Here is a 144,179-nt window from a genome sequence, read left to right as displayed (position 1 = left end):
TTCGAAGAAGGAACGTCTACTGCACAACCTGGATGTAGTCCGTGCTCTAAAATTTTACTTACAGGCAACTAAGGAATTTCGACAAACGTCTTCTCTGTTTGTCGTTTACTCTGGGCAGAGGAGAGGTCAAAAAGCTTCTGCTACCTCTCTTTCTTTTTGGCTTCGTAGCATAATTCGTTTAGCTTATGAGACTGCTGGACAGCAGCCTCCTGAAAGGATTACAGCTCATTCCACTAGAGCTGTGGCTTCTACTTGGGCCTTTAAGAATGAGGCCTCTGTTGAACAGATTTGCAAGGCTGCAACTTGGTCTTCGCTTCATACTTTTTCCAAATTTTACAAATTTGACACTTTTGCTTCATCGGAGGCTATTTTTGGGAGAAAGGTTCTTCAGGCAGTGGTTCCTTCTGTATAAAGAGCCTGCCTATCCCTCCCGTCATCCGTGTACTTTTGCTTTGGTATTGGTATCCCAGAAGTAATGATGACCCGTGGACTGATCACACTTAACAGAAGAAAACATAATTTATGCTTACCTGATAAATTCCTTTCTTCTGTAGTGTGATCAGTCCACGGCCCGCCCTGTTTTAAGGCAGGTAAATATTTTTTAATTTATACTCCAGTCACCACTTCACCCTTGGCTTTTCCTTTCTCGTTGGTCCTTGGTCGAATGACTGGGAGTGACGTAGAGGGGAGGAGCTATATGCAGCTCTGCTGGGTGAATCCTCTTGCACTTCCTGTTGGGGAGGAGTTAATATCCCAGAAGTAATGATGACCCGTGGACTGATCACACTACAGAAGAAAGGAATTTATCAGGTAAGCATAAATTATGTTATTATTTACTATCACATAAACATAATGAATCTTGTTCAGGCTGATAAGCAATACTATATTATTATTATTTACTATCACATTGCTATTTTGTTCCATAACCATAATACATCTTGTGCAGACTGATAAGCAACACTATATTATTATTTACTATGACATTACTATTTTGTTCCATAACCATAATGCATCTTGTTCAGGCTGATAAGCAATACTATATTATTATTTACTATCACATTACTATTTTGTTCCATAACCATAATGCATTTTGTGCAGGCTGATAAGCAATACTATATTATTATTAAAATTGGATTTATTTCACTTAAATCAAGATTTTAGTAGTTTAAAAGCCAGAGTAGGTTTACTCTGACCTTTCCTCTCAAGTTTGGGTCTAGCCGTACTCCACATTATTCTCTTAAGCAGGGCAGTGGTGGCTTTAAAGGGACAGTCTACATCAGAATTTTTAATGTTTAAAAAGATAGATAATCCCTTTATAACCCATTCCCCAGTTTTGCATAACCAACACAGTTATATTGATATACTTTTTACCTATGTGATTACTTTGTATCTAAACCTCTACAGACTGCCCTCTTATCTCAGTGCTTTGACGGACATGGTGTTTAGCCAATCAGTGCAGACTCCTAAATAACTGCATGTGAGTGTGCACAATGTTTATCTATATGACACACATGAACTATTACTGTCTAACTGGGAAAAACTTTTAAAAATGCTCTGAGCTAAGAGGCGGTTTTCAACGGTTTAGAAATCAGTTTGAGCCTACCACCAAGGGAACAAAGCAAATTTAATGATAAAAGTCAATTGGAAAATTCTTTAAAATTGCATGTCGGCAGACGTAATCGTAAATGAATATATTAATGGTTAGGGTAAGTGTTAAAATCACAGATAATTAATACATAAAACTAAAAGATATATCTATAAGATACCTGGACGTCCAGTATAATTGGTATATAAGTAGGCTAATAATAAGGCAACAATTGATAAAAAACAATAAGTTGTTAAAAAAATATAAAACTAATAGTAAATAAGCTCCAATTTTGGTAAAATAAAAAATAGTTGTCAGTATATTTATGAAAATCTAAGTAGTGCTCTCCAAATAATATATCAGCTTATGGCAGGGTTATAACACAATATATTTAATAATTATCCTTAAAAATAGAAACCCTTAACCAACATGCATCTACTAGAAACCATATAATTAATATAAATACCTGAATTCTTTTATTTAGTTAATATCCATGAACATTTTGAAATATATTTGCAATACCAGAATATGACACAATATTATATACGTTAAAACCAACTATTAAGATATGCTATCCTTCTTACAAAACCCAGAAAAATTTACCTTAAAAAATCAGCCTTATTTACAAATAGCCTTTCATTCAGTTAACACAATGGGACTAAAACCTTTAACTTTTAATATCCAAGCAATACAATCCTAATACAATATTGATTTAAAACATCAGAACTTTCACAGATAAGTTACTTAGTCTACCAGATACAAATTTAAACAATAATACAATATACACTTCTGAATTATTATTGTATATTTACATAGATAAACAATTTAAGATTGGGATTAGTTTAACAATACAAAGGCTATGAAATGCTAACTTGAAATATAAACTATTTCCTTAACTCTGCTACATACAGCAATAGTAAATGTTTACTTTAAATGTTTGCATACAAATAGGCAAGCTAAGAGCCATTCAAGGTTATGCAATACAATTTAAAAACATAATTTGTTCTCTCCAATCTTCCAATTGTAATTTAACTGTAAACAAACAGAAAAGGGTATGAGAGAGTAGATAATATTGCTGAACCAAAAATAAGTAAATATTTGCTGGTGCCACCCTTGATAATGAATTATACAAAAGTCAAACAGAAAGAATGTAATCACAACATATAATGCTGTTGTGAAGAAAGCAAGGGATAAAACAAGGCACACAGAATTTGGTAAATAATCAAATTTATTAATTCCTATTTAAATCCCAAACCACATGTATGTGGATCACAAAAATGACAAGGTCAATCAAAATCTAAAAGTGAGCATTCTTAACTAAATAAAGGCAAATTTGCAAAGACTAAATGCTACTTGAAAGGCCAGGAACCTCTAAGCATACGTATGCTAATTAACTAGGGGTTAGGCCTAACCTACCATCTGTTACATAGACAGGTAACAAATTGTGAGCAAAAATCGTAAGCAAAAATCAAGCATAAACATAATGGTAACAAGTTGACTCATAGCAAAAACATTTTCAACAAACAGATCAGAGAAAATGAAAGGCAAATGTCTTATATAACGTCTGTAAAGCAGACTTAGATAACTGCTGCTGGAGGCACAAGTTCACTTTTTTTACTTAGCTGCTAAATTTGGATCCGTTATTCCGATTCAAAGTAGATGCAGCGTTCAGCGCGTGTGACGTCACTTGCAGCCTGAGGTGTGGTTGTCAGCCTGCTGGTAATAGGTTTGATTGTAAGAGGTGTGTCCCAACTTCCGAGAATCCGTCCACTGGATTGGCCAGTTGTACAAGGTGAAAGAAACCAGGCTTCCACCGATGTTATGTAGCCAAGCACATACCAGGATGCACCGTATACTCAGAAAAGTATAGTGAAACAGCCACACACAACTCCACACAATTTCTCAGCAAAGGGTCTCTTATTCTTATACACCTTCAGATAGATGTTACACGCTCAGTCCAGCGCAAGATAGGAATCCACATTCTCCAGTAACCAGCCGCTTTGACATACACACTCTTTCTCAGCATGCAGCATCAGATAGAAAAGAACAGTCAATATTGAGTCAGTTCCAAAGTAGAAATAAACTTGTACCAAAATGTCTTTTCTTTGTTTTCTTTGAAAAAATGCACACAAGAGAGACAGGAGTTGGTCGACCTCACTCCTGACTAGTACAGCACATAGGTGCTAAAGTTACACAAAGTGCCAACGCACGTTTCACCCCTGCAGCAAGATTTGTGTCTAAGGGGTTCATCAGGGCCTGGTTTCTTTCACCTTGTACAACTGGCCAATCCAGTGGACGGATTCTCGGAAGTTGGGACACACCTCTTACAATCAAACCTATTACCAGCAGGCTGACAACCACACCTCAGGCTGCAAGTGACGTCACACGCGCTGAACGCTGCATCTACTTTGAATTGGAATAACGGATCCAAATTTAGCAGCTAAGTAAACAAAGTTAACTTGTGCCTCCAGCAGCAGTTATCTAAGTCTGCTTTACAGACGTTATATAAGACATTTGCCTTTCATTTTCTCTGATCTGTTTGTTGAAAATGTTTTTGCTATGAGTCAACTTGTTACCATTATGTTTATGCTTGATTTTTGCTTACGATTTTTGCTCACAATTTGTTACCTGTCTATGTAACAGATGGTAGGTTAGGCCTAACCCCTAGTTAATTAGCATACGTATGCTTAGAGGTTCCTGGCCTTTCAAGTAGCATTTAGTCTTTGCAAATTTACCTTTATTTAGTTAAGAATGCTCACTTTTAGATTTTGATTGACCTTGTCATTTTTGTGATCCACATACATGTGGTTTGGGATTTAAATAGGAATTAATAAATTCGATTATTTACCAAATTCTGTGTGCCTTGTTTTATCCCTTGCTTTCTTCACAACAGCATTATATGTTGTGATTACATTCTCTCTGTTTGACTTTTGTGTAATTTAACTGTAGTGACTATGCATATAACTTATTCTAAAACATCACATGTAATTTCAATACTTTACCAAATAAACCAATCGATATCCAGTTTCCAGTGTTTCTCAACAGATTCAATTTCACCTCAGAATTTCAAAATTGGGGATATTGCATATGGAGTCCAAGAGTAGCTGTGTGCTTTAATAATAACCACAGTAGTTATTCCTCCAGGATTAGCCAGCAGCCTCCTCTCAGTCTCTATGCTTGGGGTTAAATCATCTGATTTTACCCCTCCCCTTCTTTGATCATTATCCGTCATTGGTGAGTATTGGAAACGCCCCACGGAAGTCTTGTTTCGGATTGGCCCTTTGCAACTGAACATGGATTGGTTCATTTGGGAATGTATGTTGCCAAGGATATGCATCCTTGCAACAACCAATCATTTCATGGCTGCAATTTCGCATCATAACACTAGGTGGCAGCAGACAGCACAACACAGCAATACATGCAATACCATTTCTAAACATTTTAACAACTTAATTCAGTATTTCTATGAAATGGTTATTCATTTTATCATAATTTACTGCAACAACTACTCACAATATTTGTTTTGGATAAGTAATATCTTATGAATTTTCTGATCATTTTGATATGAAACACAGTATATTATATTAAAATAATGTATCCTGTTTCTGAAATTAATGGCATTTATACATCTAATATGTTTTCATATAATATAGTATGCTCTATGTCTCATAATTCTTGCACGCAGGAACTTTGCCCATGGTTCACCTGAAATAAAATAATAAGTGTTATTAATTATTTCTTTTTAGGTCCACAAATATCTATTCATATTCTTAAAAACACAGAGGCTGAGGTATTCAGTGCACCTCTTTCTAAGTGCATAGATTGATGCCCATGACCAATGGTTGTCTGCAATAAAAATAGAAATAATTATTAGAAATGATCCAAGCATTCATATGTATTTGATGTAGTTATTACTCAACATAGCAATCATTCATTTAATATAAAATGTCTCAGTCCCATATATATACATACGTGGGTTATTTGAATTATTCCAAACACATATGAAACTAGTATTGTTCCCTTTGCAAAAATGTATTTATTTTTATCTGTGTTATACAGGGGTTGTAAATGTTAATTCTTTAACCCACACTGCTTTCAGTAATTTCAAGTTCACACCATAGCATTTGTCTTTGTTTCCTAAGGTCTTCACTGCCCCACCCACATAGCATGGTTTATTTGTATTTGAAATGCACAGAGTTACTTTCTCACAAGATATGTCGCCTGAGTCACTCTACGGCACGTTGTGAGGGGTAATAGATTTTATCTCACATTCCCAGGCAATCACACATATGGTTTCCTGAAATTGTTGTTAAATTTTAATTAAACCAAATGCTCTATTGTTCTCACTTGGATGCCCTATTCTTTTTTGCACACTGAATGTGGGAGGATGGGACAGGAGTCCCAATTTAAGAATGAATTGAATCATCCTCCACTGACCAGTCAAACACATGATCAAAATATGTATATACATTTATTAATATTAAAACATATGATTAAAATATATATTTATTAACCTTACATATACCTTGACATAAATCCCCCTTCCAATTTTAAATAGATGTAGGACACATGTATTTAAATTGGCTTAAAGTCAATGGTATTTGGTAAGGATGTTGACCGTACACATCATAGACAGTCTTCTAAGTAGAAAGTCCGTTATTTTTGAGCCAGTCATCTTCAAACTACAGTATGTCTTTAGTGCATTTGGGGATATGACACTTCATTCTCCCTCTATGACTTGTAGTTGGGACCTAGGATGACATGCCCGTAATTGATTGATATGGACCCATTTATCTATGAAACTTTCATTTTTGGGGATCCGTATTTTATAGGCCACTGGAGATATTTTGTCAGTAATGACAAAAGGACCTTTCCATGAGGGAAGAAATTTCTTCTCCCTAACCTGATCTCTTCCAAAGTTATAAAGATAAACTTTTTTTTTTTTTTTTTTTCAACAAGCTTTATTTAAGTGAAAAGAAAAATATTACAAGAACAAAGAGCCCAACAGTTACATGCATTCAATCTAGGGAAAGGAGAATTTGAATTCGTATTGTCCTTAGTGAGGGATGCAAAATGGTTTTTATAAGAAAAATAATAAATAAAAATAAAGTAAGAGTCCATGGAGGGCCCAGACTAGGCCGGATTGTAATCTCCCTCTGTCAGCAAACATTAACACCATTTGTCCTTGAGCATGTTCGCAGGCTCTCCGCCAATATTTAGCTTGAATTTTCAACAAAAAAATTATAAATATTTGAACATAAAAACCATATATTAACGTTTAAGTAAGGTTAGGTATTAATCAACAATATAGTATGTAAACCGGATAGAGAAAGAAAGCTAGTCTAGAGATGGAAGGTATAAAGATAAACTTTATCATTTATTTCATATTCTTTTTTGGACTTTTTGAGATCATAATAGGTATTAGTGGCGGTTGCGGCTCTTTCTAAATTCCTTTGAGCAAATGCAAAGGCATATTGCAGGTGCTTTCTTAGGTTCTCCACCTATTGATGTGTATTGGCAGCGTTTATCAAGTTTTGGTCTGATGTACGGTACAGTAGATGCTGAGGTAGAACCATTCTTCTACCAGTCATCAGTTCAAAAGGTGACATCTTGGTAGCACTACTTGGAGTTGCTCTTAATGCCATTAGGACTAGAGGTAGTTTTATATCCCAGTCTTTACCCGTTTCATTCACAAACTTTTTGAGGATTTTAACAATGGACTGGTTGTAACGCTCTACACCACCACTTGAGGCAGCTCTATAAGCAATATGGAGCTTTCTTTTAACCCCTAGTATTTTCTACATTTTGGTCATCACTTCGCTAGTGAAGTGGGTCCCCCGATCTGACTCGATTCTTTGGGGCAAACCAAATCTGGAAAATACGTGGTTGATGAGCAATGCTGCACATGTTTCAGCACTATTGTTAGGTGCACTGATGCACTCTACCCATTTAGTGAACAGGCATGTCACGGTTAACATGTATTTGTTACCTCTTGATGACCTTTTACCGGACCAATAAAATCAATTTGTATATCTGACCATGGCATTACCATTCCCCTTTTCTGCAATGGCGCTCTATGCGTTGGCGCAGTGGGTTGGAACTGTGGACAGATTAAACAACCTTGACAGTAGGTTTGAAAATTTTTCAACATGTGTGGCCAAAAAGCGTAGTCACGCAATATTTCGTACGTGAGTTTGGCACCACGATGACCAGATGTGGGAGCATCATGGGCATGTTGAAGCATTAGACCTCTGAACTTGGTGGGCACTACCCATTGTTGAATGTCAGTTTTGAAGGTCCTAATTAACAAACCATCCTGTAATTTGAATTGTGATATGGATTTCATTAAGATTCTAAGATCTTCTTTGTCAATACAATCATCCTTTGAGATGGGGAGTATTTAAAACTAAAAACAGGTGCTTCACTGACCTATTACCAATAGAGATAGATAATAAGCACTTAGCTGTGATGTTATAACTTTCAGACCTGCTATCCAGGCTGTAGACACAGTGGTCTTGGGGAGAAAGATATTTAATCACTTTAGGTTCAGCTATCTGCGCTACTAAACCTTCGTTTATATAGCTAGTTTCCTGTTTTAAGTTTATTTTAGCATACTTGGTTTTACCAAGGTCATGCACTTGTATAGGGATAAATATATCCTCTTTAACTCTCTCAATCCCTGTGAGGTATTGAGCGTGGCCTCCCCCCTTAGGGATTTTATGATCCCCCTTGTGGAGTGATATGGTTAATACATCGCCATCTAGGGAAATATTCGCTATCTTTCCAGACAAAATTTTAAAAGTATTACCATCAGAGCCACTTAAAGGGGTCTGATCATCTATTTGTAGAATAGTGATTTCAGGTACAGAGTTATTCCTGAAATGAATCTCCACAGCATCTGGTTTCTCTTCCACCACGTGACAGCTATGTCGGGTGCGAGATATACCAGATTTTTCATAATTGATTGGCCTTTTAACCTGTGACCAAATTATATTATTTATGCAATCAATTATGGTGCTTAATCGCTTCAGGAGATCACTACCAATAATTAAACGATCAGTTGGCAGATCCACTATAATGACAGGGTGTCTTATGACCCTGTTCCCCAGTTTAAATTTTAGCCAGGCAGTACCGTAAACTTTTAGGGAGTCACCCCCAACACCTATTAGAGAACTGTCAAATTCTCTTATTTTAGGTTTGTGGGGTGTTAGCTCATTTAGATGTGTGTAGTACCTGTGGGATAAGATAGTTGCATGAGATCCGGTGTCAATTAATCCCATGATAGGGTTGGAGACTGAATCTTGCAGCTCAACTAATACATAATATCTTCCTGCATTTTCTACCATTTCACACATAAAGTTGGCGTTATCATACATCTGTGGGCTTCGCCACGTGTTACCTGAGTTTGGCATGTTTTCCGATGCAGAGGAAGTTTCATACCTACCGGTCTCCTCTATGACAGGTTCGGCTGGATTCTTGTGTACTGCATCTGTGGAAATAAGGTTAAGGGAGTGCTGCAAAGGAAGAGGTTTGTTAATTTTTCCCGGATGAGGTTGCCTGTCATCACAGCTAAATCGTCCGTTTCCGGTCTGTGGGGAGAGAACATGATTAGTATCATTGATAGTTATTATTGTATTTTGTAGCTCTCTCCCCTCCCCTTCAGGTGATACTGCAGTATTTATGACTGTGCCTGTGGTCCACTGCTGACCACTGGCTGTACCCCTAAAAAAGTATTGTTCGGTTGCTGAGCCGTAGAAGGTTGACTCATATTAGCGAATTGTTCGCTCAACCGATTTAACTGGGTAAAAAGCATATCTACCTGATTGTACAAGTTACCTCTACTCCTGGGCCTATCTCTTGGTGCCCCATAATAATGATTCCTGGACCATTGGGTTCCCTCAGAATCAGGGCCGCTATTTCTATTTTGGCGTGGTTGCCCCTGGGGTTCAGCTTGTTCAGTATTAGTACTTTGGGGAGCATTATATACCTGGGGTGTCTGGTTACCCTGAGAATATCTTTGCCGTCTATTGTGTCTACGATTGCGCGGATACCAATTATTTGTTGAGTATTCTCTTTGTGAGTAATTATTTACCTGATTATGTCCCCCACTTATATGGTTATAGTCTCCCTGCGCCTCAACCCGTGTAGGGGAGGGGGCAGAGTTAAACCTCTGTGGAGATGGCCTGTTTTGACTGGCCACCTCCGCATAGGTTTTCTTTTTAGACTCCAAATTGAGGGGGCTAGGTGACACCCTAGTTTCTGCTACAATTTTGGGTTTTGACTCCTTTTTCACCCCCTGTTCACTGGATTGCTGAATAGAGTATAATTTCGTACTCTCTTTGATCAGCCATTCCAATGAGCAGTCCTCATCAAAATCTCTAGCTAAGTTAATTTTGATGGGCGTAGGCAGTGCTTCAAAAAATAAATTTACAAATTCTGAGCCATCAAATCTGGGATTATCTTCAGCCATACTGTACGCATTCTTCAATTCAGAAAGGAATTTCGATTGGACTCTGGTTCGAACTACATTTTAAACCATATACCGCTATTTTCGCTGCAGTTTTAGTGCGATATTGCCCAAATTCTTTTCTGCATTGTCGTTTTGTCCCACTCCAGGAATGAATATTCATATCCTTTAGTGAAGCAAAGAATTTGTGATGTTTACTGTCCAATACCGAAGGCAGAAATTCAATTTTCAATTTCTCACTTGTAACATTCATTATAGCTAATGCATTTTCAAAAGCCTCTAAATGATCAATTACTGATTTTGTTCCCTTATTGGAGAATATAGGTACTGTGCGCGGTATGAAGGTGATTATTTTATGGGAATCATATACTTTATTAGACTTATTTTGGGATTCTCTGTTAGAGTTTCCCTCCCCCGCACCAGCTGCGTTACAGCAGTCTCCTGGATCTACATCATGAGGTGATTGTCTATTTGGGAAATCTATTTCTGACCCATTAGGGGTCATTTGTCTATACTGTTCCATATATTTTTGTACCTCGTCCCTGACGCGTTCGCTAAAGGAGTTAGCATTATCTGCATTATTCTCACTGTTAATATAAGGGTTTTCATTATGGCGATATGATCTTTTTAAATCACTTAATTCCTTCTGGCTTTGCGCAAGCTGTTTATTTAATTCTTGTATCTGTGCGAGTAAGTCTATGTTATGCTTATCTAAGGCAGTTAGGTTTTGGGCAAATTCATCCATTTTATTTTTGGCTATTTTTAAATCCTCTTCTCATCTGCGTGAGGAACGAATACTACTTTCTAGCTCCTGTATTTGCAATCGTTTGTCTATGACACAAAACGACATTTCATCAATAATGCATATTAAAAGGGGCCAAGATTTTAGTATTAGTTCGTCTCGCTTTTTGGGAGTTTTGCATTGATTAATCATTAATAATTCTTGGAAGAATTCATTCTCTTCATTCCACATATTATTATTAACGGTAATATTTTTAGCCCTAGTTTAAAGTATATCCATAAAATCATTTAATTCACCCGCAATATTAAACTTCCCTACCTTTAGTAATGGTTATGATGATGGGACCATTTTCATCGCTATGTATAGAATTAAATGAGTCACTTCTGGCTACAGACATTATTATATTGGTTTAGTATTTAGTTAAATTAAAACGCTAATAAAATTTTCGCCAATAAAAAGAGAGAAAAAAAAATTATATTGTTTAAAAAAAATAGTATTCATTTTGAAATATGAAAAATGAATATTTCGAAATATGAAAAATTAATATTTCAAAATATGAAAAATTAATATTTTTGATTAACTTTGAAAATATCAAAAATTAATATTTTTGATTAATTTTTAAATATAAAAAATTAATATTAATTTTTCAAAAATTAATCTTTAATAATATTTCAAGATATTAATATCAATCTAGAAATATGAAAATCAAAATTTCAACTTTTCAAAAATTATATCTTCAAAATATTAATATCGAAATATGAAACTTTTTCTCTCTCTTATAATAATATCTATTTACTACAAATATATGATATCAATATGATGAATTTTAATAAATCTCAGCAAGTGCCTCCATATATTATTATTAACGGTAATATTTTTAGCCCTAGTTTCAAGCATATCCATAAAATCATTTAATTCACCCGCAATATTAAACTTCCCTTTAATGTAACTTAAGATATCTTTCTTAAGGACCTGACCTTTAGTAATGGGTATGGTGATGGGACCATTTTCATCGCTATGTATAGAATTAAATGAGTCACTTCTAGCTACAGACATTATAGTGCACTAGTGGGAAACTCTCAGAGAGTATAGGATCAATCTGTATACACATACGAGAGCGGTACCTTAAGTCTGTACGCTAATTAAGCGACTTCCTTATGGGTTTTCGAAAGGATGTCCACTTGTCCAGTCGGCGGAGATGGCGGCTTCAGAGATTCCTCTATTCTTATTCTGTAGTCTGGCGGCTGTGTTGGTTCTGTGAATGCTTGCTATCACGGTTACGTTCACCTGCGTTCGTCGCTTGCGTGATGTCTGACGTTCACAGCTGGTATCCGTACTTGGAGGCTTCAGTGGTTCCTATGTTTGTAGTCTGCAGTCTGGTGGCTGTTTTGATATTGTGAGTGTTATTGCAGTGACGTCCACCTGCGTTTGTAGCTCACGTGATACCTGACGTATACAGCTAGTATTTGTACTCAGAGTCTTTTCTTCTTTTTATCAGAGTTTTCTTCTTAGTTTACTTCTTTGCTTAGCTGGCGGGTGTAATTTTTAGCCAGTATTTCTTTGTTCAATACTTACAAACAGTTGGAAAATTAGGGATCTAGCTCTCCTTACTTCGTAAGACTGTGTTTAGCCAAACTTTGCAGCAGCAGTCTCAGTGACTGAAAATAATATGTAGAGCTGATATCCAATGTCAATTTTGATACAAACATAAGACACAATCAACACGTTTCTCCCCTCACTCTGGGCTTTTTTCAAGATGTTATTACATTTTTTTTGTTTCTTATATTAGTATGATTTTTCAACAATACATTTTTTTGTTTATTGTCTCCTGGTCCTCTGCAAACAAGTTTGAGAATTATTATATATTTGAATAGATGGTGCTACCTGCATATTTTTTCAGTGCTATCTGAATAGCATAGTTTCTTATAGAATTTGTCCTCTGAGCCTCATGTCCCCCAGGTTGATGCTGTTCAGGCAATGCCACAGCTTTCTCCGTTTAAACCTCTATGGCGTCACATGCAGTGTTCTGCGGTTCCTCTCTTTCTCGTGGAGGAGTGTATTTGCTTACAGAATTTGCAGCTCATGTACCTTTTGCAGTATCTGCGGCTTTGTCTGTTTTTCCTTACCTACATGGAAAATTGCAAGATAACATTTACATTTTCAGATGTTGAGGTTTCTGCTCATCCTGCTACTCATCTCGCTCTCTTTCCTAGGCTGGGGAGGAGGATTCGCTGGTAGCTTCTGACGGTAAAATCTCAGATTGACTATAATTCCTTCATCTGGAGCTGAAGTGAACTACTTCAGATGTATGCTTGCACACCTCGTGTACTGTTTTAGGAGGTTTTAGCTACTTGGACGACATTGATACCCTTGTCGTTGTCAACCTTTGGGAAGTTTTTGTAAACTTTATTATTCTATGATGTTCCTTCCTATGAGGCAGTATTTTCTAGATGTGCCTTGGTTTTTTTTTACAGGAATAGGAGAAGCTAGGGATACTTTTCTCCCAGTCTCCCATCCTTTATAGGATTTTCCTGTTGTTGACTCCATCAACCTGGTGCCTTAAGTAGAACGGAGCTTTTCTACTATGACTCAGAGAACTTCGTTCCCTTTGGGGGGTAGATGTTTTTTTCAGAGCCTACCACCACACTACTCTGTGTCACTCTGTGTGTTTTTATTGCGTCATTCTTGGCGCTGACTTTTTTGGCGCAAAAATTTCGTCATTTCTGGCGCCGTAGTTGACGCCGGAAGTTGTATTCTGTTAACGTCATTTTTGACGCATGTGTATTCAGACTTTTTTTGCGGCAAAAAATGTGGGCGTCGGTTCTGGCGTCAGAGGATGTGGCGTCATACTTGGCGCCAAAAATATGGGCGTTGTATTTAGCGCCAATAAGGTGGGTGTCATATTTGGCGCTAAAAAATGTGGGCGTATTTTTTGTTCCACTTTTTTTCCTCACATTATTTAAACCTCACTTTTTTATTGCTTCTGGTTTCTAGAAGCTTATTATTTTTCATTCTTTTTCCCATTCCTGAAACTGTCATTTAAGGAATTTGATAATTTTGCTTTAAATATTGTTTTTTCTATTACATATTGCAAGATTTCACTGTTCCTGTTTCAAAACGTTCTAAGGGATTCCTGTTGACTGAGTTCAGTCCTACCAAAGCTAAGTTCATTTATTTTAAATGTTATGAATGTTTATCTTTAGCTATGGTTTGTAATAAGTTATCATGATAAACTTTTACATGCAGAATCCATTAGTATTTATGCTTTATATATTGCTATTCTTTTTACATCTTATGTACAAGAAATACTTAGAAGATTTATAAGAATATTTTTCTGATTCTATTTTAAAGGATTTGCCTGACATCGTGCCTTCTAATAAAATATTTAGGTCTTTTTCAAACTTCTTTTTTAATTATTGATGTTTCAAATGACCAACAACATACTGATTTATCCTTCTCTGATGATGTTTTTTCTCATTCAGAATTTTCTTCATCAGATATTGACACTAACAAATCTACTTTTTTATTTTTTTATTAAAGTACATTTGTTCTTTGTTGAAAAGGTGTTGATTATTTTGGATATTAAGGTAACTAGTTCTTTTCTCCTGTTAAGTGTGGTCAGTCCACGGGTCATCATTACTTCTGGGATATTAACTCCTCCCCAACAGGAAGTGCAAGAGGATTCACCCAGCAGAGCTGCTATATAGCTCCTCCCCTCTACGTCACACCCAGTCATTCTCTTGCACCCAACTAATAGATAGGATGTGTGAGAGAACTGTGGTGAATATACTTAGTTTTATACCTTCAATCAAAAGTTTGTTATTTTATAACAGCACCGGAGTGTGTTGTTCCTTCTCTGATAGAATTTGAAGAAGAATCTACCTGAGTTTTTTGTATGATTTTAGCCGGCGTAGTTAAGATTATATTGCTGTTCTCGGCCATCTGAGGAGTGAGGTAAACTTCAGATCAGGGGACAGCGGGCAGGTTAATCTGCAAAGAGGTATGTAGCAGCATATTATTTTCTGACAATGGAATTGACTGAGAAAATTCTGCCATACCGATATAATGTAAGCTCAGCCTGAAATGCAGTAGTAGCAACTGGTATCAGGCTGTCATGTATGTATATTTTACACTTCAGTATTCTGGGGAATGGCACTTCACTGGGATAATACTGTATGCATGAGACTTTAGCCTAATTTGCAGTGACTAGCAACAGGCTTTATAATGACATTTCATTTATTTGATGTTAAACGTTTTTGCTGGCATGTTAAATCGTTTAATTTTCTGAGGTACTGGGTGAAAAAATGTTTTGGGCACTGTTTTTTTCCACTTGGCAGTCGTTTTATTTAATTTAAGACAGTTTACTGATCTCCCTCACTGTTGTGTGTGAGGGGGAGGGGCCTATTTTGGCGCTTTTGCTACGCATCAAAAAATTCAGTCAGAAGTCTCTTGTCTTCCCTGCATGATCCGGTTCGTCTCCACAGAGCTCAGGGGTCTTCAAAACTTATTTTGAGGGAGGTAATCACTCACAGCAGAGCTGTGAGATTGTAGCTGACTGTGATAAAAAACGTTTATTTCTGTACTTTTTTTCTGCTATCAGGGTTAGTTATCCATTGCTAATGGGGGCAATCCTTTGCTAAAATTGTGTTTTTACCGGAAAAGATTTGATGTTATAGTTTCTCAGTTTATTATTTCTCAACTGTCATAACTTTTTCTGTGCTTCTTAAAGGCACAGTACGTTTTCATATTATTTGTAAATTACTTTGAAAAGTTTTTCCAAGTTGCTAGTTTAATTGCTAGTGTGTTAAACATGTCTGATTCAGAGGAATATCTCTGTGCTATATGTGCTAAAGCCAAAGTGGAGCCCAATAGAAATTTATGTACTAATTGCATTGATGCTACTTTAAATAAAAGTCAATCTGTACAAATTGAACATATTTCACCAAACAACGAGGGGAGAGTTATGCCGACTAACTCGCCTCACGTGTCAGTACCTGCATCTCCCGCTCGGGAGGTGCGTGATATTGTAGCGCCGAGTATATCAGGGCGGCCATTACAAATCACATTACAGGATATGGCTAATGTTATGACTGAAGTTTTGGCTAAATTACCAGAACTAAGAGGTAAGCGTGATCACTCTGGGGTGAGAACAGAGTGCGCTGTTGATAATAGGGCCATGTCTGATACTGCGTCACAGTATGCTGAACATGAGGACTGAGAGCTTCAATCAGCAGGTGATGGTTCTGATCCCAATAGAATGGATTCAGACATTTCTAATTTTAAGTTTAAACTCGAAAACCTCCATGTACTGTTAGGGGAGGTATTAGCAGCTCTAAATGATTGTAACACCGTTGCAATCCCAGAGAAATTATGTAGGCTGGATAGATACTATGCGGTACCGGCGAGTACTGACGTATTTCCTATACCTAAGAGGCTTACAGAGATAATTACTAAGGAGTGGGATAGGCCCGGTGTACCCTTCCCCCCCCCCTCCTGTGTTTAGAAAAATGTTTCCAATAGACGCCACCACACGGGACTTATGGCAGACGGTCCCTAAGGTGGAGGGAGTGGTCTCTACTCTGGCTAAGCGTACCACTATCCCGGTGGAGGATAGCTGTGCCTTTTCAGATCCAATGGATAAAAAATTAGAGGGTTACCTTAAGAAAATGTTTGTTCAACAAGGTTTTATATTGCAACCCCTTGCATGTATTGCGTCTGTCACGGCCGCGGCCGCTTTTTGGTCCGAGTCCCTGGAAGAGACTCTTGACTCAATAACTATAGATGAGATTTCAAACAAGCTTAAGACACTTAAGCTAGCTAATTCATTTATTTCGGATGCCGTAGTACATTTAACTAAACTTACGGCTAAGAATTCCGGATTCGCCATTCAGGCACGCAGAGCACTGTGGCTAAAATCCTGGTCAGCTGACGTTACTTCTAAATCTAAATTACTTAACATACCTTTCAAAGGGCAGACCTTATTCGGGCCCGGGTTGAAAGAAATTATCGCTGACATTACAGGAGGTAAAGGCCATGCCCTGCCTCAAGACAGAGCCAAACCTAAGGCTAGACAGTCTAATTTTCGTTCCTTTTGTAATTTCAAAGCAGGAGCAGCATCAACTTCCTCTGCACCAAAACAGGAAGGAGCTGTTGCTCGCTACAGACAAGGCTGGAGACCTAACCAGTCCTGGAACAAGGGCAAGCAGGCCAGGAAACCTGCTGCTGCCCCTAAGACAGCATGAATTGAGGGCCCCCGATCCGGGAACGGATCTAGTGGGGGGCAGGCTTTCTCTCTTCGCCCAGGCTTGGGCAAGAGATGTCCAGGATCCCTGGGTGTTAGAGATCATATCTCAGGGATACCTTCTGGACTTCAAATCCTCTCCCCCAAAAGGGAGATTTCATCTGTCAAGGTTGTCAACAAACCAAATAAAGAAAGAGGCGTTTCTACGCTGTGTACAAGATCTTTTACTAATGGGAGTGATCCATCCGGTTCCGCGGTCGGAACAAGGACAAGGGTTTTACTCAAATCTGTTTGTGGTTCCCAAAAAAGAGGGAACTTTCAGGCCAATCTTGGATTTAAAGATCCTAAACAAATTCCTAAGAGTTCCATCGTTCAAAATGGAAACTATTCGGACAATCTTACCCATGATCCAAAAGGGTCAGTACATGACCACAGTGGATTTAAAGGATGCTTACCTTCACATACCGATTCACAAAGATCATTACCGGTATCTAAGGTTTGCCTTCCTAGACAGGCATTACCAGTTTGTAGCTCTTCCATTCGGATTGGCTACGGCTCCAAGAATCTTCACAAAGGTTCTGGGTGCTCTTCTGGCGGTACTAAGACCGCGAGGAATTTCGGTAGCTCCGTACCTAGACGACATTCTGATACAAGCTTCAAGCTTTCAAACTGCAAAGTCTCATACAGAGTTAGTACTGGCATTTCTAAGGTCGCATGGATGGAAGGTGAACGAAAAGAAGAGTTCTCTTTTTCCACTCACAAGAGTTCCCTTCTTGGGGACTCTTATAGATTCTGTAGAAATGAAGATTTACCTGACAGAAGACAGGTTAACAAAGCTTCAAAATGCATGCCGTGTCCTTCATTCCATTCAACACCCGTCAGTAGCTCAATGCATGGAGGTGATCGGCTTAATGGTAGCGGCAATGGACATAGTACCCTTTGCACGCCTACATCTCAGACCGCTGCAATTGTGCATGCTAAGTCAGTGGAATGGGGATTACTCAGACTTGTCCCCTACTCTGAATCTGGATCAAGAGACCAGAAATTCTCTTCTATGGTGGCTTTCTCGGCCACATCTGTCCAGGGGGATGCCATTCAGCAGGCCAGACTGGACAATTGTAACAACAGACGCCAGCCTACTAGGTTGGGGCGCTGTCTGGAATTCTCTGAAGGCTCAGGGACAATGGAATCAGGAGGAGAGTCTCCTACCAATAAACATTCTGGAATTGAGAGCAGTTCTCAATGCCCTTCTGGCTTGGCCCCAGTTAACAACTCGGGGGTTCATCAGGTTTCAGTCGGACAACATCACGACTGTAGCTTACATCAACCATCAGGGAGGGACAAGAAGCTCCCTAGCAATGATGGAAGTATCAAAGATAATTCGCTGGGCAGAGTCTCACTCTTGCCACCTGTCAGCAATCCACATCCCGGGAGTGGAGAACTGGGAGGCGGATTTCCTAAGTCGTCAGACTTTTCATCCGGGGGAGTGGGAACTTCATCCGGAGGTCTTTGCCCAAATACTTCGACGTTGGGGCAAACCAGAGATAGATCTCATGGCGTCTCGACAGAACGCCAAGCTTCCTCGTTACGGGTCCAGATCCAGGGATCCGGGAGCGGTTCTGATAGATGCTTTGACAGCACCTTGGACCTTCGGGATGGCTTATGTGTTTCCACCCTTCCCGATGCTTCCTCGATTGATTGCCAGAATCAAACAGGAGAGAGCATCAGTGATTCTAATAGCGCCTGCATGGCCACGCAGGACTTGGTATGCAGATCTAGTGGACATGTCATCCTGTCCACCTTGGCCTCTACCTCTGAAACAGGACCTTCTGATCCAGGGTCCTTTCAAACATCAAAATCTAATTTCTCTGAAGCTGACTGCTTGGAAATTGAACGCTTGATTTGATCAAAACGTGGTTTTTCTGAGTCAGTTATTGATACCTTAATACAGGCTAGGAAGCCTGTTACCAGAAAGATTTACCATAAAATATGGCGTAAATACTTATATTGGTGCGAATCCAAAAGTTACTCATGGAGTAAGGTTAGGATTCCTAGGATATTGTCTTTTCTACAAGAAGGTTTAGAAAAGGGTTTATCCGCTAGTTCCTTAAAGGGACAGATTTCAGCTCTGTCCATTCTTTTACACAAACGTCTGTCAGAAGTTCCGGACGTTCAAGCTTTTTGTCAGGCTTTAGCTAGGATCAAGCCTGTGTTTAAAACTGTTGCTCCACCATGGAGTTTGAACTTAGTTCTTAATGTTTTACAGGGTGTTCCGTTTGAACCCCTTCATTCCATTGATATCAAGCTGTTATCTTGGAAAGTTCTGTTTTTAATGGCTATTTCCTCGGCTCGAAGAGTCTCTGAGTTATCTGCCTTACATTGTGATTCTCCTTATCTGATTTTTCATTCAGACAAGGTAGTTCTGCGTACTAAACCTGGGTTTTTACCTAAGGTGGTCACTAACAGGAATATCAATCAAGAGATTGTTGTTCCATCTTTGTGTCCTAATCCTTCTTCCAAGAAGGAACGTCTGCTACACAATCTAGATGTAGTCCGTGCCCTGAAATTTTATCTACAGGCAACTAAGGATTTTCGACAAACGTCTTCCCTGTTTGTCGTTTATTCTGGTCAGAGGAGAGGTCAAAAAGCTTCGGCTACCTCTCTCTCCTTTTGGCTTCGTAGCATAATACGGTTAGCCTATGAGACTGCTGGACAGCAGCCTCCTGTAAGAATTACAGCTCATTCTACTAGAGCTGTGGCTTCCACTTGGGCCTTTAAGAATGAGGCTTCTGTTGAACAGATTTGCAAGGCTGCAACTTGGTCTTCTCTTCATACTTTTTCCAAATTTTACAAATTTGACACTTTTGCTTCTTCGGAGGCTGTTTTTGGGAGAAAGGTTCTTCAGGCAGTGGTTCCTTCTGTATAAAGAGCCTGCCTGTCCCTCCCGTCATCCGTGTACTTTAGCTTTGGTATTGGTATCCCAGAAGTAATGATGACCCGTGGACTGACCACACTTAACAGGAGAAAACAAAATTTATGCTTACCTGATAAATTCCTTTCTCCTGTAGTGTGGTCAGTCCACGGCCCGCCCTGTTTTTTATGGCAGGTCTAAATTTTTTAAATTATACTCCAGTCACCACTGCACCCTTTGGCTTCTCCTTTCTCGTTGGTTCTTGGTCGAATGACTGGGTGTGACGTAGAGGGGAGGAGCTATATAGCAGCTCTGCTGGGTGAATCCTCTTGCACTTCCTGTTGGGGAGGAGTTAATATCCCAGAAGTAATGATGACCCGTGGACTGACCACACTACAGGAGAAAGGAATTTATCAGGTAAGCATAAATTTTGTTTTTCAAGACTAGCTAACATTATTTCTGCTTATTTATTCTTCTGTGTTTTCAGAGTTTTTTTTTCCAGTTCCTCATACTAGGGAATGGAATAGGCTGAGAATTTTCTTTTATTCCTTCTTCAAAGGTTTTAAACTATATTCTTTGCCGGCAGTTAATTTCATTTTTGAGGGTTCTCCAATTTAATGGGGCTATCTCTACTCCTGCTAATTTTGCTATTGTTTCTATAGCAAAATAGTATTTATTTTCCTTTAGATGGTTGTATCTTATTTAAGGAAAATTATTTATTTTCAGGTTCTTTTCTTGGACCTGTGATTTATTTGAATGATGTTGCTATTGCTTCATTTTTCTGTTTACTTTAAGATCAAGTATCACATTATGATTTATTTTAGCATTGTTAAAGGGACAAAATCTACTAGACTAGGTGCTGTTGCATTTGTCTTGTTGTTTTGCATTTGTTATGCAAGTTCAGTGTGTTGACTGGTCCTTTAACTGGGTTATCATGCTAATAATTTCATTTGTGTCTTCATTTTATTGAATATTTTTGCAAATGAGGTTTAATCTATGTCTTTAGCTGTTTTAGCTAGAAGAATTTTGTGATTTCTAAAAATCCATATTTCTTTTTTTCTAAAATAATCAATTATTTTGTTTATAATTGGATTCAATTCTTAACTGTTACTCTGGGCTTCAAGATTGAGTTCTAAGACTAAAACTTTAAGCTTATATTAGTTTGGTTGTTCTTTTTAAGGAACAAATTCCCAAGTAACATGTTTTTAATTGGAAATATTTTAGTTCAAAATCAGCTCCCTAAATTGCAATGTATGTGCCGTATTCCAGTTTGACTGGTAGGGGGCAGGTTAAGATTTTTTTGAAATTTGTTGTTTTGCAAATTTCTTTGATTTTGGGTACAGAATTAAGTTCAGAGTAAAACCGTCTGTGAGAAGTCTTTTTCTCTATGATATTCCAGCTATTCCAGTAAGGCTAACACTTTCGTTAAGTGTGTTTCGGTCCTATATATTTTGGGATAATGTTGAAGCGCGGCTGATCACCCGTTGGGGTTCAAGCGCTGCTCAGTCCTGGAATCTTCTGGGGTATTTCTTCCAGTTCCATTTTTTGGAACTGGGTTTTGGGGTTTTATTAAAAACTATTCTGCCTTTTGTTGGTCAGTGATGGCATTATTTGTTTTCATTTGATACAATAGATGCATATCTTCATTTTCTGTTTTCATTCAGATTATTTTCTGAGGCTGCGGAATCTCATATGATTCAACTTTGTTCTTTCAGGACATAGTTAGAGGATCTTTTTTTCAAAAGCTCTTGATTCCTCACACAAGGGGCACCTTTTTTAGGTTTCCAGATAGTTTGGGTCACTGTCTTTGTCTCTAAACAGACAAGTGACAATTTTATTGGGTTCCGTCTGTCGGTACCTTCAGTCTCTATTATTTCCTTCAGTTGCTATATATGCATGGAAGTTTTAGGTTTTATGGCTGCAGCGTTGGATTCAATTCCCTTTGCTCATTTTCATGGAAAACCTTTCCAGTTTTTTATGCTGAATAATGGTGCAGGGATTCTAGGATTTCACATTTTAAATCTTCAGATCCTAATGTTTAACTATCTTGATTTGATGGTTAAGTTCACCTTCATTTAGTTTTACAGGTCTCTTCGTTTTTTTCAACCTGGACCATGATCTCTACAGATGTGAGTCTTTTTGGTTGGGAGGCTGTCTGAGGATCTCTGTCAGCACAAGGGGTTTGGAAATCTCAGGAGGCGAGATTACCATTTGATATTTTAGAACTCCGTGCATTCTCAGAGTTCTTCAGTTAGTGTCTTTTTAAGAAGAGATGTTTATTGTTTTTCAGACAATGTCACAACTGTGGTATATGTCAATCATCAGGGTGGGACTATCAGCCCTTAGGCTGGGAAAAAAGTATCTCGGATATTTGCTTCGGTTAAATCCAGCTCCTATCTAAATTCTGGGGTCTTTTTCCAAGGTATAGACATTTGTGAAGCGGATTATCTCTGTTAATCAAGCTTTACTTCCGGGAGAATGGTCTCTCTTACCCAGATACGTTTTTCAATTTTTCAGATGTAAGGGTTTCCAGAAATAGATCTGTTAGCATCTCATCTGAATAAAGAACTTCCCAGGGGCCTATTCAGGTCTGGGGATCCTCAGGCGGAAGTAGTATATGCATTGATATTTCCTTGGAATTATCATTTTGTCTATATCCTTTCGCCTCTAGTTCTTCTTCCAAAAGTGATTTCCAAAATTCTAATGGAGTGTTTGTTTGTACTGCTGGTGGCTCCAGCATGGCCTCTCAGGTTTTGGTATGCAGATCTCATTTGGATGGCCAGTTGCCAACCTTGGACTCTTCCGTTAAGAACAGACCTTCTTTCTCAAGGCCCATTTTTCCATCAGGATCTCAAATCTTTAAATTTGAAGGGATGGAGATTGAACGCTTGATTTTTATTCATAGAGGTTTCTCTGACTCATTGATTAATACTATGTTTCAGGCTCGTAAATCTGTCTCTAGAAAGATTTATTATCGAGTTTGAAAGACCTACATTTCTTAGTGTTTTTCTCAATTTTCTTGGCATTCTTTTAGAATTCCTAGAATTTTATACTTTCTTCAGGTTGGTTTGGATAAGGTTTTGTTTTCAGTTCCTTGATAGGACAAATGTCTACTCTTTCTGTCCTTTTTTCACAGAAAGATTGCTAATCATCCTGATATTCATTGTTTTGTACAGACTTTGGTTCGTATCAAGCCTGTCATTAAGTTAATCTCTCCTCTTTGGAGTCTCAATTTGGTGCTGAGGGCTTTATAGGCTCCTCCGTTTGAACCTATGCATTCTCTGAACATTAAATTACTTTCTTGGAAAGTATTGTTCCTTTTGGCTATCTCTTCTGCTAGAAGAGTTTCTGAGTTATCTGCTCTTTCTTGTCAATTTCCTTTTCTGATTTTTTTCATCAGAATAAGGCAGTATTGCTTCCTGATATTCATAATTTTGTTCAGGCTTTGATCCGTATCAAACCCTTTATTAAGCCAATTTCTCCTCCTTGGAGTTTTATTTTGGTTCTGAAGGCTTTTCAGGCTCTTCTATTTGAGCATATGCTTGCTCTGGACATTAATTACTTTCATGGAAAGTATTGTTCTTTTTGGACATCTCTTCAGCTAGAACAGTTTTTTCATTATCTGTTCTTTCTTGTGAATCTCCTTTTCTTTCATGTAATTAACAAGAGTCCATGAGCTAGTGACGTATGGGATATACATTCCTACCAGGAGGGGCAAAGTTTCCCAAACCTTAAAATGCCTATAAATACACCCCTCACCACACCCACAAATCAGTTTTACAAACTTTGCCTCCAAGGGAGGTGGTGAAGTAAGTTTGTGCTAGATTCTACGTTGATATGCGCTCCGCAGCAAGTTGGAGCCCGGTTTTCCTCTCAGCGTGCAGTGAATGTCAGAGGGATGTGAGGAGAGTATTGCCTATTGAATGCAGTGATCTCCTTCTACGGGGTCTATTTCATAAGGTTCTCTGTTATCGGTCGTAGAGATTCATCTCTTACCTCCCTTTTCAGATCGACGATATACTCTTATATTTACCATTTCCTCTACTGATTCTCGTTTCAGTACTGGTTTGGCTTTCTACAAACATGTAGATGAGTGTCCTGGGGTAAGTAAGTCTTATTTTCTGTGACACTCTAAGCTATGGTTGGGCACTTTATTTATAAAGTTCTAAATATATGTATTCAAACATTTATTTGCCTTGACTCAGAATGTTCAACTTTCCTTATTTCCAGACAGTCAGTTTCATATTTGGGATTATGCTTTAATTATCTTATTTTTCTTACCTCAAAAATTTGACTTTTTTCCCTGTGGGCTGTTAGGCTCGCGGGGGCTGAAAATGCTTCATTTTATTGCGTCATTCTTGGCGCGGACTTTTTTGGCGCAAAAAATTCATTTCCGTTTCCGGCGTCATACGTGTCGCCGGAAGTTGCGTCATTTTTTTGACGTTATTTTGCGCCAAAAATGTCGGCGTTCTGGATGTGGCGTCATTTTTGGCGCCAAAAGCATTTAGGCGCCAAATAATGTGGGCGTCTTATTTGGCGCCAAAAAATATGGGCGTCGCTTTTGTCTCCACATTATTTCAGTCTCATTTTTCATTTGCTTCTGGTTGCTAGAAGCTTGATGTTTGGCATTTTTTTCCCATTCCTGAAACTGTCTTATAAGGAATTTGATCTATTTTGCTTTATATGTTGTTTTTTCTCTTACATATTGCAAGATGTCTCACGTTGCATCTGAGCCAGAAGATACTACAGGAAAACCTCTGCCTGCTGGATCTACCAAAGCTAAGTGTATCTGCTGTAAACTTTTGGTAGCTATTCCTCCAGCTGTTGTTTGTATTAAATGTCATGACAAACTTGTTAATGCAGATAATATTTCCTTTAGTGATGTACCATTGCCTGTTGCAGTTCCCTCAACATCTAAGGTGCAGAATGTTCCTGATAACATAAGAGATTTTGTTTCTGAATCCATAAAGAAGGCTTTGTCTGTTATTTCTCCTTCTAGTAAACGTAAAAAGTCTTTTAAATCTTCTCTCTCTACAGATGAATTTTTAAATGAACACCATCATTCTGATTCTTTGGACTCTTCTGGTTCAGAGGATTCTGTCTCAGAGATTGATGCTGATAAATCTTCATATTTATTTAAGATGGAATTTATTCGCTCTTTACTTAAAGAAGTACTAATTGCTTTAGAAATAGAGGATTCTAGTCCTCTTGATACTAATTCTATACGTTTGGATAAGGTTTTTAAAGCTCCTGCGGTTATTCCAGAAGTCTTTCCTGTTCCTAATGCTATTTCTGCAGTAATTGCTAAGGAATGGGATAGATTGGGTAATTCATTTACTCCTTCTAAACGTTTTAAGCAATTATATCCTGTTCCGCCTGACAGATTAGAATTTTGGGACAAAATCCCTAAAGTTGATGGGGCTATTTCTACCCTTGCTAAACGTACTACCATTCCTACATCAGATGGTACCTCGTTTAAGGATCCTTTAGATAGAAAAATTGAATCTTTTCTAAGAAAAGCTTATCTATGTTCAGGTAATCTTCTTAGACCTGCTATATCATTGGCTGATGTTGCTGCAGCTTCAACTTTTTGGTTGGAAACTCTAGCGCAACAAGTAACAAATCGTGATTCTCATGATATTATTATTCTTCTTCAGCATGCTAATAATTTCATCTGTGATGCCATTTTTGATATTATTAGAGTTGATGTTAGATTTATGTCTCTGGCTATCTTAGCCAGAAGAGCTTTATGGCTTAAGACTTGGAATGCTGATATGGCTTCTAAATCAACTCTACTTTCCATTTCTTTCCAGGGAAACAAATTATTTGGTTCTCAGTTGGATTCTATTATTTCAACTGTTACTGGTGGGAAAGGAACTTTTTTACCACAGGATAAAAAGTCTAAAGGTAAAAACAGGGCTAACAATCGTTTTCGTTCCTTTCGTTTCAACAAAGAACAAAAGCCTGATCCTTCGTCCTCAGGAGCAGTTTCAGTTTGGAAACCATCTCCAGTCTGGAATAAATCCAAGCCTGCTAGAAAGGCAAAGCCTGCTTCTAAGTTCACATGAAGGTACGGCCCTCATTCCAGTTCAGCTGGTAGGGGGCAGGTTACGTTTTTTCAAAGAAATTTGGATCAGTTCTGTTCACAATCTTTGGATTCAGAACATTGTTTCAGAAGGGTACAGAATTGGTTTCAAGATGAGACCTCCTGCAAAGAGATTTTTTCTTTCCCATGTCCCAGTAAATCCAGTGAAAGCTCAAGCATTTCTGAATTGTGTTTCAGATCTAGAGTTGGCTGGAGTAATTATGCCAGTTCCAGTTCCGGAACAAGGGATGGGGTTTTATTCAAATCTCTTCATTGTACCAAAGAAGGAGAATTCCTTCAGACCAGTTCTGGATCTAAAATTATTGAATCGTTATGTAAGGATACCAACGTTCAAGATGGTAACTGTAAGGACTATATTGCCTTTTGTTCAGCAAGGGAATTATATGTCCACAATAGATTTACAGGATGCATATCTGCATATTCCGATTCATCCAGATCATTATCAGTTCCTGAGATTCTCTTTTCTAGACAAGCATTACCAATTTGTGGCTCTACCGTTTGGCCTTGCTACAGCTCCAAGAATTTTCACAAAGATTCTCGGTGCCCTTCTGTCTGTAATCAGAGAACAGGGTATTGTGGTATTTCCTTATTTGGACGATATCTTGGTACTTGCTCCGTCTTTACATTTAGCAGAGTCTCATACGAATCGACTTGTGTTGTTTCTTCAAGATCATGGTTGGAGGATCAATTTACCAAAAAGTTCTTTGATTCCTCAAACAAGGGTAACCTTTCTGGGTTTCCAGATAGATTCAGTGTCCATGACTTTGTCTTTAACAGACAAGAGACGTCTAAAATTGATTACAGCCTGTCGAAACCTTCAGTCTCAATCATTCCCTTCGGTAGCCTTATGCATGGAAATTCTAGGTCTTATGACTGCTGCATCGGACGCGATCCCCTTTGCTCGTTTTCACATGCGACCTCTTCAGCTCTGTATGCTGAACCAATGGTGCAGGGATTACACGAAGATATATCAATTAATATCTTTAAAACCGATTGTTCGGCACTCTCTAACGTGGTGGACAGATCACCATCGTTTAATTCAGGGGGCTTCTTTTGTTCTTCCGACCTGGACTGTAATTTCAACAGATGCAAGTCTCACAGGTTGGGGAGCTGTGTGGGGATCTCTGACGGCACAAGGAGTTTGGGAATCTCAGGAGGTGAGATTACCGATCAATATCTTGGAACTCCGTGCAGTTTTCAGAGCTCTTCAGTTTTGGCCTCTTCTGAAGAGAGAATCGTTCATTTGTTTTCAGACAGACAATGTCACAACTGTGGCATACATCAATCATCAAGGAGGGACTCACAGTCCTCTGGCTATGAAAGAAGTATCTCGAATTTTGGTTTGGGCGGAATCCAGCTCCTGTCTAATCTCTGCGGTTCATATCCCAGGTGTAGACAATTGGGAAGCGGATTATCTCAGTCGCCAAACGTTGCATCCGGGCGAATGGTCTCTTCACCCAGAGGTATTTCTTCAGATTGTTCAAATGTGGGGGCCCCCAGAGATAGATCTGATGGCCTCTCATCTAAACAAGAAACTTCCCAGGTATCTGTCCAGATCCCGGGATCCTCAGGCGGAGGCAGTGGATGCATTATCACTTCCTTGGAAGTATCATCCTGCCTATATCTTTCCGCCTCTAGTTCTTCTTCCAAGAGTAATCTCCAAGATTCTGAGGGAATGCTCGTTTGTTCTGCTAATAGCTCCGGCATGGCCTCACAGGTTTTGGTATGCGGATCTTGTCCGGATGGCATCTTGCCAACCATGGACTCTTCCGTTAAGACCAGACCTTCTGTCTCAAGGTCCTTTTTTCCATCCGGATCTGAAATCCTTAAATTTAAAGGTATGGAGATTGAACGCTTGATTCTTGGTCATAGAGGTTTCTCTGACTCCGTGATTAATACTATGTTACAGGCTCGTAAATCTGTATCTCGAGAGATATATTATAGAGTCTGGAAGACTTATATTTCTTGGTGTCTTTCTCATCATTTTTCTTGGCATTCTTTTAGAATACCGAGAATTTTACAGTTTCTTCAGGATGGTTTAGATAAGGGTTTGTCCGCGAGTTCTTTGAAAGGACAAATCTCCGCTCTTTCTGTTCTTTTTCACAGAAAGATTGCTATTCTTCCTGATATTCATTGTTTTGTACAAGCTTTGGTTCGTATAAAACCTGTCATTAAGTCAATTTCTCCTCCATGGAGTTTGAATTTGGTTTTGGGAGCTCTTCAAGCTCCTCCGTTTGAACCTATGCATTCATTGGACATTAAATTACTTTCTTGGAAAGTTTTGTTCCTTTTGGCCATCTCTTCTGCCAGAAGAGTTTCTGAATTATCTGCTCTTTCGTGTGAGTCTCCTTTTCTGATTTTTCATCAGGATAAGGCGGTGTTGCGAACTTCTTTTGAATTTTTACCTAAAGTTGTGAATTCCAACAACATTAGTAGAGAAATTGTGGTTCCTTCATTATGTCCTAATCCTAAGAATTCTAAGGAGAAATCATTGCATTCTTTGGATGTTGTTAGAGCTTTGAAATATTATGTTGAAGCTACGAAATCTTTCCGTAAGACTTCTAGTCTATTTGTTATCTTTTCCGGTTCTAGGAAAGGCCAGAAAGCTTCTGCCATTTCTTTGGCATCTTGGTTGAAATCTTTAATTCATCTTGCCTATGTTGAGTCGGGTAAAATTCCGCCTCAAAGAATTACAGCTCATTCTACTAGGTCAGTTTCTACTTCCTGGGCGTTTAGGAATGAAGCTTCGGTTGACCAGATCTGCAAAGCAGCAACTTGGTCCTCTTTGCATACTTTTACTAAATTCTACCATTTTGATGTATTTTCTTCTTCTGAAGCAGTTTTTGGTAGAAAAGTTCTTCAGGCAGCGGTTTCAGTTTGAATCTTCTGCTTATGTTTTTTGTTAAACTTTATTTTGGGTGTGGATTATTTTCAGCAGGAATTGGCTGTCTTTATTTTATCCCTCCCTCTCTAGTGACTCTTGTGTGGAAAGATCCACATCTTGGGTAGTCATTATCCCATACGTCACTAGCTCATGGACTCTTGTTAATTACATGAAATAAAACATAATTTATGTAAGAACTTACCTGATAAATTCATTTCTTTCATATTAACAAGAGTCCATGAGGCCCACCCTTTTTTGTGGTGGTTATGATTTTTTTGTATAAAGCACAATTATTCCAATTCCTTATTTTATATGCTTCGCACTTTTTTTCTTATCACCCCACTTCTTGGCTATTCGTTAAACTGATTTGTGGGTGTGGTGAGGGGTGTATTTATAGGCATTTTAAGGTTTGGGAAACTTTGCCCCTCCTGGTAGGAATGTATATCCCATACGTCACTAGCTCATGGACTCTTGTTAATATGAAAGAAATGAATTTATCAGGTAAGTTCTTACATAAATTATGTTTTTCTGATATTTCATCAGGATAACATGCTTTTTGCTGTCCTCATTTCAATTCTTACCTAAAGTTGTAAATTCTAACTACATTAGGGAGGAATTATTGTTTTCCTAAGACTTCTTTGGCAAGATTCTTTCATTCTTTGGATATGGTAAGAGTTTTGAAATCCTATGGTGAAGCTATTCAGATTTCAGACAGACTTTTAGTCTATTTGTTTTCTTTTCTGGTTTTAGGAAGATCAAAAGGCTTCTGCCATTTATTTGGCATCTTGGTTAAATTTTTGATTCATCATGCTTATTTGGAGTCGGGTGGATTCCCGCCTCAGAGGATTACGGCTCATTCTACTAGGTCAGTTTCTACTTCCTGGGCTTTTTAAGAATGAAGCTTCTGTTGATCACATTTGCAAAGCAATGACTTGGTCTTCTTTGCATACTTTTACTAAATTCTGCCATTTTGATGTGTTTTCTTCTTCTGAAGCATTTTTTGGTAGAAAAGTATTTCAGGCAGCTGTTTCTGTTTGATTCGTTTGCTTATAATTTCAGTTTTTTTCATTATAAGATTAAAACTTTTGATTTGGGTTGTGGATTATTTTTTCAGCGGAATTGGCTGGCTTTATTTTATCCCTCCCTCTCTAGTGACTCTTGCGTGGAAGTTCCACATCTTTGGTATCTGCTATCCCATACGTCACTAGCTCATGGACTCTTGCTAATTACATGAAAGAAAACATAATTTATGTAAGAACTTACCTGATAAATTCATTTCTTTCATATTAGCAAGAGTCCATGAGGCCCACCCTTTTTGTGGTGGTTATGATTTTTTTGTATAAAGCACAATTATTCCAATTCCTTATTTTTTTATGCTTTCGCTCCTTTCTTATCACCCCACTTCTAGGCTATTCGTTAAACTGAATTGTGGGTGTGGTGAGGGGTGTATTTATAGGCATTTTAAGGTTTGGGAAACTTTGCCCCTCCTGGTAGGAATGTATATCCCATACGTCACTAGCTCATGGACTCTTGCTAATATGAAAGAAATGAATTTATCAGGTAAGTTCTTACATAAATTATGTTTTTTAGTTCCGACGCTACAGGCGTCCTTGTTATTGCTCATTCGGTAAGAGGCAATAATTTCCCACAATTCTCAATCCACTTGTTTATTGCTATACCGCCCTCATATATTATATGTTCAAATATATTCCATAAATACATTTACTCAATACATTTTAAATTGATATCGATTGCAAATAAAAAAAATGCATTTGCTTTTATTGATGCTTATAAAACACAATTACAATGTAATGTACTAAACGATTACTGATTATCAATTAAAATTTATTAAAAATGTCTTCATGTAACATAATTGTTCATTATGTCTTTATAGCACAAGTGTTAACTTTATCTTTTCAAATACTTACAACCTGAAAATTTACTAATACAATGACAATTATCCTAACAATTGTGACGGTATAATCTAGATTTTATTAAAGAGACAGAGACGAGTATTTTGCAATAACTTTTCATTTACTGAACAGACAGCAATTAAAAGCATAGAAAATTTTTAATAAATAATACAGAAAAATTCAACCAATGAGATCACAGTAACAGGTTATGCAACCAGATAACAGCCAATAAGATAACATCCAAAGGCATAAGAGGTAACAGTCCAAACAGCTAATCCTCTTTGAACTTTGCTGCAAATAACAAAAAGAAAGTAGGAACAAAAAAGAAACAAAACTCAGATACACAGGCAAAAATACAAAACAGTATGGTGATGAGAACAGAAAACTTGATTGACAGAAGTTGATTCCATAGATGATAAGAAACTTCTTGAAGATATCCGGAGTCTTTCCGTAGGGTAGAAGAATTCTGTGATAGTGCATAAGATACCAAAGCTTGATTATTGTTGGAATCCTGGATTTGAAGAATTCTGGGCTGAAAAAGAGAACATATAAATAATAATAACATAATATAAAATACACCCACAAATAACTGGGAGGGAAAAAGAATGTATTTAATATAATTAAATATATATAAAATAAGGGAGAGAAAATACTCGTCTCTGTCTCTTTAATAAAATCTAGATTATACCGTCACAATTGTTAGGATAATCGTCATTTTATTACAAGGACAGAGACTCCAATTTCTCTTGTAAGGTGTATCCAGTCCACGGATCATCCATTACTTGTGGGATATTCTCATTCCCAACAGGAAGTTGCAAGAGGAAACCCACAGCAGAGCTGCCATATAGCTCCTCCCCTAACTGTCATAGCCAGTCATTCTCTTGCAACTCTCAACAAGCAAGGAGGTCGTAAGAGAGAGTGGTTAAATATAGCTAGTTTATTTTCTTCAATCAAAAGTATGTTATTTTTAAATAGTACCGGAGTTGTGCTATTTTATCTCAGGCAGTAAATAGAAGAAGAATCTGCCTGAGGTTTCTATGATCTTAGCAGGTTGTAACTAAGATCCATTGCTGTTCTCACATATGTCTGAGGGGATTACACAGATGAGGTAAAACTTCAGCGAGAGAATGGCGTGCAGTTTATTCTGCTATCAGGTATGTGCAGTTATAATTTTTTCTAGAGATGGAAAACACTAGAAAATGCTGCTGATACCGGATTAATGTAAGTTAAGCCTGAATACAGTGATTTAATAACGACTGGTATCATGCTTACTCCCAGGGGTAATACCCTTATGATGTTGCAATATAAAACATTTGCTGGCATGTTTAATCGTTTTTATATATGCTTTGGTGATAAAAATTTATTGGGGCCTAGTTTTTTCCACATGGCTGGCTTAAATTTTGCCTAGAAACAGTTTCCTGAGGCTTTCCACTGTGTTACTATGAGTAGGAGGGGCCTATTTTAACTTTTTTTTGTGCAGTTAAAATTACAGACTGAGACATCCAGATTCCCTCAAAGGCCCTCTGAATGCTATAGGGCATCTCTAAAGGGCCCAAAGGCTTTCCAAAGTCGTTTTTTGGGGAAGGTAGGGCTACAGCTTGCTGTGGCAGTTGGTTGTGACTGTTAAAAAACGTCTATTTCGTTTTTTTGATCCGTTTTTTGAACTAAGGGGTTAATCATCAATTTGCAAGTGGGTGCAATGCTCTGCTGGCCTATTACATACACTGTAAAAATTTCGTTTGATTTACTGCATTTTTTCACTGTTTTTCAAATTCTGACAAAATTTGTTTCTCTTAAAGGCACAGTACCGTTTTTTATATTTGCTTGTTAACTTGATTTAAAGTGTTTTCCAAGCTTTCTAGTCTCATTGCTAGTCTGTATAAACATGTCTGACATAGAAGAAACTCCTTGTTCATTATGTTTAAAAGCCATGGTGGTGGGGGCGGAGCCAACTTTGAAGCAAGACGGTCGCATATCTCCACAGCTCTGAACAAACACATAAAAAAATCAAGCTTTGCGGCCGTCTGTGACCTTTTATTTACTCTTATGCTCATTAGGGAAGACCAGAAACTGCAGCTGCTCTCAGCAATGATTCTTGGTGTGTGTAATTTTACAAAAACGGACTTTCATAACCTGAGTGCGCTCAGCACTGAACACGCGATCTGAGGCAGCCATCTTACGGCCTTCATAGGAGCTAAAGGCTTTCACTTCTGATCTCTAACTTAAGGATCTACTGTCCTATCTGAATATGGAGGATGCGGAGCACATTTTGTGGCAGATGCATGCCCTTTTAGACAGTTGTGGAAGCGTTTTTGGATGCCAAGTTATAATGGAGCCCCGACAGATAGTCACAGCGCTAGTAGCCCACGCTACTCACTCGCGCACTTGTCATGAAGCCCCGGTGACAGGGAAAGACCAGGGATCGCAAAATCTGACATCCCCTCCGCATCAAGAACGGATCTCTCTGGAAGGGACACGCAAGACAGCAGAACTCTGCATAGCAGTAACTCCTATCAATGAGAACCTGCGATCCCCAAACAATGTTGACTGTGCCTATACATTATTAGAGGGGGCAGACCGCAGCACTGTGACGAAGGGTTCTCCTTGGCCAGTGTCAGAGCCATTTCCACAAGGCCCGCGACCACTACCTCTCCACATCCGGCAAGGGCCTTTACATGGTAAAGTTAAGCATTATGAACACTCTCAAGTATCGCCTCACATTGCAGCAACGCAACAGTTTTCTCTCACAAGGAGACAGCGTTACCTACCTCAATCCTCCTGGTCACAGGGAGCTGCATGGTGTCATGGTCACTTAACGTCTTGGGCGCAGGGAGGCCTTAAAATGGGCATTGGCTAAGCGGTTGAAAACACAATTGCCTCTTTATCTCTGGACCAGTCTATTTTTTATTATCTATAAAGCCCGGCTCTGCGTCACAATTAGAACTTTGTTGTTCACCCTTTGAGTTGGGGCTCATATTCAGTTGATGTCCAGAGTCAATCCAACTACTTGAACATTTTCTTATATCTCCAGAGGAACTGTACCACAAATAGACACTTAAACTGCAAATTCTATGATTTAGCCTTCTGAGCAAAAGGAGCAGTTTGCAATGACCTGCAGAAGGGCTTTTCTATATGCTGAGTTTTTTTTGTTTTCTTTGTTTCTTTTATGCCTATAGGTGATGAAGAGGGCAGAACGCAGTATGTAATAATTTATGTGCAGTGTCACAGGATTAGTTCTAATATTCCTTATTTAGCTCATCCTAGTATATAAGTGTTAGGACCAAGGTGGCCCAAGTTCTCCATGTTTAATTTATCTTTGCTATGTCTAGCTGGAGGGTTTAGTTTTTATACCATACAAGCTCTGAACGCTGGAAATTTAATGAAAATATGACAGCTGTTTACATATTGTATACCCAAGAATGGGGCAACTCACTTGCGTCCTAAGGTGAGGTAGACCTACACCTTCTAGCACACTAACCTGTTGTTGGGTATAGGGCCCATATCCAATTAGCAGGGAAGTTTAGACATCTTATTACTATATAATCTGATTTATGCCCCTATCCCGCACTCTCACAGAAGTAATGTTGCTGCAGCTACGCTCTTGCCTTCAGCTGTTGAATTTGCTGTCTGTATACAATCATACTTCCTCTTTCTCAGACACTGCACCAAATTCTCAGAATAATTGGTATAACCTTTAATCCCTTTAACAAGATTCACTCTCCATTAAGAGCTCCGTTAGATTGACTCCCAGCACTAAACCCAGTAGCGTTATTTAATTTGGCTCCACAATAACAATATCCTGGATTCCTCCATAGTCTAGCGCAGTCTATATTTAGTGTCACAGGCAACTTGCATATTAATCGTACAGCTCCCCAGGGGATCCCTTTACTCTAACCACTCTATGGAACCCACCTGATTTAGTTATCTGCTTACCTGGCTCAAGCTACTGTTCCCCCCCACCTCTCTAATTTGCCTCAATGCCTTTTAGTGCAGGCTGGACCTGTATTGTCACTTTTAGCCATATTCTCCCTTATTACACTATATGCCAATGTTTTTTGTTTACTAGATTCCACTATCTTAGATATAAAGACAATCTGACAAGAATTAGCTCCTTCCCCATTTAGACAGGTATCAAATGTCTGTATATTACTTTAAATCTCCCTATACGTTGAGCTACTCCTCTGTTAATCATTATTATTAACAATTATCCCCTTGCCACAGTTTTTAGTCTATATTACCAATTACATTCAAATGACCACCTCCTCCCCCCCCCCATCTCTAGATAATGTACCTCCTTGTTCAGGAGGGCCACTCACGCGGTTTATCTAGCAAGTACCGCAATTCTAAATAGTAAAAGTATCATGTTAAGTTTTGGGCATTATGTTATATTATTATGTCCTAGTTGATGTTATTACTTTATAGTCTAGTTCACAGTCCTTTATACACACCATAACTCCCATTGTGTTTTATGCTAGTTAATCAGATCTACTTGGAACCTTGATTATTTTTGCTTATGTCTGTTACCATATATTATTTAATTTACTATCTCACCTAGTTAGAACTTAGCTGATCTGGAAAGAGATTAGAAGTTACAAATAACTTGTCCTTAGGCTTGGCAGCTTAGCTCACAAGCGTCCTACTAGGTGCTCCCCTGGTTTAACCTAAGATTTAGTGTGAAGTCCCACAACTTGTTAGGGGGCACATAGCCATACTACGATACACAGATATAGCCAGAAGATTATCACACTGTCTTTGGTGTAGGCAGGTCCTGCACGATTATCAGCATTTACGCCCTTATTATACACAGCATCTTGACTAAGCTCCATAAACTAGGTTAGCCCTTTGAATATAGTACTTGAGGCCCTCCGGACCAGACATACCCTAAGCCCAATACTTATTTAGAATATAAGACGTTTACCACACTCCAGATAACCACCTCCCCCCCCCTCGCTACTATTCTCTAATGTACCTCCTAGATAAGGAGGCCTCTCTATGCGGTCTTTCTAACCAGTACCGCGACCTACCCCTTCTATTTTCTATGTTTCTATGTGCAGCTTTTCACTCTACCATAGAATTGACTCTACTTCTCCCATTTAGTCAAGCGAAACTGTTAAGCTTCACTTACAAATTGAGTTACAAGTTTTAGGTTTAATATTTTCAACTTTATCATACTACTTTTCTATTACAGAAGACACATGAAGACCATTCGCTATTTACATATTGTGAAATATATGCCATAACTAATGTTTATATTTGACTTACTTTGAGAATTCTGAATACATTTCAATGGCAAGTTTGTGTATTATAAACATTCCTACAGATCTAGCTTCTGTATAATTTTACATTCCTGTATACTCTCATGTTTATATGGCTTCGTGATAATATGCATGTAACCTTATTGCTTTTTCTTTGTCTTCAATAAAAAGAATATTTAAAAAAAAAAAGCCATGGTGGAACCCCCTCTTAGAATGTGTACCAAATGTACTGATTTCATTTTAGGCAATAAAGATCATTTTCTGTCTTTTAAAAAAAAATTATCACCAGAGGAATCTGACGAGGGGGAAGTTATGCCGACTAACTTTCCCCACGTGTCAGACCCTTTGACTCCCGCTTAAGGGACTCACACTCAAATGGCGCCAAGTACATCTAGGGCGCCCATAGCGTTTACTTTACAAGACATGGCGGCAGTCATGGATAATACACTGTCAGCGGTATTAGCCAGCCTACCTGAACTTAGAGGTAAGCAAGATAGCTCTGGGGTGAGACAAAATGCAGAGCATACTGACGCTTTAAGAACCATGTCTGATACTGCCTCACAATATCCAGAAGCTGAGGAAAGAGAGCTTCAGTCAGTGGGTGATGTTAATGACACAGGAAGATACCTGATTCTAATATTTCTACATTTAAATTTAAGCTTGTACACCTCCGCGTGTTGCTTAGGGAGGTTTTAGCTGCTCTGAATGACTGTGATTCCATTGCAGTGCCAGAGAAATTGTGTAGACTGGATAAATACTTGCAGTCCCGGTGTGTACTGATGTTTTTCCAATACCTAAAAGGTTTACAAAAATTATTAATAAGGAATGGGATAGACCAGGTGTGCCGTTCTCTTCCCCTCCTATTTTTAGAAAAATGTTTCCAATAGACGCCACCACACGGGACTTATGGCAGACAGTCCCTAAGGTGGAGGGAGCAGTTTCTACTCTAGCAAAGCGTACTACTATCCCTGTTGAGGACAGTTGTGCTTTTTTAGATCCAATGGATAAAAAATTGGAAGGTTACCTTAAGAAAATATTTATTCAACAAGGTTTTATCCTACAGCCCCTTGCATGCATTGCCCCTGTCACTGCTGCTGCGGCGTACTGGTTTAAGTCTCTGGAAGAGGCTTTACAGGTAGCGACTCCATTGGATGACATACTTGGCAAACTTAGAGCACTTAAGCTAGCCAATTCTTTTATTTCTGATGCCATTGTTCATTTGACTAAACTAACGGCTAAGAATTCTGGTTTTGCTATACAGGCGCGCAGAGCGCTATGGCTTAAATCATGGTCAGCTGACGTGACTTCAAAATCTAAGCTACTTAACATTCCCTTCAAGGGGCAGACCCTATTCGGGCCTGGTTTGAAGGAGATTATTGCTGATATCACTGGAGGAAAAGGTCATGCCCTTCCTCAGGACAGGTCCAAATCTAGGGCCAAACAGTCTAATTTTCGTGCCTTTCAAAACTTCAAGGCAGGTGCGGCATCAACTTCCTCTAATAATAAACAAGAGGGAACTTTTGCTCAATCAAAGACGGTCTGGAGACCAAACCAGACCTGGAAAAAAGGTTAGCAGGTCAAAAAAGCCTGCTGCTGCCTCTAAGACAGCATGAAGGAACGGCCCCCTATCCGGTAACGGATCTAGTAGGGGGAAGACTTTCACTCTTCGCCCAGGCGTGGGCAAGAGATGTTCAGGATCCCTGGGCGTTGGAAATTATATCCCAGGGATATCTTATGGACTTCAAAGCTTCCCCCTCAAAAGGGAGATTTCACCTTTCACAATTATCTGCACACCAGATAAAGAGAGAGGCATCCTTACACTGTGTACTAGACCTCCTAGTTATGGGAGTGAACAGGAACAGGGATTTTACTCAAATCTGTTTGTGGTTCTCATAAAAGAGGGAACCTTCAGACCAATTTTGGATCTAAAGATCTTAAACAAATTCCTCAAAGTTCCGTCGTTCAAGATGGAAACTATTCGTACCATCCTACCACTGATCCAGGAGGGTCAATATATGACTACAGTGGATCTAAAGGATGCTTATCTTCACATTCCGATACACAAAGATCATCATCGGTTTCTCAGGTTTGCCTTTCAAGACAGGCATTACCAGTTGTAGCTCTTCCCTTTGGATTAGCTACAGCCCCAAGAATCTTTACAAAGGTTCTAGGGTCGCTTATGGCGGTCCTAAGGCCGCGGGGCATAGCAGTAGCTCCTTATTTAGACGACATCCTGATACAGGCGTCAAACTTCCAAATTGCCAAGTCTCATATGGACGTAGTACTGGCATTTCGGAGGTCGCATGGGTGGAAAGTGAACGAGGAAAAGAGTTCTCTATCCCCACTCACAAGAGTTTCCTTTCTAGGGACTCTGATAGATTCTATAGAAATGAAAATTCACCTGACGGAGTCCAGGTTATCAAAGCTTCTAAATTCCTGCCGGGTTCTTCATTCCATTCCGCGCCCTTCGGTGGCTCAGTGTATGGAAGTAATCGGCTTAATGGTAGCGGCAATGGACATATTGCCGTTTGCACGCTTACATCTCAGACCGCTGCAACTATGCATGCTCAGTCAGTGGAGCGGGGATTACACAGATTTGTCCCCTCAACTGAATCTGGACCAAGAGACCAGGGATTCTTTTCCCTGGTAGCTATCTCAGGTCCATCTGTCCAAAGGTATGACCTTTCGCAGGCCAAATTGGACAATTGTCAACAACAAATGCCAGCCTTCTAGGTTGGGGTGCAGTCTGGAACTCCCTGAAGGCTCAGGGATCGTGGACTCAGGAGGAGTCTCTCCTTCCAATAAATATTCTGGAACTAAGAGCGATATTCAAAATTTGTCTTCTAAGAGGCCAATTATTAAAAAGATTAATTAATAAATCCACATCCCAAAAATAAGAATGTCTAGGAACAGGAGGCTTCTTTACTCCTATGGCTTTAAGAAGCTTTTTGACTGAGGATAATTGTCCAATAGGAATATTAGCTATAAGGTAATGTCCAGCTGATATTGCTGATCTAGCAATATTAATAGATCTATATGCTAGACCTGTTTTAAATAAAGAGGTCAAATAGTTAATGACTTCATTCACAGGAACTGAAAAGGAATCCAAATTTCTGCAACTGCACCAATCAGACCATCTGAGCCATGCATATCTATATAATTTTTTGGTACCTGGTGCCCAAGATTCTCTGAGTAATGATTTAGCCTCTTCCGAAAGTCCTTCGAACAACCAGGAACCCCTGAAATCATCCAAGAAATCAGATGAAGGGATCCTTGAACAACAAGGTTGTGGGGTTGTCCTGTTGGATCCAACAAGAGATCTTGCTGGAGAGGAAGAAGGAGAGGAGGAAGGTAAGACATCTCTAGAAGAGCTGGAAACCAAGATTGGGCTGACCACCATGGAGTTATGAGAAGAATCGAAATAAGATTCCTCCTGACAAACGATATTGTCCGTGGAATCATTGAAAAAGGAGGGAATGCATAAGCTCCCCTCTCTGGCCATTCCTGAAGGAATGCATCCGTCGCTAGAGCAAAGGGGTCTGGCCTCCAACTGTAATATGGAGTTAGTTGATGATTCAATCGGGAGGCAAAGAGATCTATGGAAAAAGGACCTCTGCGGTAAAACAAAATCTGAAAAATCTTAGAATTCAGTTTCCAATCGCTGGAGTCTTGGAGATGGCGAGAACCCCAATCTGCCATGATGTTGTTTTGACCTGGAATATATTCTGCTTGAATTAAAATGTTGTGATCCAAACAAGAATGGATAAAATCTGAAGTTAGGTCCGACAATATTTTTGATGTAGTACCTCCTAAACGGTTGAGATACCTGACAACAGAAATATTGTCCATCTTGAGTAAGACAGAAATAGGACGATCTGAATGAATAAAGCTCTTGACAGCAAAAGAACCTGCTAAAAGTTCTAGACAATTTATATGAAGAGTCTTTTCTGATCGGAACAGCCAATAGAATGCGAGCTCAATCTGATTGGCTGATCGGATCAGCCAATCGGATTGAACTTGATTCTGATTGGCTGATTCCATCAGCCAATCAGAATTTTCCTACCTTAATTCCGATTGGCTGATAGAATCCTATCAGCCAATCGGAATTCGAGGGACGCCATCTTGGATAACGTCCCTTAAAGGAGCCTTCATTCGTCGGTAGTCCGTCGGGCCAGCAGGATGTTCCGTGTCGGAGGTCTGCAAGATGGATCCGGAAGAAAGAAGATTGAAGATGCCGTTGATAGAAGACTTCAGCCGGATCATGGACCTCTTCAGCTCCCGCTTGGATGATGACTTCAGCCGGATCATGGACCTCTTCAGCCCCCCGCTTGGGCTTGGATCAGGACATCGGAGGAGCTCTTCTGGATCGATCGGTGAACCTGGTATGGTGAAGATAAGGTAGGAAGATCTTCAGGGGCTTAGTGTTAGGTTTATTTAAGGGGGTTTGGGTTAGATTAGGGGTATGTGGGTGGTGGGTTGTAATGTTGGGGGGGGGTATTGTATGTGGGTTTTTTTACAGGCAAAAGAGCTGAATTCTTTGGGGCATGCCCCGCAAAGGGCCCTGTTCAGGGCTGGTAAGGTAAAAGAGCTTTGAACTTTAGTAATTTAGAATAGGGTAGGGCATTTTTTTATTTTGGGGGTCTTTGTTATTTTATTAGGGGGCTTAGAGTAGGTGTAATTAGTTTAAAATTGTTGTAATATTTTTCTGATGTTTGTAAATATTTTTTTATTTTTTGTAACTTAGTTCTTTTTTATTTTTTGAACTTTAGTTAGTTTATTTCATTGTATTTATTTGTAGATATTGTATTTAATTAATTTATTGATAGTGTAGTGTTAGGTTTAATTGTAGGTAATTGTAGGTATTTTATTTAATTAATTTATTGATAGTGTATTGTTAGGTTTAATTGTAACTTAGGTTAGGATTTATATTACAGGTAATTTTGTAATTATTTTAACTATTTTAGCTATTGTACCTGGTTAAAATAAATACAAAGTTACCTGTAAAATAAATATAAATCCTAAAATAGCTATAATATAAATATAATTTATATTGTAGCTATATTAGGATTTATTTTACAGGTAAGTATTTAGCTTTAAATAGGAATAATTTATTTAATAAGAGTTAATTTATTTCGTTAGATTTAAATTATATTTAACTTAGGGGGGTGTTAGTGTTAGGGTTAGACTTAGCTTTAGGAGTTAATACATTTATTAGAATAGCGGTGAGCTCCAGTCGGCAGATTAGGGGTTAATGTTTGAAGTTAGGTGTCGGCGATGTTAGGGAGGGCAGATTAGGGGTTAATACTATTTATTATAGGGTTAGTGAGGTGGATTAGGGGTTAATAACTTTATTATAATAGCGGTGCGGTCCGGTCGGCAGATTAGGGGTTAATAAGTGTAGGCAGGTGGAGGCGACGTTGTGGGGGGCAGATTAGGGGTTAATAAATATAATATAGGGGTCGGCGGTGTTAGGGGCAGCAGATTAGGGGTACATAGGGATAATGTAAGTAGCGGCGGTTTACGGAGCGGCAGATTAGGGGTTAAAAATAATATGCAGGGGTCAGCGATAGCGGGGGCGGCAGAATAGGGGTTAATAAGTGTAAGGTTAGGGGTGTTTAGACTCGGGGTACATGTTAGGGTGTTAGGTGCAGACGTAGGAAGTGTTTCCCCATAGACAACAATGGGGCTGCGTTAGGAGCTGAACGCGGCTTTTTTGCAGGTGTTAGCTTTTTTTTCAGCTCAAACAGCCCCATTGTTTCCTATGGGGGAATCGTGCACGAGCACGTTTTTGATTATGGCCACGTCCGTAAGCAACTCTGGTATCGAGAGTTGCAGTGGCGTTAAATATGCCTGTACGCTCCCTTTTTGGAGCCTAACGCAGCCGTTCTGTGGACTCTCAATACCAGAGATATTTTAAAGGTGTGGCCAGAAAAAAGCCAGCGTTAGCTACGCGGGTCGTTACCGACAAAACTCTAAATCTAGGCGTAGGTAATTCTGGCCTAGGACATTCAGCCCTTAAAATACTTTTAGATTTTTTAGAAAGGGGTCTCCGTATATAAAAAGCACTGAATTTGGAAACCCTTTTTGATGGCCTCCAATTAGAGGACCTTGGATGTTCTATGTCATCAGGGTCTAAATAAGATTCCCCAGCATTATCTAACAATCTAGGTTTTTTGGATTTGCTAGACTTTTTAGATCTTTTATATTTAGGGGAGTCGTCATCTGAGGATGATGAGTCCGAAACATCCTCATAAAAAGAATCTTTATCCTTATCATCATAAAATTTGTCAGAAGTAAAGGAGCCATTAGACTCAGTTGTTGAATCAGAGTCAACATTCATTTTGCGCTTAAGTTTTTGTTTCCTGGGTTTAAAAGAAACAGTATCAGAATCCTCAGAGGAATCATTTTGTAAATTTTTGACAAGTGCGGACTCATTGTCTGAACTAGGCAGACTTTTATTTAATTTCTCAGTAGAAATGACAGCTGAATTTTCATTAGTATTTGAATTTAAATGTTTTCTTTTACTGGTTGCTTTTCTGGGTATATTGCCAGAGGAATTAACTGCAACCATGACAGACTGCATCTGTTGCTGAAGGGAAGCCATAGAAGACATAATGTCTTGTAAAGATTTATTAGAAACATCAGATATGTTTTCACTAGACATACTGAAATAAGCAAGGATGTTGCAATAAAATACTAATTCAGCTTATTAAATATATAAGTTCAAATTTGTGATAAATGTTATAAATTTAGTACATATACAAATTAAAATACAAAATAAATATTTCTCTTGAAAATAGAGGGAATCGAACTGAGGACCTTGTAAACTAAAGGCTGACAAGTTAACCACAGGGCTAATGCTAAAATATAAGGGATTGGAAAGCTGCCAAATACTTAACAAATAAAATTATGACACAATGTGAAAATAAAAAAACTAAACGATTTGCAACAAAAGTTGCCAAACTTAATAACCAGCAAGAACGAGTGAGGTAATGACTGTGGCTGACAGGACTGAGGCGGGTCTGAGGGCGGGAAAAGAAAAAAGTGATACGTCACTAACAGAGGGCGGAGATAAAGGCCGACTATGAGAAAACCCTTACACAGAAGGAAAGAGCAACCGGATAAGCAGGGAGATATCGAAGGTAAACAAAAAGGCGTAACCAAGCTAAAATAAAATATGAAACAAGCTGTGTAATAATAACGTTAATGAGCAAGAAAATAAATAACGATATTGGGGAAATAAATATATTGTAAACAGTAGTAAACTGAGAAAAAGAAGGGAAAGATGGAAATTTAAAACAAATAAAGGCAAGAAGTTAAATACAACAAAAAAGCATTATTTATTTAATAATGAAATTTAAATAATACTTAACGTCTGTTCAGCAAAGTGAAAAGAGGATTAGCTGTTTGGACTGTTACCTCTTATACCTTTGGATGTTATCTTATTGGCTGTTATCTGGTTGCATAACCTGTTACTGTGATCTCATTGGTTGAATTTTTCTGTATTATTTATTCAAAATTTTCTATGCTTTTAATTGCTGTCTGTTCAGTAAATTAAAAGTTATTGCAAAATAGGAGTCTCTGTCCTTGTAATAAAATCCAACAATATAAAACTTTTTTTTTTTTTTATTGCTGTTCTACTGCTTTTGACCCTTTATAATAGTTTATTGCAACACAAAATTAACCTTTTCAAAATAGATATATATATGTATATATGCATATATATATATATATATATATATATATATATATATGTATATGTATATATATATATATATGTGTGTGTATATATAAATATATATATGTATATATGTGTATATGTATAAATATATAAATATATATATATAAATATATATATATATATATATGTATGTATGTATATATATGTCTATATATGTATGTATGTATATATATGTCTATATATGTATATAAGTATATATATTTATGTATGTGTATATATGTATATATATATATATATATATATCATATATAATATATATATATATAAATATATATGTGTATATATCTATATATATGTATTTATATATGTATATATATATATATATATCGGTATGTATATATATATATCTGTATATATCTATATATATATGTTTATATGTATATATATATATATATATATTTATGTATGTGTATATATATATATATATATATATATATATATATATATATTTAGATATATTTTTCTATACATATATGTATATATACTCCTGGAAAAACGGATGCACTCTCAGGTCTTTTTCTAAAAAGACATGAGAGTGCATCCGTTTTTCCAGGAGTATCCATTGCATGTTTGCACCCAGGCAGATGTCCTAAGGAGGGTATTTGTTAAACAATGTACTATCTAACTAGAGACAAAATAAAAAGTTTTGATTTATAATGTGAGTGTCTAATGAACCTTTAATAAAATATACAACGAAATTACATTTAGAAGAAGTCGGCATCATATATTTAGCATATGATAAAGCTAAATGCATATTGATTACTTTATTCTAACACAATAGCGCATATTTATTAATTAGATATCTTTAACATTAAAAACAACAGTCATTTTTATGAAAAAGGAACATATTGTTGACAAACATATTAAACAACATGGACTATAGAGATTTGCACTTGCCTCGAAATATCATTTGCATGAAAACATTTTGCTTTCGTTCGTTTATTCAACCAGACATCCAGCAAAAGAGAATGTGGTGGTCTTTATCAGCTACGGGTCAACAATGTAACATGATGCAAATAATACATATTCGCAAGGTTTTTAAAATTGGCTGCAGTCACAAACGTGTTTAACGTGCACAAACAAATATTGCGGGACTACGTAATCCAATCATACGTTTTTTTACCTTTGCATGTGACGTCTTAACATGGCGCTTCCTTGATCACGTAAGAACGCCATCCAATAAAAGGCACATTCTTGATCACGTAAGAACGCCCCAAAAAAAAAGACGCATCCTTGATCGCGTCAAAACGCAATCCAATAAAAGGCACATTCTTGATCATGTAAGAACGTCAGTCAATACAAGGAATCATTGGACAGCCTGGCAGGTGACGTTTTAAGCAACATGGCGCATCCGAGATAGCTGAAAAACCGCAGCCAATACAAGGACTCAGTTGACAGCTTGGCATATCACTAAAAAACGTATTTATATTTTAGGAACTAGTATGTGTCTAGATTGCTATCTAGGAATGTCACCAAATCATGAATCATCTTTTCGGACTTGACTGTCCCTTGAACTATAGCTATGGTGTATATCTTTAACATTTAAAAGATACACATGAGAAATACATATGCCATTGATGTTTTAAGATATGTTTTGATTGTTTTGGAATAACAATAATGATACATGGATTGATTAAACGTGTCATTTATTCAAGTTTAAATATGGTCAGCCTACCTATAGCCATATATGGGAGTAGAATTATTTTGTTAACATATTTTTTAAAAAATATTCATCTAAAATATTTGCATTACACACAGAGATTTTTTTGGTTACACTTTTACAATAAGATAGAATAGAAAATGAAATACATGTGCTGTCAACATTACAATAAGATTGTTTATTAATAAGATTATATGTCCTTGTTCATGTAAAAAGGACAAAAACGCTTTAGAAATGGAAATACATTCATTAACAATTGTGCTCACCATCCCTTAAAGGGACATTATTTTGTTTTTAAAAAGAGGATACACATAGACAATACTATTTCAATAAAATGAACACTTTACAGGGATTATATCATTGTATCAATCCTCAGATCATTTGTTAAAGGTGCATCAATTCATGCAGAGTTTCTAAATACACACATGGATGTGAAAATTTAAATATACATATATACACATATAACAATCTATATATACATATATAAAACAATTACTATGCTAATCATAATCATGCAATGATAAAGCTAAGATAAAAATATATAAAGACAAATAATAAGATTACATTGGAGATGTTAATCTTAAAGTCATTTACAATTGTCTTACATATATGATTTTTTATAAAAAAATATTTTTGGTAGGTCCCTTTAAGGATCAACAAGATAAACTAGAGCTTTCAAAAAATAACATGAAGAATGAGGACAAAGAATCGTGCAATTACATGTCTTTTATTAGTATGTAAGAAAACATCAACAACGTTTAGAAATAATCTTTTAAAAATAAGGAATATTTGAGCCATATGACAAGGTAACAGAGTGCATCACAGTCCATGAAGAGAGTTGCCAAGGGCCACCATAGCCCCATTGGAGACATATGACAAGGTAAAAGAGTGCATCACAGTCCATGAAGAGAGTTGCCAAGGGCCACCATAGCCCCATTGGAGACATATGACAAGGTAAAAGAGTGCATCACAGTCCATGAAGAGAGTTGCCAAGGGCCACCATAGCCCCATTGGAGACATATGACAAGGTAACACAGTGCATCACAGTCCATGAAGAGAGTTGCCAAGGGCCACCATAGCCCCATTGGAGACATATGACAAAGTAAAAGAGTTCATCACAGTCCATGAAGAGAGTTACCAAGGGCCACCATAGCCCCATTGGAGACATATGACAACGTAAAAGAGTGCATCACAGTCCATGAAGAGAGTTACCAAGGGCCACCATAGCCCCATTGGAGACATATGACAAGGTAACACAGTGCATCACAGTCCATGAAGAGAGTTGCCAAGGGCCACCATAGCCCCATTGGAGACATATGACAAGGTAAAAGAGTGCAACAGGCACAACAATAAACTTTTAAAAAGGCCAAATGGCAACAATAAAAAAAAACATCAACATGTGGACGGAGGATTCTTATCTGCCACCTTGGAGCATCTCCAGATCCTTCACTTACTGGTCATCCTCTTCATCGTCCTGTGCATGTCCAGCTCCAGATTCAGGCCTTGAACTTAATCGCATAATTTCACGCAGAGTCAAGTCCTGAACCCAGAGCTGGGCCTGCATGGTGTCGTTCATCCCTCTCAGGACAGCTGCGTTCCTCAACACGGCCGGCTCTACTCTTGCTATACCTTCTAGCATGAGCCATGCTGAGTCACAGCCTAAAATAAAGAATAAATTAAATATTAATGATAATTACACAACAGACGAAAAAAATAGAAAAGATACATTGTCATCATAAAGACAAATCATTCTTTACATCAATTAGTTTAAATTTATTCTTTACACATGAATTATGTTATTCAGACAGACCGAAATCATTAAAGGGACAGTTTACTCAAACATGTCCCCTTTAATTGGTTTTAGATGATCCACTTATACAGCTTGAGTGTATAAAATCTTGTTAAAGGATTTACATTGTACTTACATTAGCAATTTAAATATTTTAATTATACTGTGGTAGGCACACCTATCCTTAAACATTTTGGCATTGAGGACAAGCTGTGTAAACATAGCAACCTGAAGAAATTACATTCCCACTGGGTTAGACAAGAGATAATGTATAAACATTTGTACATTAATTGTTGGATCCAAGTAGTGGTGATTGGTATATGTAGTGATATCCAATTAAAGGGACACTGAACCTAAATATTTAATTGACTGATTCAGATAGAGCATGACATTACAAATATTTAAAAATTACACATATTGTTTAAATGTTTGAATTCTATAGCTAGATTTTGAATGCAAGAATGTCGGTTTTTAGGGCAGGCCATATTTTTTTATCAACTTTGTTTGTCCCTGCTGGTTGATGGATACATTCATCCAACAATAAAGAAATGATGTCCACAATTATTTTATTTTTTTAAAATAATTATAGGCATTTCTTTGTTTCAATAAAGATATCAAGAGAATGAAGAATAATTCATAAGAGTAGTAAATTATAAATTTGATTAACATTGCATGCTCTATTTGAATCACAATAGAAAATATTTTCCTTCAGTGTACCTTTAAGTATCTTATAATGTTGATTTTGAATGATACTTACAGCTGTGCCTGGGAAGGACAATCCGACACTCAGGACAATGAAGGTTGAGACAGGTGGGAGGGATGGGATTGGGTTGGGGAGGGATGGGATTGGCTTAGGGAGGGATGGGATTGGCTTGGGGAGGGATGAGCTGATGCTCCGGGGTAGGCCATACAGCTGGGGAGTGGGGAGCTGGGGTCTGGGCAGCTGTACGGGCCATAATACGGGGAGAGCGGCGAAGGGGGTTGTAGGGGCATTTTTTGGGAGGGGCAGGAAATGATAAATGGGAAGGGCCGGCAGGGGTATGGGCATGGGCAGGAGACTGGGCAGTGGTCTGGGCATGGGCAGGGGTCTGGGTCTGGGCAGGGGTCTGGGCATGGGCAGGGGTCTGGGCATGGGCAGGGGTCTGGGCATGGGCAGGGGTCTGTGACTGGTCAGGGGACTGGGCAGGGGCGGAAACCAGATGACCAGAAGTGGTGGATCCATCTGAAAATTTAATAAATATATATTAACATCTCATACATCATGAAATCAAATCAACACATTTCAAATTGATTATGTTTTCAATATACTTAGAAGTGTGTTTGAATTTCTAAACAATTATGAAATGAGGATATGGTATGCATATAGGCACTCAGATGAATATCAATTACTGTCTGTACAATTATAACATTATTATTGTGTTTTGGCCTGGAATATGCATGTGACATAATGATGGCATGAATTATACATTTTTAAAATAAAAAAAAATTCATGCTGCCTGATATAGAAAGGGGGCAGTAGTGTATTTGAACAGACAAATACTATTCCTTTTTAAAGTGCAAAAGCTGTAGACTTTGAATGTCTTCAATGAAATGATTTCAAATAAAGCAACATGTTGGAAACATGATAGATATATTTTACATACCATTAGACTCCAAGGCAGCCTCTTCCTCCTCCGTCACATATGTTAAATCAATCTCTGTAAAGCATAACATGTTGTGTACACGTTAAGAACAGATATTATAACATATGTTACTGTTGTTCAAAGACACACATCAATGTTGCATTAAAGATATACACACCCAAAGTTATGATTTACATCATTTTGATGGAGCATACAAATTACAGTAGATTTGTTATTCTCAATGATTCATATTTTCGATGTATTGTTTGTATTAATTTAAAAATCATAAAAGCATAGTACATAGAACATTTAAGATTTCTCATGTGTGTATCACTTGATGACTGTTGTCAAAAATGAACATGGAAACAAACATATGCTATACATCTTCTGAATAACAAATGTGTAGACTAATAAAGTTTTAATTATTAATCTTTCAATATTAAAAGAAAATTAATATATAATCAGAAGAGAAAATTATATGTTTGTTTCAAATGTTATGCTTCATCAGAATCATGCTCATAATATTGATTACCAATACACCTTCAATGACATATAAATGAGTCAATGGACTTACCAGGAGACCGCAAAGGCGGCTCTATGTCACTGCTGGATTCCTGTGGGCTCACCACACCAACTCTCTCTATGAATGATATAGATATATATTAGGAAACACATTTGGGATATCACTAAATCACATATGTATCGAATTTTAATATTAATCAACTTGAAAATGTGAAGAATAGAGCAGTCATTAAACCAGAAAATGCTTGATTGAATCAAGGGGATTCTGTTAAAAATTATGCATTGAACATATGTTTAATTTCAGACTATATTAGACATCAAACTCATCTCATACGATGCTATTGCATATCTAAATATACCCATTGATCAATGTTCTTAAAAGAATACACACAAACCACATTTTGAAGAGCAGCTGTTGACAAATCTAAACAAACACATGTGGCACATCAAGCCATTTGTGCAATGTACAGTAATCTTGTTTAGGACACAACACATATTTATCACAATACAAAACCAAATTGATTAGTACAAATATGTAATCATGGTGCTGTTAGAGTATGCTGATATCTATAAAGTAACTCCAACAGTGAATATGTGAATTATATATCAATATTGTTTAATCCAAAGAATGTAAAGATGAATGAATCTATTGTTTATTAAAGGGACACTGACATGATTAATTTAAATAATTGATTTCTCTGTTCAAACTGTTCAAAATGATTTAACATTGACTCCTATTATAATTTGAATGTTGCTACATTTTAATCTTAAAGGCAGATAAGCAATATTGTATTCAATAAATATTGTTTGTTGAAGGTATCCACCAATCATCAATAAAAACCCAGGTTGCAGATAATGGTACATTCTTGATTTTAAAATACATTTAGCAATAGAATATTTCACATATGATGATAGTATTATATTTAAATGTTTATTAATATTGCATACTCTATCTGAATGACAACATTAATAATTGTAGATCAGTATCCCTTTAATATAAAATTATATTGATTTGACAATGTTGGTGTTAATGAATTCTCTACTCCATATGTTGATGTAATGAATGGGATTGAGCATGCAATTCAAATCTAATATGTTATTTAAGGATATCCAAAGAATTATTTAATTTTCATCTATTAAAGGGACATTACATATAAATATTGAACAATGTGGATTTAGTATGTAATGTTCTGTCCATGTTTCTAAGACAAATGTCAATTAAAATGAGACATACCATACTGTGACAAGCCCTGCCTTAAGGATCCAGCAGCAACATCCATATCTGTAATATATTAAATGAGGATTGCATATCATTAATACAAATCATGCCATGTTTAAAATCTTTACATTATTAGCAAATCAATTTAAAACTATTAATCATTTGGTAGTCCCATGAGTTAATTGTTTCCTCAATTCAATTCATGATAAATATATCCTGTACTCTTATTTTCAATCAGTTGTGTTGTTTACTGTAGCTTTAATTATTTTTTGGTGTTATTTCATTCTCATCAATTGATGTGCATATGTTATAATTTATTTTGATTCTTCTTTTTTTATTATGTATAATATTGAAAATAAGAATACTGTATTCTTCACATATATAATAATTCACATTTCATTTTGACCAACATGTATAAAGCAATGCCACTTACAGCAAAGCCATGTTAACGTGTATGCGCAATTCCATTTTCGCGATCATTGCGCAATGATTCAAAGCGGAATTACGCATCTGTCATTTGACCAACATGTATAAAGCAATGCCACTTACAGCAAAGCCATGTTAACGTGTATGCGCAATTCCATTTTCGCGATCATTGCGCAATGATTCAAAGCGGAATTACGCATCCGTCATTTGACCAACATGTATAAAGCAATGCCACTTACAGCAAAGCCATGTTAACGTGTATGCGCAATTCCATTTACGCTCTGTGACGCATATTCTGTAGAGCGCAAGACACATCATTCCTATTTCATGTGTCGCTAATCTAAAATCAGATATCTAAACATCATATGTAGTGTATGTTGTGAGATCTGTATAGGTTTAGTATCTGACTATATACACATTTATTGATTAAAAAAAAAAAAATAAGATATTATATGAAGTTGGATAATTACCTGGTTCAGATTCTCCATCTCCTCCCAGGCCACCGGACGGAGAAGCAGCTGCCCTGGCCCCCGCGTCAGGACTTTCAGATCCCGCAGCTGGGAGGGAAGAAGAGGAGGCCGAGGATGGCGAGGATCGGAGGCCGAGGATGGCGAGGATCTGAATCTTTTGGGGACCCGGAGATTGAGGAGCTCGCATAAAGTCACCTCATAAGGGAGTAGGTACAGTTTCCGCGGGGCCTCTCTTTTGCCACCTCTTTTACGGGCTTGTACCCAGTCCCTTATGAGGTTGACTTTTTTGGTTAACCGCAACCTCATATCTCCGAATCTCCTCATGATCTGATCCTGGGTCCTCTGGACGTCACACACCAATCTAACCGCATTGGTGATAGACTCCCAGAGGGCCTTCTTAACAGGCGCATCTGTCACCTCCTCTTGTTCCCAAACAGCTGGGGATAAAAGTCCTTGATGGCGTGGACCAGTGCAGCGCTCTCCTCCTTGGTGAACCTGGGAGCTGACATGCCTGCTCGGTTTGCTAATATAATATATAAATATATAAATATATATACTGCCTGCAGGCATTAGAGAACTGACAAAGATGGCAACGTGTAATGGACTTTTATATGGTGAAGTAAACATGAGATGCACCATGGGACAAGTTATCTGTACATCTGATTGGATAAAAGTTTGAAATATTGTTAGAATGTCTGTGAGACCATCCTGACTCAAGTTGTGTTTGTGTGATGAACTCTGATTGGCCGTTCCTTAATGTTTCATATCTTAGTAACTTCCTTACACATACCTCATGGTGGTGCTGTAACTTCATTTTTCATGTAGACTTATTTGTAACTCATGGGCCTGTCATGCGGATATGTGTGACGCAGATTTAATATCCGTGATCCGTTAAATATTAATGATTAAATTTTATTTAACATCTAATACTGTCACATTATTAATGTTGTAGACATTTCTCAGTTTAATAACGGTCTGTTTCTTTAATACAAATACACATTTAATATTGTATGTCTTTATTGTTCATAAAATCCATTTATTGACTTATTGTGAAGTATTGATATTGCTCTATTAAATGTATTTCATAATGCACATTGATTGTGTGCTATTGCGTGACATTAGACTTTAATGTTTAAAGATGCTAATCTGGTGTTTCAAGATGCGTTTCCCACGCAATATTTCTGAATGTTCAAATTCAGGTTATAAGGTCAGTAACTTGGATAATCTGTTTATAAATGTTAAACTACAGGTTTGTTTGTTATTAGTAAATAAACCTCGAGCTTGTATTTGTCTGAAGTGCTCATATATGTTATTGTGCAATGGCGTCTTTATTTTTAAATAGACATTACAAACAAACAATTGTATCAAATGATCTGTAGAGATAGAAGATTGTTTAGACTTTAAAATGTAAATCAATTTATCTTAGTATTTAGATATCCTCAACAGAAGAAATTTAAATGCACATGGTTGAGACAATCACATAAGGCATCTATGTGCATCCACCAATCTTCATCTACTGAGCCTATCTCGATATGCTTTTCAAGCAAAGTATGTCAAGATAGGAAGAGAAGTAAATACACTCTTTAAATCTCTTAAAGGGACACTGTCCAAACAAATTTAACGTTGGTGATTCAGATTGAGCATGAAATGTTAATCAACGTTATAATTTAATCCGATTCTCAAATGTTAACAATTATCTTGTTATCTTTCTTTGCAAATCAATAATGATATTTGAGATTACGGACAATTGTTTAAAAAAACCTGGGTTGTCCTTGATGATTGTTGGATAAATTAATCCACCACAAAAAACCAAGTTCAGTCCAGAGTACTGAAGCAAATAAATTATCTATTTAATGCCTTATTTTTAAAGTAATGATAGCAACATCACAAGGAGCATTCATAATATGAGACAATTTTTAAAGTTGCTTAAAATAGAATACTCATTCAGAATGTATAAATCATTAATTTTTTAACTGTCTCCCTTTAAGTATATTTTTAGTTCATGTCCCTTTAAATAAACATTTCACAATAATGCTTGAAATATCAGAAACATAGGCACCTTCCTTTTGATAAATTAGTATAACATATGAGTAAATCAAATTTAGATTAACTTCTGGATTGTTTTACACACTGACTGAAATATATATTGTAAAGGAGGTATTTCGGAGTCTTCAGCTTAGAGGGACATTAAGCTATATGTTATGTATGCATTTTGGATAAGATTATAATATTTGAACAACTTAATATGTTTTGGTATTCAATAATTAGATTGTAATTATATATATTTTTGGATTAAATACATATCTACATAGGCTATTTTGATGCTGATTGTTGGTTGCACATAGATACCTTATGTAATTGACTAAGATATGTGCATTGATTTTTTAAAAAAAAAGTATATTTAAAGACTGAATGTAATTCTATAGTACTTTCTAAATATGTTTAAATTCTTTTATGAATTATTTAAAAATCAATACACAATATACTTTGTGAATGTCCCTTTAAGGACCAAAACATTTGTAATGTTGATTTAACATTGTCAAAATAAACTAAAGGGGAATGAAAATTATATATAGATATGTGATGTCTAACCCAAGAGGTAAGATTTTAAAAACTACATAATATTAATAACTATAGTTAAATGGCTCCACTAGAAAATAAAATCGATTAACCTGCCATCCAATAACTAGCTTGTGAAAAATATAAAGTTAAATGACCTACCATTTATAAATGTAAAAATTAAAATAATGTAGCAAATAATGTTTTGAGATACCTAAGGAAGATACAAGATCTTATAAAATTAATTTTACATTCAACAACACTGTCACTTTAATGTAATTGAACCACTTCCCCTTCTTAAAAGTGAAAAAAATTAATTTTTGTGAAATTGACTACATATCCGAAATTATTTTAACATCTAAGAATTTCAAAAGAAAAGCATTGATGGATCTCACTCCCCAATGAATGTTAAAAAAGATAGTTTAATGTAATATTCTCTGAATCAGTGGATTTTCCACAATTAATGCATTATTTGATCTTATGCATGTGCTTGTCAAATAGACAACTACCAGTCATGGGAGTCAAATTGATTTTTATTGACAGATTATATGGATATTTATTATAATCTGTTCCAAAGAGTGTATTTAATACTAAAATGTTTATTATTACCATTTTAAAATTTAATAGTTTCTGAACCAAAAATAAAAAAATATTCCTGGAAGTCATCAGATGCCAATCTGAAATGTAAAAAATTTTTTTACAAAAGTTAATACACACGTAGTCAAAGATTCATAAAATACATTTACAATCATCTTGTGTCTATGCTCTAACTTTGTTCGACATTTTTTAAAGATATTTATTAATTATATTTAAAAAAAAATAAAATTATTGTGTAATAAAATAAAAAAAAATAAAAAAATCTGATTTTCGAATTATACATAAAAATGTATATCACATTTCAATAATATATATGTTGAACATATATGTCATATTTCATGTCCATTCAAATACCTCTATATCAACTATAATATGTATTCCTTTTTATGATTGTGATCCCTAAATATCTAATGATGAAATATGTATGACTAATGTATGTAAGCTACCAATAATCAACATTCTTCCTGTGATTCTTAACTAGCATGCATTGGTACACCAACCTGGATAATGCATGGTCTTTGAAAGTCAATTCAGGGGTAAACAGTTGATCTTCAATAGGTGTCTTATTCATCATTTCAAAAATAGAGGACTGAAATCCCATCTAAAAATTAGAAATTCATCTAAGTGTCTGATTGTGATCCCTAAATATCTAATTAAGAACTAAATATGACTAATCTATGGAATCTACTAATATTCAACATTCTTCCTGTGATTCTTAACTAGCATGCATTGGTACACCAACCTGGATAATGCATGGTCTTTGAAAGTCAATTCAGGGGTAAAAAGTTGATCTTCAATAGGTGTCTTATTCATCATTTCAAAAATAGAGGACTGTGAAATACCATCTAAAAAATTTAAAATCATCTAAGTGTCTCCAATAGGATGCCTCAACAGCCTTATTCTATTAAATAGTTGGCACTTACCATGTGAACATGTCTTTGTATGCTTTTCAAGGTCAGCAGATTTGAAAGATAATGCCAGACATGATCCCATTGGTATACTTCAATTTCAATCTTGGCTTTTTCCACTGTCAGTCTGGGCAATCTTCACTGTCAGGCTTCTAATTCTTCCCTTTCAGTCTTTAGATTAAGTCAGCTCCCTAATGGCATAAAAGGTTTATTCAAAATTACTACAAGTGTGTGAATCATTTCTCTAGCCCTCTCCCACCCACCATTTCATAAGAAATTTCTGTCACTAGCTTACTGTGTAGCATCTTGTGTTATGTTCTATCAAGTGTGAAGATGAGTCATATTGAGCAGAACAAACCTCTAATGTGTGACATTGAACCATAGTCATGCTAGAGGATCCCTTTCTGAGTATTTTCATTTTAAGTAATGTGTAAACTAAATACTAGTTTATAAAATGTATGCCATATGATGTATTTGTGCACAATTCATGCCAGCAACAGTCCAGACATTTATACTTACCAGCTGATGTCCTCTTTAAAAACCAGGTGGCAAAGACTCGCTACAGGACCCAATGGCCAGAGCATCACCTATATTAATAAATGAAACACATTTTTAGCATTTGATGAACAATCCTAACATGTTTGCACAATTCTCTACTTGTCATTTCCCTACAGTTCACATCTATTTATAATACTCCAGTCTAACTTCTATTCTTTACCGTCTAAAGTTGCGGTTGATGATGTCTGCTCTGACATTGAGCCCCTCGTCCCGGAATGGCCGCTCTAGAACAGGATCATCCTCCTCATCTCTGAGGAGGTTTCTGTCCGGCCGGACGGCCTGCAGCATCCCAGCCCGCTGTGCAATATTATGCAGGACGCTACAGGCTACAACGATCTTAGCCACCTTCTTTGGGTTGTACTGGAGGGCTCCTCCCGACCTGTCCAGGCACCTGAACCTCATCTTCAGGAGCCCGAACATCCGTTCAACCACCGCCCTGGTTCTCTTATGAGCCCTATTGTAGCGCTCCTCAGACACATCAGTCGGGCTACGCAAGGGGGTAATGAGCCAAGGCCGGCTCATGTACCCAGAATCACCTATAAATTATGAACAGAACATAATTCAAACAGAATCCTCAAAATAGTATTTGTAGTACAATAAAAAGTTTTGTACACGATAATCCATTAACAAATGTTTATTTTAACTTTAAAATATCTAGTTCAATATTATTCTCTATCTTCCCATTTCAGCTAAGACATGCTACATATGCGTATTTCTCCTAAATCAAGCCTTGTGTAAAATGCTAACTACATGGTTACATTACATTCTCGATCTGAGCATTTAAGGTAAGACATGCTACATATCTGCATTGAACTAAAAGACATTTGCGGAAAGAGACAATGACATGGTTAAATTGCATTAGCTAATATCTTCACATTTCATCTAAGACATGCTACATATGCGTATTTCTCCTAAATCAAGCCTTGTGTAAAATGCTAACTACATGGTTACATTACATTCTCTATCTGAGCATTTAAGGTAAGACATGCTACATATCTGCATTGAACTAAAAGACATTTGCGGAAAGAGACAATGACATGGTTAAATTGCATTAGCTAATATCTTCACATTTCATCTAAGACATGCTACATATGCGTATTTCTCCTAAATCAAGTCTTGTGTAAAATGCTAACTACATGGTTACATTACATTCTCTATCTGAGCATTTAAGGTAAGACATGCTACATATCTGCATTGAACTAAAAGACATTTGCGGAAAGAGACAATGACATGGTTAAATTGCATTAGCTAATATCTTCCCATTTCATCTAAGACATGCTACATATGCGTATTTCTCCTAAATCAAGCCTTGTGTAAAATGCTAACTACATGGTTACATTACATTCTCTATCTGAGCATTTAAGGTAAGACATGCTACATATCTGCATTGAACTAAAAGTAGACATTAGCGGGGGGAAAATATATGGTTAAATTGCATCCTATAGCTGAACATTACGCTAACATTTTAAAACTACAGTGGCAATTGTCAAAATAATTAACCATGTTGTGCACAAATACTCACCAACGAGATAACCAGGGGGCATTTGTCTTTCCTCAAACTGTCTCCACAGGGACGACAGAGAGAGGATGCGGGGATCATGACAAGCTCCTCCAAAATTCGCACACACATGCATAATCCTCATCTGTGCGTCACAAACATACTGCACGTTGAGGCTATGAAAATGTTTGCGATTTCTGAAGGGCGAGTCATCAATTGGAGCATGCAGCGCAATGTGGGTACAATCTATGGCTCCCAAGACATTGGGCATTTGAGCAATATCAAAGAATTCCCGCTTCAGGCGCCTCCAATCACCATCATTCTGTGGGAATCCTATGTATTGCTTACTGATACGTACCATGGCGTCCAGAAAGTTATCAAACACCCCAGAGAATGTACCCTGAGCCAGGCCATGCATGTACAGTTCTCCGGATTGAAAACTCCCAGAGGCCAGGACGTATAGACAGCTTAGCATCCTACTCATGGCGGGAACAGCAGTCCTTATTCTTATACGTGGCTCCAAATGAGGTTTAAGAAGATCGTAAAGGCCAATGAGCTGTTCGCGATCGAGCCGATACTTATCAAAAACCTCAAAGTCGCTCATGTTTTCCAAGGTGGGTCTCACCCTGTAGACACGAGGACCTCGAACCAGATGACCCCTTCGTCTCAGTCTGAGCCGCCGAGGCTGCCTGATTCGACCAACAGCTAGTTCGCCAATAGCAGCACCAGCAGCGTCTACCATGTCATCGTCATCCATCTTTCAAAACAGCGTAACAAGGTATGCACTTGATATGATGTGGATCACAAGTGATGCTTTGGCCATGTTGTTTGGGGATTTATAGTACAATTAGTCCAATGGTAGTGAGTTTGTAATGATTGCTAATTGTATTCACTTGTTTGTATGTGAGCGGCGCGAATGCTTTCACAGTGGGCATTTTTTTGTTGTTTGCTGAAATGTTGTTTTCCAACAATGAATCTCAATGTGAAAGTGTCAAATATCACACATACAGTGCATGTTTGTAATGTTTGTTCATATGCGTAATCAATATTTCTTAAACACGATCTTATAGTAACAAACACACGTCTAGGCTAACATGAATGAAAGTGCATAGTTGTGTATAATGTGCATCGAATGTGATCGATCAATGTTGCTGCAATATTGTTTGTAAACGATAAATTAACATCTGCCATCTGTAGGATTGTATATATAAGTGATTGCCGAGCTGTCAATATTGTATGCGTCCCTTTAAAATCGCAATAATAATTCCAAACTTCCCGTCTGCCATCTGTAGTATTGTATATATAAGTGATTGCCGAGATGTGAATATTGTACGCGTCCCTTTAAAATCGCAATAATAATTCCGAACTTCCCGTCTGCCATCTGTAGTATTGTATATATAAGTGATTGCCGAGATGTCAATATTGTATGCGTCCCTTTCAAATGGCACTAATACTGAATAACTTCCGGCTGTCATCTGTAGTATTGTATATATAAGTGATTGCCGAGATGTCAATATTGTATGCGTCCCTTTCAAATTGCAGTAATACTGAATAACTTCCGGCTGTCATCTGTAGTATTGTATATATAAGTGATTGCCGAGATGTCAATATTGTATGCGTCCCATTCAAATGGCACTAATACTGAATAACTTCCGGCTGTCATCTGTAGTATTATATATATAAGTGATTTGCGATCTGACAATATTTATTAATTGACCCATTGAAATCGCCTTAATAATGCTGTTCCAAACTGTTGTTTACGTATATGTTGTTTTGTAGTATTGAGTGTTAAAGTTCTGAAAGGGGGGCGGTACAGTGGTGAATCTGTGATGTGTATGGTTGAATCTTCTAATGACGTCATGATATTATTAACCTGCCTATGTAGTTCTGAAATCCTCATTGTGTTGTTGTATTGTGCTACATTGTTATTGTGTGCTGAATAAAATCTAAATGTGTGCTTTGTGGTTGCGTGATGGGTGATGCGTGTTATGTACATGTACGTATATATTGTGATTGTGTCCCACATATGCTGACTTCTATATAGCGGTCTGGCATTGTTGTTCCTTCCCATAAAGTGACATCTGTAATCTGGTGTAATGATGTTCTTGTTGTACGTAATTCCTAATGGTTTCTGGTGATGGAATCATGATGTTAAAAGTACAGTAAAATCCATATGTTGTGTTTTGTGATTCCTCTAGAGAATGTAATGTGTTTTTCCCCCATCATTTGAATGCACATGTATGAGTGAATGTTAAAAGTAATGTACGTGCATCCATGAGTGATCATGTGTTAAGCCTATGTAGATATGCTGTTGCTGCAAGCATATGAGTTGAATAACTGAAATGCAATAATAAAGGTAAATGAGAATTGTTTCCCATTGTGTAGTGTTTGTGAATCCTGAAAAGTTGACATTATTTTTGTGTCCGTTTAAATGTAATATTTTTAAAACAAAAATGTTGTTACTAGTGATGTTGATTTGTAGTTGATGTAATATAAAAGTCTGAAAGAATTTAATGGTGTTGTGAATATTCAAACAGTAAAATCCATAAATCCACCATAGGGAAATAGTCATTTCTTGATCTATTTATCATAGCTGGGTCTAACGCATGAAATCATGTCTTTTCTAGCGCTGGTATTTGGAGTTTTTCTGTCTACGCTATTTGCGTGCGTTAGGGAAATGAGGGTTTCGCGTGCACGAGCACGTCTTCCCAATAGAAGTCAATGGAGGCTCTAAAATTTGTTCTTGTTTTTTTTCTAAGACTGGTTTTCCTCGTAAAGTGAGTGACGTCATGAGCTTGTGTGAAAAAGTAACTAAATCGTGTTCTTTTTGTGATAAATAAATATTTTGTGTATGTCATGTGGTGTATATTGTTTGTATGCATCGATGAGTGTATGTTTGTGATAATGTTATTAGTTAGATGTAGGTATATGAGGGTCTTTTCCCGTGTGTCAATGTAAGTCAATGGGAAAATGGATTTGTGTTGTTTTTTTTCTAACACCCGAGATCTCGCAACTTTAATCCTTTGTATTTTGATGAAAAATTATTAAATATGAAAAATAAACATAGTGTAGTGTTTGTATGACTGTAAGTGTAGTTTGTGTAATATTTTTTATTTGATTCGTGGATCTTTTTTTTGTCGGTATATGTTTACTACTGGGTCTGAGGTGTCGGTAGAAATGTGAGCGTTAGGTTTTTTTTTGAGTGTCGTTAACTGAACTCTAAATACCGGAGTCCGTAAGAAACCCGCGTTAGGAGCCTCTGACGCTGGTTTTCACAGCTAACGCCGAACTCCAAATCTGGGCCAAAGAGAACAAAGCAACATATTTTATAAGAGAGATTTGGAAAATAGTTTAAAATTATATTAAATTTCAGAATCATAAAACTTTGTTTTGGGGTAGAGTATAACTTTAACTGGTATCAAAGCTTATGCAAACTACACCCTTATTTCATTTATTTTAACTGACATACCTGTTAGAACATCATAACTGGCACACCAGAAATACACGTTCATTAGATTTGTGTTATCTATGATTGTCCAAAGGTAACAATAATATTAACAATATGACCCTACAAAACATATATAAATAAATTAAAATGAGTTTAAACAGAGACACACATTGAGATGTTATAAGAGCAATATTTTAAAACTTTTGGATTATAAATAGCATACTAATCATCATCTAACAATAAATTATTATATAGATATGACATCTATATATCATCTTGATATGAGATTGATAGCGATATGCCTTTAATGACAATTGTGAGCGATGCTTATTAGTGCAAAAAACATAAGTTGCGCTGATATCAATTTTGAAATAAATAATAAAGACCCATTGCCAAAAAAACTATTTTTATTTTTGAAATAGTGAATAGAAGATAGAAATAACAAAAATAACAAGAGAAAGTGTAAGTAAACTCTATACTTACAATAGATATAGCTTATATTGTAAAAATACATATACGTGTGCAAATTTACATTAAATTTTCGTTCCTGTTTTTCAGTTCTGAAATGGGTGCGCATGAGGCTTAATGATGTAATAGTAGGAGGAGCATGGCGGCCATTTCCAACGAAGATAAAGTGAGTTTGGTATATGAATAACTCTGTTGGTGAATCGCTATTGTAACTGAAGTGGGGTGAGTTAGAACTATCAGCACTAGATAGAAAGTATAAGCAACGGTTATTACGGGTGTAGACTGTCCCTTTAAGGGCAATGCCCATACAAATGCCCTTTTCAGGGCAATGGGTAGCTTAGGTGTTTTAGATCGTTTTTTTTATTTTGTGGGTTTGGGGGGGTGGGGGGGTGTAATGTTAGTGGGTCTTTGTATTTTTTATTTTTTTTCAGAAAAAGAGCTGATATCTTTAGGGCAATGCCCTACAAAAGGCTCTTTTAAGGGCCATTGTTAGTTTATTCTAGATTAGGTTTTTTATTTTGGGGTGTTTTTTTTTAAAAATGGTATTAGAATAGGAATATTTTTTATTATTTTTGATAATTTGTTTGTTATGGCAGGAAAAAGAGCTAAATGCCCTTTTAAGGGCAATGCCCATACAAACGCCTTTTCAGGGCAATGGGTAGATTAGGTTTTACTTTATTTTTATTTTGTGGGTTTGGGGGATGGGGGTTTGTATACTGTTAGGGGGTTTTTGTTTGTTTTTGTAGCAAAAGAGCTGTTAACTTTAGGGCAATGCCCTACAAAAGGCCCTTTCTCTTGTAAGGTGTATCCAGTCCACGGATTCATTCATTACTTGTGGGATATTCTCCTTCCCAACAGGAAGCGGCAAGAGGATCACCCACAGCAGAGCTGTCTATATAGCTCCTCCCCTAACTACCACCTCCAGTCATTCTCTTGCAGCTCTCGACAAGGGAAGTAGCTAGAGAGATGTGGTGAATTAGTGTAGTTTATCTTCAATCAAAAGTTTGTTATTTTTAAATGGTGCCGGCGTTGTACTGTTTTTTTACCTCAGGCAGAAATTAGAAGGGAACTCCATCCGGAGGTGTTTGCACAGTTGATTCAACTTTGGGGCAAACCAGAACTGGATCTCATGGCGTCTCGTCAGAACGCCAAGCTCCCTTGTTACGGATCCAGGTCCAGGGTCCCAAGGCAGCACTGATAGATGCTCTAGCAGCGCCTTGGTCTTTCAACCTGGCTTATGTGTTTCCACCGTTTCCTCTGCTCCCTCGTCTGATTGCCAAGATCAAGCAGGAGAGAGCTTCAGTGATTTTGATAGCACCTGCGTGGCCACGCAGGACTTGGTATGAAGATCTGGTGGACATGTCATCCCTTCCACCATGGACTCTACCGCTGAGGCAGGACCTTCTACTTCAGGGTCCTTTCAACCATCCAAATTTCTCTGCGTCTGACTGCTTGGAGATTGAACGCTTGATTTTATCAAAACATGGTTTCTCCGAGTCGGTCATTGATACCTTAATTCAGGCTCGAAAGCCTGTCACCAGGAAAATCTATCATAAGATATGGTGTAAATATCTTCATTGGTGTGACTCCAAGGGTTACTCATGGAGTAAAGTCAGGATTCCCAGGATATTATTTTTTCTCCAAGATGGATTGGAGAAGGGATTGTCAGCTAGTTCCTTAAAGGGACAGATTTCTGCTCTGTCTATTCTTTTGCACAAGCATCTGGCGGATGTTCCAGACGTTCAGGTGTTTTGTCAGGCTTTAGTTAGAATCAAGCCTGTGTTTAAACCTGTTGCTCCGCCTTGGAGTTTAAATTTAGTTCTTAAAGTTCTTCAAGGGGTTCCGTTTGAACCTCTGCATTACATAGATATCAAGCTTTTATCTTGGAAAGTTCTGTTTCTGGTAGCTATCTCTTCGGCTCGAAGAGCTTCAGAGTTATCTGCCTTGCAGTGTGATTCCCCTTATCTGATCTTCCATGCAGATAAGGTAGTTTTGCGTACCAAACCTGGGTTTCTTCCTAAGGTGGTATCTAATAAGAATATCAATCAGGAGATTGTTGTTCCGTCACTGTGTCCTAATCCTTCTTCAAAGAAAGAATGTCTTTTACACAATCTTGACGTGGTTCGTGCTTTAAAGTTTTATTTACAAGCTACTAAAGATTTTCGTCAAACATCTGCATTGTTTGTTGTCTACTCTGGACAGAGGAAAGGCCAAAAGGCTTCAGCAACTTCTCTTTCTTTTTGGTTAAGAAGTATAATCCGCTTAGCTTATGAGACTGCTGGCCAGCAGCCTCCTGAAAGAATTACAGCTCATTCCACTAGAGCGGTGGCTTCCACATGAGCTTTTAAAAATGAGGCTTCTGTTGAACAGATTTGTAAGGCGGCGACTTGGTCTTCGCTTCATACTTTTTCTAAATTCTACAAATTTGATACTTTTGCTTCTTCGGAGGCTATTTTTGGGAGAAAGGTCTTACAGGCAGTGGTGCCTTCCGTTTAAGCGCCTGCCTTGTCCCTCCCTTCATCCGTGTCCTATAGCTTTGGTATTGGTATCCCACAAGTAATGGATGAATCCGTGGACTGGATACACCTTACAAGAGAAAACAAAATTTATGCTTACCTGATAAATTTATTTCTCTTGTGGTGTATCCAGTCCACGGCCCGCCCTGTCATTTTAAGGCAGGTGTTTTTTATTTTTAAACTACAGTCACCACTGCACCCTATAGTTTCTCCTTTCTCTTGCTTGTCTTCAGTCGAATGACTGGAGGTGGCAGTTAGGGGATTCACCACATCTCTCTAGCTACTTCCCTTGTCGAGAGCTGCAAGAGAATGACTGGAGGTGGTAGTTAGGGGAGGAGCTATATAGACAGCTCTGCTGTGGGTGATCCTCTTGCAGCTTCCTGTTGGGAAGGAGAATATCCCACAAGTAATGGATGAATCCGTGGACTGGATACACCACAAGAGAAATAAATTTATCAGGTAAGCATACATTTTGTTTTTAAGGGCCCTTGGTAGTATGGGGGTGAGAGTTTGTATACTGTTAGGGGGTGTTTGTTTTTTTGTAGCAAAAGATCTGTTAACTTTAGGGCAATACCCTACAAAAGACCCTTTTAAGGGCCCCCAAAAGGCCATTTTAAGGGCCCTTCGTAGTTTATTCTAGATTAGGCATTTTTATTTTGGGGTGTTTTTTTTTTTTTAAAGGGTTTTAGAATAGGAATAATTTATATTTGTTGTAATGGTAGTTTTCTTCTGTTATGTGTGATCAGTCCACGGGTCATCATTACTTCTGGGATATAACTCCTCCCCAACAGGAAATGCAAGAGGATTCACCCAGCAGAGCTGCATATAGCTCCTCCCCTCTACGTCACTCCCAGTCATTCTCTTGCACCCAACGACTAGATAGGATGTGTGAGAGGACTTGTATTTCCTGCATGATCCGGTTCATCTCTAACAGAACTCAGGGGTCTTCAAACTTCTTTGGAAGAGACCAGAAACTCTCTTCTATGGTGGCTTTCTCGGCCACATCTGTCCAGGGGGATGCCATTCAGCAGGCCGGACTGGACAATTGTAACAACAGACGCCAGCCTACTAGGTTGGGGCGCTGTCTGGAATTCTCTGAAGGCTCAGGGACAATGGAATCAGGAGGAAAGTCTCCTGCCAATAAACATTCTGGAATTGAGAGCAGTTCTCCATGCCCTTCTGGCTTGGCCCCAGTTAAAAACTCGGGGGTTCATCAGGTTTCAGTCGGACAACATCACGACTGTAGCTTACATCAACCATCAAGGAGGGACAAGAAGCTCCCTAGCAATGATGGAAGTATCAAAGATAATTCGCTGGGCAGAGTCTCACTCTTGCCACCTGTCAGCAATCCACATCCCGGGAGTGGAGAACTGGGAGGCGGATTTCTTGAGTCGCCAGACTTTTCATCCGGGGGAGTGGGAACTTCATCCGGAGGTCTTTGCCCAAATACTTCGACGTTGGGGCAAACCAGAGATAGATCTCATGGCGTCTCGCCAGAACGCCAAACTTCCACACTACGGGTCCAGATCCAGGGATCCGGGAGCGGTTCTGATAGATGCTTTGACAGCACCTTGGAACTTCGGGATGGCTTATGTGTTTCCACCCTTCCCGCTGCTTCCTCGATTGATTGCCAAAATCAAACAGGAGAGAGCATCAGTGATTCTAATAGCGCCTGCATGGCCACGCAGGACTTGGTATGCAGATCTAGTGGACATGTCATCCTGTCCGCCTTGGTCTCTACCTCTAAGACAGGACCTTCTGATACAGGGTCCATTCAAACATCAAAATCTAACTTCTCTGAAGCTGACTGCTTGGAAATTGAACGCTTGATTTTATCAAAACGTGGTTTTTCTGAGTCGGTTATTGATACCCTGATACAGGCTAGGAAGCCTGTTACCAGAAGGATTTACCATAAGATATGGCGTAAATACCTATACTGGTGCGAATCCAAAGGTTACTCCTGGAGTAAGGTTAGGATTCCTAGGATATTGTCCTTTCTACAAGAAGGTTTAGAAAAGGGTTTATCGGCTAGCTCATTAAAGGGACAGATCTCAGCTCTGTCCATCTTGTTACACAGGCGTCTGTCAGAAAATCCAGACGTCCAGGCCTTTTGTCAGGCTTTAGCTAGGATCAAGCCTGTGTTTAAAGCTGTTGCTCCGCCATGGAGTTTAAACTTAGTTCTTAACGTTTTACAGGGTGTTCCGTTTGAACCCCTTCATTCCATTGATATAAAATTGTTATCTTGGAAAGTTCTGTTTTTAATGGCTATTTCCTCGGCTCGAAGAGTCTCTGAGTTATCAGCCTTACATTGTGATTCTCCTTATCTGATTTTTCACTCAGACAAGGTAGTTCTGCGTACTAAACCTGGGTTCTTACCTAAGGTAGTCACTAACAGGAATATCAATCAAGAGATTGTTGTTCCATCCTTGTGTCCAAATCCTTCTTCAAAGAAGGAACGTCTTCTACACAATCTGGATGTAGTTCGTGCCCTCAAGTTCTACTTGCAGGCAACTAAGGATTTTCGACAAACGTCTTCCCTGTTTGTCGTGTACTCTGGTCAGAGGAGAGGTCATAAGGCTTCGGCTACCTCTCTCTCCTTCTGGCTTCGTAGCATAATTCGTTTAGCCTATGAGACTGCTGGACAGCAGCCTCCTGAAAGAATTACAGCTCATTCTACTAGAGCTGTGGCTTCCACTTGGGCCTTTAAGAATGAGGCCTCTGTTGAACAGATTTGCAAGGCTGCAACTTGGTCTTCGCTTCATACTTTTTCCAAATTTTACAAATTTGACACTTTTGCTTCTTCGGAGGCTATTTTTGGGAGAAAGGTTCTTCAGGCAGTGGTTCCTTCTGTATAATGAGCCTGCCTATCCCTCCCGTCATCCGTGTACTTTTGCTTTGGTATTGGTATCCCAGAAGTAATGATGACCCGTGGACTGATCACACATAACAGAAGAAAACATAATTTATGCTTACCTGATAAATTCCTTTCTTCTGTTGTGTGATCAGTCCACGGCCCGCCCTGTTTTAAGGCAGGTAAATATCTTTTAAATTATACTCCAGTCACCACTTCACCCTTGGTTTCTCCTTTCTCGTTGATTCTTGGTCGAATGACTGGGAGTGACGTAGAGGGGAGGAGCTATATGCAGCTCTGCTGGGTGAATCCTCTTGCATTTCCTGTTGGGGAGGAGTTATATCCCAGAAGTAATGATGACCCGTGGACTGATCACACAACAGAAGAAAGGAATTTATCAGGTAAGCATAAATTATGTTTTTTTATTTTTTGTAATTTTAGTCGGCTAGATTACAAGTTTTGTCGATAAAAACTAGCGGAGCTAACGCTCCTTTTTTTTCCAGCGCTCACTTTAAACAACGCTGGTATTACAAGTTTTCTGAATGGCTGCGTTAGCCTCAGAAAAGTGAGAGTTGAGCAAAATTTAGCTCCACTTCTACCTGTAATACCAGCGTTGTTTACGGTAGCAGTAAGCTGGAAAAACGTGCTCGTGCACGATTTCCCCATAGGATACAATGGGGCTGAGCTGGCTGAAAAAAAACTAACACCTGCAAAAAAGCAGCGTTCAGCTCTTAATGCAGCCCCATTGTTTCCTATGGGGAAACACTTTCTAAGTCTACACCTAACACCCTAACATGAACCCTGAGTCTAAACACCCCTAACCTTACACTTATTGACCTCTAATCTGCCGCCCCCAACATCGTCGCCACCTGCATTATACTATTAACCCCTAATCTGCCGCTCTGGACACCGCCTTCACCTACATTATCCCTATGAACCCCTAATCTGCTGCCCCTAACATCGCCGACACCTATATTATATTAATTAACCCCTAATCTGCCGCCCCCAACGTCGCCGCCACCTACCTACAATTATTAACCCTTAATCTGCCGACCCGACATTGCCGCCACTATAATAAATTTATTAACCCCTAAACCGCTGCACTCCCATGTCACAAACACTATAATACATTTTATTAACCCCTAATCTGCCCTCCCTAACATCGCCACCACCTACCTACAAATATTAACCCCTAATCTGCCGCCCCCAACGTCGCCGCTACTATAATAAAGTTATTAACCCCTAAACTTAAGTCTAACCCCCCCTAAGTTAAATATAATTTAAATAAATCTAAATAAAATTACTGTAATTAAATAAATTAATCCTATTTAAAACTAAATACTTGCCTATAAAATAAACCCTAATATAGCTACAATATAACTAATAGTTACATTGTAGCTATTTTAGGATTTATATTTATTTTACAGGCAACTTTGTATTTATTTTAACTAGGTAAAATAGCTATTAAATAGTTAATAACTATTTAATAGCTACCTAGTTAAAATAATTACAAATTTACCTGTAAAATAAATCCTAACCTAAGTTACAAATACACCTAACACTACACTATCAATAAATTAATTAAATAAATTAACTACAATTATCTAACATAAAATTCAATTAAATAAACTAAACTATATTACAAAAAAAACAAAACACTAAATTACAACCAATAAAAAAATATTACAAGAATTTTAATCTAATTACACCTAATCTAAGCCCCCTAATAAAATAAAAAAGCCCCCCAAAATAATAAAATTCCCTATCCTAAACTAAATTACAAAGTAATCAGCTCTTTTACCAGCCCTTAAAAGGGCTTTTTGCGGGGCATTGCCCCAAAGTAATCAGCTCTTTTACCTGTAAAACAAACAAATACAATACCCCCCCAACATTACAACCCACCACCCACACACCCCTACTCTAAAACCCACCCAATCCCCCGTTAAAAAAAACCTAACACTACCCCATTGAAGATCACCCTACCTTGAGCCATCTTCAGCCAGCCGGGCACCGATGGGGCAAAAGAGGACATCCGGACCGGCACAAGTCTTCATCTGATCCAGCCAGAAGTCTTCATCCGATCGGGGCAGAAGAGGTCCTCCATCCAGCAGAAGTCTTCATCCAAGCGGCATCTTCTATCTTCAATCAATCAGAGTGGGTCCATCTTCTATCCAGCCAACGCGGAGCCATCCTCTTCTTCCGATGTCCTAACGAAGAATGACGGTTCCTTTAAATGACGTCATCCAAGATGGCGTCCCTCGAATTCCGATTGGCTGATAGGATTCTATCAGCCAATCGGAATAAAGGTAGGAAAATTCCGATTGGTTGATTTAATCAGCCAATCGGATTGAAGTTCAATCCGATTGGCTGATTGGATCAGCCAATAGAATTGACCTCGCATTCTATTGGCTGATCCAATCAGCCAATCGGATTTAAGGTAGGAAAATTCTGATTGGTTGATTTAATCAGCTAATCGGATTGAAGTTCAATCCGATTGGCTGATTGGATCAGCCAATAAAATTGACCTCGCATTCTATTGGCTGATCCAATCAGCCAATCGGATTTAAGGTAGGAAAATTCTGATTGGTTGATTTAATCAGCTAATCGGATTGAAGTTCAATCCGATTGGCTGATTAAATCAACCAATCGGAATTTTCCTACCTTAATTCCGATTGGCTGATAGAATCCTATCAGCCAATCAGAATTCGAGGGACGCCATCTTGGATGACGTCATTTAAAGGAACCGTCATTCTTCGTTAGGACATCGGAAGAAGAGGATTGCTCCGCGTCGGCTGGATAGAAGATGGACCCGCTCCGCTCCGATTGATTGAAGATAGAAGATGCCGCTTGGATGAAGACTTCTGCTGAATGGAGGACCTCTTCTGCCCCGATCAGATGAAGACTTCTGGCTGGATCGGATGAAGATTTGTGCCGGTCCGGATGTCCTCTTCTGCCCCATCGGTGCCCGGCTGGCTGAAGACGGCTCAACGTAGGGTGATTTTCAATGGGGTAGTGTTAGTTTTTTTTAAAGGGGGGATCGGGTGGGTTTTAAAGTAGGGGCGTGTGGGTGGTGGGTTGTAATGTTGGGGGGGGTATTGTATTTGTTTTTTTACAGGTAAAAGAGCTGATTACTTTGTTATTACTTTTTGTTATTTAGTGTTCGGTTTTTTTGTAATATAGTTTAGTTTATTTAATTGTATTTTATGTTAGATAATTGTAGTTAATTTATTTAATTAATTTATTGATAGTGTAGTGTTTGGTGTATTTGTAACTTAGGTTAGGATTTATTTTACAGGAAATTTTGTAATTATTTTAACTAGGTAGCTAATAAATAGTTATTAACTATTTAATAGCTATTGTACCTAGTTAAAATAAATACAAAGTTGCCTGTAAAATAAAAATAAACCCTAAGATGGCTATAATGTAACTATTAGTTATATTGTAGCTATATTAGGGTTTATTTTACAGGTAAGTATTTAGTTTTAAATAGGATTAATTTATTTAATTATAGTAATTTTATTTAGATTTATTTAAGTTATATTTAACTTGGGGGTGTTAGGGTTAGACTTAGGTTTAGGGGTTAGTAACTTTATTATAGTAGCAGCGACATTGGGGGCGGGAGATTAGGGGTTAATAATTGTAGGTAGGTGGCTGCGATGTTAGGGACGGCAGATTAGGGGTTAATACAATTTATTATAGTGTTTGCGAGGTGGGAGTGCGGCGGTTTAGGGGTTAATACATTTATTATAGTGGTGGCGATGTCCGGTCGGCAGATTAGGGGTTAATAAGTGTAGGTAGGTGGCGGCGACGTTGGGGGGCAGATTAGGGGTTAATAAATATAATGTAGGTGTCAGCGATGTTAGGGGCAGCAGATTAGGGGTTCATAGGTATAATGTAAGTGGCGGCGATGTCCGGTCGGCAGATTAGGGGTTAAATCATTTTATTATATTGTTTGCGATGTGGGGGGCCTTGGTTTAGGGGTTAATAGGTAGTTTATGGGTGTTAGTGTACTTTGTAGCACTGTAGTTAAGAGCTTTATGTTCCGGCGTTAGCCCATAAAACTCTTAAATACTGACTTTTATATGCGGTAGGAGTCTTGGAGGTAGAGGCTGTACCGCTCACTTCTTCCAAGACTTGTAATACCAGCGTTAGCCAAATCTCATTAAAAATATAGGATACGCAATTGACGTAAGGGGATTTGCGGTATGGAAAAGTCGCGGAGAAGACCCCTTAATGCTGCTTTTTAAAGCTAACGCAGAACTCGTAATCTAGGTGAGTGTTTTTTATTTTTTGTAATTTTAGATTTAAGTGTAAGGCAGCTTAGGTTTTCTTTCACAGGTAATCTTGTATTTATTTTAACTAGGTAGTTAATAGATAGTTAATAACTATTTAATAACTAGTCTAGTTAAAATAAATACAAACTTACCTGTGAAATAAAAAAAATTGAAATACTTATAATGGCTGCTCTGTAGGGGGTTAAATAACGCAACTTTTTTGGCTCTCTCTCTCCCCCCTCTTTGGCTCTCCCCCCCTTTGGCTCCCCCCCTGTTTGGCTCTCCCCCCCCTTTGGCTCTCTCCCCCCCCCCCTTTGGCTCTCTCCCCCCTCCTTTGGCTCTTTCCCCCCCTTTGGCTCTCTTCCCCCCCCCTCTTTGGTTTTCTCCCCCCTTCTTTGGCTCTCTTCCCCCCCCCTCTTTGGCTCTCTCCCCCCTCCTTTGGCTCTTTCCCCCCCCTTTGGCTATCTTCCCCCCCTCTTTGGCTATCTTCCCCCCCTCTTTGGCTCTCTCCCCCCCCCTCTTTGCCCCCCCCCCCCTCTTTGGCTCTCTCTCCCCCCTCTTTGGCTCTCCCCCCTCTTTGGCTCTCTCCCCTCTTTTGCTCTCTCTCCTCTTTGGCTCTCTCTCCTCTTTGGCTCTCTCCCTCCCCCCTCTTTGGCTCCCCCCCTTTGGCTCTCTCCCCCCCCTTTGGCTCTCTCCCCCCCCTCTTTGGCTCTCTCCCCCCCTCTTTGGCTCTCTCCCCCCCTTTTTGGCTCTCTCCCCCCCTCTTTTGCTCTCTCTCTCCCCTCTTTGGCTCTCTCCCCCCTCTTTTGTTCTCTCCCCCCTCTTTGCCTCTCCCCCCCCCCTCTTTGGCTCTCTCCCCCCCCCTCTTTGGCTCTCTCCCCCCCTCTTTGGCTCTCTCTCCCCCTCTTTGGCTCTCTCTCCCCCCTCTTTGGCTCTCTCTCCCCCCTCTTTGGCTCTCTCTCCCCCCTCTTTTGCTCTCTCTCCTCTTTTTTTGCTCTCTCTCCTCTTTTTTTGCTCTCTCTCCTCTTTGGCTCTCTTTCCTCTTTGGCACTCTCCCCCCTCTTTGGATCTCCCCCCTCTTTGGCTCTCCCCCCCTTTGGCTCTCCCCCCCCTTTAGCTCTCTCCCCCCCCCCTTTGGCTCTCTCCCCCCTCTTTGGCTCTCTCCCCCCCTCTTTGGCTCTCTCTGTTATGGGTGTAAACACTCTCTCCCCCCTCTTTGGCTTTCTCTCTCCCCTCTTTGGCTCTCTCCCCTCTTTGGCTCTCTCCCCTCTTTGGCTCTCTCCCCTCTTTGGCTCTCTCTCCTCTTTGGCTCTCTCTCTCTCCCCCCTCTTTGGCTCCCCCCCCCTTTGGCTCTCCCCCCCCTCTTTGGCCCTTCTCTACTGCGCATGACTGCATCTGACAAACATACTTGGCTATTTATTATATAGGATTAGTGTACAATAGTTGATAAAAACTCAAGTTCTTGAGTCCTGCTCTGCATTATTAAAGCTTTGGTGTGTTCTTATAGCTTTAGTTTTTCTTAAAGCCAAGGATGTTTAAATGCTTCATTCGGGGTAATGCGAAGAGTAGGATCCCACGTTAAGCATTTTTTCAGAAAGTCCAAAAACAGGGCATCTTCGCAGCCTTTTAAAGCCTGCACCCAATCTTTGCTTCCAGGGGAGCCTCTGAATTGTCCTCGTCTGGTATAACCACCCTGGAGTTGCGCAGAACCATCTTGCAAGGTTGTAACTTTGCAATACAGAGGATACCCCTTGATGTCAAAAAAATAATTAGTTCGTTTTGAAGAATTCAGAAGGTTTTGGGATGGCATTCCCAATAGCTCAATCATGCATGCGAGTAGATCATTATCATTATCATCGCTGCAAAAGAGTATCTCTCCAGTAAGGAGCTCGGCTAAGATACATCCGAAGCTCCACATATCTACTGGAGTTCCACAGTTGCCTCCAAGAAGGACCTCTGGTGCTCGGTAGTATAGAGTCTGTAAAGGGTATTGACGCTGGTGTTCATATTGGCTGCAGCCAAAGTCAATAACCCTAATGTCAAGTCCGGTATTTTGTTGTCTCAATAAAATGTTTTCAGGCTTTAGGTCACAGTGCATAATGCCATGTCTTTTCAAAGCATATAAGCACTGTAGGATGTCTAGAGCAAACATCTTTACCAATGTCAGACTAAAGCCCTTAAATTCCTTTCTCTTCATTAGTTCATAAAGTTCCATGTCCAGCAGTTCAAATGACATACACACATGATTACGGAAGGTGAACGTATCCATCATGTGCACTACATTAAATGTGTTGTCTTTGTCCAGTTTCCGTAACTGTTGTAATATGTTTATTTCCTCTTCAGCTTGGTGGCGAAAAGCTTCTTCATTTCTGATCATTTTTAATGCCACATGTTGGTTCAGTTTGTGGTCAAAGGCCTTGATGACTTCTCCATAGCCTCCTTTACCAAGTACCTTTTCAATTTGATATCTGTAGGCAATGTGGTCATTTGGTTTCTGCTTGTAGAAGCCCAGTTGGTTATCATATCCATTGTTTCTGCCTCCAATTACACCATGAAGTTTATCTGCATTCTGGCCCCAATAATATATTTCCGTGTAACTGACAATTTCTTGGTGTTCCAAGGTTGTCAGTTCACTCCTGTGGAGCCTCATTACCTGTCCTGGAGTTAATTTTGAAGCAATGAGAGCCTCATCTTTTAATGATTGTATGGAAGTGCCCTCTTTGCAGTCGTTAAGATCAGAGACTGAATCTACTACATTTGCTTCATCAGCGTTCTTCTGTGTATCATCTTCAGTCAGATTGACGATGTTTTCAGCTTGCTCCTGTTGATCTCTCACATTCTTTTTACGATGGTAATGGTTGTAGATCCACCAACACCCAGCAAGGGCAAGGACTCCAGGTACAGCAAATTTGATCAATTTTTTTAAGGGTGGTGTCATTTTACAAGTTTTTTTTATGGAGCTGTATAGAAAGGGGAATAATATCCCCTTTCACAGCAACCACTACTTTTTAGAAAAATAAGGGATGAGTTTGCTACAAAAGTAACAGAAAGTAAATCCTGCTCAGCACTGGCTCAGAAATGACTGAATAGGGTGAATCTTGCTCTCTGACTCCTGAGTGATTGCAAATGGAATTATGACATCACAGATATTCACTTTGAAAAATATTTCTTTAGCAATATGTATTTGCATATTGTGATGTCACAGAGTGCTGTCACTCCAGAAATGTTGTTGATTAAAAAGATAGATAATCCCTTTATTACCCAATCCCCAGTTGTGCATAACCAGCACAGTTATATTAAAGGCACACTAAACCCAAATGTTTTCTTTCGTGATTCAGATAGAGCATGCAATTTTAAGCACATTTCTAATTTAATCCTATTATCAATTTTTCTTTGTTCTCTTGCTATCTTTATTTGAAAATTATAAATGCAGCCAGCCCATTTTAGGTTCAGCTTAGTGGAGGCTGACATTTGGGTTTATTATCCCTTTAAGTTGTTAAGTAATTATTTTACATTATTAATAAAATAAACTTTCCAACAGCCAGCATTTAAAGTGGCATGAAGATTAATAGTAAAATGAGCTTCCTGGTATTAGTTTTTTTTTTTTTTTTTACCAATTTTTACACCCAAGGGATTCCTCTGTGTGTCTATCAATCAGATCTATATTTGGGCATAGGTTTCATGAATGAGTATTACCTTTACTCAAGGGCCTGAGAGTATCAGTATATATATCTCTAATCAGTTTTTGTTTGGGGTATATGGTGGCATAGGGGTTATTAGTTTATTGTGGTGGCCCAGGAGTTTATGGTTAGTGGCTTGCGGTTGGTATGTGGCGCCATATGGGTTAATAAATAGATCAAAAGAAAAAGTGTGGGGAATCAGTAAATCTCTAGGGAAGCCTCAAATTAGGAAAGATATAGTAGAGTTTTTTTGTAGCCAGGATATAAGCACAGTTTAAACAATTAATGGATAATAGGCATAAACTAGACAAAGAAGTGATCAACCCTGTGTTTAAATAATAGTTACTTCTGATAAACAAAATAGCATGAGAAATAAATTAGAGAAACTTGCATAGCCTCCTTCAGTCCAATTCTTTATTAAATAAGCAAAAAGTCATGCCAGCTACATGGTTAAAAACACTTAAACCTTAACTCTATAAATTTGATGATATTGAAATATTCTGTGAGGGTAACTAATATCAAAAATAAAGATACTGCAGTACGCTATTAAGTAAATATAAACTAGGCTCCTACAATCCGGGAGCCATATTTAATTTTAATATTACAATGAAAGTCTAGCTGCAGATTTCCTAATTTAATACCAGAGACTCATTTACGGTCATTTACAGGTTTATCTGGCTCTCTGATGGCTGCTGCTGGTTTTGACCTTGCTTTATGTATGGCATTATTTGTAGTTAAGCTGTGCCGGAGGGTAAAACATTCTTCTCATAACCCCCGTCTTCGTTTCCTCCTGGGTTGTATTGTCCAACAACATAGAAATGCCCTTTGCTATCGGTGCCTAATCCAACTCCCAGCTCTTTGCTGTCCTTCCAGACCACCTGGGTGAAGTGACCTGTTGCATTAGAGAGAGATTTATCATATAAGAAATTATTCTTTTTTGTCAATTCCTTGACAATGCAAAGTTTTTTTTTATAGTCAAGCTGCTGAGTTTATAAATCTGAGCATTAAATAAACTTAACTAACTTTAAGATACAATAAATTCCCATTTTACAAACTCTTTTCAGTTTTATAATGTGTTTGAATCAGAAAACATGCCAGAATGTAGTAATATACAGTACATATTAAAAATCCAAAACAGAAAACCATACTCGCCAAATATTTTTCATGATTCAGATAGCTTGTAATTTTAAATAACATTCCAAGTTACTTTTATTAATTAATAATAGAAGTAAATTACGGCTAGATTTAGAGTTCTGCGGCCAAAGGGGTGCGTTAGCTACGCATGCTTTTTCTCCTGTTAAGTGTGGTCAGTCCACGGGTCATCATTACTTCTGGGATATTATCTCCTCCCCTACAGGAAGTGCAAGAGGATTCACCCAGCAGAGCTGCTATATAGCTCCTCCCCTCTACGTCACCCCCAGTCATTCTCTTGCACCCAACGAATAGATAGGATGTGTGAGAGGACTGTGGTGATTTTAATTAGTTTATTACCTTCAATCAAAAGTTTGTTATTTTATAATAGCACCGGAGTGTGTTATTTATTCTCTGGTAGAATTTGAAGAAGAATCTACCTGAGTTTTTTCTATGATTTTAGCCGGAGTAGTTAAGATCATATTGCTGTTTCTCGGCCATCTGAGGAGAGGTAAACTTCAGATCAGGGGACAGCGGGCAGATTAATCTGCAAAGAGGTATGTAGCAGTTTATTATTTTCTGACATGGAATTGATGAGAAAATCCTGCCATACCGTTATAATGTAAACTCAGCCTTAAATGCAGTAGATGTAGCTGGTATCAGGCTGTCATGTATGTATATTTTACACTTCAGTATTCTGGGGAATGGTACTTCACTGGATTTATACTGTATGCATAGACTTAACCTAATTTGCAGGGACTTGCAATAGGTTTTAAATAACAATTAATTTATTGAGGTTAAACGTTTTTTTGCTGGCATGTAAAATCGTTTATTTCTCTGAGGTACTGGGTGAAAAAATGTTTTGGGCACTATTTTTTCCACTTGGCAATAGTTTTGTTTAAATTAAAGCAGTTTTCTGATCTCTCTCACTGTTATGTGTGAGGGGGAGGGGCCATTTTTGGCGCTTTTACTACGCATCAAAAAACTCAGTCAGAAGTTCATTTTCTTCCTGCATGATCCGGTTCATCTCTACAGAACTCAGGGATCTCCAAAGCTTGTTTTGAGGGAGGTAATCATTCACAGCAGAGCTGTGAAGATTGTAGTTGACTGTGATAAAAAACGTTTATTTGTGTATTTTTTCTGCTGTCAGGGTTAGTTATCCTTTGCTAATGGGAACAATCCTTTGCTAAAATTGTATATTTTTTACAAAGATTTGATGCTATAACTTATTTATTTTCAACTGTCATATTTTTTTCTGTGCTTCTTATAGGCACAGTTCGTTTTCATATTATTGTAAATTACTTGAAAAGCATTTCCAAGTTGCTTATTTATTATTTATTAGAAATTTATTTACTAATTGTATTGATGTTACTTTAAATAAAAGTCAATCTGTACAAACTGAACATATTTCACCTAACAACGAGGGGAGAGTTATGCCGACTAACTCGCCTCACGTGTCAGTACCTGCATCTCCCGCTCGGGAGGTGCGTGATATTGTAGCGCCGAGTACATCTGGGCGGCCATTTCAAATCACATTACAGGATATGGCTACTGTTATGACTGAAGTTTTGGCTAAATTACCAGAACTTAGAGGCAAGCGTGATCACTCTGGGGTGAGAACAGAGTGCGCTGATAATATTAGGGCCATGTCAGACACTGCGTCACAGGTGGCAGAACATGAGGACGGAGAACTTCATTCTGTGGGTGATGGTTCTGATCCAAACAGACTGGATTCAGATATTTCAAATTTTAAATTTAAGCTGGAAAACCTCAGTGTATTACTAGGGGAGGTGTTAGCGGCTCTGAATGATTGTAACACAGTTGCAATACCAGAGAAAATGTGTAGGTTGGATAAATATTTTGCGGTACCGGCGAGTACTGATGTTTTTCCTATACCTAAGAGACTTACTGAAATTGTTACTAAGGAGTGGGATAGGCCCGGTGTGCCGTTCTCACCTCCTCCGATATTTAGAAAAATGTTTCCAATAGACGCCACCACACGGGACTTATGGCAAACGGTCCCTAAGGTGGAGGGAGCAGTTTCTACTTTAGCTAAGCGTACCACTATCCCGGTGGAGGATAGCTGTGCTTTTTCAGATCCAATGGATAAAAAATTAGAGGGTTACCTTAAGAAAATGTTTGTTCAACAAGGTTTTATATTGCAACCTCTTGCATGTATTGCGCCTGTCACGGCTGCAGCAGCATTTTGGTTTGAGTCTCTGGAAGAGACACTTCAATCATCTACACTAGATGAGATTACACACAAACTTAAAGCCCTTAAGTTAGCTAACTCATTTATTTCAGATGCCGTAGTACATTTAACTAAACTTACGGCTAAGAATTCCGGATTTGCCATTCAGGCACGCAGAGCACTGTGGCTAAAATCCTGGTCAGCTGATGTTACTTCTAAATCTAAATTGCTTAATATACCTTTCAAAGGGCAAACCTTATTCGGGCCCGGGTTGAAAGAGATTATCGCTGACATTACAGGAGGTAAAGGCCATGCCCTGCCTCAGGACAAAACCAAACCTAGGGCTAGACAGTCTAATTTTCGTTCCTTTCGTAATTTCAAAGCAGGAACAGCATCAACTTCCTCTGCACCAAAACAGGAAGGAGCTGTTGCTCGCTACAGACAAGGCTGGAAACCTAACCAGTCCTGGAACAAGGGCAAGCAGGCCAGGAAACCTGCTGCTGCCCCTAAGACAGCATGAATCGAGGGCCCCCGATCCGGGACCGGATCTAGTAGGGGGCAGACTTTCTCTCTTCGCCCAGGCTTGGGCAAGAGATGTTCAGGATCCCTGGGCGTTAGAGATCATATCTCAGGGATACCTTCTGGACTTCAAATCCTCTCCCCCAAGAGGGAGATTTCATCTGTCAAGGTTATCAACAAACCAAATAAAGAAAGAAGCGTTCCTACGCTGCGTACAAGATCTTTTATTAATGGGAGTGATCCATCCAGTTCCGCGGTCGGAACAAGGACAAGGTTTTTACTCAAATCTGTTTGTAGTTCCCAAAAAAGAGGGAACTTTCAGGCCAATCTTGGATTTAAAGATCCTAAACAAATTCCTAAGAGTTCCATCGTTCAAGATGGAAACTATTCGAACAATTTTGCCCATGATCCAAGAGGGTCAGTACATGACCACAGTGGATTTAAAGGATGCTTACCTTCACATACCGATTCACAGAAATCATTACCGGTATCTAAGGTTTGCCTTCCTAGACAGGCATTACCAGTTTGTAGCTCTTCCATTCGGATTGGCTACGGCTCCAAGAATCTTCACAAAGGTTCTGGGTACTCTTCTGGCGGTACTAAGACCGCGAGGAATTTCGGTAGCTCCGTACCTAGACGACATTCTGATACAAGCTTCAAGCTTTCAAACTGCCAAGTCTCATACAGAGTTAGTACTGGCATTTCTAAGGTCGCATGGATGGAAGGTGAACGAAAAGAAGAGTTCTATCTTTCCACTCACAAGAGTTCCCTTCTTGGGGACTCTGATAGATTCTGTAGAAATGAAGATTTACCTGACAGAAGACAGGTTAACAAAGCTTCAAAATGCATGCCATGTCCTTCATTCCATTCAACACCCGTCAGTAGCTCAATGCATGGAGGTGATCGGCTTAATGGTAGCGGCAATGGACGTAGTACCTTTTGCACGCCTACATGTCAGACCGCTGCAATTGTGCATGCTAAGTCAGTGGAATGGGGATTACTCAGATTTGTCCCCCACTCTGAATCTGAATCAAGAGACCAGAAATTCTCTTTTATGGTGGCTTTATCGGCCACACCTGTCCAGGGGGATGCCATTCAGCAGGCCAGACTGGACAATTGTAACAACAGACGCCAGCCTACTAGGTCGGGGCGCTGTCTGGAATTCTCTGAAGGCTCAGGGACTATGGAATCAGGAGGAGAGTCTCCTTCCAATAAACATTCTGGAATTGAGAGCAGTTCTCAATGCCCTTCTGGCTTGGCCCCAGTTAACAACTCGGGGGTTCATCAGGTTTCAGTCGGACAACATCACGACTGTAGCTTACATCAACCATCAGGGAGGGACAAGAAGCTCCCTAGCAATGATGGAAGTATCAAAGATAATTCGCTGGGCAGAGTCTCACTCTTGCCACCTGTCTGCAATCCACATCCCGGGAGTGGAGAACTGGGAGGCGGATTTCTTAAGTCGTCAGACTTTTCATCCGGGGGAGTGGGAACTTCATCCGGAGGTCTTTGCCCAGATACTTCAACGTTGGGGCAAACCAGAGATAGATCTCATGGCGTCTCGTCAGAACGCCAAGCTTCCTCGCTACGGGTCCAGATCCAGGGATCCGGGAGCGGTTCTGATAGATGCTTTGACAGCACCTTGGACCTTCGGGATGGCTTATGTGTTTCCACCCTTCCCGATGCTTCCTCGATTGATTGCCAGAATCAAACAGGAGAGAGCATCAGTGATTCTAATAGCACCTGCATGGCCACGCAGGACTTGGTATGCAGATCTAGTGGACATGTCATCCTGTCCGCCTTGGTCTCTACCTCTGAAACAGGACCTTCTGATCCAGGGTCCATTCAAACATCAAAATCTAACTTCTCTGAAGCTGACTGCTTGGAAATTGAACGCTTGATTTTATCAAAACGTGGGTTTTCTGAGCCAGTTATTGATACATTAATACAGGCTAGGAAGCCTGTTACCAGAAGGATTTACCATAAAATATGGCGTAAATACTTATATTGGTGCGAATCCAAGAGTTACTCATAGAGTAAGGTTAGGATTCCAAGGATATTGTCTTTTCTACAAGAAGGTTTAGAAAAGGGGTTATCCGCTAGTTCTTTAAAGGGACAGATTTCAGCTCTGTCCATTCTTTTACACAAACGTCTGTCAGAAGTTCCGGACGTTCAAGCTTTTTGTCAGGCTTTAGCTAGGATCAAGCCTGTGTTTAAAACTGTTGCTCCTCCATGGAGTTTGAACTTAGTTCTTAACGTTTTACAGGGTGTTCCGTTTGAACCCCTTCATTCCATTGATATCAAGTTGTTATCTTGGAAAGTTCTGTTTTTAATGGCTATTTCCTCGGCTCGAAGAGTCTCTGAGTTATCTGCCTTACATTGTGATTCTCCTTATCTGATTTTTCATTCAGACAAGGTAGTTCTGCGTACTAAACCTGGGTTCCTACCTAAGGTGGTCACTAACAGGAATATCAATCAAGAGATTGTTGTTCCATCTTTGTGTCCTAATCCTTCTTCCAAGAAGGAACGTCTGCTACACAATCTAGATGTAGTCCGTGCCCTGAAATTTTATCTACAGGCAACTAAGGATTTTCGTCAAACGTCTTCCCTGTTTGTCGTTTATTCTGGTCAGAGGAGAGGTCAAAAAGCTTCGGCTACCTCTCTCTCTTTTTGGCTTCGTAGCATAATACGATTAGCCTATGAGACTGCTGGACAGCAGCCTCCTGAAAGAATTACAGCTCATTCTACTAGAGCTGTGGCTTCCACTTGGGCCTTTAAGAATGAGGCTTCTGTTGAACAGATTTGCAAGGCTGCAACTTGGTCTTCTCTTCATACTTTTTCCAAATTTTACAAATTTTACACTTTTGCTTCTTCGGAGGCTGTTTTTGGGAGAAAGGTTCTTCAGGCAGTGGTTCCCTCCGTATAAAGAGCCTGCCTGTCCCTCCCGTCATCCGTGTACTTTTGCTTTGGTATTGGTATCCCAGAAGTAATGATGACCCGTGGACTGACCACACTTAACAGGAGAAAACAAAATTTATGCTTACCTGATAAATTCATTTCTCCTGTAGTGTGGTCAGTCCACGGCCCGCCCTGTTTTTTATGGCAGGCTAAAAAATTTTTTGGATTATACTCCAGTCACCACTACACCCTTGGGCTTCTCCTTTCTCGTTGGTCCTTTGGTCGAATGACTGGAGGTGACGTAGAGGGGAGGAGCTATATAGCAGCTCTGCTGGGTGAATCCTCTTGCACTTCCTGTAGGGGAGGAGATAATATCCCAGAAGTAATGATGACCCGTGGACTGACCACACTACAGGAGAAATGAATTTATCAGGTAAGCATAAATTTAGTTTTTTTCCCCGCACCTTTTAAATACCGCTGGTATTTAGAGTTCACAGAAGGGCTGCGTTAGGCTCCAAAAAGGGAGCGTAGAGCATATTTACCGCCACTGCAACTCTCGATACCAGCGGTGCTTACGGACGCGGCCAGCTTAAAAAACGTGCACGATTCCCCCATAGGAAACAATGGGGCTGTTTGAGCTGAAAAAAAACCTAACACCTGCAAAAAAGCAGCGTTCAGCTCTTAATGCAGCCCCATTGTTTCCTATGGGGAAACACTTTCTAAGTCTGCACCTAACACCCTAACATGTACCCCGAGTCTAAACACCCCTAACCTTACACTTATTAACCCCTAATCTGCCGCCCCCGCTATCGCTGACCCCTGCATATTATTATTAACCCCTAATCTGCCGCTCCGTACACCGCCGCAACCTACGTTATCCCTATGTACACCTAATCTGCTGCCCCTAACACCGCCGACCCCTATATTATATTTATTAACCCCTAATCTGTCGCCCCCAACGTTGCCTCCACCTACCTACAATAATTAACCCCTAATCTGCCGACCGGACCGCACCGCTACTCTAATAAATGTATTAACCCCTAAAGCTAAGTCTAACCCTAACACTAACACCCCCCCAAAATTAAATATAATTTAAATCTAACAAAATAAATTAACTCTTTTTAAAAAAAATATTCCTATTTAAAGCTAAATACTTACCTGTAAAATAAACCCTAATATAGCTACAATATAAATTATAATTATATTGTAGCTATTTTAGGATTTATATTTATTTTACAGGCAACTTTGTAATTATTTTAACCAGGTACAATAGCTATTAAATAGTTAATAACTATTTAATAGCTACCTAGTTAAAATAATTACAAAATTACCTGTAAAATAAATCCTAACCTAAGTTACAATAAACTACACTATCAATACATTAATTAAATAAATTACCTACAATTATCTACAATTAAACCTAACAACTACACTATCAATAAATAAATTAAATACAAATACCTACAAATAAATACAATTAAATAAACTAACTAAAGTACAAAAAATAAAAAAGCTAAGTTACAAAAAATAAAAAAAAATAATTACAAACATAATAAAAATATTACAAAAATTTTAAGATAATTACACCTACTCTAAGCCCCCTAATAAAATAACAAATCCCCCCAAAATAAAAAAATGCCCTACCCTATTCTAAAATTAAAATAGAAAAGCTCTTTTACCTTACCAGCCCTTAAAAGGGCCCTTTGCGGGGCATGCCCCAAAGAATTCAGCTCTTTTGCCTGTAAAAAAAACATACAATACCCCCCAACATTACAACCCACCACCCACATACCCCTAATCTAACCCAAACCCACCTTAAATAGACCTAACACTAAGCCCCTGAAGATCTTCCTACCTTGTCTTCACCATGCCAGGTATCACTGATCGCTCCAGGATCCGAAGTCTTCATCCAAGCCCAAGCGGGGGCTGGCGATCCATCATCCGGCTGAAGTCTTCTATCAAGCGACGGCTGAAGAGGTCCAGAAGAGGCTCCAAATTCTTCATGCTATCCGGGCAGAAGAGTAGATCCGGACCGGCAACCATCTTCTTCAAAGCGGTGACAAGCGGCTCCATGTTGAAGACCTCCGGCGCGGATCCATCCTCTTCTTGCGACGTCCTAAGTCCGAATGAAGGTTCCTTTAAATGACGTCATCCAAGATGGCGTCCCTCGAATTCCGATTGGCTGATAGGATTCTATCAGCCAATCGGAATTAAGGTAGGAAAAATCTGATTGGCTGATGGAATCAGCTAATCAGATTCAAGTTCAATCCGATTGGCTGATCCAATCAGCCAATCAGATTGATCTCGCATTCTATTGGCTGATTGGAACAGCCAATAGGATGCGAGCTCAATCAGATTTTCCCTACCTTAATTCCGATTGGCTGATAGAATCCTATCAGCCAATCGGAATTCGAGGGACGCCATCTTGGATGACGTCATTTAAAGGAACCTTCATTCGGACTTAGGACGTCGCAAGAAGAGGATGGATCCACGCCGGAGGTCTTCAACATGGAGCCGCTTGTGACCGCTTGGAAGAAGATGGTTGCCGGTCCGGATCTACTCTTCTGCCCGGATAGGAGGAAGACTTTGGAGCCTCTTCTGGACCTCTTCAGCCGTCGCTTGATAGAAGACTTCAACCGGATGATGGATCTCCAGCCCCCGCTTGGGCTTGGATGAAGATTTCGGATCCTGGAGCGATCGGTGATACCTGGCATGGTGAAGACAAGGTAGGAAGATCTTCAGGGGCTTAGTGTTAGGTTTATTTAAGGGGGGTTTGGGTTAGATTAGGGGTATATGGGTGGTGGGTTGTAATGTTGGGGGGGGGTATTGTATGTTTTTTTTTACAGGCAAAAGAGCTGAATTCTTTGGGGCATGTCCCGCAAAGGGCCCTTTTAAGGGCTGGTAAGGTAAAAGAGCTTTTCTATTTTAATTTTAGAATAGGGTAGGGCATTTTTTTTATTTTGGGGGGCTTTGTTATTTTATTAGGGGGCTTAGAGTAGGTGTAATTAGTTTAAAATTGTTGTAATATTTTTCTAATGTTTGTAAATATTTTTTTATTTTTTGTAACTTAGTTCTTTTTTATTTTTTGTACTTTAGTTAGTTTATTGAATTGTATTTATTTGTAGGTATTGAATTTAATTAATTTATTGATAGTGTAGTGTTAGGTTTAATTGTAGATAATTGTAGGTAATTTAATTAATTTATTGATAGTGTAGTGTTAGGTTTAATTGTAACTTAGGTTAGGATTTATTTTACAGGTAATTTTGTAATTATTTTAACTAGGTAGCTATTAAATAGTTAATAACTATTTAATAGCTATTGTACCATGGTTAAAATAAATACAAAGTTGCCTGTAAAATAAATATTAATCCTAAAATAGCTACAATATAATTATAATTTATATTGTAGCTATATTAGGGTTTATTTTACAGGTAAGTATTTAGCTTTAAATAGGAATAATTTATTTAATAAGAGTTAATTTATTTTGTTAGATTTAAATTATATTTAATTTTGGGGGGGTGTTAGTGTTAGGGTTAGACTTAGCTTTAGGGGTTAATACATTTATTAGAGTAGCGGTGAGGTACGGTCGGCAGATTAGGGGTTAATGCTTGAAGTTAGGTGGCGGCGATGTTAGGGAGGGCAGATTAGGGGTTAATACTATTTATTATAGGGTTATTGAGGCGGGAGTGAGGCGGATTAGGGGTTAATACATTTATTATAGTAGCGGTGAGGTCCGTTCGGCAGATTAGGGGTTAATAAGTGTAGGTAGGTGGAGGCGACGTTGGGGGCGGCAGATTATGGTTTTAATAAATATTATGTAGGTGTCGGCGGTATTAGGGGCAGCAGATTAGGGGTACATAGGGATAACGTAGGTGGCGGCGGTGTGCGGTCGGCAGATTAGGGGTTAAAAAAATTTCATAGAGTTGCGGCGATGTGGGGGGGCCTCGGTTTAGGGGTACATAGGTAGTTTATGGGTGTTAGTGTACTTTAGAGCATAGTAGTTAAGAGCTTTATAAACCGGCGTTAGCCCAAAAAGCTCTTAACTACTGACTTTTTTCTGCGGCTGGAGTTTTGTCGTTAGATTTCTAACGCTCACTTCAGCCACGACTCTAAATACCGGCGTTAGAAAGATCCCATTGAAAAGATAGGATACGCAATTGACGTAAGGGGATCTGTGGTATGGAAAAGTCGCGGCTGCAAAGTGAGCGTTAGACCCTTTCCTGACTGACTCTAAATACCAGCGGTAGCCCAAAAACAGCGTTAGGAGCCTCTAACGCTGGTTTTGACGGCTAATGCCAAACTCTAAATCTAGCCGTTAGAAAGCTGTATAAAATTGCATGTTCTATCTGAATCATGAAAGAGTAATGTTGGGTTTCATATCCCTTTTAACATAGTATTCTCTATCTAAATCATTAAATATTTACTTTGATATGAGACTCAAAATATCTCTTTAATAACTAAGATAGCGAGTACATTTTTAAAATGATTCCACTTTACGTCTATAATCAGATTTGCTTTGTTCTGTTTGTATGCTTTGTTGAAAAATTAATTAACCCCTTAACAACCGGGGATGTGCCAGGAAGTCCTACAAAAACTTACCCTTAACGATCAAGGACGTTCCTGGCACATCCTCTGGGGTTTAAAGCGGTGGAGGCGATCGTGATCGCTTTCAAGGTATTGCAGTGATGCCTCGATATTGAGGCATCACTGCAATACCTTTTTTTTACCCACCAATGCAGAGAGGGCCACTCTGTGGCCCCCTCTACATCGGCCAGCGATGGTGCCGATCGTTGGTGGATGGGAGCAGCTGAAGGGAGGCGGGTGGGCGGCTCATCGCTGGCGGATATACGCCAGAGGGGGGCGGGATCGTGCATGTAAGCACCAGGAGCGCTTATAGGTCGGGAGCGCACACGGGGGCGGGAAGGGTGGGACCGCTACACTATGGAACACTAATATAATATGCAGGGAGAGGGTAATCTGAGCGCAGGAGCCGCTCAAACAGTATTGCAGTGATGCCTCGGTTTGACTCCACATGGAACCCAGCAGTCAGGCAAAGCATCAGAAGTCATTGGTCAGACTTCTGATGCTCTGTAAGTGTGCTACGTGCCTTGGTGGGTCGAGGCACTTAGTAAAGTATACTAACACAAAAAAAACAATTAAACATATATATTATTAATAAAATAGCCCCCCTCCCCCATGTTGCTTCAAATATGGTGATGCCCAGTGCATCATGGGGCTTCTGGGGGTGTCTCTAGCCTGCCTCATCATATAGGGCAGGCTGGGGTCATCCAATCTGAGCTTGCTCTATAATTTAATTTATAATAACAAAATACAGGTAGCCCTCAGTTTACACCAGGGTTAGGTTCCAGAAGGAATGGTTGTAAATTCAATCCGTTGTAAATTGAAACCCAGTTTATAATATATGTGAATGGGAAGTGAGGGAGTTAGGTTCCAGGCCCCTCTCAAAATTGACATAAGTAACACCTAATACATTATTTTTAAAGCTTTGAAATGAAGACTTTAAATGTGAAACAGCATTATTAACCTAATAAAATAGATTGTATCATCATCAAACTAAGTTTAATGAACAAAAACATTTGCTAAACCGCACCTAATAAAATTATCACACAAACACAGAGTTTGGGAATCTCAGGAGGTGAGATTACCGATCAATATTTTGGAACTCCGTGCAATTTTCAGAGCTCTTCAGTCTTGGCCTCTTCTGAAGAGAGAATCGTTCATTTGTTTTCAGACAGACAATGTCACAACTGTGGCATACATCAATCATCAAGGAGGGACTCACAGTCCTCTGGCTATGAAAGAAGTATCTCGAATTCTGGTTTGGGCGGAATCCAGCTCCTGTCTAATCTCTGCGGTTCATATCCCAGGTATAGACAATTGGGAAGCGGATTATCTCAGTCGCCAAACGTTGCATTCGGGCGAATGGTCTCTTCACCCAGAGGTATTTCTTCAGATTGTTCAAATGTGGGAGCTTCCAGAAATAGATCTGATGGCGTCTCATCTAAACAAGAAACTTCCCAGGTATCTGTCCACATCCGCTACGACCAGACCTTCTGTCGCAAGGTCCTTTTTTCCATCAGGATCTCAAATCCTTAAATTTAAAGGTATGAAGATTGAACGCTTGATTCTTGGTCAAAGAGGTTTCTCTGACTCTGTGATTAATACTATGTTACAGGCTCGTAAATCTGTATCCAGAGAGATATATTATAGAGTCTGGAAGACTTATATTTCTTGGTGTCTTTCTCATCATTTTTCTTGGCATTCTTTTAGAATTCCGAGAATTTTACAGTTTCTTCAGGATGGTTTAGATAAAGGTTTATCCGCAAGTTCTTTGAAATGACAAATCTCTGCTCTTTCTGTTCTTTTTCACAGAAAGATTACTAATCTTCCTGATATTCATTGTTTTGTACAAGCTTTGGTTCGTATAAAACCTGTCATTAAGTCAATTTCTCCTCCTTGGAGTTTGAATTTGGTTCTGGGGGCTCTTCAAGCTCCTCCGTTTGAACCTATGCATTCATTGGACATTAAATTACTTTCTTGGAAAGTTTTGTTCCTTTTGGCAATCTCTTCTGCCAGAAGAGTTTCTGAATTATCTGCTCTTTCTTGTGAGTCTCCTTTTCTGATTTTTCATCAGGATAAGGCAGTGTTGCGAACTTCTTTTAAATTTTTACCTAAAGTTGTGAATTCTAACAACATTAGTAGGGAAATTGTGGTTCCTTCATTATGTCCTAATCCTAAGAATTCTAAGGAGAAATCATTGCATTCTTTGGATGTTGTTAGAGCTTTGAAATATTATGTTGAAGCTACTAAGTCTTTCCGAAAGACTTCTAGTTTATTTGTTATCTTTTCTGGTTCTAGAAAAGGCCAGAAAGCTTCTGCCATTTCTTTGGCATCTTGGTTGAAATCTTTAATTCATCTTGCCTATGTTGAGTCGGGTAAATCTCCGCCTCAAAGGATTACAGCTCATTCTACTAGGTCAGTTTCTACTTCCTGGGCGTTTAGGAATGAAGCTTTGATTGATCAGATTTGCAAAGCAGCAACTTGGTCCTCTTTGCATACTTTTACTAAATTCTACCATTTTGATGTATTTTCTTCTTCTGAAGCAGTTTTTGGTAGAAAAGTACTTCAGGCAGCGGTTTCAGTTTGAATCTTCTGCTTATGTTTTTCATTAAACTTTATTTTGGGTGTGGATTATTTTCAGCAGGAATTGGCTGTCTTTATTTTATCCCTCCCTCTCTAGTGACTCTTGCGTGGAAAGATCCACATCTTGGGTAATCATTATCCCATACGTCACTAGCTCATGGACTCTTGCTAATTACATGAAAGAAAACATAATTTATGTAAGAACTTACCTGATAAATTAATTTCTTTCATATTAGCAAGAGTCCATGAGGCCCGCCCTTTTTTTGGGGTGGTTATGCTTTTTGTATAAAGCACAATTATTCCAATTCCTTATTTTATATGCTTTCGCACTTTTTTATCACCCCACTTCTTGGCTATTCGTTAAACTGAATTGTGGGTGTGGTGAGGGGTGTATTTATAGGCATTTTGAGGTTTGGGAAACTTTGCCCATCCTGGTAGGAATGTATATCCCATACGTCACTAGCTCATGGACTCTTGCTAATATGAAAGAAATGAATTTATCAGGTAAGTTCTTACATAAATTATGTTTTACAAACTCTTTTCAGTTTTATAACGCTTATAATGTGTTTGAATCAGAAAACATGCCAGAATCAATGTAGTAATATACAGTACATATTAAAAATCCAAAACAGAAAACCATACTCACCAAATATTTTTCATGATTCAGATAGAGCTTGTAATTTTAAATAACATTCCAAGTTACTTATATTAATTAATAATAGAAGTAAATTAGAAAGCTGTATAAAAATGTTCTATCTGAATCATGAAAGAGTAATGTTGGGTTTCATATCCCTTTTAACATAGTATTCTCTATCTAAATCATTAAATATTTACTTTGATATGAGACTCAAAATATCTCTTTAATAACTAAGATAGCGAGTACATTTTTAAAATGATTCCACTTTATGTCTATAATCAGATTTGCTTTGTTCTGTTTGTATGCTTTGTTGAAAAATTAATTAACCCCTTAACAACCGGGGACGTGCCAGGAACGTCCTACAAAAAAATACCCTTAACGACCAAGGACGTTCCTGGCACATCCTCTGGGGTTTAAAGCGATGGAGACGATCGTGATCGCTTCCAGCCGCTTTCAAGGTATTGCAGTGATGCCTCGATATTGAGGCATCACTGCAATACCTTTTTTTACCCACCGATGCAGAGAGGGCCACTCTGTGGCCCCCTCGGCATCGGCCAGCGATGGTGCTGATCGTTGGTGGGTGGGAGCAGCTGCAGGGAGGCGGGTGGGCGGCTCATCGCTGGCAGATATACGCAAGAGGCGGGCGGGATCGTGCATGTGAGCACCAGGAGCGCTCATAGGTCGGGAGCGCGCACGGGGGCAGGAACGGGTGGGACCGCTACACTATGGAACACTAATATAACATGCAGGGAGAGGGTAATCTGAGCGCAGGAGCCGCTCAAACAGTATTGCAGTGATGCCTCGATATTGAGGCATCGTGCAATACTGTTCCTGACTGCTGGGCTCCATTTTGATCACTCCCATGGAGCGATCATTTCCGGTTTGACTACACGTGGAGCCCAGCAGTCAGGCAGAGCATCAGAAGTCATTGGTCAGGCTTCTGATGCTCTGTAAGTGTGCTAAGTGCCTTGGTGGGTCGAGGCACTTAGTAAAGTATACTAACACAAAAAAAACAATTAAACATATATATTATTAATAAAATAGCCCCCCTCCCCCATGTGGCTTCAAAGATGGTGATGCCCAGTGCATCATGGGGCTTCTAGGGGTTTCTCTAGCCTGCCTCATCATATAGGGCAGGCTGGGGTCATCCAATCTGAGCTTGCTCTATTATTTAATTTATAATAACAAAATATCCCATTTGTCTGATCATGTCAAAATTAGTCAATATTGACACTGATCAGTGTGAATCTCCTTCTCCTTACTTTCATCCAGATTACGAGTTTTGCGGTAAGAGGGGTGCGGTATTAACTTGCACGTTATTGTCACCGCTCACTTACCTAAAGCGCTGGTATTACAGGTTTTTATAAACCCGGCGTTAAAAGACAAAAAGTGAGCTTAGAGCAAAATTGAGCTCCATACCGCACTCCAATACCAGCGCTGCTTAAGTCAGCGGTGAGCTGGTTATACGTGCTTGTGCACGATTTCCCCATAGACATCGATGGGGAGAGCCAGCTGAGAAAAAGTCTAACACCTGCAATAAAGCAGCGTAAAGCTCTGTAACGCAGCCCCATTGATTCCTATGGGGAAACATTTTATGTTTACACCTAACACCCTAACATGAATCCGAGTCTAAACACCACTAATCTTACACTTATTAACCCCTAATCTGCCGCACCCGACATCGCCGACACCTACATTATACTTATTAACCCCTAATCTGCAGCTCTGTACATCGCCGCCACTATAATAAAGTTATTAACCTCTAACCCTAAATCTAATCCTAACACCCCCTAACTTAAATATAATTAAATTAAATCTAAATCAAACCTACTATTAATAACTAAATAATTCCTATTTAAAACTAAATACTTACCTATAAAATAAACCATAAGCTAGCTACCATATAACTAATAGTTACATTGTATCTAGCTTAGGATTTATTTTTATTTGACAGGCAAGTTTGTATTTATTTTAACTAGGTAGAATAGTTACTAAATAGATATTAACTATTTAATAACTACCTAGCTAAAATAAATACAAATTACCTTACCCTAGAATTAAATACATTACCTAAATTAAATACATTACCTAAATTAAATACAATTAACTAAATTCAATTCAATTAGCTAAATTACAAAAAAAAACACATTAAATTACAGAAAATAAAAAAACAAATTACAAGATCTTTAAACTAATTACACCTAATCTAATAGCCCTATCAAAATAAAAAAAGCCCACCCAAAATAAAAAAAGCCCTAGCCTAAACTAAACTACCAATAGCCCATAAAAAGGGCCTTTTGCGGGGCATTGCCCCAAAGAAATCAGCTCTTTTACCTGTAAAAAAAAATACAAACAACCCTCCCAACAGTAAAACCCACCACCCACACAACCAACCCCCCAAATAAAACCCTAACTAAAAAGACCTAAGCTCCCCATTGCACTGAAAAGGGCATTTGGATGGGCATTGCCCTTAAAAGGGCATTTAGCTCTTTTGCAGCCCAAACCCAAATCTAAAAATAAAACCCACCCAATACACCCTTAAAAAATCCTAACACTAACCCCCGAAGATACACTTACAGTTTTGAAGAGCTGACATCCATCGTCAACGAAGCCGGAAGAAGTCTTCATCAAAGCGGCAAGATGTCCTCAACGAAGCCGGCAGAAGTGGTCCTCCAGAGGGGCAGAAGTCTTCACCCAGATGGCATCTTCTACCTTCATCCATCCGGCGCGGAGCGGGTCCATCTTCAAGACATCCGACGCAGAGCAAACTCTTCAATCGACGGCTTCTTCTACAATGAAGGTTCCTTTAAATGATGTCATCCAAGATGGCGTCTCTTAGATTCCGATTGGCTGATAGAATTCTATCAGCCAATCGGAAGTAAGGTTGAAAAAATCCTATTGGCTGATGCAATCAGTCAATAGGATTGAACTTAAAATCCTATTGGCTGATCCAATCAGCCAATAGGATTGAGCTTTCATTCTATTGGCTGATTGGATCACATTCTATTGCCTGATTGGGGAAAAAAAGCACTTTTTTGCTCTGTGTATTTTTTAGGGGTTAATTTTTAGTTAATTTAGATAGAAATAAATCATGTCACAGAGAACATATAGTGCTGAGGAGGCATATGCCATACTTGCGTCAGAGTCAGACGCCTCTATGTCGGACTCAGTCCCCCATTTTGTCCCTGCCATATGCTCAGATACATCATTAGATACAGTCTCAACTGATAGCGATGCATCTGTGGCTGCCACCCCCCCCCTGCCAGAAGGAGACGTGTTGTTCCAGCTGCCATTGCTGCTAAAGGGTGGGTAATGCCTCATCTCCAGAGGCCAGATGTTCACAGCAAATCCTGGCATAAATGTGGATGTGGCAGGATTTAGCCCCCAGCAGTTTATGGAGGTGTTTCTGGGCGATGATGTATTGGGGAACATTGTCACCCAAACTAATTTATATGCACATCATTTCCATGTTGCAAAGCCTGACAGTTTTTTGGCAAAGCAGCAATGGGCCCCCGTCGATGTGCAAGTAGCCCCATTTGCTCTACCCCCATTTTCTCCCAAAATATGGCTGTATAAAATCCGCCCACTGATTACCCACTTTTCTGCCAGGTTTGCAGAGGCTTATAAACCTGGAAGAAATATATGTGTGGATGAATCGCTATGGAAGTATAAGGGAAGGCTGGGATTCAAGCAGTATATTCCTTCCAAGCGCTCCAGATATGGAGTAAAGGTGTGTAAGCTCTGTGAGAGCGAGAGTGGGTATATCCAGGCCTTCCGGGTGTATGAGGGAAAGGATAGCCACCTTGACCCTCCAGGTTGCCCAGAACATATAGGAACCACTGGCAAGATTGTCTGGAACCTGATATTACCCCTAATGAACAAAGGGTACCACTTGTATTTAGATTATTTTTATACAAGTGTCCTTTTGTTCAAGCTACTGTATTGCTTTGATACAGTAGCTTGCGGTACAATTAAAAAGAACCGCACAGGTTTCCCAGGACAACTTGTACGCACCCGGCTACAAAGGGGGAGACCTCAGCTCTGCGCCAAGAGGAGCTGTTGACAGTTAAGTACAGAGACAAGAAGGATGTGTACCTTCTTACCACCATCCACAATGAGAGGACGGTGGAGGTCTCTGTACGTGGCAGAACTGAGAGCATAAGGAAACCAGTGTGCATCAAGGCCTATAAACGGCATATGCGTGTGGTTGATCTGGCAGATCAGCTGCTGCGGCCCTACCTAATTATGCGGAGGAAAAGGGCCTGGTACAAAAAGGTTGCAATTTACTTAATGCAGAATGCAACCCACAACATTTGTTTGTTCAAAAAAGCAAACCCTGGAATGAAACTGACTTTTTTACAGCTTGAGCTCCAGATCATCAGAATGGTATTTTTTTATTTTTTTTTTAACATTTGCCATTGTGTTTTGTTTTTTTTTAAGTGGAGGGGTTGGTTATTATTACTGTTACTTTGTTTGTTTTTGTTTTTTACTTTTACTGTGCCAGAGTTTTATATTTCACTGTTCTATTTTTTAGAAGTTCTAAAATTGGTGCTGTATTTTACCAAAACCCCTGTCAAACCTATGCATGGGGGGCATGGGTGTACTCAGGGTGACTTGCAGGAAATAACCTGGAGTGTTTTATTGCAATAACTTACAACAGTCTTTTCTTAATCATGGTCAAAAAGTAATGTGTGTGTAAAAATGAAAAATTGAAAAATTACCACCATACACTTTCTCCATTTTCTTTGGCTAAAACGGTTGCATTGAAGGCATCAAAGCACTCAATATACAATACCTTGGGGTGTCAACTTTTCAAATACATGCACATTCATGGAAAGCAAATAAATTGGGATATGTAAAAAGGCCCCCAAAAAGACGAAAAAATGTTAAATGTGAAAAAAAATCACTAACGCATGTGAGACATTTGGCATTGCACCCCTCAAACAAGCCAATAAACCTATGCATAGGTGGTATCACTGTACTCAGGAGATGTTGGTGAACACATATTGTGGTGGTCTTTGGCAGTAACACATAACAGGAGCTGAGAATCCATGTCTAAATTACAATGTGTGTGTGAAACATAACACAAAAAAATGACTACCCAATGGTTTCACATAGACTGGTGGTTGAATTAGTGCATGGAAAGTGTTAAAATACCAGCATTTCAAATACCCTAGGGTGTCTACTTTTCCAGAATATATGATTTGATGGGGGTAAATTATATTGGCCGGCTTCAGAAATGTTCCAAATAGGACATGGGTGCATGATGACAGATGTGAAAATTCCAAGGTGAAAAAATGGAATGCGTCCCTAAAAATAAGGCCTTTTAGCCCCCAGAGAACCCGACACACCTATACATGGGTGGTATCACTGTACTCAGGAGATGTTGTTGAACACATATTGATGTGTTTTTGGCAGTAACACTTAACAGGAACTGAGAATCCATGCCTAAAGTACAATGTGTGTGAAAAATAACACACACAAAAAATGACTACCCAAAAGTTTGACAAAGACTGGTGGTTGAATAGTGCATGGAAAGTGTTAAATACCAGCATTTCAACTACCCTAGGGTGTCTACCTTTCAAAAATATATGGTTTGATGGGGGAAAATTACATTGGCCAGCTTCAGAAATGTCCCAAATAGGACATGGGTGAATGATGACAGATGTGAAAATTCTAAGTTGAAAAACTGGAATGCGTCGCCTAAAAATAAGGCCTTTTAGCCCCCCAGAGAACCCAACACACCTATACATGGGTGGTATCACTGTACTCAGGAGATGCTGCTGAAGACATATCGGGGTGTTATTTGGCAGTAATCCTTAACGTTCTCCGTACTGTAAATGTATTCTTAAATTGCTATTTTGTAAAAAAAAATATTTTTCTTTCAAACTTTGGCATAGATTGGTGGTAAAATGGTTGCATGGAAAGAGTCAAAATACACCATGGTTAATACCTTAGGTTGTCTTCTTTTAAAAAATATGTACATGTTAAGGGATATTCAGGGATTCCGGACAGATATCAGTGTTCCAATGTAACTAGCGCTAATTTTGAAAAAAAGTGGTTTGGAAATAGCAAAGTGCTACTTGTACTTATTGCCCTATAACTTACAAAAAAAGCAAAGAACATGTAACATTGGGTATTTCTAAACTCAGGACAAAATTTAGAAACTGTTTAGTATGGGTGTTTTATGGTGGTTGTAGATGTGTAACAGATTTTGGGGGTCAAATTTAGAAAAAGTGTGTTTTTTTCCATTTGTTTCTCATATTTTATAAAAAAAATTTAAAGTAAATTATAAGATTTTATGAAAATAATGGTATCTTTAGAAAGTCCATTTAATGGAGCATTATATGGCAGCATTTTTTTTTAGCAACAGTGTGTGATACACATCACAAAACTGCAGCTATATAAAGCTCCATACAAATGCATACTCTTTTGCCTACCTAGGTATGTTACTCAACAAAGGTAAACAATAGAACGAAGCAAATTAGATAATAAAAGTAAATAGAAAACTTTTTAAAACTGTATTTATCTGAATCACAAAAGGAAAAAAAATGTTTTTTTTAATTGCACCAGTTTACCAAATGCGACATTAGACAGAGGCTGTGACGTGGGCCATGTTAGAAACACTATTAGGGCAGGATTATTACTCAGAAAGGTGATATTAAAGATCAGCAGGTTCAGGAGATCACAAAGGTTCCACTATTATTTTAATCTCTTGTTCAACAATTTATGCAATTGTCAGTTTCTGTTGCATAAAATGATGTTATAAGGAAGACAATGGGAACAGGTTTTTTTCTGGTCTTGTTATGGGGGTCTCGAGGTCAGTTTTTCAGGATCTGACCATTTTAGTTAATGTGGCTTATCCGTGTTATCTCAAAATGGACTCATGCAAAAAATATCCTTAAATCATGTTAACGAAACAAGAACAGCGTAGCATTCACTGCTTAGGAGATAAGTTGTAATGTAAAAAAACCCACATGAAACAGTCCATCTCATGTGGTGCCGAGGGAACCAGCTGACTTGTTTCGGCAAAACGCTATAATCATAACTGCACGTCCATCTCAGCACCTGTTAACACTTTTAGAACACATTACAAAACAACCTTGTGTTACTTCTTACAGTGTTATTTCTCAATTCCTGACCTCAGGGCAGATCAATAGATCAGGCTTTTAGGATTACCTTAGGTGAAAGCAGATTGTTAATCATTGCTGATTAGCTGATTATTTCACCTGTTTTCTTGTTCAGGTATTCTGAAAATGTTGCCTGTTAGTGTGTCCTGAGGAGGGTAAGTAAGTAGAGGGATTTGGACCAGTGTTTCTCGATTTTCAGTCCTCAGGAATCTAACAGGTCATATGGTCAGGGTTTTAACGTGAGTGGCAACAGGTTAATAACCATGGTTACTGGATCAGCTGATTATTTCACCTGTCCAGCAAAATCTTGCTTGTTAGTGTGCCCCGAGGAATGGAATTGAGAAACACAGATCTACTCGTTCTCTGGAATATAATTTGTTAAACAAAGATCTATGATACCTGACACAAATTTTCAAAATGTCTTCAGTACTGAGGGCACATACGGATAGCATACTGTTCAATTGTACTTGTCCATTATAGGAAACGTTTTATTGTAAAGCTTCATCTGAGAAACGTTATCCGTATTTACCCAATCAATATACATGTGTGATTCTTTTATTTTACCTATATTATCCCCAGATCCGGGCTGGCTGAAGTTATAGTTCTTAATCTCACTGTACCATTTATCCACAGGCAGTCCACCTTAGAGGATTAAAAAAAAGAGGAAAAAAAGTCACATTGCTTGAATTATTTTCATTTTATCACTTTTTAGGGACAATGCAAATATCTCAGAATAAGCAGATATTAATGCAGTCACACTAAAAAATAAATATTTTTCATAAAGACATGTATTATGTAAAAACAAACTAACATAAAAACAAGCAAGCAAAAAACAAACAAAAAATAAACTAAATGCAATGATATTTGAAACTCTAACACCGAGGAATATTTAGGTCTAATAATAGGCTTGTGCCTAGGGAAGTAGGATTTAGAGAGGGTCAGTACATATAAATGGGTGGTTCTAGGCAATAATTCCTTCCCACTCCTCTACTCCCCAAATATTTGTCTTTATTAATTTTAAAACAAATAAATAATCATTGTGTGTCAAGTGGGACTATGTGACCCCCTCTGTGCATTCGTAGCTTCCATTTCTGAACAATATGGGCAAGATTACAAGTGGTGCTCTAACTGTGCTCAAAGTAAACTTAGCGCGGGTGGGTTAGCACATTTTACAGTCAAAGTCATCACTAATGTCTAATATAGTGATCATAAATATATGGTGCCTAAATTTGTGTGCCTCATTAGAAATACATATAGTGCAGAAATATATACTGACACCTTCCATCAGAGAGTATAACCCTACCTGCTCCATGTAGTGATGGTGAATGTAAAAGTGTCCATGTGTCTAAACTATGGAATCAATCTAATATAGTGCCAACGATTTAATAATAGAGGACACAAACAAAATAAATTAAACTAAAAGGGACATGAGCCTGAAGTAAATGCTACCTGATCAATATACCCGATCAGCCAATAGAATGCGAGCTTTGGCTGATTGGATCAGCCAATCGGATTGAACTTGAATCTGATTGGCTGATTCAATCAGCCAATCAGATTTTTCCTACCTTAATTCCGATTGGCTGATAGAATCCTATCAGCCAATCGGAATTGAAGGGACGCCATCATGGATGACGTCCCTTAAAGGAGCCTTCATTCGTCGGTAGTCCGTCGGTAAAGAAGGATGTTCCGCGTCTGCGGGATGAAGATTCAAGACCCGGCTTGGAAGATGACATCGCCCAGATAGAAGACTTCTTCAGCACCTCTTGGAAGATGACATCGCCCGGATGGAAGACTTTTTCAGCGCCGCTTGGAGGATCACTTCATCGGATGGAAGATTTCTTCAGCGCCGCTTGGAGGATCACTTCTGCCGGTCCGGGTCTCCTCTTCAGTTCCATCGGTGGCTCAGCTGAGTGAAGAAGACTAAAGGTAGGATGATCTTCAGGGGATTAGTGTTAGGTTATTTTAAGGGGGGTTTGGGTTAGATTAGGGGTATGTGGGTGGTGGGTTTTAATGTTGGGGGGGGTTGTATTTTTCTTTTACAGGCAAAAGAGCTGAATTCTTTGGGGCATGCCCCACAAATGGCCCTTTTCAGGGCTGGTAAGGTAAAAGAGCTTTGAACTTTTTTAATTTAGAATAGGGTAGGGCATTTTTTTTATTTTGGGGGGGGTTTGTTATTTTATTAGGGGGCTTAGATTAGGTGTAAGTAGCTTAAAATTGTTGTAATATTTTTAAAATGTTTGTAAACTATTTTTTTTATTTTTTGTAACTTAGCTTTTTTTATTTTTTGTACTTTAGTTAGTTTATGTAATTGTATTTAATTGTAGTTATTTGTAGGTAATTTATTTAATTTATTTAATGATAGTGTAGTGTTAGGTTTAATTGTAACTTAGGTTAGGATTTATTTTACAGGTGATTTTGCATTTATTTTAGCTAGGTAGTTATTAAATAGTTAATAACTATTTAATAACTATTCTAACTAGCTAAAATAAATACAAAGTTACCTGTAAAATAAATATAATTCCTAAAATAGCTACAATGTAATTATTAATTACATTGTAGCTATCTTAGGGTTTATTTTACAGGTAAGTATTTAGTTTTAAATAGGAATAATTTATTAAAGTATAGTGTAGTGTTAGGTGTAATTGTAACTTAGGTTAGTTTTTATTTTACAGGTAAATTTCTCTTTATTTTAGCTAGGTAAGCTATTAAATAGTTAATAACTATTTAATAGCTATTGTACCTAGTTAAAATAAATTAAAAGATGCCTGTAAAATAAAAATAAATCCTAAGATAGCTACAATATAATTATTATTTATATTGTATCTATCTTAGGCCTAGATTTGGAGTTTGGCGGTAGCCGTGAAAACCAGCGTTAGAGGCTCCTAACGCTGGTTTTAGGCTACCGCCGGTATTTGGAGTCAGTCAAAAAAGGGTCTAACGCTCACTTTTCAGCCGCGACTTTTCCATACCGCAGATCCCCTTACGTCAATTGCGTATCCTATCTTTCCAATGGGATCTTTCTAACTCCGGTATTTAGAGTCGTGGCTGAAGTGAGCGTTAGAATTCTAACGACAAAACTCCAGCCGCAGAAAAAAGTCAGTAGTTAAAGGGACAGTACACTGTAAAGTAGTTTTTCCCTTAATGTGTTTACAATTGCTTTTTTTACCAACTGCAGAGTAAAAAAATTATGAAAATTAGCTTTTTAAGGCTTATTTGTGTATATTAAAGCTCTGATTTTGTGTTTTGAAGCCACAACCTAATAAAATGGGTTGAGCTTGTAGGTATAATCAGATCTCATTACTGTATCACATTGTGCACATATACCTGCTTCTTTATCTTATATCTGTCCTTAAAACAATCACCAGTACTTTGAAAGAACAATGGAAAATCAACATTGTATTACCTTATCTCTGCTATATCCGACTGGGAGTGTAATTTCTTCTGCTGGCTGTGTTTACAAAGCTTAGCTATAGCTGGTACGCGAGGCCACAAACTTTCAGAATAGGTGGGGATACCACATGCTAAATCAACAATTTCAAATGCCAATATAAGGGTAAAGGAGCTACTTGTAAACAATTTAATACACTCCAGCAGGTAAAGTGGATCATTGGGAACAAATTAAAGGGGAGAAAATTTTTGAGTAAACTGTCCCTTTAAGAGCTTTCTGGGCTAACACCAGTTCATAAAGCTCTTAACTACTGTGCTCTAAAGTACACTAACACCCATAAACTACCTATGTACCCCTAAACCGAGGTCCCCCCACATCGCCGCCACTCGATTACATTTTTTTAACCCCTAATCTGCCGACCGCCACCTACGTTATACTTATGTACCCCTAATCTGCTGTCCCTAACACCGCCGACCCCTATATTATATTTATTAACCCCTAACCTGCCCCCCACAACATCGCCGCCAGCTACCTACAATAATTAACCCCTAATCTGCCGACCGCAAAGCGCCGCTACTTACGTTATCTTTATGTACCCCTAATCTGCTGCCCCTAACACTGCCGACCCCTATATTATATTTATTAACCCCAAATCTGCCCCCCACAACGTCGCCTCCACCTGCCTACACTTATTAACCCCTAATCTGCCGAGCGCACCGCTATTATAATAAAGTTATTAACCCCTAATCCGCCTCACTAACCCTATAATAAATAGTATTAACCCCTAATCTGCCCTCCCTAACATCGCCGACACCTAACTTCAAACATTAACCCCTAATCTGCCGACTGGAGCTCACCGCTATTCTAATAAATGTATTAACCCCTAAAGCTAAGTCTAACCCTAACACTAACACCCCCCTAAATTAAATATAATTTCTTCTTTTATGTGTGATCAGTCCACGGGTCATCATTACTTCTGGGATATAACTCCTCCCCAACAGGAAATGCAAGAGGATTCACCCAGCAGAGCTGCATATAGCTCCTCCCCTCTACGTCACTCCCAGTCATTCTCTTGCACCCAACGACTAGATAGGATGTGTGAGAGGACTATGGTGATTATACTTAGTTTTTTATAACTTCAATCAAGAGTTTGTTATTTTACAATAGCACCGGAGCGTGTTATTGCCTCTCTGGCAGAGTTTGAAGAAGAATCTACCAGAGTTTTTACTATGATTTTAACCGGAGTAGTTAAGATCATATTGCTGTTTCTCGGCCATCTGAGGGAGGTAAAAGCTTCAGATCAGGGGACAGCGGGCAGATGAATCTGCATTGAGGTATGTAGCAGTTTTTATTTTCTGAATGGAATTGATGAGAAAATCCTGCCATACCGTTATAATGACATGTATGTATACTCTACACTTCAGTATTCTGGGGATGGTACTTCACTGGAATTACTCTGTAAAAAGTACATTAAACCTTTTAATAGGTATTTATTATGTTAAACGTTTTTGCTGGAATGTAGAATCGTTTGCATTTTCTGAGGTACTGAGTGAATAAATGTTTGGGCATTATTTTTCCACTTGGCAGTTGCTTGTTTTAATTGTGACAGTTTCGTTTCTCTCTCACTGCTGTGTGTGAGGGGGAGGGGCCATTTTTGGCGCTCTTTGCTACGCATCAAAAATTTCCAGTCAGTTACTCTTGTATTTCCTGCATGATCCGGTTCATCTTTACAGAACTCAGGGGTCTTCAAACTTCTTTGAAGGGAGGTAGATTCTCTCAGCAGAGCTGTGAGACTTATATATTGACTGTGATTAAAAACGTTGCTCTCTTATTTTTACGTTTCAAATTTAATTATTGTTACTTTACTAATGGGAACAAACCTTTGTTAAAAGTTGTGTTTTTTTCAAGGATTGATGCTATAACAGTTTTTCAGTTCATTATTTCAACTGTCATTTAATCGTTTAGTGCTTCTTTGAGGCACAGTACGTTTTTATTAAATAAGATTGTAACCAAGTTGCAAGTTTATTTGCTAGTGTGTTAAACATGTCTGATTCAGAGGAAGATACCTGTGTCATTTGTTCCAATGCCAAGGTGGAGCCCAATAGAAATTTATGTACTAACTGTATTGATGCTACTTTAAATAAAAGCCAATCTGTACAAATTGAACAAATTTCACCAAACAGCGAGGGGAGAGTTATGCCGACTAACTCGCCTCACGTGTCAGTACCTGCATCTCCCGCCCGGGAGGTGCGTGATATTGTGACGCCTAGTACATCTGGGCGGCCATTACAGATAACATTACAAGATATGGCTACTGTTATGACTGAAGTTTTGGCTAAATTACCAGAACTAAGGGGCAAGCGTGATCACTCTGGGGTGAGAACAGAGTGCGCTGATAATACTAGAGCCATGTCTGATACTGTGTCACAGCTTGCAGAGCATGAGGACGGAGAGCTTCATTCTGTGGGTGACGGTTCTGATCCAAACAGATTGGATTCAGATATTTCAAATTTTAAATTTAAATTGGAGAACCTCCGTGTATTACTAGGGGAGGTTTTAGCGGCTCTTAATGATTGTAACACTGTTGCAATACCAGAGAAATTGTGTAGGTTGGATAAATACTTTGCGGTACCGGCGAGTACTGACGTTTTTCCTATACCTAAGAGACTAACTGAAATTGTTACTAAGGAGTGGGATAGACCCGGTGTGCCGTTCTCACCCCCTCCAATATTTAGAAAGATGTTTCCAATAGACGCCACCACACGGGACTTATGGCAAACGGTCCCTAAGGTGGAGGGAGCAGTTTCTACTTTAGCTAAGCGTACCACTATCCCGGTGGAGGATAGCTGTGCTTTTTCAGATCCAATGGATAAAAAATTAGAGGGTTACCTTAAGAAAATGTTTGTTCAACAAGGTTTTATATTGCAACCCCTTGCATGCATCGCGCCGATTACGGCTGCGGCAGCATTTTGGATGGAGTCTCTGGAAGAGAACCTTAGTTCAGCTACGCTGGACGACATTACGGACAGGCTTAGAGTCCTTAAACTAGCTAATTCATTCATTTCGGAGGCCGTAGTACATTTAACCAAACTTACGGCTAAGAACTCAGGATTCGCCATTCAGGCACGTAGGGCGCTGTGGCTAAAATCCTGGTCAGCTGATGTAACTTCTAAGTCTAAATTACTTAATATACCTTTCAAAGGGCAAACTTTATTTGGGCCCGGTTTGAAAGAAATTATCGCTGACATTACAGGAGGTAAGGGCCACGCCCTGCCTCAAGACAAAGCCAAAGCTAAGGCTAGACAGTCTAATTTTCGTCCCTTTCGAAATTTCAAAGCAGGAGCAGCACCAACTTCCACTGCAACAAAACAGGAAGGAGCCGTTGCTCGTTACAGACAAGGCTGGAAACCTAACCAGTCCTGGAACAAGGGCAAGCAGGCCAGGAAACCTGCTGCTGCCCCTAAGACAGCATGAATCGAGGGCCCCCGATCCGGGACCGGATCTAGTGGGGGGCAGACTCTCTCTCTTCGCCCAGGCTTGGGCAAAAGATGTTCAGGATCCCTGGGCGCTAGAGATCATATCTCAGGGATACCTTCTAGACTTCAAATTCTCTCCCCCAAGAGGGAGATTTCATCTGTCAAGGTTGTCAACAAACCAGATAAAGAAAGAAGCGTTTCTACGCTGTGTACAAGATCTGTTATTAATGGGAGTGATCCATCCGGTTCCGCGGTCGGAACAGGGACAAGGGTTTTACTCAAACCTGTTTGTGGTTCCCAAAAAAGAGGGAACTTTCAGGCCAATCTTGGATTTAAAGATCCTAAACAAATTCCTAAGAGTTCCATCGTTCAAAATGGAAACTATTCGGACAATCTTACCCATGATCCAAAAGGGTCAGTACATGACCACAGTGGATTTAAAGGATGCTTACCTTCACATACCGATTCACAAAGATCATTACCGGTATCTAAGGTTTGCCTTCTTAGACAGGCATTACCAGTTTGTAGCTCTTCCATTCGGACTGGCTACGGCTCCAAGAATCTTCACAAAGGTTCTGGGTGCCCTTCTGGCGGTACTAAGACCGCGAGGAATTTCGGTAGCTCCGTACCTAGACGACATTCTGATACAAGCTTCAAGCTTTCAAACTGCCAAGTCTCATACAGAGTTAGTTCTGGCATTTCTAAGGTCGCATGGATGGAAAGTGAACGAAAAGAAGAGTTCTCTCTTTCCTCTCACAAGAGTTCCATTCTTGGGGACTCTTATAGATTCTGTAGAAATGAAGATTTATCTGACAGAAGACAGATTAACAAAGCTTCTAAATGCATGCCGTGTCCTTCATTCCATTCAACTCCCGTCAGTAGCTCAATGCATGGAGGTGATCGGCTTAATGGTAGCAGCAATGGACATAGTACCCTTTGCACGTCTACATCTCAGACCGCTGCAATTGTGCATGCTGAGTCAGTGGAATGGGGATTACTCAGACTTGTCCCCTACTCTGAATCTGGATTAAGAGACCAGAAACTCTCTTCTATGGTGGCTTTCTCGACCACATCTGTCCAGGGGGATGCCATTCAGCAGGCCGGACTGGACAATTGTAACAACAGACGCCAGCCTACTAGGTTGGGGCGCTGTCTGGAATTCTCTGAAGGCTCAGGGACAATGGAATCAGGAGGAAAGTCTCCTACCAATAAACATTCTGGAATTGAGAGCAGTTCTCAATGCCCTTCTGGCTTGGCCCCAGTTAAAAACTCGGGGGTTCATCAGGTTTCAGTCGGACAACATCACGACTGTAGCTTACATCAACCATCAAGGAGGGACAAGAAGCTCCCTAGCAATGATGGAAGTATCAAAGATAATTCGCTGGGCAGAGTCTCACTCTTGCCACCTGTCAGCAATCCACATCCCGGGAGTGGAGAACTGGGAGGCGGATTTCTTGAGTCGCCAGACTTTTCATCCGGGGGAGTGGGAACTTCATCCGGAGGTCTTTGCCCAAATACTTCGACGTTGGGGCAAACCAGAGATAGATCTCATGGCGTCTCGCCAGAACGCCAAACTTCCTCGCTACGGGTCCAGATCCAGGGATCCGGGAGCGGTTCTGATAGATGCTTTGACAGCACCTTGGAACTTCGGGATGGCTTATGTGTTTCCACCCTTCCCGCTGCTTCCTCGATTGATTGCCAAAATCAAACAGGAGAGAGCATCAGTGATTCTAATAGCGCCTGCATGGCCACGCAGGACTTGGTATGCAGATCTAGTGGACATGTCATCCTGTCCGCCTTGGTCTCTACCTCTAAGACAGGACCTTCTGATACAGGGTCCATTCAAACATCAAAATCTAACTTCTCTGAAGCTGACTGCTTGGAAATTGAACGCTTGATTTTATCAAAACGTGGTTTTTCTGAGTCGGTTATTGATACCCTGATACAGGCTAGGAAGCCTGTTACCAGAAGGATTTACCATAAGATATGGCGTAAATACCTATACTGGTGCGAATCCAAAGGTTACTCCTGGAGTAAGGTTAGGATTCCTAGGATATTGTCCTTTCTACAAGAAGGTTTAGAAAAGGGTTTATCGGCTAGTTCATTAAAGGGACAGATCTCAGCTCTGTCCATCTTGTTGCACAGGCGTCTGTCAGAAAATCCAGACGTCCAGGCTTTTTGTCAGGCTTTAGCTAGAATTAAGCCTGTGTTTAAAACTGTTGCTCCGCCATGGAGTTTAAACCTTGTTCTTAACGTTCTACAAGGAGTTCCGTTTGAACCCCTTCATTCCATTGATATAAAGTTGTTATCTTGGAAAGTGTTATTTTTAATGGCTATTTCTTCGGCTCGGAGAGTCTCTGAGTTATCAGCTTTACATTGTGATTCTCCTTATTTGATTTTTCATTCAGATAAGGTAGTTCTGCGTACTAAACCTGGGTTCTTACCTAAGGTAGTCACTAACAGGAACATCAATCAAGAGATTGTGGTTCCTTCCCTGTGCCCGAATCCTTCTTCAAAGAAGGAACGTCTTCTACACAATCTGGATGTAGTTCGTGCCCTCAAGTTCTACTTGCAGGCAACTAAGGATTTTCGACAAACGTCTTCCCTGTTTGTCGTGTACTCTGGTCAGAGGAGAGGTCATAAGGCTTCGGCTACCTCTCTCTCCTTCTGGCTTCGTAGCATAATTCGTTTAGCCTATGAGACTGCTGGTCAGCAGCCTCCTGAAAGAATTACAGCTCATTCTACTAGAGCTGTGGCTTCCACTTGGGCCTTTAAGAATGAGGCCTCTGTTGAACAGATTTGCAAGGCTGCAACTTGGTCTTCGCTTCATACTTTTTCCAAATTTTACAAATTTGACACTTTTGCTTCTTCGGAGGCTATTTTTGGGAGAAAGGTTCTTCAGGCAGTGGTTCCTTCTGTATAATGAGCCTGCCTATCCCTCCCGTCATCCGTGTACTTTTGCTTTGGTATTGGTATCCCAGAAGTAATGATGACCCGTGGACTGATCACACATAACAGAAGAAAACATAATTTATGCTTACCTGATAAATTCCTTTCTTCTGTTGTGTGATCAGTCCACGGCCCGCCCTGTTTTTTAAGGCAGGTAAATATTTTTTAAATTATACTCCAGTCACCACTTCACCCTTGGTTTCTCCTTTCTCGTTGATTCTTGGTCGAATGACTGGGAGTGACGTAGAGGGGAGGAGCTATATGCAGCTCTGCTGGGTGAATCCTCTTGCATTTCCTGTTGGGGAGGAGTTATATCCCAGAAGTAATGATGACCCGTGGACTGATCACACAACAGAAGAAAGGAATTTATCAGGTAAGCATAAATTATGTTTTACATCTAACGAAATTAATTAACTCTTATTAAATAAATTATTCCTATTTAAAGCTAAATACTTACCTGTAAAATAAATCCTAATATAGCTACAATATAAATTCTATTTATATTATAGCTATTTTAGGATTTATATTTATTTTACAGGTAACTTTGTATTTATTTTAACCAGGTACAATAGCTAAAATAGTTAAAATAATTACAAAATTACCTGTAAAATAAATCCTAACCTAAGTTACAATTAAACCTAACACTACACTATCAATAAATTAATTAAATAAAATACCTACAATTACCTACAATTAAACCTAACACTACACTATCAATAAATTAATTAAATACAATATCTACAAATAAATACAATGAAATAAACTAACTAAAGTACAAAAAAATAAAAAAGAACTAAGTTACAAAAAATAAAAAAATATTTACAAACAGAAAAATATTACAACAATTTTAAACTAATTACACCTACTCTAAGCCCCCTAATAAAATAACAAAGACCCCCAAAATAAAAAAATGCCCTACCCTATTCTAAATTACTAAAGTTCAAAGCTCTTTTACCTTACCAGCCCTGAACAGGGCCCTTTGCGGGGCATGCCCCAAAGAATTCAGCTCTTTTGCCTGTAAAAAAAACACATACAATACCCCCTCCCAACATTACAACCCACCACCCACATACCCCTAATCTAACCCAAACCCCCCTTAAATAAACCTAACACTAAGCCCCTGAAGATCTTCCTACCTTATCTTCACCATACCAGGTTCACCGATCGATCCAGAAGAGCTCCTCCGATGTCCTGATCCAAGCCCAAGCGGGGGGCTGAAGAGGTCCATGATCCGGCTGAAGTCATCATCCAAGCGGGAGCTGAAGAGGTCCATGATCCGGCTGAAGTCTTCATCCAAGCGGGAGCTGAAGAGGTCCATGATCCGGCTGAAGTCTTCTATCAACGGCATCTTCAATCTTCTTTCTTCGGGAGCCATCATCTTCCATCCGACGCGGAACATCCTCTTCTCCCGACGCCTACTCGCCAAATGACGGTTCCTTTAAATGACGTCATCCAAGATGGCGTCCCTCGAATTCCGATTGGCTGATAGGATTCTATCAGCCAATCGGAATTAAGGTAGGAATATTCTGATTGGCTGATGGAATCAGCCAATCAGAATCAAGTTCAATCCGATTGGCTGATCCAATCAGCCAATCAAATTGAGCTCGCATTCTATTGGCTGTTCCGATCAGCCAATAGAATGCGAGCTCAATCTGATTGGCTGATTCAATCAGCCAATCAGATTTTTCCTACCTTAATTCCGATTGGCTGATAGAATCCTATCAGCCAATCGGAATTCGAGGGACGCCATCTTGGATGACGTCATTTAAAGGAACCGTCATTCGGCGAGTAGGCGTCGGGAGAAGAGGATGTTCCGCGTCGGATGGAAGATGATGGCTCCCGAAGAAAGAGGATTGAAGATGCCGTTGATAGAAGACTTCAGCCGGATCATGGACCTCTTCAGCTCCCGCTTGGATGAAGAATTCAGCCGGATCATGGACCTCTTCAGCTCTCGCTTGGGCTTGGATCAGGACATCGGAGGAGCTCTTCTGGATCGATCAGTGAACCTGGTATGGTGAAGATAAGGTAGGAAGATCTTCAGGGGCTTAGTGTTAGGTTTATTTAAGGGGGGTTTGGGTTAGATTAGGGGTATGTGGGTGGTGGGTTGTAATGTTGGGGGGGTATTGTATGTGTTTTTTTTACAGGCAAAAGAGCTGAATTCTTTGGGGCATGCCCCGCAAAGTGCCCTGTTCAGGGCTGGTAAGGTAAAAGAGCTTTGAACTTTAGTAATTTAGAATAGGGTAGGGCATTTTTTTTATTTTGGGGGTCTTTGTTATTTTATTAGGGGGCTTAGAGTAGGTGTAATTAGTTTAAAATTATTTTTTTTCTGATGTTATTAAATGTTTTTTTATTTTTTGTAACTTAGTTCTTTTTTATTTTTTGTACTTTAGTTAGTTTATTTCATTGCATTTATTTGTAGATATTGTATTTAATTAATTTATTGATAGTGTAGTGTTAGGTTTAATTGTAGGTAATTGTAGGTATTTTATTTAATTAATTTATTGATAGTGTAGTGTTAGATTTAATTGTAACTTAGGTTAGGATTTATTTTACAGGTAATTTTGTAATTATTTTAACTATTTTAGCTATTGTACCTGGTTAAAATAAATACAAAGTTACCTGTAAAATAAATATAAATCCTAAAATAGCTATAATATAAATAGAATTTATATTGTAGCTATATTAGGATTTATTTTACAGGTAAGTATTTAGCTTTAAATAGGAATAATTTATTTAATAAGAGTTAATTTATTTCGTTAGATTTAAATTATATTTAACTTAGGGGGGTGTTAGTGTTAGGGTTAGACTTAGCTTTAGGGGTTAATACATTTATTAGAATAGCTGTGAGCTCCAGTCGGTAGATTAGGGGTTAATGTTTGAAGTTAGGTGTCAGCGATGTTAGGGAGGGCAGATTAGGGGTTAATACTATTTATTATAGGGTTAGTGAGGCGGATTAGGGGTTAATAACTTTATAATAATAGCGGTGCAGTCCGCTCGGCAGATTAGGGGTTAATAAGTGTAGGCAGGTGGAGGCGACATTGTGGGGGGCAGATTAGGGGTTAATAAATATAATATAGGGGTCGGCGGTGTTAGGGGCAGCAGATTAGGGGTACATAGGGATAATGTAAGTAGCGGCGGTTTACGGAGCGGCAGATTAGGGGTTAAAAATAATATACAGGGGTCAGCGATAGCGGGGGCGGCAGAATAGGGGTTAATAAGTGTAAGGATAGGGGTGTTTAGACTCGGGGTACATGTTAGGGTTTTAGGTGCAGACGTAGGAAGTGTTTCCCCATAGACAACAATGGGGCTGCGTTAGGAGCTGAACGCGGCTTTTTTGCAGGTGTTAGGTTTTTTTTTCAGCTCAAACAGCCCCATTGTTTTCTATGGGGGAATCGTGCATGAGCATGTTTTTGCGGCTGGCCGCGTCCGTAAGCAACTCTGGTATCGAGAGTTGCAGTGGCGTTAAATATGCTGTACGCTCCTTTTTTGGAGCCTAACGCAGCCATTCTGTGGACTCTCAATACCAGAGTTATTTTAAAGGTGCGGCCAGAAAAAAGCCAGCGTTAGCTACGCGGGTCGTTACCGACAAAACTCTAAATCTAGCCGTTAGGGTTTATTTTACAGGTAAGTATTTAGTTTTAAATAGGATTAATTTAGTTCATAATAGAAATATTATTTAGATTTATTTAATTAATATTTAAGTTAGGGGGTGTTAGGGTTAGTGTTAGACTTAGGTTTAGGGGTTAATAATTTTATTACAGTGGCGGCGGTGTAGTGGGGGGCAGGATAGGGGTTAATAAATGTATTATAGGTGGCGACGGTGTAGGGGGGGGGCAGATTAGGGGTTAATAAATTTAATATAGGTTGCGGTGGGCTCCGGGAGTGGCGGTTTAGGGGTTAATATGTATAGAGTAGCTTGCGGTGGGCTCCGGGAGCGGCGGTTTAGGGGTTAATACATTTATTATAGTTGCGGCGGGGTCAGGGAGCGGCGGTTTAGGGGTTAATATGTATAGAGTAGCTTGCGGTGGCTCCGGGAGCGGCGGTTTAGGGGGTAATAACTTTATTTAGTTGCGGCGGTGTAGGGGGGACAGATTAGTGGTGTTTAGACTCGGGGTACATGTTAGGGTGTTAGGTGTACACACTTCCCATAGGAATCAATGGGATGTCTGGCACCAGCGAACTTGTACTTTCGCTATGGTCAGACTCCCATTGATTCCTATGGGATCCGCCGCCTCCAGGGTGGCGGTTTGAAAACCAGGTACGCTGGGCCGTAAAAGTGGCGAGCGTACCTGCTAGTTTTTTGATAACTAGCAAAAGTAGTCAGATTGTGCCGCACTTGTGTGCGGAACATCTGGAGTGACGTAAGAATCGATCTGTGTCGGACTGAGTCCGGCGGATCGAAGTTTACGTCACAAAATTCTACTTTTGCCGGTCTCTAGCCTTTGATAACTATGGCGAATCAGCCTCGCCACAAATACGCTGCGGAATTCCAGCGTATTTGAGGTTGACGGCTTGATAACTAGGCCCCAATGTCCTACTAAATAATGTCCTAAATCATCTGACTTTTCCAAGCAATATAAACTTTGAATGCTCTTGAAAAAGACGGTGCCATCCGTTGAAACGCGTTGAGATGGTGAATATTTTCTTGACCATAAAGGAGCCGTTTATCCTGTATTGCTCTGTGAGTACCTACACTTATTTATCATGGTGTTTGCCAATGTGATATTTTTTAAACAGACACAGGAGCCACTATTCCTTGACAAGCTTTGATTAAACCGTAGGGTGAGAAAGTGAACCTCCTGAGACCCTCTGAATCAGCGCCTCCTTCTACGGACACATACCTAAATCATTACTTACTATTGACAGCTCAGGAGATAGCATTGATTCTGATGACCCCACAACTATAACTATAGCAACAGGCTACACAAGATCAGTCACCTAGAGAGACATAATTGGGGGGTCCAAACAAGATTAAAAAAAATGCCAGAGGAGGCAGAGGCCACATCCCAGATGTCGGAGGCTCTGGGGAAAACCACCCAAACCAATATAAAATAGAATTTAGTCTTCAATCTGAGTTCACTTGTATTGTCTGATGCTGAATTATCCTTACTAAATAACGGACTCACTTTTGTGCCATCTTATATGGGGAAGATTTTTGATACATATTAGACATTAAAGAGACACTAAAAATGTATTCTTAAATTGCTATTTTGTAAAAAAATTTATTTTTCTTTCCAACTTTGGCATAGATTGGTGGTAAAATGGTTGCATGGAAAAAGTCAAAATACACCATGGTTAATACCTTAGGTTGTCTTCTTTTAAAAAATATGTACATATTAAGGGTTATTCAGGGATTCCTGACAGATATTGTTCCAATGTAACTAGCGCTAATTTTGAAAAAAAGTGGTTTGGAAATAGCAAAGTGCTACTTGTACTTATTGCCCTATAACTTACAAAAAAAGCAAAGAACATGTAACATTGGGTATTTCTAAACTCAGGACAAAATTTTGAAACTATTTAGCACGGGTGTTTTTTGGTGGTTGTAGATGTGTAACAGATTTTGGGGGCCAAATTTAGAAAAAGTGTGTTTTTTTCCATTTGTTTCTCATATTTTATAATTTTTTTTTAAAGTAAAGTATAAGTTTTTATGAAAATAATGGTATCTTTAGAAAGTCCATTTAATGGCGAGAAAAACGATATATAATATGTGTGGGTACAGTAAATGAGTAAGAGGAAAATTACAGCTAAACACAAACACTGCAGAAATGTAAAAATAGCCTTGGTCCCAAATGGTCAGAAAATGGAAAAGGGGTTAATCTCGGGAGCATACACCTACATGGAGCCTTATATGGCAGCATTTTTTTTTCAGCAACAGTGTGTGACACACATACTGCAGCTATATAAAGTATGTTACTCAACAAAGGTAAACAATAGAACGAAGCAAATTAGATAATAAAAGTAAATAGAAAGCTTTTTAAAACTGTATTTATCTGAATCACAAAAGGAAAAAAAATGTTCTTTTTAATTGCACCAGTTTACCAAATGCGACATTAGACAGAGGCTGTGACGTGGGCCATGTTAGAAACACTATTAGGGCAGGATTATTACTCAGAAAGGTGATATTAAAGATCAGCAGGTTCAGGAGATCACAAAGGTTCCACTATTATTTTAATCTCTTGTTCAACAATTTATGCAATTGTCAGTTTCTGTTGCATAAAATGATGTTATAAGGAAGACAATGGGAACAGTTTTTTTTCTGGTCTTGTTATGGGGGTCTCGAGGTCAGTTTTTCAGGATCTGACCATTTTAGTTAATGTGGCTTATCCGTGTTATCTCAAAATGGACTCATGCAAAAAATATCCTTAAATCATGTTAACGAAACAAGAACAGCGTAGCATTCACTGCTTAGGAGATAAGTTGTAATGTAAAAAAACCCACATGAAACAGTCCATCTCATGTGGTGCCGAGGGAACCAGCTGACTTGTTTCGGCAAAACGCTATAATCATAACTGCACGTCCATCTCAGCACCTATTAACACTTTTAGAACACATTACAAAACAACCTTGTGTTACTTCTTACAGTGTTATTTCTCAATTCCTGACCTCAGGGCACATCAATAGATCAGGCCCTTTTCAGGGCTATTTGTAGGGTTAGGGTTAGACTTAGGTTTAGTGGTAGGGAAATTTTAGTATTTTAGGGGTTAATAAATTTAATATAGGTGGCGGCGGTATAGGGGGATTAGATTAGGGGTTAATAATTTTAATATAGGTGGCGGCGGTGTAGGGGGATTCGATTAGGGGGTAATATATTTAATATAGGTGGCAGCGGTGTATGGGGATTTAGATTACAGGCAAAAGAGCTGATTACTTTGTGACAATGCCCCGCAAAAAGCCCTTTTAAGGGCTGGTAAAAGAGCTGATTACTTTGGGGCAATGCCCCGCAAAAGGCCCTTTTAAGGGCTGGTAATAGAGCTGGTTACTTTGGGGCAATGCCATGCAAAAAGCCCTTTTCAGGGCTATTTTTAATTTAGTTTAGGGTAGGGACATTTTAGGGGGTAATACATTTATTATAGGTGGCGGCGGTGTAGGGGGATTAGATTAGGGGTTAATATAGGTGGCGGCGGGGTAGGGGGATTAGATTAGGGGGTAATATAGTTAAAATAGGTGGCGGGGTAGGGGGCTCACATTAGGGGGTAATAATTGTAATATAGATGGCAGCGGTGTAGGGGGATTACATTAGGGGTTAATAATTTTAATGTAGGTGGCGACGGTGTAGGGGGCTCACATTAGGGGGTTAGACATTTAATGTAGGTGGCAGCGGGGTCCGTGAGCGGTGGTTTAGGGGTTAAACACTTTATTAGGGATTGCGGTGGGGGATCGCGGTTGACAGGTAGATAGACATTGCGCATGCGTTAGGTGTTAGGTTTTATTTTGCAGTTCGCGGTTGACAGGTAGATAGACATTGCGCATGCTTTAGGTGTTAGGTTTTATTTTGCAGTTCGCGGTTGACAGGTAGATAGACATTGCGCATGCGTTAGGTGTTAGGTTTTATTTTGCAGCTAGTTTAGGGAGTTATGGGGCTCCAATACACAGCATAAGGCTTACTACGCCTGCAATTTGTGGCGAGGTGAAAATGGAGTAAGATTTCTCAATTTTCGCCACGTAAGTCCTTACGCTGTATATTGGATACCAAACTGCACTGGTTTGGTATACCTGTCTATGGGCCAAAAACTACGTCCGAAGGCAGAAATATACGAGCATAACTTCTATGTTACGCCGTATATGTGATACCAAAACAGTGCAAAATTTGGCGTCGCCTGCTTTTGCGGGCGACGATTTATATCGGATCGAGGCCCTGGGTGCAATCCTCAAAATGTCTTGTATAAATATGTATTTGTAAAGAAGGGCACTCTCAGGATTTTTATTTCAAACTCTATATATATTTATTTATTCTGACAACTTCAGAATTTTTATTACAGAAGATCATGGTCGACGTTTCGGCTCTTACTTGAGCCTTCTTCAAGACAAAAGTTATCTAGAAAAAAAGAAAAACTAACACAAAATATAATCAGTGATGACATACAACAGAAACACCCAGCACCATATATACACTTTGTACAATTTAAAACCGTAAGTAGATAAACTGTAACTCTTTCCAGCCGAGAGGCACAGCTAACACAGCCAGTCAGTATTACAGAATCACAAGATCCAAGGGTTCCAATGAAACTAATAACACTGACAGAGTGTTATTAGTTTCGTTGGAAGCCTTGGATCGTGTGATTCTGTAATACTGACGGGCTGTGTTTGCTGGGCCTCTCGGCTGGATAGAGTTACAGTTTATCTACTAACAGTTTTAAATTGTACAAAGCGTATATATGGTGCTATGTCTTTCTGTTGTATGTCATCACTTTTTCTCATCTTTTTTCTAGATAACTTTTGTCTTGAAGAAGGCTCAAGTAAGAGCCACAACGTCCACCATGTTCTTCTGTAATTAAAATTCTGAAGTTGTCAGAATAAATATATATAGAGTTTGAAATAAAAAACCATGAGTGCCCTTCTTTACAAATAAATATAATATATAATTATTTAATAATATATGTTTAATTTTTATATGTGTATGTGTGTATATATATATATATATATATATATATATATATATAAAGGGAGTGCAGAATTATTAGGCAAGTTGTATTTTTGAGGATTAATTTTATTATTGAACAACAACCATGTTCTCAATGAACCCAAAAAACTAATTAATATCAAAGCTGAATAGTTTTGGAAGTAGTTTTTAGTTTATTTTTAGTTATAGCTATTTCTCCAACATTGGTGCGTCCGGTCCACGGCGTCATCCTTACTTGTGGGATATTCTCTTCCCCAACAGGAAATGGCAAAGAGTCCCAGCAAAGCTGGTCACATGATCCCTCCTAGGCTCCGCCCACCCCAGTCATTCTCTTTGCCGTTGCACAGGCAACATCTCCACGGAGATGGTTAAGAGTTTTTTGGTGTTTAAATGTAGTTTTATTCTTCTATCAAGTGTTTGTTATTTTAAAATAGTGCTGGTATGTACTATTTACTCTGAAACAGAAAAGGATGAAGATTTCTGTTTGTAAGAGGAAGATGATTTTAGCAGACAGTAACTAAAATCGATTGCTGTTTCCACACAGGACTGTTGAGATGAAGTAACTTCAGTTGGGGGAAACAGTTAGCAGTCTTTTCTGCTTAAGGTATGACTAGCCATATTTCTAACAAGACCATGTAATGCTGGAAGGCTGTCATTTCCCCTCATGGGGACCGGTAAGCCATTTTCTTAGTTAAACATAAAAGAATAAAGGGCTTCAAAAAGGGCTTAAAAACTGGTAGATTTTTCTGGGCTAAAACAATTGCTTTACTAGGCATATTATGCAGATTCTAACTAATTATTGGTATTATAATCTTGGGGAACGTTTAGAAAAACGGCAGGCACTGTGTTGGACACCTTTTTCAGATGGGGGCCTTTCTAGTTATAGACAGAGCCTCATTCTGGGACTGTATAGGGGTTAAATGTAAAAACGGCTCCGGTTCCGTTAATTTAAGGGTTAAAGCTTGGTGTGCAATACTTTTAATGCTTTAAGACACTGTGGTGAAATTTTGGTGAATTTTGAACAATTCCTTCATACTTTTTCACATATTCAGTAATAAAGTGTTTTCAGTTTGAAATTTAAAGTGACAGTAACGGTTTTATTTTAAAACGTTTTTTGTGCTTTGTTGACAAGTTTAAGCCTGTTTAACATGTCTGTACCATCAGATAAGCTATGTTCTATATGTATGAAAGCCAATGTGTCTCCCCATTTAAATTTATGTGATAATTGTGCCATAGTGTCCAAACAAAGTAAGGACAGTAATGCAACAGATAATGATATTGCCCAAGATGATTCCTCAAATGAGGGGAGTAAACATGATACTACATCATCCCCTACTGTGTCTACACCAGTTATGCCCACACAGGAGGCCCCTAGTACATCTAGTGCGCCAATACTTATTACTATGCAACAATTAACGGCTGTAATGGATAACTCCATAGCAAATCTTTTATCCAAAATGCCTACTTATCAGAGAAAGCGCGATTGCTCTGTTTTAAACACTGAAGAGCAAGAGGACGCTGATGATAACTGTTCTGACATACCCTCACACCAATCTCAAGGGGCCATGAGGGAGGTTTTGTCTGATGGAGAAATTTCAGATTCAGGAAAAATTTCTCATCAAGCTGAACCTGATGTTGTGACATTTAAATTTAAATTAGAACATCTCCGCGCACTGCTTAAGGAGGTGTTATCTACTCTGGATGATTGTGACAATTTGGTCATTCCAGAGAAATTATGTAAGATGGACAAGTTCCTAGAGGTTCCGGTGCCCCCCGACGCTTTTCCTATACCCAAGCGGGTGGCGGACATAGTAAATAAAGAGTGGGAAAGGCCCGGCATACCTTTTGTTCCCCCCCCTATATTTAAGAAATTATTTCCTATAGTCGACCCCAGAAAGGACTTATGGCAGACAGTCCCCAAGGTCGAGGGGGCGGTTTCTACTCTAAACAAACGCACTACTATTCCTATCGAAGATAGTTGTGCTTTCAAAGAGCCTATGGATAAGAAATTAGAGGGTTTGCTTAAAAAGATTTTTGTACAGCAAGGTTACCTTCTACAACCAATTTCATGCATTGTTCCTGTCACTACGGCAGCGTGTTTCTGGTTCGAGGAACTAGAAAAATCGCTCAGTAAAGAATCTTCGTATGAGGAGGTTATGGACAGAGTTCAAGCACTTAAATTGGCTAACTCTTTTGTTTTAGATGCCGCTTTGCAATTAGCTAGATTAGCGGCGAAAAATTCAGGGTTTGCTGTCGTGGCGCGCAGAGTGCTTTGGCTAAAGTCTTGGTCAGCGGATGTGTCTTCCAAGACAAAATTGCTTAACATTCCTTTCAAAGGTAAAACATTATTTGGACCTGATTTGAAAGAGATTATTTCAGACATCACTGGGGGAAATGGCCACGCCCTCCCACAGGATAGGTCTTTTAAGGCTAATAATAAGCCTAATTTTCGTCCCTTTCGCAGAAACGGACCAGTCTCTAATTCTGTATCCTCTAAGCAAGAGGGTAATACTTCACAACCCAAACCAGTCTGGAAACCAATGCAAGGCTGGAACAAGGGTAAGCAGGCCAAGAAGCCTACCACTGCTACCAAAACAGCATGAAGGGATAGACCCCGATCCGGGACCGGATCTAGTGGGAGGCAGACTTTCTCTCTTTGCTCAGGCTTGGGCAAGAGATGTTCAGGATCCTTGGGCGCTAGAAATAGTTTCTCAAGGTTATCTCCTGGAATTCAAGGAACTACCCCCAAGGGGAAGGTTCCACAGGTCTCAATTATCTTCAAACCAAATAAAGAGACAGGCATTCTTACATTGTGTAGAAGACCTGTTAAAGATGGGAGTGATACATCCAGTTCCAATAAGAGAACAAGGAATGGGATTTTATTCCAATCTGTTCATAGTTCCCAAAAAAGAGGGAACATTCAGACCAATTTTGGATCTAAAGATCCTAAACAAATTTCTCAGGGTACCATCGTTCAAAATGGAAACTATTCGAACGATCCTACCTACTATCCAGGAAAATCAATTTATGACTACCGTGGATTTAAAGGATGCGTACCTACATATTCCTATCCACAAGGAACATCATCAGTTCCTAAGGTTCGCTTTTCTGGACAAGCATTACCAGTTTGTGGCACTTCCATTTGGATTAGCCACTGCTCCAAGGATTTTCACAAAGGTACTAGGGTCCCTTCTAGCGGTTCTAAGACCAAGGGGCATTGCAGTAGTACCTTACTTGGACGACATCCTGATTCAAGCGTCGTCCCTGTCAAAAGCAAAGGCTCATACGGACATCGTCCTAGCCTTTCTCAGATCTCACGGATGGAAGGTGAACAAAGAAAAAAGTTATCTGTCCCCGTCAACAAGAGTTCCCTTCTTGGGAACAATAATAGATTCCTTAGAAATTAGGATTTTTCTGACAGAGGTCAGAAAATCAAAACTTCTAAGCTCTTGTCAAGTACTTCATTCTGTTCCTCGTCCTTCCATAGCGCAGTGCATGGAAGTAATAGGATTGATGGTTGCAACAATGGACATAGTTCCTTTTGCACGAATTCATCTAAGACCATTACAACTGTGCATGCTCAGACAGCGGAATGGGGATTATACAGACTTGTCTCCGACGATTCAAGTAGATCAAAAGACCAGAGATTCACTCCGTTGGTGGCTGACCCTGGACAATCTGTCACAGGGAATGAGCTTCCGCAGACCAGAGTGGGTCATTGTCACGACCGACGCCAGCCTAGTGGGCTGCGGCGCGGTCTGGGAATCCCTGAAAGCTCAGGGTCTATGGTCTCGGGAAGAGTCTCTTCTCCCGATAAACATTCTGGAACTGAGAGCGATATTCAATGCTCTCAGAGCTTGGCCTTAACTAGCAAAGGCCAAATTCATAAGGTTTCAGTCAGACAACATGACGACCGTTGCATATATCAATCATCAGGGGGGAACAAGGACTTCCCTGGCGATGAAAGAAGTGACCAAGATAATTCAATGGGCGGAGGATCACTCCTGCCACTTGTCTGCGATCCACATCCCAGGAGTGGAAAATTGGGAAGCGGATTTTCTGAGTCGTCAGACATTCCATCAGGGGGAGTGGGAACTCCATCCGGAAATCTTTGCCCAAATAACTCAATTATGGGGCATTCCAGACATGGATCTGATGGCGTCTCATCAGAACTTCAAGGTTCCTTGCTACGGGTCCAGATCCAGGGATCCCAAGGCGACCCTAGTAGATGCACTAGTAGCACCTTGGACCTTCAACCTAGCTTATGTATTCCCACCGTTTCCTCTCATCCCCAGGCTGGTAGCCAGGATCAATCAGGAGAGGGCCTCGGTGATCTTGATAGCTCCTGCGTGGCCACGCAGGACTTGGTATGCAGACCTGGTGAATATGTCATCGGCTCCACCATGGAAGCTACCTTTGAGACAGGACCTTCTTGTTCAGGGTCCATTCGAACATCCGAATCTGGTTTCCCTCCAACTGACGGCTTGGAGATTGAACGCTTGATTTTATCAAAGCGTGGGTTTTCAGATTCTGTAATAGATACTCTGATTCAGGCTAGAAAGCCTGTAACTAGAAAAATTTACCATAAAATATGGAAAAAATATATCTGTTGGTGTGAATCTAAAGGATTCCCATGGAAAAAGATAAAAATTCCTAAGATTCTATCCTTTCTACAAGAAGGTTTGGAGAAAGGATTATCTGCAAGTTCTCTGAAGGGACAGATCTCTGCTTTATCTGTTTTACTTCACAAAAGACTGGCAGCTGTGCCAGATGTTCAAGCATTTGTTCAGGCTCTGGTTAGGATCAAGCCTGTTTACAGACCTTTGACTCCTCCCTGGAGTCTAAATCTAGTTCTTTCAGTTCTTCAAGGGGTTCCGTTTGAACCCTTACATTCCGTAGATATTAAGTTATTATCTTGGAAAGTTTTGTTTTTGGTTGCAATTTCTTCTGCTAGAAGAGTTTCAGAGTTATCTGCTCTGCAGTGTTCTCCGCCCTATCTGGTGTTCCATGCAGATAAGGTGGTTTTGCGTACTAAGCCTGGTTTTCTTCCGAAAGTTGTTTCCAACAAAAATATTAACCAGGAGATAGTTGTACCTTCTTTGTGTCCGAATCCAGTTTCAAAGAAGGAATGTTTGTTACACAATTTGGACGTAGTCCGTGCTCTAAAATTCTATTTAGAGGCTACTAAAGATTTCAGACAAACATCTTCCTTGTTTGTTGTTTATTCTGGTAAAAGGAGAGGTCAAAAAGCGACTTCTACCTCTCTTTCCTTTTGGCTTAAAAGCATTATCCGATTGGCTTATGAGACTGCCGGACGGCAGCCTCCTGAAAGAATCACAGCTCACTCCACTAGGGCTGTGGCTTCCACATGGGCCTTCAAGAACGAGGCTTCTGTTGACCAGATATGTAAGGCAGCGACTTGGTCTTCACTGCACACTTTTGCCAAATTTTACAAATTTGATACTTTTGCTTCTTCGGAGGCTATTTTTGGGAGAAAGGTTTTGCAAGCCGTGGTGCCTTCCATTTAGATGACCTGATTTGCTCCCTCCCTTCATCCGTGTCCTAAAGCTTTGGTATTGGTTCCCACAAGTAAGGATGACGCCGTGGACCGGACACACCAATGTTGGAGAAAACAGAATTTATGCTTACCTGATAAATTACTTTCTCCAACGGTGTGTCCGGTCCACGGCCCGCCCTGGTTTTTTAATCAGGTCTGATGAATTATTTTCTCTAACTACAGTCACCACGGTATCATATGGTTTCTCCTATATATATTTCCTCCTGTCCGTCGGTCGAATGACTGGGGTGGGCGGAGCCTAGGAGGGATCATGTGACCAGCTTTGCTGGGACTCTTTGCCATTTCCTGTTGGGGAAGAGAATATCCCACAAGTAAGGATGACGCCGTGGACCGGACACACCGTTGGAGAAAGTAATTTATCAGGTAAGCATAAATTCTGTTTTTAGGGGGATATCTGTGTGTGCAGGTGACTATTACTGTGCATAATTATTAGGCAACTTAACAAAAAACAAATATATACCCATTTCAATTATTTATTTTTACCAGTGAAACCAATATAACATCTCAACATTCACAAATATACATTTCTGACATTTAAAAACAAAACAAAAACAAATCAGTGACCATTATAGCCACCTTTCTTTGCAAGGACACTCAAAAGCCTGCCATCCATGGATTCTGTCAGTGTTTTGATCTGTTCACCATCAACATTGCCACCAACACCATCTCTGCCCTTTACCAATCCAGCCACGGGCCCATCCATCTGGCCCATGAAGACTCACTCTCATTTCATCAGTCCATAAAACCTTAGAAAAATCAGTCTTGAGATATTTCTTGGCCCAGTCTTGACGTTTCAGCTTGTGTGTCTTGTTCAGTGGTGGTCGTCTTTCAGCCTTTCTTACCTTGGCCATGTCTCTGAGTATTGCACACCTTGTGCTTTTGGGCACTCCAGTGATGTTGCAGCTCTGAAATATGGCCAAACTGGTGGCAAGTGGCATCTTGGCAGCTGCACGCTTGACTTTTCTCAGTTCATGGGCAGTTATTTTGCGCCTTGGTTTTTCCACACGCTTCTTGCGACCCTGTTGACTATTTTGAATGAAACACTTGATTGTTCGATGATCACGCTTCAGAAGCTTTGCAATTTTAAGAGTGCTGCATCCCTCTGCAAGATATCTCACTATTTTTGACTTTTCTGAGCCTGTCAAGTCCTTCTTTTGACCCATTTTGCCAAAGGAAAGGAAGTTGCCTAATAATTATGCACACCTGATATAGGGTGTTGATGTCATTAGACCACACCCCTTCTCATTACAGAGATGCACATCACCTAATATGCTTAATTGGTAATAGGCTTTCGAGCCTATACAGCTTGGAGTAAGACAACATGCATAAAGAGGATGATGTGGTCAAAATACTCATTTGCCTAATAATTCTGCACTCCCTGTATATATACACAGTATATGTACACAATAATTTATTATACATATAATATTAAATATACTTATATCAATTATATATGTACTTGTGTGTGTATATCTACAGATTGATTTGTTTTCTGTATATATATATATATATATATATATATATAAAAAGAAATAAGAAAGGCACTCTCCGTAAAATAACTTTACTTTGGTGAACGTTTTCGGGGTCACCCCCTTCCTCAGACCTAGGTCTGAGGAAGGGGGTGACCCCGAAAACGTTCACCAAAGTAAAGTTATTTTACTGAAGTATACGGAGAGTGCCTTTCTTATTTCTTTTTCTATATCAATGGTTTAAAGAGCACCCCGGAGTCTGGAATATAGCAGTGAGTGTGGGATCCTGTTTGGTATTTATATATATATATATATATATATATATATATATATATATTTTATATATATATATATATATATAGATAGATAGATAATAAATATATATATATATTAAAAATATATATATATATATATATATATGAAATAAATATATATATATATAGATTAATAAATATATAAATATATATATATATATATATATATATATATATATATATATATATATATAAAATTGTGTGGGTGATGGAATGGTGATATAAAAAACAATTATTTAAAAAAACTGTCTGAGAGTGACTGAGACATACCTCATTGTTTTATTAGGGTTAACTGAGTCTCAGTCCCTGCTACATCTTCAATATTCAATGGATTATTGTTATTGCTTGGCTGGCAGCAAGCAACAAGTGGCACTTTTCAATCTCACAGTCTATTCCCTTGGCTGGGCACTATTCTAATTTCTTGCTGGCTTAGCACAGCGGTCACGATACTCACTCTGGCCGTACTACTAGCATAGATGGTATGACAGAGGGCTTGGGTAATTAGTGGTGCTGGGTAGGTAGGGACTGGCCCAGATGCTGCTTGGATTTAACGGTCGTGGTCGAAAGCATCATAGTGAAAAAAATTCTAAAGTAAACTACCTAAGGCTATGTCAGGGTTTTTTTTTCAAAATAAAATTACCGGGCAGTAGCCTTAAATACCGGACAGTCCGGTCTAATAACAGATACCTGGCATCCCTAGAAGAAGCAGGTAGGGTTATATTCTCTGAATGGAAGGTTTTGAGATATATTTCTGCACTATTTTTAATGGTACATACACATTTAGGCACCATGGGCCAGATTACAAGCGAGCAGTATTTAAAGCTCCCGCTCGAGTGCTAACTCTGCTAGAAGTAAGCTTTTTACACGTGTCGGGTAGCACTCGTTTTATAATTTAAAAGTAAACTGTTTTCGTTTCCGCTCTAACATGGTGCACATAAATATGCGACCTTATGGAATATTTTACGCACTAAAATGTATTACCCCATAGAAGTCAATAAAGCAAAAAAGTATGAAAACGCCCTACTTGCGAACAAACACATATATTTTCAAATGCGCTAGCCGACATGAAAATATTAATATTTCACCTTACAATGTTCTTCACATCGAAAAATGTTTTATTTTTTCATAAATACATATTTCTACATATATCTGATGTTTCTTTTTGGTAAAATATATATCTATAGCTACATATATATGTAGTTATGTATGGGCATAGATATATACAGACAGATATATATAGAAATATCTATTTATAAATACAAAGAATATATTATGCTATGTGCAGAACATTGGAATGTAAAATATTTACAGTAAATACACGTTATAACACTTTATTAAATATGAATATAGCATATATATATATTCTTTTTCACGTTTTCATCTACTTAAATGGATAGTCTAGTCAAAATTAAACTTTCATGAGTCAGATAGAGCTTGCAATTTTAAGCAACTTTCTAATTTACTCCTATTATTTTCTTTGTTCTCTTGGCATCTTTATTTGAAAAAACAAGAATGTAAGCTTAGGAGCCGGCCCATTTTTGGTTCAGAACCTGGGTAGCGCTTGCTGATTGGTGTCTATATGTAGCCACCAATCAGAAAGCGCTACCCATGTTCTGAACCAAAAATAAGCTGTCTCTTAAGCTAACATTCTTGCCTTTTCAAATAAAGATACAAAGAGAACAAAGAAAAAACAATAGGTTTAAATTAGAAAGTTGCTTAAAATTGTATACTCTATCTAACTCATGAAAATTTAATTTTAACTAAACTGTCCCTTTAATTGCAAAAGGCTCCAATGCACTTCTATATATGCTTGTACATATTATTTATGTGTATATGTGTGTATATATGTTTTAATGTATATATGTGTGTACATATGTATTTATGTGTAAATGTGTATATATGTGTGTACATATGTATTTATGTGTATATATGTATATATGTGTGTACATATGTATTTATGTGTATATGTGTGTACATATGTATTTATGTGTATATATGTGTGTACAAATGTAGTTATGTGTATATATTTGTTTACATATGTATTTATGTGTGTATATGTGTGTAAATATGTATTTATGTGTATATGTGTGTACATATGTATTTATGTATATATGTGTGTAAATATGTATTTATGTGTATATATGTGTGTACATATGTATTTATGTATATATGTGTGTACATATGTATTTATGTGTATATATGTGTGTACATATGTATTTATGTGTATATCTGTATATATGTGTGTACATATGTATTTATGTGTATATGTGTATACAGGGAGTGCAGAATTATTAGGCAAATTAGTATTTTGACCACATCATCCTCTTTATGCATGTTGTCTTACTCCAAGCTGTATAGGCTTGAAAGCCTACTACCAATTAAGCATATTAGGTGATGTGCATCTCTGTAATGAGAAGGGGTGTGGTCTAATGACATCAACACCCTATATCAGGTGTGCATAATTATTAGGCAACTTCCTTTCCTTTGGCAAAATGGGTCAAAAGAAGAACTTGACAGGCTCAGAAAAGTCAAAAATAGTGAGATATCTTGCAGAGGGATGCAGCACTCTTAAAATTGTAAAGTTTCTGAAGCGTGATCATCGAACAATCAAGCGTTTCATTCAAAATAGTCAACAGGGTCGCAAGAAGCGTGTGGAAAAACCAAGGGGCAAAATAACTGCCCATGAACTGAGAAAAGTCAAGCGTGCAGCTGCCAAGATGCCACTTGCCACCAGTTTGGCCATATTTCAGAGCTGCAACATCACTGGAGTGCCCAAAAGCACAAGGTGTGCAATACTCAGAGACATGGCCAAGGTAAGAAAGGCTGAAAGACGACCACCAATGAACAAGACACACAAGCTGAAACGTCAAGACTGGGCCAAGAAATATCTCAAGACTGATTTTTCTAAGGTTTTATGGACTGATGAAATGAGAGTGAGTCTTGATGGGCCAGATGGATGGGCCCGTGGCTGGATTGGTAAAGGGCAGAGAGCTCCAGTCCGACTCAGATGCCAGCAAGGTGGAGGTGGAGTACTGGTTTGGGCTGGTATCATCAAAGATGAGCTTGCGGGGCCTTTTCGGGTTGAGGATGGAGTCAAGCTCAACTCCCAGTCCTACTGCCAGTTTCTGGAAGACACCTTCTTCAAGCAGTGGTACAGGAAGAAGTCTGCCTCCTTCAAGAAAAACATGATTTTCATGCAGGACAATGCTCCATCACACGCGTCCAAGTACTCCACAGCGTGGCTGGCAAGAAAGGGTATAAAAGAAGAAAATCTAATGACATGGCCTCCTTGTTCACCTGATCTGAACCCCATTGAGAACCTGTGGTCCATCATCAAATGTGAGATTTACAAGGAGCGAAAACAGTACACCTCTCTGAACAGTGTCTGGGAGGCTGTGGTTGCTGCTGCACGCAATGTTGATGGTGAACAGATCAAAACACTGACAGAATCCATGGATGGCAGGCTTTTGAGTGTCCTTGCAAAGAAAGGTGGCTATATGGGTCACTGATTTGTTTTTGTTTTGTTTTTGAATGTCAGAAATGTATATTTGTGAATGTTGAGATGTTATATTGGTTTCACTGGTAAAAATAAATAATTGAAATGGGTATATATTTGTTTTTTGTTAAGTTGCCTAATAATTATGCACAGTAATAGTCACCTGCACACTCAGATATCCCCCTAAAATAGCTATAACTAAAAACAAACTAAAAACTACTTCCAAAACTATTCAGCTTTGATATTAATTAGTTTTTTGGGTTCATTGAGAACATGGTTGTTGTTCAATAATAAAATTAATCCTCAAAAATACAACTTGCCTAATAATTCTGCACTCCCTGTATATGTGTGTACATATGTATTTATGTGTATATGTGTATATATGTGTACATATGTATTTATGTGTATATGTGTATATATGTGTACATATGTATTTATGTGTAAATATGTGTGTACATATGTATTTATGTGTATATGTGACTGTATACCTGTATATATATGTGTGTGCATATGTATTTATGTGTATATATGTGTGTAAATATGTATTTATGTATATATATGTGTACATATGTATTTATGTGTATATATGTGTGTATATATGTATTTATGTGTACATGTGTATATATGTATATATGTGTGTACAAATGTATTTATGTGTATATATGTGTGTACATATGTATTTATGTGTATATGTGTATATATGTGTGTACATATGTATTTATGTGTATATGTGACTGTATACCTGTGTATATGTGTGTGTACATATGTATTTGTGTATATATGTATATATGTATGTACATATGTATATATTTGTATATATGTCTGTAAATACATATGCACATAAATACTACACACACATATAAATTTTTAGACATGTGCATGAATGTATCTCTATTATTAAAGCCCTTTGCAGTCTTTTTTTTCTGAACACCTGAGCTGAGACTTTATATCTTTGAGCCCTTATGATGAGATGTTATAATGGTATAACTGTACGTGTAATGTATTTTTGTTGTGCTTTGTGACATTTGTGTGTTCCACAAAACGGTTAACCAGAGCTCTGACGAGGCTGTAGTTATTCCAGCGTTAAACACCATTGTATTTACTTTCAACTTGTAATGTGAATGGTGAACCCGACACTTACAAACACCTGCAATAAACCCCTATTGCTTGTGTGTAACTGTTAACCCTGCCACTCGTTTATGACTACTGTATTATTAGGAATTTGTGATTACTTTAATTGTAAAATGTGATAGTTATTTTGAATGTTTCTATGGTAACCAGATCTGGTCAGGTCACAGCACTTCCGGTTATTTGATTGGGGGGGACGGCATATAATGTTTGTACTGCATACACAATGGGCTTGATTTGTCAGTCCTTCTCTTGCTCTTGGACTGCAGGTTTTCACAAGTGAACCTCCAGTCGTATTTATGAAGCAGGGGTCATCAGACTGCTGCTTCCAATCCTCTTCTCCACCCCTTAGGTGGAGAACTTCAATCCGACCAGGAGATTGACAGGTCCTGTCCGCTCGTGATTGACTATGCGTGGACAGGGTGTGGCATTGCACTAGCGGAATTTTGTCTGCCAGAGGTGAGCTGCGGCGGATAGTGGTGCAAATGTACGCCCCTGACCGCCATAGCTTGATAAATCAAGCCCATGGTGAAGTGTCCCCAAAACATCACTTAATAAATTTCACATGAATTTGAAAAGTCTGGGGAGTGCAGGATCCTTGTGGCTGTCTGGATATAAGGTCAGTTTACTATTTTCCAGTTACGGCACCCCAGCAAGTTGTCTTTTAACATAAGGTGAGAGTGCCCCTTTAATTGACTTTTATAAACATATATATTATATATTTAATCTCAGGAGCGTGCATGAATTTTAACCATTTGCCAGAGCACTAGAGGGCACTATTTTCTGTCATTTAATGCTCCAGACACCAACCTACAGTATGTATCTCTGCAACAAAGAATACCACAAAAACTACACAAATTAGATAATAAAAGTAAATTAGAAGCTTTTGTAAAAATAAATTCTCTATCTGAATTGTGGGTTTCATATCCCTTTAAGACAAGTGCTGGGTTCTTTTTTAGTGGAATTATTAACTATATTACCACTTTTCACCATGTCATTTGTTTTAAACAGCCCAGTATAACACATTAGATTGCTACTGCCCCCTATGGGTGTCTCTAATTTAGTTAGCTCTGTACCTGGTATTTCCCCTTTGGAGATGGACTTGTAGTAAATGTTTTCTCCGTTTTCAGTGTCGCTGTGCTTTGGAATTCCGAGAGACACCAGATGCTCTGCCCATTTTTGTGCTGAAGTACAGAGTTCCCTGCTTAGCTGAAGAGGAGGCGAGCCATGTAGCTTGCGATAAGCATTATGTGCAGACAGGAAATCCTTCTGAAACTGCTCTAAATTGCCACCTTAAAAAAAAAAAAGATCTCATAGATTTTCTACTCTGTCACCATCATGACTGCTATTTTTAAAAGGACATAAATCACCTTGAGCTGTAAATATTAAAATTTGCTATCTAAAATGTTTTAAATAATTTAACTCTGAAAATTGTGGGCTTTTCTAATTTTGAGAATTTGAAGCGCACAACGCAGACTTCACAAGCCTAACTCTGCTACATGTCTGTTCCTCATAGGCCTCAGTAGAGGTGGTAACATACTGCAAATCAATATGTTTTACAATCAAAATGACAATGACTAACCTTGTCTTGTCCAATAACAAGTACAGACTGGCTCCACCACAACTGAAAATCAGTTGCAGCAAGACGTTAATCTTACTTAGCTAATATATTTTATATTTTACAATAGCCTGGGGAAACAGCCCTGTGGTGGCTGAGAAACGCGTCACTTTTATTAAAGTTTGTTTTTTATACTATACACTTGCTGCTGTTTGGAATGCACTTTTTATCCTATTTTTGGAATTGCTGTGTGCCCTGCATATCACCTGGAACCAGTCAGCTGGGCGGCTGAGAAGCTCCTCCCTGCTTGCATTGCACCTGGAGGTGCTTTGGAAAATGTCAGTGTGTTTTCTCACATTACACGTATCTTTGAACAAAACTGTTCTGGGCTATGTTGGTTCTGTCTCTCCCCATTTAGGAATATATTGATATCCATTGCTGGGACACTACTTCAGACACTTGGTTGCTCCTATACAGTTAGCTGGACAACTGTGAGGTTCCAGTCTGCATTTTAACACCTCAGGTGCTATTCGTCTGTGAGTAGCCTTTTGCCTCATTTGTATCTATATTGTGTTGACGGTACTAGGCCATTTGGCGCCTCTGTGTTTTTCTCCTTACAGGATCCTGACCTTCCTATGACAGAGAGCTGCCTCTACTCACCTTGGAGTGTATATGGAAATGATTATCATTATTTGTCTATTGATGGTTTGGTGATACTTTGTTTATTTTATTTTATGGTATTGTATTTTTATTGTATATTTGTGAAGAGCGCCCCCTAGAGGAAACTTGTGCAGGCACATTTTTTTCTTTTTCATTAAATTAGAAATTTGCTTAAAATAGCTGCTCTGTCTGAATCACAAAAGAAAACAAATTGGGTTTAGTGTCCCTTTGGCACAGTAGGATGGAAAGTTGCAACAGTGTTGTTGGTTAGGGGGTTGGTTTTGAGTTACTTATTTTAGGTCTTTCCAAGAAGGTGGCAAGGTTACATTCGCATTGCACCTATCTTGTAATTCCAGTGCACATTAGGGCTGTGTAGAGCTTAAAGTGAATGTAAATCCTAGCGTTTTACAAACGCTAGGATTGACTATTGAAACACATAAAGGGGACTTTCATTCATGAAGTATAAGATACTTCATGTAGAAAGCTCTTTTATTTGTTTCAATCGATTGCCGTTCTTAGCTTCTACAGCAGCCCACGGCTAGAATTTTTTTTTGCTAAGAGGTGACGCTTTTACCTCTTAGCCAATAGCCGTGTGGCAATTCCGGCTCCCATGGGCGCCAAGCCGGATTTACCACATGGCTACTGGCTAAGAGGTGAAAACGTCACCTCTTAGCAAAAAATTTTAAGAAACAAATAAAGAAGCTTTCTACATGAAGTATCTTATACTTCATAAATGAGTCCCCTTTATTTGTTTCAATAGTAAATCATAACGTTTGTAAAACTCTAGGATTGACTTTCACTTTAATGTAATCTGGCCCTTAAAGGGGCAGGAAACCCAATTTTTTCTTTCATGATTTAGAAAGCGCATGCAATTTTAAACCACTTTCTAATTTACTTATATTATCTCATTTGCTTCATTCTCGTGATATCCATTGCTGAAAATCATATGTAGATAGGCTCAGTAGCTGCTGATTGGTGGCTGCACATAAATGCCTCATGTGATTGGCTCGCCCAAGTGTATTGCTATTTCTTCAACAAGGATATCTAAAGAATGAAGCAAATTAGGTAATAGAGGTAAATTGGAATGTTGTTTAAAATTGTATTCTCTACCTGATTCATGATAGAAACATTTTGGGTTTATTGTCCCTTTAATGCTTAGGTTAATGTTATCATTGTACTACACTGGTAACTCCTTAACTTGGGTCTTTAATCCCTTAAGTAGTGAATGTGAGTGATTTGTGTTAGAGGCGACCAAAGGTCATATTCATTGCCTGTTATTAAAGGATGCAAAAGATAAGAATTTACCCTTTTTGGGTCACTAAATTACCTTTTCCTTGAGGTTGTAGTGCCATTGTATTTTCTTCTTCAGAAATGTTTGACGATCTAACAACAGAACACACAGAAACGCTGGTAAATATACTATGTCCTTGTTTAAAAAAAAAAAAAAAAAAAAAAACATTTAGGGAGGCATGACATTCCTTGCACATCACCAGAGATTACTTTTCTTGCCCTTTTCTATAAGCAGATCGGTGAATATTTTTACATCATTATCAGTGCCTAAAACAACCATGGACAGCATTTTAAAAGGGCTTTCTAAAATTCCCTAGTTTGTATCCCTTGTCACACTACAAGTTAGTTACAGTAAAAGACATACATCTGGCGTGCGCTCTTGTAGCAGTAATTAAGGATACTGTTGACAATTAGGGCCAATCTAATTGGCTCGCTAATTGCATCCTTAGGTGGCAAACGGTGAATAGATAAGGAATTTAGATGCAGGTATCGCCTTTCCATAACAGCACAGAGAGGCAGACACAGGTGTATGAACGAGTCCTTAGCACTTTATGGGTAACATAGTTACAAACACAGCTGCCATATTGTGCTCAAGACACATGCACGTTCCTGAGCCTTCCTAAGTATGCTCTAATGGAAAGAAACTAGGACTGGTACTATATCTAGACTAAGTGGGGCTATGGGACCCAGGTTGCATTTAACAGACAAGGGCATTTCTATAGGGATGCTGGTGGGATGCACCTCCAATCACAAGTGTAGCACCCCATTAAGTTGTGAATGGCTCCATACATTATGTTCACCACATTTGTAAGCTCCCAATTTGCCACAGTTATCAGGGGTGGCACATGGGGAGAGCATATTCTGGCTTATAGAGTTTTTTGTTTTCTTTTTAATAAGAAACAATAGTCTTATATGGGGTTCATCAGCTGGTTATAATTATGCCCTCATAACATTTTTAGTCTAATGGCAGCGGGCAGCTTAATGCCTTGAGTCGGCCCTGACCTGACTACCAATTCTAGCTGTTTGCAGATATTTTGGTTACTCACAGAAGAGTAAGGGAGTCCAGGGTGGTTTTAAGAGGGAACAAATGCCTCCACCCTACTTAGCCACATGTCTAGACTCTGATCCTAGAGATAGGTAGTAAAAAAAACCATCAAATCAACCCAATCCAACATAGAGGAACTTGTGACCTCTTATTGGAAAGTGGACAATCTCTTGACCTTCAAGATGGCATTCTAGTTATCTTTCTGTATATAGTCTGAAAGTTTAGTATAAGACTAGAACAGGTTAAACATATTCTGTCCTAGACTATTGAAGTTCCTTTATTACTCTAAACAGAATTTGTATGAGAGAAATGTATTCTATAAAGTGTCACATTTGAACTCTTGATTGAGAGTACTGCTGAGTATTTCTGTCTGCTGAGCCGACACATTTACCTGGGGGATGAGTTGATCCAAAAGGAAATCTCACTCTTTGAGTGTATGGACCCCTATTATCTTGGGACTTAAAACAGATGTTTCTTACCCTATAATAGGAATAGCGCCACTCTGTGTAGGCACTACAGTTCTTGGCACCATAACTATGTGTCTGGTGTGCTGGTTCATTTTTGTTGGTACAAATATGTGTTGTTTATTATGCTGTTTGCAGAAATGATACATATGTGTGTGTTGCCCAATTTGTACTGACCTCATCTTGATTAGATTATGTCCACGTTAGCACCCTTATTTTTATGTAGTTAATCATTAAACGCATTTTTTAATTATTGGAGAATCACAGGCAAGCAGTTAGTTTATCTGAACACATAAATGCAGAGTTCTGAATATATCTATATATTTGAGCAACGGCAAAATGTTATGTGTAAAAAAACAACTTTGCAATATATTTTCATTATTTATTTTGTCCCCTTTTCATGTAATTTAGCTCTGACAATTGAACAATTTCTAATTCTCAGAACTTGAAATGTACCTGCTGACTTCTCAAGGCTAACCCTGCAACATATATGTCCTTAATTGGCTTTATCAGATAACAACGGCAACTAAGTAGAGATGTGCGGGCCAGAACATTTTGTTTCAGACAAAATTTTCCTTTCGGATGTTCGAGGAAATTTGTTTCCCTGAATATTCGGTGGCTGCACTTATTCGGTCTTCATTTAGTTTAAACTTTTATATTCGTTTTTGTTAAACAAATGTAAATGTTTCAAAGATACAGATGAAAAGTTTACCATAGCTACAAATACTTACCCAAACGTGCTCTAGAGATCGCACTATCCTGATCGTCTTCTTGCCAGAGCCCTGGTTGCGCTTACACCTAGCGTAATGCTCTTGGTTTCCAGGACCTGCACTGACTTTAGGCTCTGGCAAGAAGAGGATCGGGTAAGCACGCTCGCCACCGTGTTATGGTAAGTATTTATTTAACCCTTAACAAAAATGAATGAATACTGACATTTTTTAAAAAAAAAGCATTGATCTGGTTTTTCATTTTAATTTACGACAAAACAAATCTGATCTGATCTGAAGACGAATGCGCATCTCTAATACTAACATTATAGCTGGGCTAGTCTTGTTGTCTGCAGAGTAAAGCCCAGATTTATAAATACAAATACTCCATTATCTCTTATATTATAATTATTGTTTTCATTAAATTGTCCAAAATATTATATACAGACAAATGAAAAAAAATGTAAATAATATTTTCTTACCTATATGTTGGGTTTAAGAGTGTCCTGTTTCTGTTATCAGAACTGGAAGGTCACAAAGAGTGAGGAAGTTTAGGATCCAGAAACTATACTATACATACAATAGAGACACCCCGCATTTATATACACTCATGCAATGTAATTACTGATGTGTTTTACAGGAAATATTGTTTGTTACACAGCCCGGAGCCTAAATAGTGTTCTGTAAGCATGGCATGCCTATGATAACTATGCCCTCCAGCCTTCTGCAATCACCAGGTTTTTGTAAAACACATTGGCAGTCTCATCTGCTAGTAGTATGCCTTAGTTCCCTCTGCTGTGACAGAGTACACAAGGTATTTTATTGTATGGATCTGTAGTATTTACCCAGCATGATAAAAGGTGCCTTTTTTATTCTAAAAGCAAGTTTGTAAATAAAAAAGTACAAGTAGCTATTGTACCTAGTTAAAATAAATACAAAGTTGCCTGTAAAATAAATATAAATGCTAAAATAGCTACAATATAATTATTTGTTATATTGTAGCTATATTAGGGTTTATTTTACAGGTAAGTATTTAGCTTTAAATAGGATTAATTTATTTAATAAGATTTATTTTATTTCGTTAGATTTAAATTAAATTTAACTTAGGGGGGTGTTAGTGTTAGGGTTAGACTTAGCTTTAGGGGTTAATACATTTATTATAGTGGCGGCGAGGTCCGGTCGGCAGATTAGGGGTTAATAAGTGTAGTTAGGTAGCGGCGACATTGGGGGGGGGCAGATTAGGGGTTAATAAATATAATATAGGGGTCGGCGATGTTAGGGGCAGCAGATTAGGGGTACATAGCTATAATGTAGGTTGCGGCAGTGTACGGAGCGGCAGATTAGGGGTTAATAATAATATGCAGGGGTCAGCGATAGCGGGGACTGCAGATTAGGGGTTCATAAGTGTAAGGTTAGGGGTGTTTAGACTCGGGGTTCATGTTAGGGTGTTAGGTGCAGAATTAGGAATTGTTTCCCCATAGGAAACAATGGGGCTGCGTTAGGAGCTGAACGCTGTTTTTTTTTTCAGCTCAAACTGCCCCATTGTTTCCTATGGGGATATCGTGCACGAGCACGTTTTTGAAGCTGGCCGCGTCCGTAAGCAACGCTGGTATTTAGAGTTGCAGTGGCGGTAAATTATGCTCTACGCTCCCTTTTTGAAGCCTAACGCAGCCCTTCAGAGAACTCTAAATACCAGCGTTATTTAAAAGGTGCGGGGGGAAAAAGACACGCATAGCTAACGCACCCCTTCTAACGCAAAACTCTAAATCTAGGTGTTAGTCTCCCTTATTTTCTTCAAAAAAAGTTGACAACCCTAACTGCTCCAGACAATTATGTGACGAGGGATTTAGGGCATACATACATATGTCTGCACCTTATTGGTTCACTGACTATAATCCTCTACCCACTTGATCCCTATACATATTACCTTGCACAAGATGCCTATGTTTATAGTGCTGCAGAATCTGTTGGCATCCTACAAATAACTGATAATAATAATAATAATAATATATGGAGCAGTATAGAAACACAAGTTGACTTTTTGGAGTCGATTATCCTTTTAGCATGGATTAAAAACTACCAAGAAAATTGATTTTTTTTAATAGCGGCCTCCTGGATAATGGGGACGTGTACAGTACTGAGACGTTTACCGCTTGTGTCTTACTTTACACGCTACAATTTGTTTTAATCCTGTGTGTGTCTGTCAATTTTAGGGGCCTCTAAGCACTTTTCTCCTGTTAAGTGTAGTCAGTCCACGGGTCATCATTACTTCTGGGATATTAACTCCTCCCCAACAGGAAGTGCAAGAGGATCACCTAAGCAGAGCTGCTATATAGCTCCTCCCCTCTACGTCACACCCAGTCATTCTCTTGCACCCAACTAATAGATAGGATGTGTGAGAGGACTGTGGTGATTATACTTAGTTTTTATATCTTCAATCAAAAGTTTGTTATTTTAAAACAGCACCGGAGTGTGTTGTTCCTTCTCAGGTAGAATTTGAAGAAGAATCTACCTGAGTTTTTGGATGATTTTAGCCGGCGTAGCTAAAATTCATTTTGCTGTTCTCGGCCATTCTGAGGAGTGAGGTAAACTTCAGATCAGGGGACAGTGGGCAGGTTCACCTGCAAAGAGGTATGTTGCAGTATATTATTTTCTGAGGAATGGAATTGACTGAGAAAATACTGCCAATACCGATATAATGTAAGTTCAGCCTTAAATGCAGTAGTAGCAACTGGTATCAGGCTGTTTATGTATATATGTGTACACTTCAGTATTCTGGGGAATGGCACTTCTCTGGGTAATACTATATGCATATAATTTTTAGCCTAACTTGCAGTGGGAACGTCTAGCAACAGGCTGTTTAATGACATTTCATGATATTTGATTTTAAACGTTTTTGCTGGCATGCTAAATTGTTTAATTATCTGAGGTACTGGGTGAAAAATTGTTTTTGGGCACTGTTTTTCCACTTGGCTGTCGTTTATTTTAATTTAAGACAGTTTACTGAACTTCCCTCACTGCTGTGTGTGAGGGGGAGGGGCCTATTTTGGCGCTTTTGCTACGCATCAAAAATTCAGTCAAAAGTCTTTTTCTCTTCCTGCATGATCCGGATCGTCTCTACAGAGCTCAAGGGTCTTCAAAAATTATTTTGAGGGAGGTAATCACTCACAGCAGACCTGTGAGATTGTGCTTTGACTGTGATAAAAAATGTTTATATTTTGTACATTTTTTTCTGCTATTAAGGGTTAGTTATCCATTGCTAATGGGGGCAATCCTTTGCTAAATTTATGCCTTTACCGGGAAAAATCTGATTGTTATAATTTTTCCGGTTCCTTATTATTAAACTGTCATAATTTTTTTCTGTGCTTCTTAAAGGCACAGTGCGTTTTTCATATTACTTGTAATTTGAGTGAAAAGTATTTCCAAGCTTGCTAGTTTAATTGCTAGTTTGTTAAACATGTCTGACTCAGAGGAATATCTCTGTGCTATATGTGCAAAAGCCAAGGTGGAGCCCAATAGAAATTTATGTACTAATTGCATTGATGCTACTTTGAATAAGAGTCATTCTGTACAAATTGAACATCATTCACCAAACAACGAGGGGGAAGTTATGCCGACTAACTTGCCTCACGTGTCAGTACCTGCATCTCCCGCTCGGGAGGTGCGTGATATTGTAACGCCGAGTACTTCAGGGCGGCCATTACAAATCACACTACAGGACATGGCTAATGTTATGACTGAAGTTTTGTCTAAATTACCAGAACTTAGAGGTAAGCGAGATCACTCTGGGGTGAGAACAGAGTGCGCTGATAATATTAGGGCCATGTCAGATACTGCGTCACAATTTGCAGAACATGAGGACGGAGAGCTTCATTCTGCGGGTGACGGATCTGATCCAAATAAACTGGATTCAGACATTTCAAATTTTAAGTTTAAGCTGGAAAACCTCCGGGTATTACTAGGGGAGGTCTTAGCGGCTCTGAATGATTGTAACACAGTTGCAATACCAGAGAAAATGTGTAGGTTGGATAAATATTTTGCGGTACCGTCGAGTACTGACGTTTTTCCAATACCTAAGAGACTTACTGAAATTGTTACTAAGGAGTGGGATAGACCCGGTGTGCCTTTCTCACCCCCTCCTATATTCAGAAAGATGTTTCCAATAGACGCCACCACACGGGACTTATGGCAAACGGTCCCTAAGGTGGAGGGAGCAGTTTCTACTTTAGCTAAGCGTACCACTATCCCGGTGGAGGATAGCTGCGCCTTTTCAGATCCAATGGATAAAAAGTTAGAGGGTTACCTTAAGAAAATGTTTGTTCAACAAGGTTTTATATTGCAACCCCTTGCATGCATTGCGCCTGTCACGGCTGCAGCAGCATTTTGGTTTGAGTCTCTGGAAGAGACCCTTGAATCAGCTCCATTAGATGAGATTACACACAAGCTTAAAACCCTTATGCTAGCTAATTCATTTATTTCTGATGCCGTAGTACACTTAACTAAACTTACGGCTAAGAATTCCGGATTTGACATTCAGGCACGCAGAGCGCTGTGGCTAAAATCCTGGTCAGCTGATGTTACTTCTAAATCTAAATTACTTAACATACCTTTCAAAGGGCAGACCTTATTCGGGCCCGGTTTGAAGGAAATTATCGCTGACATTACAGGAGGTAAAGGCCATGCCCTGCCTCAAGACAGAGCCAAACCTAGGGCTAGACAGTCTAATTTTCGTGCCTTTCGTAACTTCAAGACAGGAGCAGCATCAACTTCCTCTGCACCAAAACAGGAAGGAGCTGTTGCTCGATACAGACAAGGCTGGAAACCTAACCAGTCCTGGAACAAGGGCAAGCAGGCCAGAAAACCTGCTGCTGCCCCTAAGACAGCATGAAGTGAGGGCCCCCGATCCGGGAACGGATCTAGTGGGGGGCAGACTCTTTCTCTTCGCCCAGGCTTGGGCAAGAGATGTCCAGGATCCCTGGGCGTTAGAGATCATATCTCAGGGATATCTTCTGGACTTCAAAGCCTCTCCCCCAAAAGGGAGATTTCATCTTTCAAGGTTGTCAACAAACCAGATAAAGAAAGAGGCGTTTCTACGCTGTGTACAAGATCTTTTACTAATGGGAGTGATCCATCCGGTTCCGCAGTCGGAACACGGACAAGGGTTTTACTCAAATCTGTTTGTGGTTCCCAAGAAAGAAGGAACCTTCAGACCAATCTTGGATTTAAAGATCCTAAACAAATTCCTAAGAGTTCCATCGTTCAAAATGGAAACTATTCGGACAATCTTACCCATGATCCAAAAGGGTCAGTACATGACCACAGTGGATTTAAAGGATGCCTACCTTCATATACCGATTCACAAAGATCATTACCGGTATCTAAGGTTTGCCTTCCTAGACAGGCATTACCAGTTTGTAGCTCTTCCATTCGGGTTGGCTACGGCTCCAAGAATCTTCACAAAGGTTCTGGGCTCTCTTCTGGCGGTGCTAAGACCGCGAGGAATTTCGGTGGCTCCGTACCTAGACGACATTCTGATACAAGCGTCAAGCTTTCAAACTGCCAGGTCTCATACAGAGTTAGTACTGGCATTTCTAAGGTCGCATGGGTGGAAGGTGAACGTAGAGAAGAGTTCTCTCTTACCACTCACAAGGGTTCCCTTCTTGGGGACTCTTATAGATTCTGTAGAAATGAAGATTTACCTGACAGAAGACAGGTTAACAAAGCTTCAAAATGCTTGCCGTGTCCTTCATTCCATTCAACACCCGTCAGTGGCTCAATGAATGGAGGTAATCGGCCTAATGGTAGCGGCAATGGACATAGTACCCTTTGCACGCCTACATCTCAGACCGCTGCAATTGTGCATGCTAAGTCAGTGGAATGGGGATTACTCAGATTTGTCCCCTACTCTGAATCTGGATCAAGAGACCAGAAATTCTCTTCTATGGTGGCTTTCTCGGCCACATCTGTCCAGGGGGATGCCATTGTCAGATCCTGTCTCTAACAATTCAGGAGATGTCTGTCAGGTGATAATATGAATGATTCAAGTGAAACACAATTGCAGACTTTTAATAAAATGATTTGGTTTTGTATCACCAAGTTATGAGTATTTGATTTGCCAAGACTAAGATTTAGTTAGAGCCACAGTTCATATCAATCATATTCTATGAAAGTCTATATGTGACAAGTATGTAATATTTTACTGTGTAGTAACAGTGTCGATAATTCAGAGTAACAGTGTAAGGTATTTTTACCTGATGTATTAATTCAGCAACTTCTGTGAGCCGATAGTCCTCTCCGTGAATGCTGAGAAAAGTCTTCGGTAGCTACCGGAAGTGAGGTCAGTGCAGGTGAATCCGAATCTGCAGCGTCTGTGATTACAGCGTGTAAGGCATCTCCGGTAGATAGAAACCTTGTATCCAATAAGGTATTTAATAAATGTAGCAATATGTTCTCACAATATTCAAAGAGTAAGTATCAAAATATAATGAAGAAGGAAAATTGTATCCTAAGAAATAGAGCAAGATTACGCTCTAGGTAATTGTAAATCCAAAGCTTGAGCAAAACGAAGTGTTCACTTTCAAAATACTAAGCACTGTGTGATAAGTGCGCCAAAGTTAAATAAGGGGAGGTATCCAATAAGGAGAAAGTGAGGATTTAAAGCAACAGTAATGTGAGTCCTTACATGACCCCCCACTTAAGGGAGCTGTTCCACAGCTGCAGGTCGTGGTCGATCTGGATGTCTACGATGATAAGTGGCTACCAGTCTGGGAGCATTCAAGTTGGAAAATGGTTCCCAAGAATCCTCCTCTGGAGAATAATGTTTCCATCTTACCAAATATTGAAGGGTTCCTTTACGAATTCTGGAATCCAGAATAGAGTCAACTTCGTATTCTTCATCACCAAGAACTGGAGGGGTAGGAGGCAACAGAATCCTGTTATCACTAGTCTGTTTGTAAGGTTTAAGTAATGAAACATGTATGGTGGGATGAATTTTAATGGTACTGGGTAACTGTAACTTGATAGCATTCTTATTAATGATACGGAGTACAGGAAAAGGACCAATAAAAAGGCTGGCAAGTTTTTTCGATGGAATTTGAAGTTTCAAATTTTTCGTGGATAGCCAAACTAAATCTCCAACTTTGTAAGTAGGTGGTTCACGTCTGCGTAGATCATAATACTTTTTCTGAACAGCTTGAGAGTTTAATATATTTTGTTGAATGAAGGTAAAGTTCTCCTGAAGAGAGTTAAGAAACTCCTCTACTGGTGGGGATTCAGAGGCTTTTTCTGGTGAAAAAGTGATACGTGGATGATATGCAAAATTTGCAAAGAACGGAGTCATTTTTGTAGATGAATTTTTGGAATTGTTGTAAGAAAATTCCGCCATGGATAAATATTTCAGCCAATCATTCTGGTGGTAAGCACAATAACATCTGATAAACTGATCAAGCCATTGATTAATTCTTTCTGCTTGCCCGGGTGGAAAGCAGTGGAGAATCTGTGATCTATCTGAGCTGCTTCACATAACTTTGACCAAAACCGGGAGGTGAATTGACTTCCCCTGTCAGTGGTCAATATGGGTGGTATGCCATGTAATTTTACAATGTTTTCAAGGAATAACTGAGCTGTTTCACTTGCGGTGGGAAGCTTGTGGAAAGGTATGAAGTGTGCCATTTTTGTAAAAATATCAACCACAACAAGAATGGTATTTTGGTTGTTGGACAAAGGAAGATCAACTATGAAGTCCATAGAAACATGTTGCCAAGGCATTTTGGGTATAGGTAATGGCATTAAAAGTCCATATGGTGGTCTCCTTTCTGTCTTACAAGTGGTGCAAATGATACAGGATTGGATGTAATCTATTACATCAGACTTCATTTTTGGCCACCAGAAGTGTCTGGTCAGTTGTTCTAATGTTCTGTTTACACCTGGATGTCCGGCAAGAGGTGAGTCATGATGTGCTTTTATCATCTCAGACCTAAGAGAGGGGGGTATGAAAATCTTTGTACCATGATAATATATACCATCATACCTATGGAGACTTGGATGAGGTGGGTCTTGCTGAATTTCAGTATATGCCCGTAATTGTGTAACAAGAGGTGTTGTGAGACCAATGAAACGTTCAGGTGATATGATAGACCTAGGTAAGTCTTCAGGTTGTGGTTTTTCAGTCTGGCGAGATAAAGCATCTGCTTTCCCATTTTTAGCTGCAGGTCTATATATGATTTGGAAATTAAACCTATCGAAATAGAGACTCCATCTCACTTGTCGTGCGGATAATGTCTTATTGTTCTGCAAGTATTGCAAGTTTTTGTGGTCTGTCAGTATAGTAATGGGTACCCTTGTTCCTTCGAGAAGGTGCCTCCAATGTTCAAGAGATGATCTAATTGCAAGCAATTCTTTATCCCCAATGGAGTAATTTCGTTCTGCTGGAGTCATAACCTTGGAGTAAAAGGATACTGGGTGTAAAGGATCGGTTAATGATTTCTGCTGAGAGAGAATTGCTCCAATAGCAAAATCCGAGGAATCAACTTCTAGAGTATATGGGTAAGAAGGATTGGGAAATTGTAAAATTGGGGCACTAGTGAATCTTTCTTTGAGATAAAGGAAGGCATCGTTAGCAGCAGAGGTCCAGCGAAAAGGAGTTTTATCTCCAGTAAGACAAGTGAGTGGTTTCACAATTTTGGAAAAATTCTTAATAAACTTTCTATAGTAGTTCGAGAAACCAAGGAAACGTTGTAATTGTTTCTTGGTTCTTGGCACTGGCCAGTTAGTGACTGCATCTACTTTTTCAGGTTGCATTTGAATACCTTTAGGTGAGATGTTATATCCTAAGAAGGAGACATTATCCGTGTGGAACATGCATTTCTCTGGTTTTGCATATAGTTTGTGAGTTCTAAGTCGGGAGAGAATCCATCTGACATGTTTCACATGTTCTGTTTTGGTTTTGGAGTATATTAAAATGTCGTCTAAATAGACAACAACGCAAACATCTAATAGATCCCTAAACACATCATTAATGAAGTGTTGGAATGTGGCAGGCGCATTGCAAAGGCCAAACGGCATTACGAGGTATTCGAAAAGACCGTATCTAGTACGGAATGCCGTTAGCCATTCATGACCCTCTTTGATTCTAATAAGATTGTAGGCGCCTCTTAAGTCCAGTTTAGTAAAGATGGTAGCTTCGGACAGCCTCTCAATCATTTCTGGGATCAAGGGTAAGGGGTAGCAATTTTTTATTGTGAGTTTATTCAATTCGCGATAATCTATTATGGGCCTCAAAGACTGGTCTTTATTGCGTACAAAAAATATACCCGCCCCAGCTGGGGAGGTTGAGGGACGAATGAAGCCTTTTTTTAAATTCTCTTCTAAATACCCCTTAAGATGTTCTAATTCAGGTTGGCTTAGAGGATATAAGTGGCCAACAGGTATATTAGCACCAGGAAGTAATTGAATAGGGCAATCATATACCCGGTGGGGAGGAAGATTTTCGGATTCAGTCTTACTGAAGACATCACTGAAATCTTTATATTCTTTTGGAATATCAATCAGAGGTTCAGTGGTTTGTAATAAAAAAGAATCATTTAGGCAAGTTGTTTTGCAATATGGTGAAAGAAAATTTATTTGAAAAGGTAACCAATTAATGGAGGGGTTATGCACTTGTAACCATTTTAAACCCAAAATAATATTGAAATGTGGGGAAGGTAATACATCGAATACCAATAACTCAATATGACCTGATATATTCACAGTAAGGGGAACAGTTTGTTTGCTGATAGGGCCAGAACTGATAGTGGAACCATCTATTACTCTAATGGGTACAGGAATTTTTTTACATACAAGGGGTATGTTATTTCGTGAACAATACTCTTGATCAATGAAGTTTCCACATGCCCCTGAATCGACAATGGCATCAGTCGTCACTTGGCTTAGATCCCACTGTAATGAGAGATTGAATAAACAATATGAGGGATGGGTTACATTTTGTAGAGATGAGATATGTAGTTGCAACTTACTTCGTTTGTTTTTAAGAAGAACAGGACAGTCTTGTACAACATGTCCTGGATTTGCGCAGTACATACACAAATTTTTCACCTTCCTGCGTAACTTTTCTTCTGGACTAAGAGGTCCCTTTATAACACCAATCTCCATGGCTTCAGCTGTTGGTTTAGAGGATGAATGAAACATTGGAGTAGGAATAGGGAATAAAGGTTTAGGTTTATTTTCAGTCCAAGACCTCTCTGCCTTTCTCTCTCTGAGCCTGCGGTCAATCTGAATAGCCAGTTTCATAACTCCTTCCAAAGTTTTAGGTATCTCTACTCTAGCAAACTCGTCTTTAAGGGATTCAGAAAGTCCCAATCTGAATTGATTGCGCAGAGCAATAGGATTCCAGAGAGAATCATTTGCAAGCTGTTTGAAATCGCTGATGTAATCCTCTACGGGACGTTTCCCTTGTTTAAGGGATCTCATGGATGTCTCTGCTGTTAACTGCACATCAGAATCTTGGAACATTTCATCCATAGCTGAAAAAAAAGATTCTAGAGATCCAAGTATGGGATCATCCGTTTCCAATAAATTATCAGCCCAGTTACGAGGTTCCGCTCTTAGAAGTGAAATGGCTGTTAAAACTTTCAATCTTTCAGTGGGATATGTTCGCGGCTTCATAGTAAAAATTAACTGACATGCATTTTTAAAGTGTCTGTAATGTTTCCTATTACCAGAAAACACATCAGGTAAGGGAACTTGTGGTTCTAAAGTCATCTCTAACTGATTGGATTTTACAGCAATGGAATCCCTGATCACAGATTTTAAGGCTCTGTTTTCTATTTCCACTTCATGTAATCTTTGGGCTAATTGATCGACCTTTTGGGAAAGGTTGTACACAACTTGTGAAATGTCTGCTGGTTCCATTTCTGAGGCTTAGTATTTTGTCAGATCCTGTCTCTAACAATTCAGGAGATGTCTGTCAGGTGATAATATGAATGATTCAAGTGAAACACAATTGCAGACTTTTAATAAAATGATTTGGTTTTGTATCACCAAGTTATGAGTATTTGATTTGCCAAGACTAAGATTTAGTTAGAGCCACAGTTCATATCAATCATATTCTATGAAAGTCTATATGTGACAAGTATATAATATTTTACTGTGTAGTAACAGTGTCGATAATTCAGAGTAACAGTGTAAGGTATTTTTACCTGATGTATTAATTCAGCAACTTCTGTGAGCCGATAGTCCTCTCCGTGAATGCTGAGAAAAGTCTTCGGTAGCTACCGGAAGTGAGGTCAGTGCAGGTGAATCCGAATCTGCAGCGTCTGTGATTACAGCGTGTAAGGCATCTCCGGTAGATAGAAACCTTGTATCCAATAAGGTATTTAATAAATGTAGCAATATGTTCTCACAATATTCAAAGAGTAAGTATCAAAATATAATGAAGAAGGAAAATTGTATCCTAAGAAA

General features: G+C 38.9%; 2 protein-coding genes across 2 annotated transcripts; both read right to left on the bottom strand.

Moving 5' to 3' along the window:
• Positions 1-72,749: 72,749 nt before the first annotated feature.
• Positions 72,750-74,168, bottom strand: LOC128642640 (dual specificity tyrosine-phosphorylation-regulated kinase 2-like). The gene has a single exon (XM_053695422.1). The coding sequence runs from the start codon at positions 74,166-74,168 to the stop codon at positions 72,750-72,752; it is 1,419 nt and encodes a 472-aa protein (XP_053551397.1).
• A 1,142-nt stretch (positions 74,169-75,310) lies between these two features.
• Positions 75,311-133,303, bottom strand: LOC128642613 (Golgi-associated plant pathogenesis-related protein 1-like). Its single transcript, XM_053695393.1, has 5 exons — positions 133,205-133,303; positions 130,544-130,599; positions 128,075-128,290; positions 97,145-97,222; positions 75,311-75,802 (listed from the first exon to the last, which is right to left on the bottom strand). The coding sequence occupies exons 2-5, from the start codon at positions 130,566-130,568 to the stop codon at positions 75,645-75,647; spliced, it is 477 nt and encodes a 158-aa protein (XP_053551368.1). The 5' UTR covers positions 130,569-130,599; positions 133,205-133,303; the 3' UTR covers positions 75,311-75,644.
• Between the last annotated feature and the right edge of the window lie 10,876 nt (positions 133,304-144,179).

Source organism: Bombina bombina, chromosome 12 (genome assembly GCF_027579735.1).
Source record: "Bombina bombina isolate aBomBom1 chromosome 12, aBomBom1.pri, whole genome shotgun sequence".
NCBI lineage: Eukaryota > Metazoa > Chordata > Amphibia > Anura > Bombinatoridae > Bombina > Bombina bombina.
Note: the sequence above shows the minus strand (reverse complement) of the source record. Positions and strands in the feature narration are given on the sequence as shown.

Bases quoted from the DNA above. Each gene is read 5' to 3' on its own strand.
- LOC128642640 (XM_053695422.1), bottom strand. From the start codon at position 74,168: ATGACACCACCCTTAAAAAAATTGATCAAATTTGCTGTACCTGGAGTC.
- LOC128642613 (XM_053695393.1), bottom strand. From the start codon at position 130,568: ATGGCACTACAACCTCAAGGAAAAG. The intron at 128,291-130,543 runs GTAATTTAGTGA...TTTTTTTTTAAG, and splicing joins ACTACAACCTCAAGGAAAAG to GTGGCAATTTAGAGCAGTTT. The intron at 97,223-128,074 runs GTACAGAGCTAA...TAATCCTCTAAG, and splicing joins CTCCAAAGGGGAAATACCAG to GTGGACTGCCTGTGGATAAA.